The 123742-nt window shown below is 38.0% G+C and overlaps 3 protein-coding genes and 1 long non-coding RNA gene across 8 annotated transcripts; 1 reads left to right on the forward strand and 3 right to left on the reverse strand.

Moving 5' to 3' along the window:
- Window positions 1-2666: 2666 nt before the first annotated feature.
- On the reverse strand, window positions 2667-64441 carry ppp1r9a (protein phosphatase 1, regulatory subunit 9A). Its single transcript, XM_063014000.1, has 17 exons — window positions 63100-64441; window positions 40334-40466; window positions 37247-37367; window positions 34895-34999; window positions 31084-31219; window positions 24072-24224; window positions 19786-19839; window positions 18812-19041; window positions 15807-15903; window positions 14791-14941; window positions 13701-13807; window positions 13245-13308; window positions 11557-11626; window positions 9420-9459; window positions 7313-7417; window positions 4668-4850; window positions 2667-3219 (listed from the first exon to the last, which is right to left on the reverse strand). Exons 1-17 carry the CDS (start codon window positions 64387-64389, stop codon window positions 3013-3015), a joined length of 3246 nt encoding a protein of 1081 aa, XP_062870070.1. The 5' UTR covers window positions 64390-64441; the 3' UTR covers window positions 2667-3012.
- Window positions 64442-71200: 6759 nt separating this feature from the next.
- sgce (sarcoglycan, epsilon) lies at window positions 71201-101893 on the forward strand. 5 transcript variants are annotated; one of them, XR_010015247.1, is made up of 12 exons: window positions 71201-71360; window positions 87930-88052; window positions 89401-89558; window positions 91361-91433; window positions 91943-92141; window positions 93855-94017; window positions 95945-96159; window positions 96737-96763; window positions 97142-97330; window positions 99147-99256; window positions 99836-99879; window positions 101553-101591. XR_010015247.1 is itself a non-coding variant. In XM_063014012.1 (12 exons), exons 1-12 carry the CDS (start codon window positions 71324-71326, stop codon window positions 101601-101603), a joined length of 1317 nt encoding a protein of 438 aa, XP_062870082.1. In that variant the 5' UTR covers window positions 71201-71323; the 3' UTR covers window positions 101604-101893. The 5 variants fall into 5 exon arrangements, 3 of the variants coding, with proteins under 3 accessions (XP_062870082.1, XP_062870097.1, XP_062870089.1); XR_010015246.1 differs by lacking the exon at window positions 101553-101591 and adding an exon at window positions 101426-101464; XM_063014012.1 differs by lacking the exon at window positions 99147-99256 and adding an exon at window positions 101426-101463 and having other exon boundaries at window positions 101553-101893.
- On the reverse strand, window positions 98976-100662 carry LOC134332404 (uncharacterized). Its single transcript, XR_010015248.1, has 3 exons — window positions 100424-100662; window positions 100270-100301; window positions 98976-99300 (listed from the first exon to the last, which is right to left on the reverse strand). It is a non-coding gene; the product is annotated as an uncharacterized LOC134332404 (long non-coding RNA).
- A 2280-nt stretch (window positions 101894-104173) lies between the features above and the next one.
- casd1 (CAS1 domain containing 1) lies at window positions 104174-117815 on the reverse strand. The gene is made up of 18 exons (XM_063014053.1): window positions 117662-117815; window positions 115589-115685; window positions 114375-114495; window positions 113545-113589; window positions 113396-113458; window positions 113251-113295; window positions 113033-113156; window positions 112727-112941; window positions 111114-111536; window positions 110920-111009; window positions 110115-110234; window positions 109820-109976; window positions 109646-109725; window positions 109453-109554; window positions 108693-108833; window positions 108538-108615; window positions 107044-107136; window positions 104174-106839 (listed from the first exon to the last, which is right to left on the reverse strand). Exons 1-18 carry the CDS (start codon window positions 117792-117794, stop codon window positions 106576-106578), a joined length of 2391 nt encoding a protein of 796 aa, XP_062870123.1. The 5' UTR covers window positions 117795-117815; the 3' UTR covers window positions 104174-106575.
- Window positions 117816-123742: the final 5927 nt, after the last annotated feature.

Raw genomic sequence — 123742 nt, forward strand, 5'->3', positions numbered from 1 at the left:
ATTATAAAGGAACAAAACAATACAGCGCTCACAGACCAGACATCCTGTACGTTAGAAAATCATTTTAAAATGTAGAAATATTAATACCAATTTTTAAAACAGTTTACTTTTATGAGTAAAAAGAACAAAGCATGAATGAGAGATGACTTCATAAATCACAGCTAAATACAAAATAAGCCATATATTAATAGAAATAATCCATGTATTCATTATGTACATTTAAAAATTAATAGAATTATCAACACAATGCTTGCCCATTGTATAATAAATACAAAGATTTATAAAACATTCTGTAACACTTATTTGAATTTTTAGGTGAATTTCTAAGTTAAATGAATATTTTGTCAAAATTAAACACACATTTTACCTAGCCATGAGACTAAAGTGGATGGAAACCAAAATCTTTCTTAGATTACACAGACTTCTGATATTTGTTAGCTACATTAGCTAAGAGTTTCATTTCTGCAATCACAAAGTTTATCACATTAAGCGTGTACTGCAAAGTAACCGGTTATCTTTGGGAATTTTTGGTAATCAAGGATTCTACTAAATTGGCAGATGTCACCAGATCATTTATGGTTTGGTGTAGAAATACCGCCAGATCTGGCCCCTAAGTAGACTTAGACCATTCATAGATTGTTCATAGATCGTTCATAAATATAGGCATCTATAAATTTAAACAAAAACCTCAATTGGAGCAGCTCAGGTGGTGCAGCGGTAAAAAGACACACTGTAACCAGGGCTGGATTCTGAGTACGTGGTATCGAATCCAGCTCTGCTTCACTGGTTCGAAGCTGAGTGGCTGTATGGGCAACGATTGGCCAGTTGCTCAGTTGGGGGGGTGGGACAAAGAACCGGATGTCAGATGTCTCTCTCTGTCAGAATGCGATTATGACCTCTGCCGGCTGATTAGAGCCGCCTGCACAAGAGATGAGGAAGTGTTCCCTTAGGGTGTGTCTCTCCGCATCCAACGCTAGGTGGCGCCAAACTCATCAATGTGTGGGTGGCAAAAATGCATCTGGCTGCTGCTCATGTTTCGGAGGGGATATGGGTTAGCTTCGATCTCCTCGGTCAGGGCAGGGTTCGGCATAGACAGAGAGGAAGCACGATGCAAATTGAACAATTGGATGCGCTAAAAGGGGGAGAAAAAGGGGGAAAAAATTTATAAAAAAAAAAAAAGACAAACTCAATTGGGGACCTGATGTTGTTCAGAAACAAATATATTTCAGACAAAATTTTGCTTTTTAAAAACTGCTTTTTAAATTCTCTTTTAATGTTCCAATGTCTAGCTTGCATTGCTGAACATGCACAAGTCCTAACCATCTTCCAATCCATGGGATTATCTAAGCCTTTAACAAAAGAGTTTTTCCTTTTACTGCAAAGTGTGCAAACAACTGCTAAAGTGATATATGACTGACGGTAACTATGATTGTTTATATCTAAAGTCATAATTGTTTTAAAAATTCTGCAAATTGTCCTGGTCTCTAATTCATTAACATAATCTAAAACAGTGTTTTGTTGTGGTAAGGGTAAATCTTACACTGTAAAAATTACTGATAACTTTGATCCAAGACAAATTTTGTCTTCAAAGATATTTGCAGGGACTCTTAAAATTGTAATATTGTTTACAATGTTGTGATGTGCCCCAGAATTAAGCATGATTTATGCATTTAAAAACATTAAAAGACACAAGTCTTTTAAATAAGGACTTCAATTTCAGAGTTTCTTCTGTGATTAAGACCTTATGCAGTATTAGAGTTCCATATTTTGTGTAAAATGTACATTTTAATTTATCATCATAGCTTCATAACAAAACTAAACTAAATATCTTTTGGTACAATTTAGTAAAGGTAAAATTACAGTAAAATCATTTTGATATATTTTCATTTTTACTACTCATTTAAACTGGAGCTGACAAACAAGACTATTGTAAAATAGAGAAAAATCTGATTACAGTTATAAAATTGGTGTTAAATAATAATGAATAACTCCGCTTTATATGCAGCTTTATCAGCTACTGAATGACATTTGGATTCCATTTCTTCACGCACTCAGAGCAGCTAAGTTAGACAAATTATATAAAGCAGCTGGGAAGGCAGCATTTGAGTCTATATGAGGATCTAGTTCAGTCAGATGAGGAGAGCTAAAAGCAGGTAGCAGAGAAGAAGAAGAAACTGGAGCTTGTACAAGACATCCAATAATCCCAACTCATCTTTGGATCTTTGAAGTGCATTTCTGGTACTGAACTCTCCAGATCTTGTATGTGGTATCTTCAACCTTCTTTTCTATTATTCCATAGTGTTTTATTTCTTGTAGAAGGCTTTAGGTTTTTTCCCCCTTAAAGGTCCATTAAGGGTACAGGAAACTAAACATTGAGTCATTGTAATACAGCCATAGGTATACAATATTCACTAGGGTTTGATGGAATTAGTGTGAGGTCTGTAAATGTTTTAATACTTGGAATGGCTTTCGTCTCACAGTAAAATTCAGTATTCCAGTGAGCAGCACTCAAGCTGTCTGAAAAAGCAACACAGACAATGTGATAGCAATACAGTCCATCACTCTGACCTGTGCATTTTAGCCAGGAGATCATCCACACACAGTAAATCGCACATCTGATAGAAAATGGCATATTTGACATATATCCCATATATATATATCCTGTATATATGCATTATAAATATGTCTAAAGTTGCTTATGAATTTATTTTAAGCTTATATGTACTCTGGCAAAATGTACATTTTCTTAAAACCCGAATAAATAGACATTTCTCAGACAATGAAATCACAGAGAGAGATCAATCTAAAACCTTTGTAAAATAAAAAAAATCTCATCTAAAATTAAAACTACATAAAGTCCTTCTGAAGAAACTGAATCTCAATCAGGACTGAGTGATTTGGTGGCAGCTCAGTAGCAGTGCCTTTTTCAGTAAGATTGTGTCTGCCAAAACAGCCCTGGTTTGCATCATCAGTTACTTAAGTGATAAAAAAAGGCCAAGCGTAATTCGGGAGTCACTCTGTTGCACCCATTCCTGGCTCTGAGATCTGGCTGTTTTTGCGACATTGTTTCTCTACATGCTCCAGTTCTTTCTTTTGTAATTTTTCATTCTGCTTTTCCACCTTTTTCTTGTTTTTGCAGGCCTTCTCCATCATCATTTTTAGGTCCTTAAGCTTGTTCTCAATCAAAGCTCGGTCCTGAGCGGAGGCTACACCTAGATCCTACAAAGGGATAGAAATGCACAACATATAAAAGATAAATATAAATGAGATTTTTATTTACCGGATATTCAGTGCATGGCTAATTACCACCAACTATTTTAATATGTTTCTGTTACTTAAAAAATGTAATTGTTGTTAATTAAAGTTTAAGGTCTTGAACATGTCATACATGGATCAGCAACACTTTAAAACTACTGACAGGATTAGTGAATAGCATTTATTATTATTATTTATTATCATATCTATTTTTTTTTTTTTTATCAGCTGTTAATGTATATATTAAACAGCAGGTAAACAGTCAGCTCTTGAAGATAAAAATGGACATGTAAGGACGTAAGGATCTAAGCAACTTTGACACGGGTCCTGGAAGCACAAGGTTCACTAATGTCTGAGGGGAGCAAAGTTTAGTTCATCCAGACCAAACCCATTATAAAGTTACACTAGCTACACTTTGCTGGTGTAAAAGAAAGGTGTCAGAATACAGAATACACCTTTCTTTGTACAGAGTTGAATAAATGCGACATGTGAAACTGGAAGTGGACCATGGAGAAATGGGAAAAAATGGCGTTGTCTGATTACATTATGTGGATGACCAGGTACATGTGTGTCACTTGCCTGGGGAGGAGACTATGGGAAAAAGGCAAGTTTCATAGTAATAAAACTGCATTATTTAGGGTAGTAAATGATATATTAATGTCCTATGATGACATATATAATACTGTATACTATAATATTTACTGGACAGACTGTTAAAGGTCTCGGATACTACAAAAGTGAAGTATGGTGTTCCACAGGGGTAAGTATTGGGACCTCTAATATTTACACTCTACATGCTATAATTAGGGGAAATATTTATGAACATGTCATCAATTTCCACTGTTAGTCAGATGACACACATGTATTGTGTAAACTAAATAAAAGACTGTTGACATTATCACTGATTTTGAAAGAAACAGAACAAGGTAAAATCTAGGAATAAACTTGGAATAGAACAAGAGTGCTAGCATCTGGTTCAGTACAGGTACAATGCTATACGATGAAGCTCGAGACATCAGGCCATATTTAGTGCTCTAATCAGGTGGTAAATGAGCTGTAGGTGATAGTATTCAGGCAATGTGAAGCACTTGTGACAATGCTGCAAAGAGTGAGACTATGACTAGTGCATTTTGGGAACTGGAGTTTGTTACAATTAGGCCAAAGCAAAAACAATATATTTCCAATACAGAATAATTTTACTATACAAACACACATGATTGGATATAAATTTTAGACAATCTAAAATTTTAAAATGTCACTTGTTTTCTATTATAAATATTATTATAAGCAAAAATAAAATCAAAGTGGGAATTCGCAAAAAGTCCATTTCTAACTTGCTTTTTAAATCAAGATTTTCAATATGCAGTTTCTTTCATACCAGGTCTTAAGTCATCTTAGGAGTCTGTACTTACCTTTAGTGCTGCACTATCAAGCTCCAGAAGCTGCTCTCCATCTATATTTTTCGAAGTGAACTGAGAAATGTACTGATCCAGATTTAGGCCCATAAGCCAGGAACACACTTGCTGACATGGCCAGTCCAGCACGCTGCAGTTCTGCCACTGGTGCTGCTTCACTGGCCGCTCTTTATTTAGAATCTGGCCCAAACACACAAATATTCACACTTTTTGTAAGATCAGAAACAGACAAAAATGCACAAAAATATATTTTAAAATTCAATACAATTTAAAATTCAATACAAAGTTGATCTTTTATGTAAATGTTTAGTCAGCTAGTCATTGGGCAGCAACACAACACATAAAAATATACCAACATGGGCCAAGAAACTTGTTGGTTTAAGGATGTCCAAAACAGCTGATCAGATTTTAAGTTAGTACTAATCAATTTATAACTTAGTTTTCAAATGTATATTTTCCAAATTTAGTGATAGTCCTCTCATACCAGATCTTATATATACAGTGTATCACAAAAGTGAGTACACCCCTCACATTTCTGCAGATATTTAAGTATATCTTTTCATGGGACAACACTGACAAAATGACACTTAGACACAATGAAAAGTAGTCTGTGTGCAGCTTATATAACAGTGTAAATTTATTCTTCCCTCAAAATAACTCAATATACAGCCATTAATGTCTAAACCACCGGCAACAAAAGTGAGTACACCCCTTAGTGAAAGTTCCTGAAGTGTCAATATTTTGTGTGGCCACCATTATTTCCCAGAACTGCCTTAACTCTCCTGGGCATGGAGTTTACCAGAGCTTTACAGGTTGCCACTGGAATGCTTTTCCACTCCTCCATGACGACATCACGGAGCTGGCGGATATTCGAGACTTTGCGCTCCTCCACCTTCCGCTTGAGGATGCCCCAAAGATGTTCTATTGGGTTTAGGTCTGGAGACATGCTTGGCCAGTCCATCACCTTTACCCTCAGCCTCTTCAATAAAGCAGTGGTCGTCTTAGAGGTGTGTTTGGGGTCATTATCATGCTGGAACACTGCCCTGCGACCCAGTTTCCGGAGGGAGGGGATCATGCTCTGCTTCAGTATTTCACAGTACATATTGGAGTTCATGTGTCCCTCAATGAAATGTAACTCCCCAACACCTGCTGCACTCATGCAGCCCCAGACCATGGCATTCCCACCACCATGCTTGACTGTAGGCATGACACACTTATCTTTGTACTCCTCACCTGATTGCCGCCACACATGCTTGAGACCATCTGAACCAAACAAATTAATCTTGGTCTCATCAGACCATAGGACATGGTTCCAGTAATCCATGTCCTTTGTTGACATGTCTTCAGCAAACTGTTTGCAGGCTTTCTTGTGTAGAGACTTCAGAAGAGGCTTCCTTCTGGGGTGACAGCCATGCAGACCAATTTGATGTAGTGTGCGGCGTATGGTCTGAGCACTGACAGGCTGACCCCCCACCTTTTCAATCTCTGCAGCAATGCTGACAGCACTCCTGCGCCTATCTTTCAAAGACAGCAGTCGGATGTGACGCTGAGCACGTGCACTCAGCTTCTTTGGACGACCAACGCGAGGTCTGTTCTGAGTGGACCCTGCTCTTTTAAAACGCTGGATGATCTTGGCCACTGTGCTGCAGCTCAGTTTCAGGGTGTTGGCAATCTTCATGTAGCCTTGGCCATCTTCATGTAGCGCAACAATTCGTCTTTTAAGATCCTCAGAGAGTTCTTTGCCATGAGGTGCCATGTTGGAACTTTCAGTGACCAGTATGAGAGAGTGTGAGAGCTGTACTACTAAATTGAACACACCTGCTCCCTATGCACACCTGAGACCTAGTAACACTAACAAATCACATGACATTTTGGAGGGAAAATGACAAGCAGTGCTCAATTTGGACATTTAGGGGTGTAGTCTCTTAGGGGTGTACTCACTTTTGTTGCCGGTGGTTTAGACATTAATGGCTGTATATTGAGTTATTTTGAGGGAAGAATAAATTTACACTGTTATATAAGCTGCACACAGACTACTTTTCATTGTGTCAAAGTGTCATTTTGTCAGTGTTGTCCCATGAAAAGATATACTTAAATATCTGCAGAAATGTGAGGGGTGTACTCACTTTTGTGATACACTGTACTTACCTTTGTCTACTATTTAACATCATCTATGCCAGGGATGGGTCTTGTATTAATTAATTTAAATACGTTTCTTATAAAAACAACATCCTAAAAGAATTAATCATTTAAAATCATGAACATAATCCTAAGTGCCAGCTGTGTGTCTGCAAGTAAAGGGTCTTTGGGTCCCGGAGTTTAAAAAAAGAAGTTCTTTAAAAACAGTATTAATAATTAAACACCAAGCAGCTGTCATCACCGATAACTGTGAATATGAATGCAACATGAAAAACCACTCTATCCAAGAAAACATGCCTCACCTCATCATCAATCATATCCAGACTCTGGCAAACGCAGCACACAGGGCAACAAAAAATGTGACTTGGTTAGATTGGAAATACACATATTATGAGAGCACAATCTACTAACTTAAAACTGGAACATTCTGAGCTGCAGTGTGCACTGTGATTGCAATAGTTATACTGCTAAACACCATAAAGATCCTGTGTTATTGGTCTTACCTCATTAGAAGACAGTGTGCTAGTCAGTTTGGGCTTGTTGATAATACCACTGATCTCTGCTGAGCTAGAGCTGCTGATACTGAGGTCATTGTGTAAATCAGGAGCCTGGAGAAGATAAATCACAACTTGTCAGCATTAAAACATACCAAATATGTCATGGCCTACAGAATCAGGAAGGTTGTTGATTGTTGTTGAGGCATTTATAATACCTATTCAGCTAAGTGAAAACCTACAAAAACCTGTATGTGTATACCCACGTGAATTACTGAGTCAGGTGTTTTAGCCACACCAATTTGTATTCTATTTTTTGTTTCACCTTTTCCCTATCTACTCGTTTTTCAATTCCCTGATAGCAACACCTTTGCCAGTTGCACCAATCCCAGCCTGATGGCAAAGAGAGCAGAAACGCCCCCTCATTAATGCAGTTACCAGCTGCTTCTTTTAACTCTCCAGTGGAGGCGGCTCACACAGAACTGTATCACGTACGAAGAGACATGTTATGCTATCCGTTGATCATCTTCTTGTGCAGGGTCCTTAACCAGCCAGTAGAGGCCACAGTGTGAGGTATGGCTAATTATAAATGTCAGCTTGATAGAACATCTAAGATTCAAACTCAAGAACTCAAGATCTCAGTCCTGGTGGGCTAGATCATTAGACTGCTGCACCATCGGCCCAGCCACACCAATTTCTCGTGTAAAATGTGGGGTCCATAAAAGGTTTGTTGAGGAGAAACTTTGGAATAAATTGGAACATCAAATGAAAAAGACGCCATCTCACTCAACTTTAGTATTACAAATGTATTTTTTACTTAATGGATACATATTTCCACAGACAAACTAAAAATCTTGTGAAAAGCTTTCTAAGAGGAGTAAAGGCTGTTAAGGCAAATTAACAAGTTAAGGAAAGCTCATGACATATAATGACATGCCCAACAAGCTCATGATCAGTTGTCTATATTCTTTTTGGCAATATAATATAAAAGCAAAGGGGATGAAATCCATATTAATGCCTATGGTTTAGCCAGCAGATGTATATTAATGTCATTAGGCATTCACACACAGCACTATTGGTCATGTCTACTTAAACATACAATTTATAAGGTACTGTGACAATAACAGTATTTTGAATGTGTAATGAATAACCCTGTTCCATCACAGATGGTCATTTGCTTTGCTGGCTGTTTTGTTTCACAAGCTTTCATTCTGAGGCTGGGTCTAAGCACTAAAAGCACCACTATCATACAAAACAGTTTTGCCTTAACCTCAAACGTTGGAGCTGCTCAACAACAGCATTAATGATTCAGCAGTTTTGCATGATATTAAAAGCTTAAATTTATTACAATTGTTTAGGCAATTATTTATACAGACAGTAAACAGTGGCAAGATAGAGAACCTGGGTCACAGTTTAATGTGGGTTGCCCTAAAAATAAAAATGTAAATACATACAAACATGGCAAAAAGTTCTATAATGTATATACATTTGTGGCATGACCTTTTAATACCGTGTGTCTTCTGTGTGCCTATGCAAACTGGGCTAGTACAAACTGTTCTATTGGCAGGGAAAACCTAAACTCCAATCATATACAAAGTGGTAATTCGACCATATGGTCAGTGCAAGCTGCAGTGTAAGAAAGAAGATTATCTAGGTCCATATAATCATCAACAGTACTTAAGTCAACTTAAGTTTAGATTTATTGTGTGAAGATTGAAGTAGTGTTTTTCTTTGTATTGGCTGTAGATGATCATGATTATTAACAAGGAGTTTAAAGGTTAAACACTACTTTAAACCAAAAAAGATACCCTACTATGTTACAGGAACTGGAGTAAAGGCGTGGTTCTATTCAGCTGTGGTTAAACCAGAAATAGTATACAGTGCACCTTATAATGTGCATGTGTAGTAAAAAGAATGTAATGTGGAATTTAGCATGTGCATTAAATATAGTGCAGACTACATCCAGATTACATTACAATTACAAATTACAATAAATCTGTGACAGCCTAAATAAATAGCTTGTTTATATTTCAATGTATTTAAAATCTAAAAGCATTTAGAAAGGTAAAATACCACAGACCTTGGTGCTGAGTATAATATTAATGACAGATCATACCTTGCTTGGTTTCTCTGCGCTGTTCTCTACTGAGGGTTCTCTGGAGGTGAAGGAGGAAAAATAAGTTACTAAAACATATACAGCATATAGACTACTAAACCACATGAAAAAATTAGTAATAACGGTTTGGCTAAAAACACATTTTAATAATACAATAATAATTTTCGGAATTAGCATTTTTTTTTAATGTGGCAATTATTCCAGAAACCGGATTTTGCAAAATGATCATTATTACTCCTCCAACATTATTCACAGTTGGCACTGTAGTATTAAAATACAGTTTTTCACTTGCATCCAATAAAACCTCCATTCGACTTGCAGATGTTTATCATTCATTACTTCAAAGTAAGCATTTTCACTGTTCCCGTGGCTGTTGTAGGCCCAGCCATAAATTTGTAAGGCTTAACAGAGGTCGTTGGGAACTCGCAAATAAATAGCACAACTAAAAACAGAAAACTTTTAAGATATATGCATTCTGTACTCATTGGTCTTCTACTTTGTTTTGTAAAGACAAAGCCAATGTACTACTGCTAATGTTTGTCTATTAAGACTGGCTGGCAGAAAATTTGCTTTTAATCACTCAGAAGCAATAGGTGTACAAAGCGGTGGCTATGTATTTTGGCCATTCTTTGCATATTTAGTTAGTCCCAATGGCATGTTTCACAGGCAAATTAAGTTTAACACTGCATTTGTGTACACTTTTATATTGATTTGATGTTGTTGTAATGTAATGCACATTTTCGCATGTCTCAGTGTACCAGCCTGCTGTTACATAATGATGTGTAATCAGTAATCAGTGTAGATTAGTACTTTGAGCTTTAATGTGTGAAATTCTGTGTTTTATTCAGTTTAGTTGTGCCCAGTGCATCAGTCTGAAGCTGAGCTGGTACCATAATCTCACAAAGTACTGTGTTTGAGTTATAATCATTTAATTCAATTTATAAGAATTCAAAAAAATAAAAACTCAATTTTCATTTAATTTGCTTAGCAATTTTTGTTTACAATGGTACATCCTGGGGCTTTATTTATGAATCTTTAATAACACTTTAAAACCTTCATTTTCTTTCTTTTGAGCAATTCAAAGGTGGACTTGCTCTTAAACTGATGGACCTTTTCTTTAGCATTTTCTGCTAGAGAGCAGAACTCAATACATGCAGTTAATAGGTGTGTATATGTAAATGAGTTTAACCTCTTAAGAGCTTTGATTATCTTATGCATTTTTCATCTTGTTTTAACCTTATTTATTGGTGTCACTAGATGGCGGATGAAAGCGTCTACTAATGGGGACAACAAGTCTAAGCTAAGCAGAACGAGGCAAAAGGCATAACAAAGCCAAAATGTAACGTCCCATATATGACTGTAGAGTCTCGAAAGGTTAAGTTAAATTACAATTTATGAACAGCACGTGGGTGAAGATTTTGAAACCTTTCGTTTTGCAAAAGGATATTTTAAACACTCTGGGAACTTTTAGGAAATGTTCCTATGTACGCATTTTGTAACATGGCTCAGTAGATGGCAGTGAGCAAAGCTAAGAGTTGTGTCCAGCTACATTGCTATTTTGGCCAGCAGAGGGAGCATTAATTAGCTCCAGGTGGACAGTTTTCTAAATATGACGGTTTCTCCCTCTCTGTTTTGCCAGCTCCTTTGTTGGCAAACCTGATTTTCTCTAAAACTGTGATACTGAGTAGTTCTCCACTGATGTGCAAGCTGCCAGCACACTTATTTGTTTCTGGGAACTCACCCCGTGTTATGGCGTTTTAGGCCTCACAAAGGAACTGTCTAAGAAGATCGGATTGCCCAGATTGAGGTGATGTGACGTTCCGTTTCCAGAGCGGACGGCACCCGCAAATTCACAGGATAGTTTTGACGGTTCCCTATCTTTCCTTTATCAGAGAACTGAGTTGTCACAGATGGCCAGAGCATGCTCGTCATTTTGACAACCGGTTCTCAGAGACCCACTCGATTACACATTCGGGATAATTCTACACATTCTACCCAAGTCCCTGATTTTTGCTCCTGCTGCACCTCAGAGTTGACCTAGATGGACAACGGTGGTCTGCTCAGAGTGACACAGCTAAAATACAAACAGCAACAATAAGGTTTTCATTTATTAAAGTTGGTATTTCCATCTTCTTACCCCATGTCCAGAATTTTCTTGCTGTGTTTATCACTTTGATTAGTAGAAAGGTTTGATGCCACTGGGGGACCTGCAGAGAAAAGACGTTTCAGGTTTTACACTTATATCTACTGGCCCTCAAAAAGTCAATTTAAAAATGTTACAATTAAGGAATTAAAAAAGTTAGTAGTTTTAAAATAGGTTACTTAAACAGTTTAAATACATGGTTTTACTAAAGCCTTGTATAATTATTTAACTACTATTTAATGTCAACCTGTAAAAATGGTGACTTTAACTCAGGTGTTAATTACAAATTCATATTATTATTAACTTCTTACACCAATCAATGTTTTATTTTAAACAATATTTACACACATCGTCTTAAAACTGTACTGGTTGTTATTTGCAGGCTATATTATTAACTGAAATGCAGCCTGCATGTATTTATCTGTTACCCGCTTTTATCTATTCATTAAATTTGAAACAAGGCACCTGAATTGAGCTCTAACATGCTAAGTTTGAGTCATGACAATGCTAACAGACAGTACTATTTCGGAAGGAGGGAAGGCTGAATAGGTAATCACTTCCTTGCTGCTAAAAGTGTGGTTCTCTGTACATGAAGAAGCACTCTGTAACATGTCAGGGGAGGTGTGTGCTGGTCTGCAATCGTCCTCAGACAGAGGATGACGGCAGAGGTCACCAGAGTGCACAGGTAAATAGAGTAAGTCCAGTTTAGGACAATGCAAGAAAAAAAAACTGAAGACAAGCATTTCTGCAAACACTTTCAGCAGGTGAAATAAATAATCATTGGTATAAAGATTTAATAGGCTAAATAAGTTGTTATCAAGATAATAGATCCTGTGCTTAGCCTAACACTGTGAATGTCTAAAGTATGTTTTAAAACTTATGACTACTAAACTACTAAACAAATAAATTAACAATTTTAACATAAATATAGAGAATAACCAAAAACCTTAAACATTGGTCTCATCTTTTTAAATGCCTTTAAAATGGCTGCATGCACATTTATAAAATTAAACGTTTTCAGAGACATTTGGATTTTATTGGTTTTGTTCTAGTTTATTGGTACACATTACAAACCTTAACAAATTTGAGTTCTTTAATATAGTTTATTGTGGGTTGTCTGGAATACGTACAGCAACTTAGATTATTAATTTGTCAGTGTAGGTTCCTTATTCATCATTAAGTAAATAAAACTGTATCTCTTCCTCAAGGTTGGAAGAAATATTCATACTGTCACATCTTATGCTGATAGCAAATGTATCCAAGTAGTCAGATGTAATTTAAAGTCTATCATGAATTAAATGCTGCTGGGACATGGACAACACTGTCTGCAGTCAATGGAGCTTTACATCAAAATGGGCTTAGAGGCTGCAATGCAAAAACATCTTCTGCTTTTTTATGTCTATTTTATTTTGGAGCAAGGGTTTTTTCTTTGGAATGACATAAGTTTAGACAACCTTTCTCGCAACAAAAGGCAATAGAGGTTTCTTTTCCAGTCTTGCCAAAAAGAACTAGCCCTATTTACACTGTAAAGCCAAAAGTATATAAACTAGAGTTAAGCAAAATATTTAGGGCTTTAAACGTAAACTAAAAGCCAATATAGAATTTAACAGGAATGCAGTTTAAACTCAATAGGACTGGGGTGATATCAGAAAGTAAATAGGCGGAGACTGCATGGTACTTACTCTCACTGTCAGAAACTTTAGTGGCTCTGGACTCATCTTCTCCAGGGGGCAGTGTATGAGTACCCTACAGAGTTAGAGACACTTAGTTCAGGTTAAACAAAAAGTAGCCTGAATTTAAAAGATTATACTAGCAAGAGTGTTTAAAAGATTATAGTAGCAAATGACTATACAAGCAATAATCTCTGCAAAATTTAGAATATTTTAAAGTCACTTGAACATGTTCAAATCAGTGTCAGCTAAGCAGCATGGCATCTGAAGCAGATGGTAACAAATAATATTACAGTAATGACTGTGAAATCATTACAAAAACATCTGTAGGTGGTCAATATATATAAACAGATGTAAATACACTGTTTGTTGATATATTTTTTTTAAACAGTTGTCAACTTAGAACAGTATATGCCACTTGCTGGGTCTTCAACCCCCAATCACGTGATAGTATGTCTTGTATCATACCCTTTGTTGGTGGCTCTTTTGACCCGTGGTTAAGCTGATGTTGTCTCCAAGCTGCTGGCTCTGACCCTTCAGCAACTCACTGCCCACACAGACTGCCTGGGGCAACTCTGACACACATGACATGACCCGAGAGTTACACAACACAGCACAATACACCCACTTATTATTAGTAAATTACTCCATTCTTATTGTAGACAACACTGATTTCTCCAAAGCTCTGACATTTAAGGCATGAGTCCTTTCAAAGCGTTTTCATTATACTATTTCTGCACATCAAAAAATTAACTTTATTTTACTGACAGGACAGCAAAAGCTCGTTGTAAAAAATATCTTCCAGATGCGTGATTATCATCGCTGTTGGGCCACTCTCTAAAGTGCCTTATTCAATCTCCATGCATCCTAATCACTATTTCAGCACTGCCCACTCTTATCTCTGTCATTTTGGCAGAATGAGCACATTTGCAGGGCTTCTGTGCCTAGAAAACCACTTTATGTTAGTGAAAAAGTGCAGCCTCATGGAAAAAACACAGCTGAAATAAACAAGATTATTACTCAAAGCTTGTTACTTTAATTACTGATGTGCGACTTGGGTCAATGAGAGAAGAAAGCTGATATCTGTATTATATGCTGAGCAAACTGAAAACTACAGCACCATTTCATACAAAATGAAGTCCCAATTTGTGGATACTTTTTAATAGATGAGCCATAAGGAATGATAATTTTTACACAGTCAGGTTCTGTCTTGTAACACAAAAGTACTGTAGTGCTTTTATAAATTATATTTATTATTTATTAATTTTTATATTAAAACTGTGAACAAATAAACCACCAAGTCTGCCATTAACAATCATAAAGTGAACTTTACTTAAGATATTGACTTTTGTCTTCTGATTTTATGCACTGTACAACTGGCTGTACAACAAGGTGTTCTTGGTTTATCTAATTGCATTTGATAAATCATCTGTTTTGTGTTTAGAAAGGATAAATAAGAGAATGCCTAGCTGATGACCATTACTTTAGTAAATGAATTACTGTGTAAAGCTAGAAAGGTAAAGACAGACTTATAGTCCAAATTGTGAGTGTTGATTACCTCCAGGAGTAAAGCATCTCTCAGGACACTGCCGGGTAGCAGGCCCATCAAACAGATGTCCGTGGCTCTCCACTCTGTTGTTATTATTGTTGTTTACTTGAATGCCATTTTGTTTCATCAGCTGCAATAGTTCAGACTCCAGCTCTGCAATCTGCACAAGTTAATATTACTCTCACATATAATACTGTGTTGGCTTCTTGTTATTTACATTCTGACTGTCAACACAAGCTTCTGGGTGGAATTTAAACCATTCTGTGACAATCCGTCTTATCAATCATTTATCTCTAGTACAATAAATTGTAAAATGTATATGAAGACCAGGGTATGTGTGTTGACACTCCTTTCTGAATTTTAGCTACACTCACTGCCATCAGGTGCGTATAATTAAATTACAATGGCCCTGTCATTAACTACCACCTTGATATATTTTAGTGAGTTGCTAGAGCTGTTCTGGTTAACAGCAAATGCTGTTATTGTGACATCTATAAGCATTAGCAGCTCAGCCAGAAATTAGTAAGTCACAAGTTTCAAACTATGAAGCAACGTTTGCACCAGTACTGTTAACTGGGAGCTACATGAATTAGATTTCCATTAAGCAGATGCACACAAGCTTAAAATCACTATACACAATAGTAAGCGATGTAGTAGTTTTTCAGTATATCAGAACCAGTTACACTGGTGCTTCATGTCACTGACAGTGTGTGTCTTGGTGAAGCAGTAAAACATGTTTTTAATGCTATCTTTCAAAATGTATTTTGGACTAATCACTAACATTATGAATTATTTCTGTTAATGTCCATCCCTTGATACACTGTAGGCAAAAATGTAATTTTTTTTATAAAGTGCTTCCAGTCTTACTGTTCTGCAGTATTTTACAACCTCCAGTAAACGTTAAGTATAAACTAAAGACTTTATAATTTTATTATATGCTAACATGAGGGTAAAATCCTGATGAGAAACCTAAATAAAGTATTACACACATTTATAATGCTTATTGTGTGTGTATAGATAATTACCCTCACTTGCAGACCATTGATCTCAGTTAAATGAGCCTTCTCCACTTCCTCGAGCTTCTTTTTCTCTGCCTCCTCCCTCTGGGCAAACTCCATCTCCCTGCCAAGCATCCACACCATTTTAGAAGAAGGTCAGGATTCCAAGAGAGTGTGGGTACAAATGTGTGTGTCTGAGCTGACTACGTGTTCTCAGAGTGACAGGCTTACACAGAAAACACTCTTTCCCTTTATAACAGGGCTAAAAGCCCTGTAAAGAAGCTTCTACTGACTATATACTTCAATGATCATTTAATTGATGCATTGTGTATTTGCCAATACATTCTTTATATACAGTATATGTAGAATTTAACATTAAAACAAGTAACCGAGTATAGCTTTGACAATAAGGCTTCATCTACATGGCTGACCAGTAGCAAGCAAAAAAATGAAACTAATTAAATTAGTTCCTACAATACTAGCTCTATAGACACACTTTTGCAATAAAGACACCAACCTTAAAATAGCCCATCAAAGATCTTGGGTGCAGACTTATTTATCTTATCTTATTTAACCCTTCAGCTTTAACCATTTAACTGAGTTCATATTTGCAATGGTGGCTTAAGTAGAATTGCAATAAAATTCAGCCAAGCTGTAGACAAGTTGAAGCAGCTAATTAAAAAACAATTAAAAAAGTTTAACTCTCTCCCTCACTCGTGCACACTTTAATTGCACCATGTGTTTAAACACAGTTAGAATGAACATACATGAATAACATTAGGTAAATAAAAGACAGCAAAAGTTGGCCAAATGTTTCATGCTTTTTGTATTTGTATTACATTTTATTAGGATCTAGCTGTATCTTTCATTTTTAGTTAAATTCATATGCAGTTACCAGGTTAAAATACAATTGCTTCATAAACTTATCAATCATCTCATAACACTTCACCAAAATGTGTTTGTACCTCATATAGTTGGTAGGGCATGGTTTAACATGTAAAAAGAGTGACTTTGGGTGACCAATAATTGGTTTAATTTACATATGGCATACATGTGAGCTATTACCTGTGCCTCTTGTCTCTTTATCTGTGTGTTTTCTCTATTGATGTGGGTTACAAAGAGTACTAAGATTGATTGTAGCCACCAAGCTAAAAGCATTATTGTACTGCTGTTGTGAAAAACATTTCGACCCGTGTTCTTCATGTTCTCCCTGCAGTCTGTCTGCACCTGTAACAGCCCCTTTTCAGTCCATTTTTACATAATATATTTGTTCCAGCAAAAATCATGATTTGACGCTTTGGTTTTGTATAGTTCTCGGGTTTTATTATTTTGTTTATTCATTCAATTATTATTTTTCTTTCTTGATTTTGTCCCTTTTAGTCACAGTATTTATCAGCCTTGGTTAGGTCTCCTGCATTTAGGTTTACCCCTTAACAACGCTTATATCTGGCATTTCTGACACAAGGCACTCACCACCATGTGGCAGCTTTACTACCAGCATACATGAAACACGGCTTCATTATGACACTATGTGTTTGGCGGGAAAGGGGGAGAAGGGTTTGGTTGTGAAAAATGGTTGGAAAAAAAGATACATTTGCATTTGATTACATATTTTATCTGGATAATTATTTTCCACATACAAACGCAGATGTTAAAGTACCAAAGTCACATTTTAGTCCAGTATTTCAAACCACTTCAAGGTAACTTATGATAACATTTAAATTGATCTATCTTTCCAAAATGCATCCAACAAACAGAACCAGCTGATGTGTATTCCATCATATCCCACATGGTCAATGACAACCAGTGATGGCACATTTAAACAGGTTACAGCATATGAATGGTTTAGGCAACTGGATTTGTATTTGTTTAAATGCATTATTAGTGCATTTACATCTAATGTAACTATAAGCTGGTATTAATCCAGGTAACATTCTGACACTCAGCACACTTCAAATGACAAAGTGTAAACCAGACACATTTGACAAGCAAAACCTCTTCTACCTTATCACTCTGTAACCCATCTGAATAGTGAATTATTGCACATTTAAACAGATGTAAAAACATGTAAAAAAAAAAAATTCACATTTTAATAACAAACATCTTTTGAACAAAACAATAAAAATTATATACAACTTATACATCTGGTGGTCAAGTGTTATGAGTTGATTTCAATAATATGTACAATAAGAAACAAATTTCAATTTTGTTAGTAAGAGGCTTAAAGTATCTTACAAGTTTGTAAGTATGTGGGTAAAATCTATAAAATACCTATCTATATACAGTCTTTATACTTAAGATGAATGAAATGAGAGTTCAAGTCTAATAACAAAATTATTACATTCTAAAAATAGATGCAATGTTGAAAGCGTTTCATGTTCTTCCAGTGCCTGCAAGGGTTTCCTTCAAATACTAGAAGGTAGACAGGCTGCCCATAGATGAAAGTAAGTGTAAAAAAGTGTGAAAATGGGTGCGTGTGTGATACCCTGTGATGGATTGACAAGGACACGACTGACACTCTTGCTAGGACCAAACTGTCTGCAGTTCTGGGTGACATGACACCCACTGTAACTCATTGTAACTGTAACCATTAAACACTTCAGTCCTTTTGTTTTTTTATATACGTTTATATAAACAGCCGTAAGATGATGATTTATTCATTTACAGTTGAAATACATGAAGGACATGTATGTTATGGCAGTGTGGATTTAACGTATCACTACAGCTGTTCCTTGTCTGTGACTTAATGATTGGAACACTACAAATGTTTGTGAACATGAAGCTTGTAATTCATGGAAGACCTGTTTTGGTGGTTTAGGTGAGGTGATTAGGACACTCATTTATCTAACCAATCACAGTTATTTCTGTACACAAACATGCTCTGATTGGCTGCTGGTTGCCATAGACAGTTTTTGTATCTAAAATGTGTATTGTATTTCATAACAACAATGCTGGAATCCTAAAAATATGTACTTCTCCAAAACTGCCAAACCTGAAATGTATATGTGACATGTGTGCTGATGCTCTCTCACTTCTGCTGGAAGTCCTTGATGAGTTTCTTGGCCTTGTTGTATTTCTTCTCCAGGACCTGGTACTGAGTCTGAGCCTCCTTCAAGTGCTCATTCACTGTGTGGCAGAGTGTCTGAGCCTCGATCCAGTAGCTCTCCAGCTTCAACATCCTCTCTTTATTATCCTCAATGCTCTGCTTTAGCTGGCTCTTTTCTCTCTCCCAGCGTGCCTTCTCTTTCTCCACTGCTGCCAGCTAGATAACAAGAGAGAAAACAAAAGGTGGATCCAGTAAATATTCAGTTACTGAATCAAGATAATTATATAAAATTTAAAAAGTTTTAAAAATTAACTGACAATCAGCCATGTTGCTTTCGGGTAAATTCAGCTACATCAGCTTTACCCTTTACTAATGTGACTTCAGTTTCAAGTAAACCTAATTTTTGCAATAGAATACAGCCAGGGTAAACAAACAACTGTTCTTCAGTTAAATATATAAAGAAATAAACAAATAAAGGTGAACACTTATCATAGTTAAAAAGATAGAAGAGATAGATTTAAAATGCTGATTTACTGAAAATACCATCAAAAAGATGAGATACAGCCCTACTTCTATTATACTGCAACTACATATTTTTCATAGATATTACAGTAACTTTTAAGTTTCAAGGGCAAGTGTCATAAACATTAGCCAATCCTTAAGAAGGTAAATGTTCATTCTTATCAACCCCATTTCCAGGAATGCTAATGCTATAGTTGTTTTCCAGCAACAAAATGGTGCAGCTGGTAGATGGGTTTTGCTGGGACCTGGGCTTCCACATACCAAATACTGGCGGCTCCAAATTGGCCCTGGGTGTAAGTGAGCAAGTAAATGTGTGAATTGTAAATTGCCCTGCAATTAATTGGAGTTTTCAGGAGACCCCACACCCACTGTGGCTCTGGCCAGTATAAAGTTAGCAAATTACCATAGTTGTCTATTATACAAACCATGAGCTCCTACCTTGTTTTTGAGTTTCTGGATCTCAGCCTCAGTGACACTGTGCTTGATCTGTAGCTGTGGACCAAACAAAACAAGAGAAAAAGAAGTGAGAACTAAAGGTAAGAGTAATTGAATATTAGGGACAGAGTGAGATGTCCTCCGCTGTAGCCTTGAACTCTCCTTCATTCTCTGGCACTCTGGATTTAGAAGTCAGAGAGTGAGTGAGCAGAAGAAATGCACCAAGGGAAATAATGGACCGTGAGGGTGGGAGTTGCAGGGATGTTATGATTTTTCCTTCTTGCAAGGCAGCACATCTACATTGAGCTGTAAGTATAGCATGAAAGACTGTAAGAATACACTATATGGACAAACATATTGGGACACCCCTTCTAATATTTGGATTTATGTGATTCAGCCACAACAACTGGTAATAAATCGTTTATATAAAAGGAAATTACATGCTTCCAGCTTTGAAGCAACAGTTTAAGGAAGAGCATTTCCCGTTGTGGCATGACTGTGTCCATGTGCACAAAGTAATGTCCAATTTTATTACCTCAACTCCTTGCAACTTTACACTGCCCTTTCTCTTGTTCATACACATGCCCTCCTTTTACTCATGTTTTCATTCCTCTTCTCTCTAGTCCATACCTCCATCTCTCCAGGCTTTCCTTTATCTGCTCTCTACTCCTGCTACACAACACAATGTCATCTACGAACATCATAGTCTATAGAGACTCCTGTCTAATCTCGTCTGTCAAAGAAAAAGGACTCGAAGGAGCCTTGATGCAGTCCCACTTTAAAACCCGTCCATCATTCCTACTGCACATCTTACCGCTGTAACATTGTCCTCATACATATCTTGCACCAACATCACATAAATCTCTGCCAATCCCTATTTCTTCATACAATACCACAGCTTCTCTCTCAGCACCCTATCATAAATTTTCTATAGATCTACGAACACATAATGCAACTCCATCTGGCCTTCCCATCAACATACTCAAAGCAAACATCACATCTGTAGTGTTCCTGTAGTTGCTGCAGCTCTGCACATCTTCCTTATTCCTAAAAATCTGAACCATTATGCTTGTTCTCCACCACGTCTCTTTTTTCTTCCTTCCTCTGTCCAGATGTCACACCAAGTACCCCCCCCCCCCCCCCCCCAAGCTACAGTGGGGCCAAAGAGTATTTAGTCAGCCACTGATTGTGCAAGTTCTCCTACCTAGAAAGATGAGAGAGGTCTGTAATTTTCATCATAGGTACACTTCAACTATGAGAGACAAAATAAGAAAAAAAAATCCAGGAAATCACATTGTAGGATTTTTTAAGAATTTATTTGTAAATTATGGTGGAAAATAAGTATTTGGTCACCCACAAACAAGCAAGATTTCTGGCTCTCACAGACCTGTAACTTCTTCTTTAATACATTACCTGTATTAATGGCACCTGTTTGACCTCGTTATCTGTATAAAAGACACCTGTCCACAGCCTCAAACAGTCAGACTCCAAACTCAACCATGGCCAAGACCAAAGAGCTGTCGAAGGACACCAGGAAGAAAATTGTAGACCTGCACCAGGCTGGGAAGAGTGAATCTACAATAGGCAAGCAGGTTGGTGTGAATAAATCAACTGTGGGAGCAATTGTAAGAAAATGGAAGACATACAAGACCATTGATAATCTCCCTCGATCTGGGGCCCCACGCAAGATCTCATCCCGTGGGGTCAAAATGATCATGAGAACGGTGAGCGAAAATCCCAGAACTACACGGAGGGACCTGATGAATGACCTGCAGAGAGCTGGGACAAAAGTAACAAAGGCTACCATCAGTATACACACTACGCCGAGAGGGACTCAAATCCTGCAGTGCCAGGCGTGTCCCCCTGCTTAAGCCAGTACATGTCCAGGCCCGTCTGAAGTTTGCCAGAGAGCATATGGATGATCCAGAAGAGGATTGGGAGAATATCATGTGGTCAGATGAAACCAAAATGGAACTTTTTGGTAAAAACTCAACTCGTCGTGTTTGGAGGAAGAAGAATGCTGAGTTGCATCCCAAGAACACCATACCTACTGTGAAGCATGGGAGTGGAAACATCATGCTTTGGGGCTGTTTTTCTGCAAAGGGGACAGGACGACTGATCCGTGTTAAGGGAAGAATGAACGGGACCATGTATCGTGAGATTTTAAGCCAAAACCTCCTTCCATCAGTGAGAGCATTGAAGATGGAACGTGGCTGGGTCTTCCAGCATGACAATGATCCCAAACACACCGCTCGGGCAACGAAGGAGTGGCTCCGTAAAAAGCATTTCAAGGTCCTGGAGTGGCCTAGCCAGTCTCCAGACCTCAACCCCATAGAAAATTTGTGGGGGGAGTTGAAAGTCCGTGTTGCCCAGCGACTGCTCTAGAGGAGATCTGCATGGAGGAATGGGCCAAAATACCAGCTACAGTGTGTGCAAACCTGGTGAAGACTTACAGGAAACGTTTGACCTCTGTCATTGCCAACAAAGGTTATGTTACAAAGTATTGAGTTGAACTTTTGTTATTGACCAAATACTTATTTTCCACCATAATTTACAAATAAATTCTTTAAAAATCATACAATGTGATTTCCTGGATTTGTTTGACTCATTTTGTCTCTCATAGTTGAAGTGTACCTATGATGAAAATTACAGACCTCTCTCATCTTTCTAAGTAGGAGAACCTGCACAATCAGTGGCTGACTAAATACTTTTATGGTCATTACCCAGTTGTCTAGCTCCCCTTCACCACCAACCAGCGCCTGTCTCACCTCTTTTCTGAATTTCACACCACAGTCCTTTTTTTAACCTCCACTATCTGATCCTTGATTCTGCCCTCACTCTCTTCCTTTATATACCTCCAAAGACATCCTACAGACCACCTTCTGATGCTGTCTTTGTTATGATGTGGGAGGAAGGACCCAAGGATGCGGAGGTTTAACTAAAAAAGGGTTTTATTTACAAAATCATAAACATAATATACATAAAATAAAAGGAATAACAATAACAAAAAACACTTCGGGGAATCCCGAAGGCAGCCGGACGTCGGGGGCTGAAAAGGAACAAAAAAAAGCATACAAAAGAAAAGGGGAAGCGCGAGGCGCGAACCCAGGACTCCTGCCTCCCGACCGGGAGCTTTAACAGCCTGCCACAGCGGCGCTAGTGGCAGACTCGCTCCCGGCGCTATTGAAGCAAAGAGTGGGTTCGCGAGATGGACCACCTCGCGCTGTTGGCCGAAGAAGGGGGGGTAACACCGACAATAGCTGCGTGGCATGGCGCTTTCCAGCAACTAATGCTGGCTAGAGCCATGCCAGCTACCGGGTGTGATCGATTTGCGGGTTTCAAAAGTTAATGGCAAAGGCGCTGTCACCAGCCAGGGTGGCTGGGAAGTGGCCATTTGCTCCTGCGCTCCAGAGGGCGGAACGTGACGCTGTCACCAGCGGTAGCTGGGAGGGGGTCACGTTCCTCTGGGCGCAGTCATGGGGTCTCTAGGTGGCGGCGGCACGGCGGCTCGACGGCTCGGCGGCAGCGGCCCGACGGCGACCTGAGAGCGGCAACCAGGCGGCGGCGGCGGCACGACAGCTGCGGCACTATGGCGGCAGCTTGGCGGCGGCGGCGGCGTGGTGGCGCCCACTAGCGGTGGCCCGGCGGCAGCGGCACGGCGGCGGCGGCACAGTGCGGCGGCACAACCTAAAGATAAAAAACAATAAACATAAAAGGACACCGCAGTGTCAAACAAACTCAAAGAAAGAAAAAAGAATCAGCCAACAAGAGCAGAAGGTGCGACGGCTACAGCTCTGCACCTATCCCTTAAATAAGGGAAGGCACAGGTGTAGCCCATTCGCCCTAACGAGCTGGCCAGGTACTTAAAGGCACAGCTCGTTTCTGCTCTGTAAGGCCTGTGGCGTCAGGGAGAGATGGTACATTCCCCTGATGCCACAGAGCCTAACAGTCTTACTACACTCTCTCCTGCCATCACCCAATAGTCCCCAATCTCTTTCAGGTTGTGTCCCCTGTGTAGACTATAGTTCATCTATGTGTTCCCTTTTTTTCTTAAAACTTCAAATGTACAAAATATTAAATATTGTTTTTAATAATATCATGTTTTTATTCTGTCACAGAAAATAACAATTGTAGAAATAATTAAAAACCCAACTCTGCAATATCCCTGCCATCTGTATGTAAACATTTGACCATATTATTAAAACACCAGACCGCGCATCAACACCGTCAGCATGCTTTTACACATCCAATCCAAATGAATCCCAGTACATGTGGCACTTGTTGCCTACCTCTTTGAATTTCTGGTAGAGTTTGGTGGCATCCAGCTCAGATGGTGAGATCAGGTCCTCATTTTCAGGCAAATCGAAAACCTCAATTGTCACATCTTTCTTTGTACCAGCTGGTCCAACATCATCTTCCTCATCTGTAGCATATTCTCCTGTCTGAAACCAAATATATATGGAACAATAGTGTGTTAATTCTTGTGCTAATTAAGCAACTTAGCACATAAAGCATTGTGGGTGCTAAATTGGCTATTTAACTAATTCAATCCTTTAAGAAGCCTGTTTACACTGGTAACAGACAAAACTGCCCCCAGAAATAGCTGTATTAGCTGTTAGAGACTGGAAAAGAGCCTACATGCAGGTGGTGGACAAAAGATCAGAAATGCCAAATGAAAACCTGACGTTTTAGTAGGTCAACTGTCAATAAAAGCATCTTTGACCCTGCTCCTCCCCAGACATATAGCCAATCATCTGTCTGTGTAGGCACCCAGCCAGTCGATAGCACAGCTCAAAATGTGGTGGGTTATTGTTGACAACCTCTATTACACTTATGTTTTAGCCTTTCTTTAATCTTTTAAAATGATTAGCCAAGCAAATCACTAAGAATGAGTTTTACTGGGAATAGAAGTAACAGCCATGCATCATTTCTTTAATAACAGGACAAACCTGAATGGCCTAAAAATGTCTGTATGAGAACTAAATCTAAGCATGAAGAAGCAGCTCTGCAGTATCTGGTAGTGTGAACAAGATATGGATAGATAGATGGTTGGCCTGGTTTCACTTGGTTGAATATCAGATTTAACTGCAGGGAGAAGCTGCCTGTGAGGCTTTTCCTGTTAACAGATAATCTCGCATGGAAAAAGCTGGTCCAGTACCCTGATTCACCCGATACTATAACCAAAAAAATTTTATTTAGAAAATCTAAAGCTAATCTAATAAATACAAACAAATGTAAAACATTTAAATGCCTTTTTTATTTGCAGAGCAACCCAAGCATTTTGCCTTACTAAAGAAATTCCATTATAACAATACCAGTTTGAGACGGAATTTAAAAAGATAACAGGTAACATCAAAAAGTGTTACATAGGAGTAAGTTACACAGCAATTAGTACTATTTTCTTAGGTGGAAACGCCTCATCCATTTTAATATAAAGACATTTCGAACTGTAATGAACTATAATGAACATTGTAATGAAATAACTGTAATACATTTATTACATTTCTAAAAATAAACTGCAAATAAAGCATTTTTCTATTTTAAATTCACCTAAACCCTTAATCAGTCATTAAACTCTGATTTATTCAATGTAAAATATATGATGTAAAATGAGGTCAGCGCTCGGGTGGCACAGGGGTAAAACACGCTAGACGCTGGTTCAAACTCGCAGATTTAATCCCATTTCAAACTTTGTCTATACAGACAATAACTGGCTCATCTGAGGGTGGGAAAGTTGGAGAGGTTTCATGATGTCTGCTACAATTACGACCTTCACTGGCTGTTCGATAGTGCCTGCATAAAGATGGGGGATAATGGAGAAGTGTGCAAAAGTCTGTGAAAATATGTCCTAAAAAAAGCTATATTCTTGAAAATAATCATATTTACAAGTTAAACAACTGGAGCTGCAATATGCCTGCCTGCTAAATGTCACGTGTTTTGCCCCCCACAGTAAAGAAAATAGAGAGGCTAATATTTCTTCAGCACAGGAAAAGTACACATAAAAAAAATTAAAGAGGGTGGTAGCAGAATTATAATAAATCAAACTATTAAACGAAGTACTTTAAAGGCTTTACTTAAAACAAACTAAATATTTGTTTCTTTAGGTTTGTATTTAATAGGGACAGACCAGGAGGTGGTAATGTAAGCACAAATTTAGTCCAAGGTAATAACAGTCCATCCCTGTACTGTCTCTCTCCCTTTACACCAGGTGCATTCATCTCTGCAAAGAAAAATAGTAACTGGGCAGAACAGGCAAAAACAAGCTCACACCCAGACAAATTAGTGTCATGGTTGGCTTGACCTGCACACACATTCACACACGCACACATGAAAATGGACAATGTACAATGCAATAAACATGATTCCAGATAGAAAGAGAGGAACAAGAGCCTCTTCTAAAGTCGCATTCATTTTGTCAATGAGTCATACACGATTATCTTATTGCACTCGTCATAAAAAAGTCAAATCGCGATTTGCACACTCGTAGAAAACTATGTTCCCTCAGCCCTTGAGGTGGTCAGGTCAGTTGCCTGGTCAAGTCTGTCACTCATTCACTGTACATGCTGTTTACCCATAGCTACTAATTCTCAGTGCAGCTGTGAGCTGATGCACATAAACAAACACATGCATCCACATCTCACACACAAAAACACTTCACTGCATGTGCTTGTTCAGCAGCACACTGTTAACCCTTTATTCGTTTCATATTACAAAAAAGACATTAGTGCCCACCTGAAAAGCAGTCACTACAATGGACAAATGTTATATGCACATCATTTCTTTTTAAAAATAACATGCAGAATGTGTACCAAGATGAAAAGTAGTTTAACACAAAGCAGCTTAAAATGCAATTATATTGCATCTGTACTACATTTCACTTTGTTGTGCTTGGAATGTGCCAAAACAAAACATAGTACAATCAGCAAAGCAGTATTCATGCCACAATGAAAAGTAATCACTGTGCAATCGCAATCCTCTCCCGAATTTGTGGCGTGGCTAAGAAACGAAACAGAAGAATCAATCTTCAACGTTCAGTACAGGTGGCTTAGATAAGCATTTGTACTTTTACTAAAGCAAGAAATAGATGTACTTCTGTCAACTCTGACCCTACTCTGAAACACACACATACACACCTACACACACAAGCACCTTTATAGGTCAGTGGTGTGAGACGGGTATGGTCACCTTAATTACGATTCTTGCTGAACATCACGGTGCTGTATTAGCAAACAAAACCCAGCACAAGTAAAACCACCCTTACAAAACCACACTAAACACTTACAGCATACAGTCCACTCATTCACATACTAATAAGCTTATTATACACTGATCAGCCATAACATTAAACCCACCTCCTTGTTTCTACACTCACTGTCCATTTTATAAGCTCCACTTACCATATAGGAGCACTTTGTAGTTCTACAATGACTGAAGATGGACTGTAGTCCATCTATTTCTCTACATATCTTTTTAGCCCCCTTTCACCTTTTCTTCAATGGTCAGGACCCCCACAGGACCAGCACAGAGCAGGTATTATTTAGGTGGTGGATGATTCTCAGCACTGCAGTGACACTGACATGGTGGTGGTATGTTAGTGTGTGTTGTGCTGATATGAGTGGATCAGACACAGCAGCACTGCTGGAATTTTTAAATACCGTGTCCACTCACTGTCCACTCTATTAGACACACCTACGATCGCTCATCTACTGCTGCTGTTTGAGTTGGTCATCTTCTAGACCTTCATCAATGGTTACAGGACGCTGCCCACAGGGCGCTGTTGGCTGGATATGTTTTAGGTTGGTGGACTATTCTCAGTCCAGCAGTGCCAGTGAGGTGTTTAAAAACTCCAGCAGTGCTGCTGTGTCTTATCCACTGATATCAGCACAACACACACTAACACACCACCACCATGTCAGTGTCACTGCAGTGCTGAGAATGATCCAGCACCCAAATAATACCTGCTCTGTGGTGGTCCTGGGAGAGTCCTGACCATTGAAGAACAGCATGAAAGGGGGTTAACAAAGCATGCAAAGAAACAGATGGACTACATGGACTACTCCAATTGTAGAACTACAAAGTGCTTCTATATGGTAAGTGGAGCTGATAAAATGGACAATGTGTGTAGAAACAAGGAGGTGGTTTTAATGTTATGGCTGATCAGTGTATATAGATTAATTAGTGACATCATGATATAAATGCATGGCTTTAATGACATACATGAGTATAAATGAGTAGCTGGTCTCAACATATAAGATGTATTCCATTCAGGTTTAGGAAACTTCAGCTGCTTAAATCACTTCAAGTAAAAGACAGTGCAACTAAAAACTAAAGAACTGCAACCATGTATCATATTGTGTTTGTAATATAGGAATAAATGTAATTTTATGTACATACAACATGTTTGTGTCATGTTTACATTGTGTTTTATTGATCATTATAAAATATGTATTGTAGTGTAAATGTTTAGGTATTTGTAACTACAAAGTGTATCTGTGATGTGGTGTAAAGACTACTCTTATATACACTAGTCTGACTACATTTATACAGTACATACACACACACTCACACACACACTCACACACACACTCACACACACACACACACACACTCACACACACACACACACACACACACACACACACACAGACATGGTATCTGAAAAATCCCCACAGACTTGTCCTGTTACAAGATAAAGACAGAAAATGATTGTAGGAGGAAACACTTCCCTTTTTTATTTATTTATAACAGGACAGTGTGATGGCTGTTATCTCTTACATAACATAAATTACAATACAGAAACAGCAACCATGCAAAAACAAACTCTCAGTTCTGATGCAACATCCATTAAACTGTGCATGTGCTTGTATTTTTAACACCACTTATTGCGGGTTTGAAATTTTACTTCCCTAGTATCACTTGCATTGCACTTACCAGCAACAATGCTAAACAGTTCTTGACCATTTCAATAGTAAAACCGCTGCATGCAGCCTATAAATGAAATTGTTCTGCTTCCTGCTGATGATTCAGCCTTCCAGTCAATCATCACAGTTCTAATATACAGGGGTTGGACAAAATAACTGAAACACCTGGTTTTAGACCACAATAATTTATTAGTATGGTGTAGGGCCTCCTTTTGCGGCCAATACAGCGTCAATTCGTCTTGGAAATGACATATACAAGTCCTGCACAGTGGTCAGAGGGATTTTAAGCCATTCTTCTTGCAGGATAGTGGCCAGGTCACTACGTGATGCTGGTGGAGGAAAACGTTTCCTGACTCGCTTCTCCAAAACACCCCAAAGTGGCTCAATAATATTTAGATCTGGTGACTGTGCAGGCCATGGGAGATGTTCAACTTCACTTTCATGTTCATCAAACCAATCTTTCACCAGTCTTGCTGTGTGTATTGGTGCATTGTCATCCTGATACACGGCACCGCCATTGGATGCACATGGTCCTCCAGAATGGTTCGGTAGTCCTTGGCAGTGACGCGCCCATCTAGCACAAGTATTGGGCCAAGGGAATGCCATGATATGGCAGCCCAAACCATCACTGATCCACCCCCATGCTTCACTCTGGGCATGCAACAGTCTGGGTGGTACGCTTCTTTGGGGCTTCTCCACACCGTAACTCTCCCGGATGTGGGGAAAACAGTAAAGGTGGACTCATCAGAGAACAATACATGTTTCACATTGTCCACAGCCCAAGATTTGCGCTCCTTGCACCATTGAAACCGACGTTTGGCATTGGCACGAGTGACCAAAGGTTTGGCTATAGCAGCCCGGCCGTGTATATTGACCCTGTGGAGCTCCCGACGGACAGTTCTGGTGGAAACAGGAGAGTCGAGGTGCACATTTAATTCTGCCGTGATTTGGGCAGCCGTGGTTTTATGTTTTTTGGATACAATCCGGGTTAGCACCTGAACATCCCTTTCAGACAGCTTCCTCTTGCGTCCACAGTTGGATGTGGTTTGTCCTTCTTGGTGGTATGCTGACATTACCCTGGATACCGTGGCTCTTGATACATCACAAAGACTTGCTGTCTTGGTCACAGATGCGCCAGCAAGACGTGCACCAACAATTTGTCCTCTTTTGAACTCTGGTATGTCACCCATAATGTTGTGTGCATTGCAATATTTTGAGCAAAACTGTGCTCTTACCCTGCTAATTGAACCTTCACACTCTGCTCTTACTGGTGCAATGTGCAATTAATGAAGATTGGCCACCAGACTGGTCCAATTTAGCCATGAAACCTCCCACACTAAAATGACAGGTGTTTCAGTTATTTTGTCCAACCCCTGTAGATCCTCAGTGCCATGGCAACCATGGAACTGATTCAGTTCAATTCATGAAAAAAACAGGTTAATGTTTTGATTTCATATAAAAAAACAGAATATTAGATCCAGTAAAAAATCAATTTGAGAGTACATAACATATGTACAAAATGTGTCTGATAAAAAGCAAGTCTTGTTAAAAAAGCATTTGTTAAAAAAGCATTGTTAGAAAAATATATATTGATAAATATTTTAATGTTAATACTTCTAAGTATGTATTTAGCTTGCAAAAATTTAGAAGATCATAAAAGGTTATTAGTCTTAGGGAAGACATTTAATATCTGGCAAGACATGCTAACCCTATATTGTATCCACTGGAGGTAGGATCCCTTGGTCTGCTGAGATCATTTCCCCTTTGAGTTGTTGTTAACTGAACAGAACTCCTTTGTTTTACATTTCTTCTAATTGCTTCTAATAGCCCTGTTCCACGTGTGTGTGAGGAAGACGTCATGCATAAAATGACCTGAGCGACCCTGAACATGCCAGGAGGTCTGGCCATCATGGCCTGGTTTATAGTTTGGGAGTTGGCTTTGCTTTACAATATCCTGCGGGAGAGCTGTTGGAATTTTCCAGATAAGTTTCAGACTTAGCATACAATGCGAGGCAGTACTCAGTATTTGTCAGTGTTGATTTGCTTACAGTGTGCACAGCCTGTAGGTTCCTTTCATTTACTCAGCACAATAATGCCCCAACCAACAAGTTTTATGTACACACAGCAATATCAAATTGTTTCAAATGTGATAGCAAATGCGTTTATTAGGAACAGATTCTTCTGATGCACTAAAACTGGATTTACATGTGGAAACATGCTTTGTCAAGTTGTAACAGGTTTGGGCTTGTAGTGACTTTAAACTAAATGGTTGTACTGTGTTGTAAAGTGTAGGGATATTATAGCTGCAGGTAGGTGATGATTTGTTCACACAGGTTATAGGAGACAGATGTACAGCAGTGAGAATAACACTGAGACCTACCTCGTCATCATCAGCATCATACTGTGCATACTGCTGCTCCATCATCTCTCTCTGACGTCTCTCCTGCTCCAGAGTCTGACTGATTAGCTGGGCCACCTCGCTTTCCTGACCTGGACGCTCCCGACCAATTACAAATCTGCACCAAAATAAGATCAACCAATCACCAGGGTGGAATCTTAACAGTTGGAACTGATGTGGTTTGTGGAATGTTATGAACAGTGTTATTGCTGTTGTAGGGATTGTTTTCTAAGCTGTGTTTGTGTGTATAGAGGAGGTGTTATAAAGCTTAACAGGCCACTGATGTAATGAAAAACAACAGGAAGGTAACTGGCATTGCTAGTCAGATATTTCAACATTAATAAATGTTCTACAAATACAGAACTTAAACAACTGGTTTGAATGACAAACACTAGAGCATTGCTCTGTCCTCTTCTGGAACAATGGTCTACAGATAGAAATGGTAAAGGAAACTGTCACTGCGCACTATATTAAGATATTTTAAAGAAACATAAAATGGTTTAAATCACCTGTAGTTTCACAAAAGTTGCAACAAGACAGTAATAATTGTCTAGAATCAAAGCCAACTTAGATGCTATAAAATTACTTGTAGAGGGCAATTCATGAACAAAATCCTCCTTATCCTGACTGTCCTAGATAGATTAGCAGCTACAGATTAGCAGCTATTTTAGGAATAAAGTTTGCACACTTCTCGTAAACTCTATTTATTAAGAGTTTTAAAAAACAAACTAAATCACTTTTCTACATAGTCACCCTCCAATGCATTTTTCCCAGCATCATACCAACTTTTTAATGCCATCAGCAAAAAATGTTTTTGGTTGAGTGTGTAGCCACTGATGCACTGCTGCTTTCACATCATCATCAGATGAAAATCTTCTTCCCCTTAAAGCTTCTTTGAGCGGTCCAAAAAGGTGGAAATCAGATTGTGCTAAATCCACACTATAGGCTCTCTCTCAGTCTCTCAGACACGACCAATTACTACTCCTCTCCCCCTCATTGTTTTCAACCAAAATATAAAAGTGGCGCCCAGGTATTCTGCTTGCACACCAGCACCGAGTTTCTGCACTCGCTGGTTCGAAACTCGGTGTTGCCACCGGTCGGCTGGGCGCCATCTAGAGGGCATAATTGGCAGTGCCTGCAGCAGATACTAATTGGCCACCGTATCTGCAGGGTGGGGGCCGGACAATTTGTGAGTGGGTGGGTCTTCATACGCTGTGTAAGGACCCTGATTTGCGGAAGAGACGCCTGTGCAGAATGTATGGGCGAGAAGAGGAGGGCTGTGCACGTGTCGAAAGAGGCATGTACAGCGACGTGCTCTCTTTGGATGCAATCTGGCATCTCTCAGCAGCGGAAGACAAAATAGTGTGTGCTAAATCGGGAGGAAAATGGGGAGAAAATGCAAAAAAATATTTATATATTTAAAAGTGTGGAAAATCCCTCGTATTTCATTATTTTCAAAACAGATGTTCACATTCTTTTTTAGCAGGACTGTGATGATTTACCAATTTGCTTGATTACTTGAAAAGTAAACGTTATTAAAACTGAAAATGAAATCCAGGTAATGGTAAAGCGTTCACATTTCAGTTTTGCTGTGATTTTTGTAGACACCAGACTTCAGAGTACAAAATACAAGCTTCTGAGAATATTCTAAAAATATTCTCATTTCCCTACAGGTCTGTTTCATCTCTTGAAGCACAGCAGAGTGTGTAAGAGGGATCCAGCAGGAGGGCCTTCTAATTGTTTTGTATCTGCACCCAGCCCTGATCTACATGTGACCCATCAGCTGAGAGAAGCAGTGCTGATCACTGCTTCTGTGCTGTAGTGCTACTGATGACCTGAAAACCAGCCTGTGCAACTTTCAGTTGTTACCCAATACAATTTAAATAATGTACTGGTGGGAGTGACGCTATTTAGTCCAGTACCTTAACCGTTAAGCCCTACATTTATGTTTCAGTGCTCAAATACACACAGTGTGCTTACTATGCTGACAGAGCTATTTATGGTCTGCAATTTGCTTAACCTTCCTGTCACGACTCAAGGCTGACTCAAAGCCAATGAATTATTCTTAATTCAGAGTTGGTGTTAATACAGCTGTCTAGTTCAGTTTGGTGACCAGTAAAGCATCTTGGGTTAAATACCTGGATTAATTCCTATGTTATATATAGCCCAACAGGAGAATCTGGGCCACAGGGTGCTTAATACAAGAAGGGAAACCACAAGAGAGCAGAAGTCAAATACTAAGGCATAAAAAAATGAGAAAATCTTGGAAAACACTTAGCCTGCACAAATATAAACTTTAAATAATGATAATCTGAAACAATCATAGTACAGTCGTACCTTGAAACTCAACAAAAATTGGTTTTGGCACTGACGTTGAGTTTAAAAGGCGTTGAGTTTCAAGGCATCCCATAAGGATAAACCTGTTAATGCGTTCCATGGTCCCGTGGACTTGCATATATTTTAGGCTTATGTAAAATAGTGGGGTTGTTTTTGACACTTATACACTGAAAATAACACAAATATAGAATAAAAGACACTGAAATAAAAGCTGATTCTCACAATTTCTCAGAACCCTGAGCTGTAACACAAGTTTAAACGTGAAACAGTGAGGAAAATCCAGCTTAACAGATACATGTGGAGCTTTCAGTGTGAATTTAATGGTTATTCCACACAAATGCAGTTTTGTCTCATATGCACACTTTGATGTATTACCACACCACTCAAGCCGAGCGCTGAACAAAGCAGCTGTTCATTGTTAATTTAAAAATTAAATAAATACTTTTTTAAAAAACAAAAACTGAACATGAGTTTAAGGGAAACGTTGAGTTTAAGGGTACAAATTTCTCAACGAAGGGCGTTGAGTTTCAAAGATTTTGAGTTTAGGAGATGTTGAGTTACAAGGTACCACTGTATTTGTTTATTTAATGTGTTATTTAAATATTGTACTCAACAGACTTTATAATAGCCCCTAATCTTTAACTGCTTGGACGGTTTCCAGTCATAGTTGTAAGCCAAGGATAAATTGTCTGCCAGATACCTTAATGTAAACATACTAAATACATACGGTATTTTGATATAATGTGTTTTTGTTTGTTTGTATAGAAGGGTGTTTTTTTATTTTCCCCATGTTTATATTAACACAATGTGCAATGTTCTTACCTCATTACAATCATTATTATCTATATTCTTATTAATTTATCTCTGAATAGGCCTATAGTCCATTTTAATAAATCTTTATTGAGCCCATACATCAAAATATTAATGTATTAATTGGGGCAAAATCATCTGTCAGTAAAGAATTAGCTGTAAATTTAAACGGTAACTGCAAACTGTTAAATTGCCACAGCTGCAGTTAGACTTTAATTGCCATATTGAAGAGAATATAGAAAGGGGAGCAGCACAGTCGGCTTCAGTTTAATAATAAATCTGTCTGACATGCTGTGCCGTCCTAGTGTTTATGAAGAGATTGTGTTTTCTCATTAAACCATGCTGTTATGCTAACACAAGAGCCACTCTGTTCCTCTATGTCTGAGGGCGTTTTCATGCATTCAGGAAAACGGCACTCTCTGTTCCATGCACACTAAAAAAGTGAAAATCAGCCCTGACATTTTACACAAAACATTAGACTTTCTACAATGTATGGGTTTGTTGCAAAAAAGGAACATCAGCATGATGACCTTTACCTGTAACTAGCAATAAGAGGACATCTGTGAGTACCTGAGTGGTTTTATGTGTATATGCATCTGTGTGTACCCTTACATCCTGTAAAGCTGGGGTCATTTGGGAATCTTACCTGACCACACCTTGTGTGTTTCGTAATACAGAGGCAGCAAAGCTCTGTGTCACCCCCACCAGACTGGTACCATCAACCTCCACAATCTGATCGTTCACCTTAATCCTAAACAGGAGCAGAAAGTACAAAACATTTGTCAGCTGCACAGTTGAAACTATTAAAAAACAGTGGTGTTTTTGTACACTCTCGCTTAATTGCTAATGACATGATTATAAATCCCTTGGTAGGGAGCTACAGTAAACTAAAACTAATTAAAGTAAACTAAAATTAAAGTAATTTACATTTTCAGCATACACTTTTATCCAAAGCGACTTACACAGTGAGCGGAACACAATGAGCAATTGAGGGTTAAGGGCCTTGCTCAAGGACCCAACAGTGGCAACTTGGTAGTGGCGGGGCTTGAACCAGCAACCTTCTGTTTACTAGTCCAGTGCCTTAACCACTGAGCTATCACTGGCCCATTATAATTTAATTATAATGAAAAAGCCTGTCTATCTAATAATAAAGGTACTTTTTCACTTTAGTCTCAAAAGCATTAAAAACGAGCAGCCTAGCCTGCAGTGCTCTATGAGTAAATGGCAAAATTCAATGACATTAACCATTTATAACCCTCAAAGAAATTTTTAAAGGCACTTCCCAGATGCATTTATTTGGTATCTAAACAACTTATTTAGTTAGTTTTTTATTTGTCCATCATATAATGTCTAACAATTAAGATCTACCCTAAATCAGTTATCTAAATAACTTATTTAGTTATTTATTTATCTGTCCATCATGTAATGTCTAACAATTGAGATCTACCCTAAACCAGATAACCCCACGGGTCTTTTTGTACTAAATGTATGCAAAATCTTTACAAATAAACAGCAGTAAACTGCCTTTGCAGTGACGTGCCAAAAATGACAACCGATTAGTGAAGCCATGTGTCTCAGAAATTACAATTAAATGGAGAGTTTAAAACACTGAGTTGTTACTGTTGGGCACTGAGAAGGCCCTTAACCCTCAGTTTCCTGCATTGTATTCAGTAACAGTTGTACGGTAATTGATAAATGAAATAATATGAAATCAATTGATACAATAACGATTGTGTGCTCAGTATTAAATCAGAAATTAGCTCCAATCTGCCTCCTAAAATAATGTACTAAAACACTTGCAGTGACAGTTTTTGCATTGCCTGTGGACTATTATTAATTTATTTTGTATTAAATTACAACAAAAATATGTTGAGTACTATATGCAAAACGTCACAGTTTTGCGTTCTTTTAAATACCAGGGCAGTGATAGCTCAGTGGTTAAGGTTCTGGACTAGTAATCAGAAGATTGCCGGTTCAAGCCCCACCACCACCAAGTTGTCACTGTTGGGTCCTTGAGCAAGGCCCTTAACTCTCAATTGCTCAAAATCATTTTTAGTCATAATTGTAAGTCGCTTTAGATAAAAGTGTCCGCTTAATGCTGAAAATGTAAATGTAAATACCAGTGAGCACAATGAAAATGTATGTGCTAGTAAACTGGTTTCACTGTTTACTCTGAGTTATATAGGTGCCTCTGGCTACTGTCTCTTCAACTGTGGTACTTTGTACATGCTTGCTGTTTGATAAACTAGTGACTCAACCTCATGTTTCCTTTTGAATACAAAGCTGCTGGCAAATCCACTCTGTCCAGTCGACAGGCAGGTGGCAGAGTGCTTGCAAGACAGAATCTTAATGTGTTTCATATGAGGCTGGCAACAACAACAGCCTTGCCTTAATTCTAAGCTAGGAATAATCAACTCCCAAATCCAGAATGGGCAAAACAGACTAATTGAAAAAATCTCAAGACTGCTTTGTCCAGTGCTGCAATATAAAATTAAATGTTTTAAATGTTTTGTAGGGAATGCTCTCCGCCTACATTCCCACAACTGCTGGCAATCCTCCCCAGTCCTGTACTAATCTCTTGCCAAGAGCATCCTTTATCTCATTTTACCTAGTATTGTAGGTGGTCATGCAACATCAGACACATAAGTAGTACAACCACCCTTTTTCTCAGGAATGAATCTGTGCTTTTTCATCACACTAATACTATGCACATGTTCTCATGAGGTGGTCTCTGATTCCAATACTAGTGATATTCTTATGTTGCAAGCTCATTAGCTCTGCCTTCATCCTGTCAATGGCAGTTAAAGTTACCCGGGTCAAGCAGGTAACATGCAGCAAAATGACCTTTCCACTTAATGTGCATACTCCGCATTCCAAAGGCTTTCCTCAGGTTTCAGATCCTGCTCTAATCTCAGCCACATACAGAGAAACGTCTGGGAAAGGAAGCAGTGGTGCAAAGCAGGGTTAAGTGTGACCCTCTCCTTTCTAACATTCTTACCTTTCATCTCTTTCTGCTGCTCCACCTTCGATAACAGTCTTGACAAAGATACCCAGCTTCTCTAAGCCAGCATCTGCTCCAACACCCATGCCAATTATGCTGATGCCCAAGCCATCGTCATCTAAACAAAGAATAAAACAAGGATGTAGAGCATTTTTATCTATGGGTGATAATTTCACTCAAGAAATGTAATATTCAGTTGATCTAAAAACTGATCTAATAAACTGTGTGCTGTTAAAAAAATGAATGAATGCATACCTTTATTGTCATTGTATATAAAATTGTATATATTTATAATATTGTATATATTATATAATATTGTATATATTGTATCTAAAATAACAGGCAATCCATCACAGGGCAGAGACACACACTTATACTTAGGGTAAATTGTAGTAACTTCAACTGGCTGGCTGGCTGTTGTGGGAGGAAACCCATGCAAACACAGGGAGAACATGCCAACTCCACATAGAAAGGATCCTAAACCCCCTGGCCGGGAAATCGAATCCATGCTCTTGTTGCTGTGAGGTGACAGCACTACTCACTGCCACCTTAGAATAAATAAGGATTAATCTACTTAATCTCTGAGGACCCTTACCTTAATAGGTTTTACATGGTGGTTACATTGTTTATTCCTTATTGCTGCTTATATTATTATTATAGTTTAGTGGCCTTAGAGCAAAACACAATTATTGATCTAATTGTACTGTCATTTATGTTTTTTTATGTGGCTACAGTCGCCACTGTACTAGAACTGTGAAATAAACTTCTAATCTAATTTAAAGTAATCCTGTTATTTAATTAAAAAAGAACTGGTAACAAAAGGGTGATCATATTGTGATCCGATTTTTCACAGACCCATCCACTTTTTGGAACCTAAAAATGTGTCAGGATTTCTAAATTGCCATGTCTGGGATTCGGCTTATGCTGTAAGCAGTCGCCATTCTGTGTACATTTTTGCATTAATTTAACCTTAAGGTCACGTCTGTCTTTAGGTCACACCTTCTCTCATGCCAACGTTGATTAGTCATGTGCACACCCTTCACACAAACATTAGTCAATCGGAACATCAATTATTTTAGCATAAAGACAGAGCAGCAGCTTGCTAGTCGACAGTAGCACATGGCACCTGAACAGCTTTAAAATGCTCAAACACAAATGAAAATTTATACACGAATTAAAGAAAAATTCCTTCGTTTTCATCCGGGTCTGGATTCTTGAGAGCATGACCTGCAAAACTGGCATGTACGTGTCAATGTCAAATAAAGGTCCCAGCAGCATAGAAGCCCACATAAGCCCGGCAAAACAAAATTTGTTAGGTAAATTAAGTATTTTGTGAGAATGGGCAAAACAGAAGATGCTGTTACTGCTACAGGGGGAGTTTTTGCATTCCACAACACAAAGCATTACAACAGCCACAGATCAATAGACTGCATGCCTTATTAAAAAAAAAGCCTTTTCCTAATTCTGAAACTAAGACAGAGGCGACTGTCAACAACATGTTAGCACCATAGTCTGTAGACACAGCTCTGAAAGCACTAGAAGACATACTGTAGCTTACTGTGGGGTTTCTACTAATAGGAGAAATCACAGCACCCTAAAAATATTCCCTCTGCTTATTCTGTGTTTTGACTGGAGGAATGGTGGCATGCAAAGGAAATGAACTGAAGTTAAAAACACTCTAAACCTAAAGAGGCTGTTACAGAAAAAGGCTTTGATCAGTGTGGGCTGCCCAGCACACAATTCAAACAACTTTGTTCACTAGATGTTTCTTATTTTATGTCATTCAAAGATAACTGTGCCTGGTTTATTATTTTTTTCCTGTGGGAGGGATCCAGAGCTCCCGAAGGGAAATCCTCACAGACACAGGGAGAACATGCAAACTCCACACAGAAAAGTCCCAACCACTCCACCTTGGAATCAAACCCAGGACCTTATCACTGTGAGGCAACAGTGCTGCCCACTGAGCCACCGTGCCACCCTAACATTAAATAAAAAAATATCAAATTTTCTGTTTTTAATAAGTTATATTGGTGTCCCCACGCAGGAAAACAGTAAGTGTTTGATTTTTTCCATTAAGGTATGTTTTGCATAAATGTTTACTGTTGCTAGACCTAACAGATGAAGCAAAGTATTAAAGTAGATATTATTAACAAAGTCACTGTTGTCTTGACCCCAGCTAAGAATATGAATGTGTTTAATTTAAACCATATTACCAACTAGGGATGTCCCGATCCGATCTCAAAGATCGGAATCGGGCCCGATCAAGGCATTTTTTAACTGATCGGTATCGTAAACGGAGAGTCCAACAGCAAAGTGTAATGTCTGCAATGTGAGCGTTTCACGAGGCGGTAGTAGCAGAGCTGCGTTCATTACTGTAGAATTTTACTATTTATATGGTGTGTGAGTCAAGGATCACTCCGGTTTACAAAACAATAACTTTTAATCCGAGTATGAAAGGAGCATAACATACAGCACGAGTTACAAGACTGAACGACATCTCAGTATCAAGCACTCTGATTGGCTTAGTTACAACACACCTACAAGTACGGTGGCTCATAAACAAACCAGATATCATTTAACCAAACGATCTACCAATTTGATACGGCCGAATACAGCAAGTTTATTATTATATGATGAGAAAAGGAACCGGCTGTCCGCTAACACGGCAGAGATGCTGATTTTCCTCAAAAAGAACCTTCACTTTATTTTGAGTGTTGTAGTTTAACTAATACAATGCTGCACTAAGTTTGTTTACTTTTATTTTGGAAAAACTAAATAACATTAAGCAATAGCTTGGATGCAGGCATTTTTTTTCCTACAGCACTGCAGAGCTATTCAGTTGTTAAACATATACACTGGATTAATTTGAATAACTGTAATGTACTTGAAGTGTGCACTGTGTGAACAGTATTATCTAGTTCTTATCTAGACAATATCTAGAAAATACAAGTATCGGTTTGAGACTCGGTATCGGATCGGGATCAAAATTAATGATCGGGATCGGGAACAAAAAAACGTGATCGGGACATCCCTATTACCAACACATTTTGAAACATTTAGTAATTCTGTAAAAAAAAGAATTACCCTTTTCCAGCTCCACTGGGAAAAGTTCCAGTTTTTCCACTCTCTTTTCCAGTTCATATTCTGCTGAGGATGCCACAGGATCCACCTCCTCATTTCTTCGATCATAATCCTCATTTGAGTAAGTATTAAAAACCTGGAGACAGAAATAAGAAAAACTTAATCTTACTACAGAGATGAAATCAGTTAAATATGTTGAACCATATTTATTACTGTTATTTTTACTGTTTTCCATAACAATAATAAAATAATAAAATAATAAGCTTTCAAATAGGACACACTGATTCAACATATCAATATCAGATGATATTAGTCTAAAACTTTGGATTAAATTAGACATTTTTCAATCCTATATATATATATATATATATATCATAGCTATTATCTGTAAGTGATGAATAGAGTTAATGGTAATCTTGGCAGCTGACGACCCATCCATTTATGCATCTAATCTATGAATACAGACTCATCCAAACATAAAGAGAGGGATCAAATATAACAGATTTGATCTTGTTTAACATTTTAATTTGCTGCTTTCCCTTGATAGATAAATCATTTTAAGTCATTCCACTTACTGTAGAGTGCTGACAGCTGAAGGCTAAACCCTTTAATTAAGCATATTTGGCATAATTTTATATAATTATTACTTTATTACTTCATTTTAGTTTTATACGGTATAAGACAACCCAATATTGGATCAGTATAAGGTTTGATCTGATACTGAGAGCTTTGATGCACTATAATATTGAAAAAAATATCAAAATATACAATATCTCTGACTATAGGTAACGCACTTCTAAGATCTATGGATTAGCTCATAAAACAATGAAACTGTCTTTACTTCTACTGAGCATCAGCCTAACACTAAAAATGATTGGTAGGCAGGAGGAATTATGACTGGTACAGTAAATTGGGGACACCGGAAAATGCTGTCACTGTTGAGTTGTATACTTAAACTTGAACCCATAACAGTTTAGCCTCTGAAACACAAACAGTCACTTCTCATGCTGTCAGAGTAAGTGATGGTACTGAGCAGTGAAGTGTGAAGGGCCTGTCATGCAACAATGCCTCACCCAACCATGGCATCTCACACTGACCTCAACCTTGTGCCAAAATAGTAACAGTCAGGTTTTTTCTTACCTTATCTTAATGAACTCCTTTTGGAAATGCCATTTCTCACCTACTGTAATTAATACTTTTTTGTTGTAATCCACTCCTGTATCTACTAAAACAGTAGTTTTGCACATTTTCTTTGTGCCTGGTATGATTAACAATAGATTATCTCTGGAACTGTATGGATGTGACAATTAAGCAATAGAACACGAGAGGGAGTGTGTTATCGCAAATAACATCACGGCTGTGATTTGGTCGCAGATCATCACAGCCGTGATGTTATTCGCGATAACACACGACCTCGAGTGGTGTGAAAAGACCGTGCTGTTATCACGAATATCAGCACGTTTAGAACGCTTCTCAACCAATCAGATTGTAAGGTCGGAACTACCTGTTGTATAATGTTAAATATATCAACGGTAATCAAAGGTTAAGTTATACACTGATGGGGTGTATAATTTAACACTGTGACCATGTGTAATGGATGATAAACCTAATCTTTAAGATGCTTAACCAAGGTAAAACAGCCACAACAAAGATGAATAAGATGAATGTAGACATCCATAAGATAACTATTTGACAATGTGCTGCAATAATCCAGTCAGGAAAAAGTAAAAGCTGGAATGGCTTTTTTTAATAAGGTAAAAAGTGAGAAATGATGGCAACTGCTCAGATCTGGTACAAACTAGTTTTAATAGCATTTAATTTACATGTCAATTGTTTGTTTTGGTTAAAAAAAAGCCTGATGTTTTGCATAGGGTTTGACACAGCCACACCACAACACCATAAAAGCGCTTGACTCTAGAGTATGTACTGTATATCACAATTACACTGTACACATGTACAGATGATTTTAGGTTAATAGCCAATTAACAGAATGTACAACATCTAAAAATCAAAATAACATCGCTATAATAGCTTTGACAGTAAGAAGGATAGATGGTATGCACAAGCACAGAAATAACCACCGAATTAAATAAGCACCACTAAAACTCTATACAAATAGAATATGTGTAAGACTGGGCTTAACTGAATCACTGGGAGAAAGCTAAGAGGCGAATGCACACAGATAGACTTGGTAGACATGGTTTATTTACAGGTACAAAAAACAAGACAAAATAGAACAGAAACAACACATGGAACAAACTAAGCTAAGGCTACACTACGCTAATGCTAATTCTAAACTAATAGCAGGTATAACAAGAACCACTAGACTAAGCTATACACACTAGGAGTTAGAACAATAAGGAATGCTAACGAGAATGATAATTGCTACACTTAGCAAACTCTTGAAACATGGACCAAGCCTGGAACTTAAACAGACAGGACTAAGGAAAGTAATAAGGACTAAATAATACTCACAGATACAAACAGACTAACTAGGGAACATGATTACTGCCATCTGAACCTGAACTAAAAGCTTGGAACAGAAACAAGACTATTTACAACACCAGATACAAAGCTATATGGGATGTTACAAACACAGGGGTATATATACTATGAATGCTAATGAGCATGAGAGAATCAGCTGGACTGCTACAAACAGGGGCAAATCACAGAAATGGGGCAGAGACTAGATGGGTACATCATGAAAACAGACACAAAAGGATGTGCTGAACTGCACATGGCTGTGTTTGTGACATTATGACAAGGCTGCCATTCAAAAACCTATTTCATACAATTGGATTAATGTATGTTGGGAAAATTCAGTGAATGTTTTTAAACTTACAATATCTGCTGTCAGCAGTTCATTAGTCTGGTGGATCCATACAGGTTTGTGCCACTACCTGATACAAATAGTTAGGTCCAGTGATTGGTTTGCATGTAAAGTATCAGGACCGTGTGCAACCTATAGTGTAAACACTGGTGCCCTATTCCAGGAAGATAAATCCCTCCATATTTGTCTTTTTCATTTGGCCAAAATTATTCAAAATCTAAAAAAGCACAAGGATGTCAAGGATATCCCATGATCCCTTCAATCACCAGATATAAACATCTCTACAGCTCCATAAAAAATGGGAAGCACAGATTAGGAAGAAGATCTCCACAAACTTTATCTCAGATTAAGAACCTAAGATCTATCTCATATTAAGAACTTCCGAATTTATTTTTAATTTATTGTCCAACACCCACCACTATGAATTCATTGTATTTTATTAATGTAGTAATATAATGTAGTTATTTTAAAGTAGTTTTAAGGAAGAGTATGGCTCTTATTAGCTCTCCGAAAAAGAATACATTGTTATTTTGTATTAATCCTAGATTGCTGCTGTCAAATTGGGAAGAAATAAAACAAAAATTATTCGTTTTTATTGTTTATTATACAAACTGTTCATATAAACGTAGGATACAAGTTATCTAGAAATATGCTAACATCATGCTGTTGACATTTGAAATGTGAATAATTCCACCTGCACACTTATAAGACTATTTAAGAACTGCTATAGATAGTAACAGATTAACATAACCTGATTTTTATGAACACCTTTTCACAACCCTTGTTCTTTAAGGTTATTTTTTCTACAAAATAATTTTCTGTTTAAGTGTTATTATTAGACTCTTAAAGAACTTAATCTTCTTTCTGAGATTTCATCGTAATGCCGTTGTAGGAACTTTTGCCTGCCAGTGTTACCTTAGTCTTGCTCATTTGGGATCTACACTTTGTATCTGGTCTATATAAAACTGATTTGTGCCAACATCTACCAATAAAATCACTTTACAAATAAATTCAAATGGAATACATAGTCTTTTTGTTGCACTATAGAACAGGGGTTTGTAACCCGGGGGGTTGCGAGTACCTGTCCAGGGGGTCGCTACATTACAAGATTTTTTTACTTCTAAAACTAAAGCAATTAATTTTTCATATACAGAAGACATATTTAATTAGTCTCACTGACCACGCACACACACACGTTTAATGTTATCCAGTTCAAGCTTAAAAATACGGCTAACAGTGAAGATAAATCGGTGACAAAACAATGACTGCTGTTATAGCACGTGGGTGTGTGTGTCATTAAGAGAGGTGTATAGTGGGAGATGCTCTGTTCACAATATCGCTATAAGAGTCGATTCTTATAAAGCGTTTCTTTTCTCAGTCAGCTCTCCGTTTTTACTTTTATTAATGAATGCTGTGGTTTTAAGTAAACACCAGTTACTGGAACATTTTGTGTGACTCGCTTTTCTTACAGGTGGGAGGCTTAATTAAACTGGCTATTACCACAGAGCGGTAACCACGTCAGACTCGTTCTGTCCGTGGAGCTAAAAGTTAGCTCCCATTCTTTCAGTCAAAACAGAGTATCATGAACCAGCGAACTTAGAATTTATGTACTTTTGCCTCTATTGGCTCTGTGAAGTAAGGTTTTCTGCTCTCATCTACATCAAATGCAGGTTCGAGGTTGGCACACGGAGGGGGGTGAATGTCCAAAAAGGTTGAAACCCCTGCTATAGAGGCACCAAAGTTTTCCCACTGTATTTGTATATTGGATTGAATGATATATGATGGGGTGTGTATCATTTATGAGGAAATTAGCAAGCTGTGTTTACGTGAAGGAACTGTCAAGACAGCAATGTCTAGCTGTAAATAAAAGATACGTCAGCTTCATGTAAACTCTGACAAATCATAATTTTATCTCTTCTACCTCATCTGTGAGGAAAATAGATTAGTTCAGGACATCTGACATACTTTCATTAGAGAGACAAGACATCCGTGTGTGAACTGCATATTCTGTAAATGTTCTAAAAATGTATGGCATGAAAGCACCAAGGATTGAAGGAACAGTTTTGCAAATGAGCAATTTGAGAACAGGCCACGTCACTGTGAATTTCCCATCATTAATAATACATTCTGATCAAGCAGCATGTATTATTGAGCAGCCACATTGCTGGACAATAGATTGCGTATTAGTCTGTTCTTTTATAGTAATCTCCATAATTTCAAGCAGATTTTAAGAGTTTTAAAAGTAATGCACATGTGTGTTCAATTGCTTATTTAAAATGAGTTTAAAATCTAGACTCCTATTTCTATTTCTATGTAGGTGAGAGCATGTTCTCCATCACTACCAGGGTTCTACTTTTAATCTTCAAAATTTGGAGTTGAATCTTCATACTTAACAAGTCACACTGGTCTCTGCTCTGTTTTTGGGTGGCTGAGTGGGTAGCACTGTCGCCTTACAACAAGAAGGTCCTGGGTTCAATCCCCAGTTGAAGCGTTCCAGGTCCTTTCTGTGTGGAGTTTGCATGTTTTCCCCGTGTCTGTGTGGGTTTCCTCCGGGAGCTCCGGTTTCCTCCCACAGTCCAAAGACATGCAAGTGAGGTGAATTGGAGACAGTCCATGACTGTGTTTGACATTAAACTTGTAAATCTTGTGTAACCAGAAACTAAGAAGTCATTAATGTAACCAAAGTGTGTAATACACGACATTAAAATCCTAATAAATAATAATAACTGCTCTGTTTTTGTTTCCCACCCATTTCTGTACGTACACCTCTTTTTAGTTTTCTCAAACCATTTGGATTTTTGCACCCATTTTCAGTTTCTCACCAAATGTGCTGACGACTTTCACCTGTGCCTGTTCAGGTTCTGTTCAGCTGGACTGGTGGAGTAGTGTTAATGTTTATGTCTTACCTTTCAAATGTGGATTTTTTTGCATCTACTGTAAAGACTTGATTATGTGGTTAGAAAGCTTAAACACTGTGTTCACTGCGTTGCTTAAGTGTTTCATTTTAAATGATATTTAAATAGCTTTTACACCTCAGACAAAACTTGGGATGTATAGTAAAAGGAAAGTCATTTTACTTGATTTTAAGGGGGACAACATAGGGTAAGAAGTTTGATTTAACTGTTTACATAATTTTAAAGGGTAAAATGTTATTTGATTTTAAAGACTCACTGTTACTTTACTAATGACAGTGCTTTCCCTGTCACTGGATGAGGCTCTTACAGCAACTGCAGACTCAGACAGCATGCCAGTGCTCTCTTGAATAACAACACAGTGATAAAGCAGAAGTGTGATAGAGAATATTATGGATAGACTGAGAATGTGAATGTGGGTATGTGTGAAAAAGAGATATAATGCATTACAGCTCCCAAGATGGAATACTCTGCCGGCATTTTCTAATGTGATTTTCTCACATTGGCTGAGTCAGCAAGCCTCAGCTGTAAGTGGAGTACTACCCAAACATTCCACACAGCATTAAGTAAATTTCCATGTATTCTCAGAGGCCGGGCTGCCTACACCCACAATGCCCATCTCACTTATTATGTGTTGTCTGGCTGCCAGACACAGCAACTGTGAAAGATTTCCTGTGAAGCCTGATACAAGATGGACAGCAATATCAGGTGAAAGCCTCTATATGAGATGCCAACATCTGTACTGAACATTAAATATACAATGTCATAACAATCCAGCAGTTTAGACAAGTGTCAGAGTTGGAAAATCACTGCTGATAAATTTTACTATTTGAATCTATTACTTAGATTTACATGATACAGTGGTACATTGTAACTCGACCACTGATGTCAGTAACGCGTTACTTAGTAACTCCAATCCAGTAATCAGATTAAAGTTACTTATCCAAGTTACTGTGCGTTACTATTTTTGCAACTCGGGGAGTGACATCTGGCCTATGCGACAATGAAGTCACGAGCTGCGTCCGAAATCGCATACTTACAGAGTATGCACTAGATTGGAGGAACTATGCACTACTCGGCCGGTAAAGAAGTACATACTTTCAGTACAGAAGTGTGCAGTATGCAAACAACACCGCTACGTATTACACGTGGGGACGTGATGACGTAATATCACCATAGTTACAGACTCATTACAAACCCCACTCGCCAAAATTTTGGATATTTATCCTTTTTTTGTTATTTATTTGTCTTACTTACACTTGTGAACAGAGGACTCCGTTTTCCGCTATCTTTCTTGTTTCTTATTCCGCTTCAATCGCCTACGCAGCTCCAGTTGCATTACGGCAGCTGCTGAATGTAACTAATAAAGTAACTTGTAATCTAACTTAGTTACTTTTAAAATCAAGTAATCAATAAAGTAACTAAGTTACTTTTTAAAGGTAACTATGCCATCACTGAACTCGACGTCCCCTAAACTCAAAATCTTTGAAACTTCTTGGAGAAATTTGTATCCTTAAACTCGAAGTTTTCCTCATACTCGATGTGTTCAGCTTTTTTTACATTTATTTCTTTAATTTCAAATTAACAATGAACAGCCGCTTTGTTCATCAAAGTGCGCATATGAGACGAATATGCATTTGTGTGGAATAACCGTCAAATTCACTCTGTAAGCTTCCACATGTATATGTGTTTAGCAGGAACTCCTGTTTCACTTTTAAACTAGTGTTATAGCTCAGGGTGCTGAGAAATTGTGAGAATCAGCTTTTCCGAGTCTTGCACGCTTATCGTAAAAAAAGCTTGATGTGACAATGTATTAAAAGGACATAAAAACACTAAACCTTAATTATTACTGCTCATAAGTTCTCTCTACTAATGAAATTCCTCGCTCATTGTTTTAGTACAATGTCATGTTAAGTTTTGTGCACTGCCACACTCTATAGGAAACAACGACACAGCCAGCACAAAAGCGATTTTGTCACTTCGTATGTGAATTACTGAGCTCGCTAAGGAATACGGTATTCCAAGATCAAGCATCTCCATGATTAAGAAGCATAAGAATACAATAAATAAGTAAAGGTAAAGAGCAGGTTTTATAGTATTTTTATGTTGACTGTTTTCAATTGTATTTCAGTGGTTTTTATATTATACTTGTGTTATTTTCAGTGTATAAGTGCCAAAACAACCACATTATTTTACATTAGCCTAAAATATATGCAGTTCCACGGGACCACGGAACACATTAACAGCTTTCAAATACATCCTTATGGGAAAAAATACCTTGAAAACTTTAAAACTTGACACCAGTCCCAGGACCAACTGATGTCGAGTTTCATGGTACCACTGTATTTATAAATTCAATCCACGTGTTTGACTGTTGACAAAATTCTTTTATTGCTGCTGCCCTTTTTTAATTCGCTGCCCCAGCTCATGCAATGTCACTGGGTGTGTTTAAAGAGGGTGCTAACTACCCTTTTCATACAAAAGTGAAAGCATGACATTTGCAAATTTGATAGTGTCTAGTGATAGTATTTTGGGGCTTGATAGATATTTTTGGTACAAACAGCCAATCCATGTTTATTGAAGAGTAGCTAACTCTTTAAAATTAGCTTTAATTACTTTCTCAGAAAGTAGAGCCTAAAAGAACACCTACATCTTGGCTTACCTACATCCAGCCTAAACACACTAATTCAATTTCCTTACCTGTATATCATCTTCCAGTACTTTTATTTCTTCTTTTTTCTATTCTTGTTATGATTCTGACTTATCTATGTTATTTCCTCTGCTCCTCTGCTCTCTGATCAATACCATGGTGAACATCGGTAAGCAAATGCAGGTATGATTTCATTAAACTTAATGGGAAGAGCATCTCCTATCAGCAGCTGCTTTTGGGTATCTTTCCTGATAAACTCTGTCGCTGAGCTACACAGGCAAGCCATACTGTAAACACCTAATCATCCATCTTCTCACACCCACTCTTTATTATGCCTGCCTACATTCACTTATTCTCTTTTCTGTCCCAGCACTGAGCTCTGTTCTGCACTTCTCCATTAGTATTCATAATGCAGCACTATGAGCCAGGCCGCCTCTGTGGATAAATGCATTTCTGCGAAGGCCCGGTCCAAGGATTAACCTGGGTGGGTAGGGGGAGGTCAAGAGGAGGAGCAAAGAAGCAATGATGGAAAAAGGGACATGAGGGAAAGAAAAGTGAAGGCAAGAGGGCAGCGAAGGGATTTGTACTGATGCCCACCATTGAACTAAAGGTCATGTGGGCTTGGCTTGGCCATCCACCACTGATCACTTAAGATCAGACATTTCGGTGTCCTCTGGCACAGAGGATTTAGAATATTAAAAGTTTTATACACCTTTTACTGGCTATACAATGCAGGTTTCATTTAATACAGTTAAAAAAGGTCCAGTTTATTACAATCTATTACTTAAGCTTATTACAAAATACGGAGGAAACCCAAGCAGACAAGGGGAGAACATGCAAACTCCACACAGACAGGACCCAGACCGCTACACCTGGGAATCGAAGCCAGGACCTTCTTGCTGTGAGGCGAAAGTGCTACCCACCAAGCCACGGTTTTTGTCTTGTTTTATTTCATCATATGTTAGTATGGGTTTTCTCTACTTTTCCCAAAAACATGCATAAAGATTATTCAGTTTGCCACAAGAATTAAGTGGTCTGTAAATATGATTTACTGCAATGTTTGCATGCAGTCCAGTAGCAGATCAGTCCCACTACCGCAAATTTAAACCATTTTTAGGGTGGCGCAGTGGTAAAAGATGTTAGCACACCAGACCTGATATCCCAAACTTGTGAATACAAATCTAAGCTCTGCTACCAACAGGCGGGACACCTATACATACTGCTGCAATTACAACCTCCGCTGGCTGGTCGATGGCTGGTTGATAGCACCTGCACAGGGACAAGGAATAATGGAAATAACTGTCGGTGACTGTCGGTGCGCGATACGGATCTCAATATGAGCTCGCCTCATGCAGGTGAAAAAGAAGCAGTGGGCTTCTGGGTGTGGCTCTCCTGAGGCAGGAGAGGAGGTCAGCAGCAGTAGAAGTAGCGAAATGTGATCAGGTAATTGAAAACGACTAGATTCGAAGGAAAATTTGGGAAAATGAGGCTAGCACAGTAAACAAAAATAGTTAAGTGGATATTCCAGCTATATTCATTTTCCCTAAAACAATCTGCCAACTCCAACTGCATCTTATTTCCCCAGAAATATACTTTCTGACAGCCTTTCATCATGGCTTTGAGCCATTACCAGTGGGTGCCTCAATTCCAGCCAGTAAACATCTCACTAACACAGTGAAAAGGACTCACAGGGTGCGGCCTTAGCAAGAAACTCTAGACAGGACGAATAAAAGCTTCTTTTTTGTCACACAACCAGAGAATCATCTCATATAGATAATGATGCAGTCTAATGTTTTATAAATGTCTGAAACTGACTGAATGGCATTGTAAAGATGGGTTCAGCTCCCTGAAAATATTAGTTTTCTTTGTGTATTGGAGACGGTTCTTTGCTGCATTCCTCCGTTATTCAAGATTAATTGCAACAATCTCCTCTATACAGACACTGCTTACAAATCTCTCTCAGAACAGTTCTGCAATATTTCTCAAATAAACACAAACATAATGGAGCCTGATTTATCAAATTAGGAAAACATAGAGGTACATATTAAATGTTCAACTGAACTTAGCGCAAAAGACTAAGGATAGAGCCAGCTCATTTAGATGTAGGGTCAAACAAGAATGCTGGACAATCTGCCAGTACTACACAGTAAGTTGTTTTCTGCTCCTTGCACTGAGAACAATGTTGTGTGAGTGGGAGCACTCACGCCTGGCACAGCCTTCCTTCTTGACTTCAGAACTCAGTGTTGTTTTCTATTTCTTTGTTTGTAATAAGCTCAGTTTTATTAGGGCCACAGGTGCCACCGGACCAAATAGGTTAAAACCCATACCCATAAGGGAACCCAGACCAGTGAGGATGTTGCACCGTGGAGTGTCCCTCCAGTCAAAAAACATGCAGAAGATAGATTAACCACTCTAAATTGTCCCTAGTTGGGAGGGTGTATTTTGGCATGTACCCATTGTTTCAGAGTGACACACTGATCAGTATAACGTGAATATTAAAGAGAAATATGAATGACTAAATGGAAACAAGATTAGGTAAGTGTAGTTTTATCAAACAGCATTAACATCACAACAGCAACCACAACTAATCCATGTATAAGGTTGTATATAGTTTCTATATTCTACAATGTTCTATAATCAATTTGGGAACTAAGGGAACCAGTTGTTAGAGCTGTGAAAGTGGAATTTTAATTTGAACACCAGTCAAGTACCTGCACACTGATTCTATGAAGATATATTGTTATAATTAGGGCCCTACAAAATTCACAGGAAAATGTGCTTCATTTCACTGACCTTGTTTTTCAAAAATCACAGTACATAGACAAACTATCGGGAGCATAATACTTTAAGGACTTGTTCTTTTGAGCACAGACTACAGAAAATGATCACATGTGTAGAGAGGCACACATTTCCATTGATTATGGAATCCCCAAGGTGGTACAATGCAATCAATACGTAAACACATACATCAAACATTGTCAGCACACTACACCACACATAAGTCTGTTACACTAACTTAATCGCCATATCCTAGGACCTACTTGTATTGCATATTGTGCCTCATTTTGCTACTTGAATGAAAAATGTTAATATCGATAAACACAAACCTTAAATAAAACCTTAGTTATAACGAGCTGAATGTTGCTTTGCATCGTCTTACTGAAACAAGCAGGGCTAGAAAAAAAGACGTCATCTAGAAGTCAGGACATAATGTTGCTCCAAAATGCATTAATAGTGCCTTCACAGGTAAGCAAGTAACCCAATCCATTTCCAAAACACAACCCCATACCATGATATTATGACAGGTGCTGGCTTTAAAACTCTGCATTTTCAGTGATCAGGATGGTTCTTTTCTCTTTGGCCCAGAGAACATGACATTTAAAAACAATATGAAAAAAGTACTCATCAGATCACAACACAGCTTTCGATTTTGCCAATTATAGTATCTGTTATCAATTCACCTGTTTAATTGTAGAAAGTTCCAAAATAGGGGATTCTTGGTCATTTCACAAACTCTCCTGTCGCAAGTTAACAGAATGAAGTGCACCTACTCTGTGGCACCTGTGGTGAATGCTTGAGGGTACTGTATTAATTCAGTATTATTCTGACTTGGTAAAGCCTCCTGTGATAGGGTTTACATGTCCAGAAATTACAGGTTTGGTATTACAACCTGGCGATTATGAGGCAATATTTGTGGTCAATAATAACTGTTATTGTTATTTCAAAAGGGGTGTTTACATACTTGTTCTTTAGAGAACCCCTCGAAGACATTAGGTTGAGTGTCCTGTTTGGGAGCTCAAAGGTTACTGGTTGGGGGCTTAAATTGAATTCTGACATTTAGAGTAGAAGTCAGGAATATCAAATTTCCAGTACAGTGAAATGTAGCTTTTAATATCAGAAACATACTTTTAGCCAGTACCCTGAGTACTTGCATTACCCGCAAATGAAATGTTGTTTAGCTGGATGGCTAAAAGGCTCATATGATAGTAAAAAGTAAATGGCCCTTTAAATGCTTTGGGTTCCACTGAAAATAGTACTGTATTTAAATAGTATTGCAATAAAACAGAAAAAACTGCATAGCTGCTTAGCAAAACATACTAGGTTTATTCCTATATAACCCTGCTGTTAAAACCCTTTACCATAAATGGAAAATCTTTCACATTCAGAAAAAATACCTCTCCTTATGGGCTATGAAATCTGTTACAAGGACACACTCAAAATCAAGTTCATTAAAAATGCACCTGGAGGAGGGTGTAAGAATACCCGAGCAGTTCCTAATACAGAGTAGGTAATCTCATCGTGAATCTGAGAGCAGTGTATTCTTACCTTAATTATGTTCCCTTCTTTTAAGTGACTTGGACAAACTGTTAAGTGTAACTCATAATAATTTACATGAGAACAACACACCTAAAAAATACGTAAGATCCAGCGTCACATGCTTCATCTGTACTGATAAAGCAAGAACAAAAATGGAGATAATCAGTAAGGCAGCCACACTAGGTTATTCATTCATTCATTCATTGTCTGTTTTACCACTATTTCATCATGTTAAGGGTTGCAGTGGGTCTGATTCATTGGGCAGGAAAAACCGTGGACAGGTTGTCAGTCCTTTCACACACACACACACACACACACACACACACACACACACACACACACACACACCTAAAGCAATCTTTTGTAGCTCCACTTATCCTGACTGTATGTCTTTGGACTTGTGTGAGGAAAGCAATGCACCTTGAGAAAACCCATGTGGACACAGACACAGTGAAAATCAAACACAGACCCTTCTTGCTGTAAGGTGACAATGATGCCGACTTTGCCACCATGCTGCCCCAATTAAAATGGTGATTTTTTTTAATTGGACAAATTAGTTCTCCCACATGTATTTTACGAGGTTGGGATTTGGTAACTGTGAAAGCGGTAGCATATATGATTACGTTTTAATATTTATCAAACCATTCAGAGATCCCTATGCATGGAGACCACAGCCATTACAATACTAACGTCATGTCATATTGGTCAGGTGATCAGTGAAGATACAGTGTATCACAAAAGTGAGTACACCCCTCACATTTCTGCAGATATTTAAGTATATCTTTTCATGGGACAACACTGACAAAATGACACTTTGACACAATGAAAAGTAGTCTGTGTGCAGCTTATGTAACAGTGTAAATTTATTCTTCCCTCAAAATAACTCAATATACAGCCATTAATGTCTAAACCACCGGCAACAAAAGTGAGTACACCCCTTAGTGAAAGTTCCTGAAGTGTCAATATTTTGTGTGGCCACCATTATTTCCCAGAACTGCCTTAACTCTCATGGGCATGGAGTTTACCAGAGCTTCACAGGTTGCCACTGGAATGCTTTTCCACTCCTCCATGACGACGTCACGGAGCTGGCGGATATTCGAGACTTTGCGCTCCTCCACCTTCCGCTTGAGGATGCCCCAAAGATGTTCTATTGGGTTTAGGTCTGGAGACATGCTTGGCCAGTCCATCACCTGTACCCTCAGCCTCTTCAATAAAGCAGTGGTCGTCTTAGAGGTGTGTTTGGGGTCATTATCATGCTGGAACACTGCCCTGCGACCCAGTTTCCGGAGGGAGGGGATCATGCTCTGCTTCAGTATTTCACAGTACATATTGGAGTTCATGTGTCCCTCAATGAAATGTAACTCCCCAACACCTGCTGCACTCATGCAGCCCCAGACCATGGCATTCCCACCACCATGCTTGACTGTAGGCATGACACACTTATCTTTGTACTCCTCACCTGATTGCCGCCACACATGCTTGAGACCATCTGAACCAAACAAATTAATCTTGGTCTCATCAGACCATAGGACATGGTTCCAGTAATCCATGTCCTTTGTTGACATGTCTTCAGCAAACTGTTTGCGGGCTTTCTTGTGTAGAGACTTCAGAAGAGGCTTCCTTCTGGGGTGACAGCCATGCAGACCAATTTGATGTAGTGTGCGGCGTATGGTCTGAGCACTGACAGGCTGACCCCCCACCTTTTCAATCTCTGCAGCAATGCTGACAGCACTCCTGCGCCTATCTTTCAAAGACAGCAGTTGGATGTGACGCTGAGCACGTGCACTCAGCTTCTTTGGACGACCAACGCGAGGTCTGTTCTGAGTGGACCCTGCTCTTTTAAAACGCTGGATGATCTTGGCCACTGTGCTGCAGCCCAGTTTCAGGGTGTTGGCAATCTTCTTGTAGCCTTGGCCATCTTCATGTAGCGCAACAATTCGTCTTTTAAGATCCTCAGAGAGTTCTTTGCCATGAGGTGCCATGTTGGAACTTTCAGTGACCAGTATGAGAGAGTGTGAGAGCTGTACTACTAAATTGAACACACCTGCTCCCTATGCACACCTGAGACCTAGTAACACTAACAAATCACATGACATTTTGGAGGGAAAATGACAAGCAGTGCTCAATTTGGACATTTAGGGGTGTAGTCTCTTAGGGGTGTACTCACTTTTGTTGCCGGTGGTTTAGACATTAATGGCTGTATATTGAGTTATTTTGAGGGAAGAATAAATTTACACTGTTATATAAGCTGCACACAGACTACTTTTCATTGTGTCAAAGTGTCATTTTGTCAGTGTTGTCCCATGAAAAGATATACTTAAATATTTGCAGAAATGTGAGGGGTGTACTCACTTTTGTGATACACTGTAATTCTATATTGATTACAGAGACTGGTTCCTTTAAAAAAACAGATAGACATAAACCATGCCAGCAAAATGCCCCCCACAGCATAACAGAATCATCAGATTCCCTTTTCTAGACTATTCTTGTTTAGTTTCTACAGATCTTTGTAATAAGGTATTGATGCACTGCAAAAAACCTATATAATCTTAATTATTTTCTTTTTAATCTTTCACTAAGTTGATCTAAAATCAAGGCCACAAAGCATGATATGGTGTTAACTGCATCATGATTTGTGGGTTATGTTTTCCCAGTCATATGTTGCAGAGCCTTTGGCAATTGGTGTAGTCATTTTTGAAATGTGTGTACACAAACCGTTTAAACTTTCCAATTTCAGTGCATATAATTAACAAGAACTTATAATTAGACATCACATTTAAAACATAGTGTTATTTGATGTAGCATGACCTCCAAATATATTGTTAGTGATAATATCTTGTTAGTTAATTGGCTACACCTGGTGTCACTTCTGTGCCCATATAAATAGGGCTAGTTTGATTGAATCTTTTAAAAGTGGTCTCCTGTCAAGGTCAGAACGAGACAAAAGTTGTTCAATTTCTGCACATGAAGGAAGGCTCTGCTCCAATGTGACCACCCTACACTGGAGCAAAGATCATTGCTGACAAGGACAAAGAAAAAACAAGGGCATCCATGACGCTGTAAGGCAACTGACTATAGTGTCACGTTTCAAGGCAGACCAATTTTTGGTGGTTCTTTGGTGAAAGACATTTCAATACTGCTATGACATTCATGACCCTTACAAGTGTTTGTAAACATTTGACATTAACCATATTTCTATTCAGGAGGCACAATAATATACAGAGAGTAGAGGTCTGCAATATAATAATGAAGTGGAGAAATCAGAGTGTGCAATTACTGGGCCATTTCGGCACTTATTTGATTGCTCTCCAGTCTTTCAGATCCACTTAATTCAATTAAGGAATCAATATGCCACAACAAGAACCTGAATTTTCTATGATGCAAAAAGTGGCGTTCAGGAGACAAAACATGGGGAGATGTGACCTGGTGCCTCATACAGACACACACATGCATTCTCATTAATGCTCAGCACCTGTCAACAGCAAATTACATTAGTTTTGCATATCAGTGTTGTGTTATGGTAGGATTGAGATGCCAAGGTAACAATCTCACCCAAATACATGGGCAACAACAGACCCATTTTCAATCTCCCATTCTAGGGCAAAATCACAAAAAGTTGTACTCACACAGCTTAACCATACTTAACTTAAATATGCCTTGATAAATAGCTGATAAAGTATGTCAACTTAAATAGCTGCCTTGATAAATTCCAGTCTGATTTTCGTACATATCACAGTTGGGTCTTCAACTCAGGTAAAATTTCAGTTCTGGTGCTTTTGGATCTTAGTGCTGACTCTGACATGGTTGACCATAGTATTATTGTAGATAGATTGGAAAACTGGCTAGGGCTCTCCAGAACAGTCCTAAATTGGTTCAAATTACGAGGGTTCTTCAAAAAGTTTCCACAGTTTTTTAAACTCTGTTTATTTAAAATTTCAAAAACAAATTACATTTAAATTACATTTAAATAAATTACACAGTCCATTTTTCCCAGCATGTTTTTGGTTGAGTGTGTAGCCACTGATGCACCGCTGCTTTCACATCATCATCACATGAAAATCTTCTTCCCCTTAAAGCTTCTTTGAGCAGTCCAAAAAGGTGGAAATCAGATGGCACTAAATCTGGACTATAAGCATCTCTCTCAGTCTCTCAGACACTACCAATTACTACTCCTACCACCCTCAGCGTTTCCAACGACAATATAAAAGTGTGTTAACTTTTTGAAGATTCCTCATATATGTAAATAGCAGAAAATACCTTGTCACACTCAGCATTCCTTGTGGAGTCTCACATGAATCAATTTTTGCACTGCTACTTTTTAACCTTTACATGCTACCACTTGGCCAAATTCTGCAGGACAACTAAATTGCTTACCATAGCTATGCAGATCACACCCAGATTTACATCACCTGTTACCCTGATGTCTACAGTCTCATAATGAGCTAACTGAAAGCTGGTTTTGTCTTAAGACAAAACAGAGGTAATAATATTTGGCCCAAACTAAGAAAAAGGAAGGTGATCACAGTTACAGGAAGGTTACATCAGTTTTAAGGCTTTAAATGCGAAACACAAGTGAAAAACGTCTAAGTCTAAATTGACTCAGAACACAACAGCCATATCAAATCCATCACAAACTTTTCTATCATCTAAGAAAAAGCAGAATGCAGAATGCAATTTTTGAATGCAGAAGATCTAGAAAATCCATACATTTATTATCTCCAGCAAGGCTAGATTATTGTAATGGCCTCCTTACTGGCCTTCCCAAAAATCAATGAGACAGCTACAGCTCATTCAGAATGCTGCTGTCAGAGCACTTACAAAGACAAAGAGATATGAACACATCATTCCAGTACTCAGATCGTTACACTGGCTTCCGGTCAGTTTTAGAAAAGATTTACAGTTGACAGTGCCTGGAACTAAAACTAAACATGAAGAGGCAGAATTTAGCCATTACGCTGCCGTCAGCTGGAATAACGTTATTTAAATAAAATAAAAAAACTTAGCATCAGTGCTCATTTAACTTTTGGATAAAAAATAGAGAAACAAATAATAAGTTTTGCTGTAGTCAAAGCTCTGACTGACACTAAACAGTTTATGTTCTTTTTTGACTTTTTTAGATTAAAAAGGTGGGCTAAAATTTCCTGATGTCAAAGACTGATATTAAAATGTAGAAAGTGTGGAGTTGCATCAATTGCATCATTGTTAAAGATGGTGCAATGAGTTGTAAAGTCAAGAAAGTAATAACTTTTTCACAGAAACAAAATGAGTGTTGGATAACCTTGCGTTTTTACTTATGTTCCCTTTAGGTAATATGAAGTTTTAATTGTACTGCGTTGTTTAATGGTCTAAAATAATTCTGTCTGAAAAATATGAAATAAAAGAGGCAATCAATAAGGGATCGATTACTTTTTTACAGCACTGAATAAGGAGAACAAAGCATTTTGACACAGACTAAATGATTTGTATTGGTAGTACACAATTGGTTTGGTATATAAATATGCTATCATTTTAGATGTCACTTTTGTGAATATAGGACATTTGCAGTCATGACTCAGATAGCAGAGACCAATTTTTTAGCTCCAAGTCTGTACAGAATCAGAATCTTTATTTTCGCCAAGTATCAGATGTACAAGATGTACTCTTGGTGCAGGTGTCAACATACACCAATCAGCCATAACATTAAAACCACCTCCTTGTTTCTACACTTACTGTCCATTTTATCAGCTCCACTTACCATATAGAAGCACTTTGTTGTTCTACAGTACAATTATTGACTGTAGTCCATCTGTTTCTCTGTATGCTTTGTTAGCCCCCTTTCATGCTGTTCTTCAATGGTCAGGACTCTCCCAGGACTACTACAGAGTAGGTATTATTTGGGTGGTGGATCATTGGGTGGTGTGTTAGTGTGTGTTGTGCTGGTATGAGTGGATAAGACACAGTAATGCTGATGGAGTTTTTAAACACCTCACTGTCACTGCTGGACTGAGAATAGTCCACCAACCAAAAATATAAGCAGCCAACAGCGCCCCATAGGCAGTGTCCTGTGACCTCTGATGAAGATCTTAAAGATGACCAACTCAAACAGCAGCAATAGATGAGCGATCATCTCTGACTTTACATCTACAAGGTGGACCAACTAGGTAGGAGTGTCTAATAGAGTGGACAGTGAATGGACACGACATTTTAAAACTCCAGCAGCGCTGCTGTGTCTGATCCACTTCTCCTAGCACAACACACACTAACACACCACCACCATGTCATTGTCACTGCAGTGCTGAGAATGATCCACCACCTAAATAATACCTGCTCTGTAGTGGGGCTTAAACCGGCAACCTTCTGATTACTAGTCCAGTAACTTAATCGCTAAGCTACCCTTGCCCTTGACACTGTGTGTTATTTTTAGTTTATCTAAGAAATCAGTAATTTGCTATCACGGAGATAAACCACAAAAAACTCCAGAGATCTGGAAGCAATGCTGCACAGATTGTACAGAATTGAATTGAAAGATGTAAACATACAACATTCATGGCCCATATCTGAATTGCCATGCCTTTCCTTGCACACAACTGTGTTGTTTTTTACTGACACTACCAAGCAATCTAATCACATACTACACACTTAAAGTTTAAACAGTAATAACAGGTTGGTATGCAGGTTGGCATACAAATTAGGAGTGTACATTAACTCCAACCGTGCTGAATTAACACTAGGCTGTGTTTTGAACTCATGTGTTAGCTTCATTGAAACATGTTTACTAGCTATATTGTCTTTTTAATTTTAAGTTTACAAAACCTTACTAAAATGTGATTCCAACTCTCATATATATTGAGTCTTACTCTGTTTATCTACAAAATATTTTTCAATTTAGCTTTCTAGTAGGGCTGCCTTGATACCACTTTTTTATGTCCGATACCAATACCAATACTGCAAATTGAGTATCTGCTGATACCGATACTAATCCGATACCGTCATTTCTCCTCTCAAACAACTAAGCAGTAATAATACATGTCTCAATGCACCATGGTTAAACTAGCTATCTAAATAACAATGCTCAGACTGTGAAACAAATCTTCTAAAAGAATAAATACAGAAGCTACAACATCACACTTATGCAACACTGCTGTTTTTATTTTAGAACACAGAACATTTAGCAGCATTTTTGGCTTGTTTAACAAAAGTGTCTACAATTGGAAGATGTGGATGTCAATCAAACGCGATGGACCAATTAGAATTGATGCAGAGTTGAGATTTTCTGTTAAAGTTCTGTCATGTTTTTAGATTATTAAAAACCAAAGCGTGTTTATTACAAAACCCTGCTGGATTTTGAAGAGGAAAGCGGTGTAGTTTGTTTTATTTCATAACACTGATGGATTGATCGTTGTCTCCAAGCCGGGACAAGATAGGTTCTTTATCTCAGGTGAGTGATTTATCATTTATAAAGCGTTTTTTTATTGTGTTTAAACAGTGTTTTTAGATGTGGCAGTAAGATATGATTTTTTTAAATGCTAAAAGTTTAAGTAGATTAGTGTGTTTTCGATTTGGGCCAATATCGGACCGATACTAAGTATCGGATCGGTGCCAGCCCTACTTTCTAGTTTACTTTTTATGCCTTGTGAATTGATAAAAGTTACTGGCAGGTTTTACTTCATCATAACTGGCTAGCTTATATCTCACTAGCATATATACGTCTAGCTTACAATCAACATTAGCCAACTAGCTAGTGAGCTATTTAACAGGATAGATTTTACCCCATGTCAGTTCAGCCAACCTTGTTAAACAAAGACAGGATTAAATAAATAAAAAAAACAGCATTGCTCTTTTAAAACCTTCTGCATTCAATTGTTTTCCTTGACTTTTTAAAAAGCCTTTAAAACACATTTCTACATCTCATGACTTGCAGAATGTTAATGAACATATGACCATATAAACCCTGTTAATTAGGTTAACAGCAAACCTATTTCGCTGTTGCATATTTACACTGAAAATCTTAATAATCAACCAATGCCTCTCTCTCTCTCTCTCTCTCTCTATATATATATATATATACAGTATATACTGTATATATATATACAGTATATATATATATATATATATATATGTATATACAGTATATATATATATATATATATATATATATATATATATATATATATATATATATATATATATATATTTAAAAATTTAAACTATTATCACATTTTGAACATGCAAATATAAAATAAATCAAATATCAAAACTGTTCAAGCAGTCATGATTTTAGAAAAGATGTGGAATATTCTAGATCTTGGCCAGGTTGTCATCGTTACAAAAATCAGAGCCAAAAAGAGAAAGCCATTCAGACTTGAGCACAATAACTTAAATGAATAACACTGACTCAGGACTGTCAGCCATGGGGACTGTAGCTTTTCTACTGCTATATTAATAAATCACTGCCAGACACTGCCCCAAAACACAATGACATTGGATGATTTATGAGTAATAATAGTGTTATAACATGAGATGGTAAATCTCTCTGGGTTTTAAGCTTGTCTAAATCAGTACAGTGGGGTGTTTCAGGAAGGCAGTATTATTGTAGCCCACAAGCCCTATAACCATTCTCCTCTTACAAAATCTTCAAATTAGTTATGTTAATCTGTACCTTGCACAAAAACCGATTTCAAAATGACAATGTTCTTTACTAACATGGACATTGGGGATGTTTTTAAAGCTTGATAAACTGTGGTAAAGCATGCTGCTCAGCTACTCTTGAGCCATGGGTTTACAGTAGATTTGCATAAATAGCAATAAAAGGGGCCCCATCACCATGGCACCCTAAAGCTAAACATTTCAAGAGGCTTTAGATGCAAATACATCAATCATCCTAAACAAAACACATTTAAACTGCAAATATGTGGGTGCTGAATGAATAAATCAAATTTCATCTATCTGATAAAGGAGGTTGATTGAAGCTGAATTGTATACAAATGATTTCTAGAAACTATTTTTACTGAAATTTCAGTGAAATTTATTGGAGTTACTAGAACATTGCAACCTTGTATGTTAGCAAACTGGGGCAAGCAGACTGTAAATACCAGCTTGGCACTGAATCATGTTCAATTTGAACACGTTCCTGCAAGATCAGGCTTGAATCATTGGAATAACAGTTAAATGACCACAAGAGACAGCAAAAAAACACAATATGGTGTGATGACAGCAGCTGTTTGTTTGTACATCCCACAACAAACATAAATAGGCCAAGTCTAGGACTCTAAATGCCAGTGTAGGACAACACATACTCATTAACCGAATTACACTGCATTGATTAAGCACAGTGATGAATCAGAGCTTAGAATAAGCCAATAAAACCCTCTTAAATATTGCATTTTTGTTAGGTGCACACAGTTGGACTTGGTGACTGGTCATTGAGGTCATTGAAGTGAATTGAACTTTTAGGATGATGTGTTTGGGACAGCTTTATCATGCTGGAAGTGGCCATGGTGAGATAGGTAAATTGTGGTCATAAAGAAATACACATGGTCAGCAACAATTCTGGGATTACATGTGACATTCAAACCATACTTAACTGGTATTACTGTATTACTGGCCCATTTGTGTTAAGAAAGCTTTTCCCACACATTACACTACCAGGTTGAGTTAATGGATTCATGCTGTTCACGCCAAATTCTGACCCTTCCATCATTGTGTCACGGAGAAAAAGACTTATCAGGCTAGCCAGTGTTTGGTGGGCATGTGCCTACTGTCTGGCCATTCTCCTCTGACCATTGCCATTTCGGCTTGCAGAACTGCACCAGTCAGTGTAAATGTAAGTCCTAGGAAATCAGTAGTATCCACATAACTGGCTAATTGGATATATATCTGAATAAGCATATGTTGATGTTCTCTCTGTAAAGTGATCTGTGAGTCTGCACTGTATACCATCATCATGCAAGACAGACAGACTGACTGACAGACAGACAGACAGACAGACAGACAGACAGACAGACAGACAGACAGACAGACAGACAGACAGACAGACAGACAGAAAGATGTCAAGCAAATATAGTAAATAACATGTACTTACTGTTATAGGGGCAGTGCTAAATCGTATTTTCCTCTTTGTGGGGATATCCTCCTTCTTCTCCTCTGGAAGGCCAGGAACCTCAGTTATCTCTGATCCAGGATCAAAGTTCTCATCGTCCCCATACAAATCATCCTCTACATCAGTGCAGCTCTCGCCCCAGCCCTGGTAGCAGGCGTCCCCATCTGCATTAAATATAACCCTCTCACTGCAACAGTATTCCTCGTTGAACTTTTCTGTTTTATTCACTGTTACGCTTGAGTCATCATTGACGGGTTCCTGCGTATCCTTTTGAACCGTGATGGCTAAGGAGTCAGATGCATTTTCCTGTGGTGTGTTACAAACTGTGGTGTCACTAATTGGTGTAGGATCTTCTTTTTGCTCATTTGATCCATATATAACATCTGATGTTGCTACATCCAAATGTTCCACCCCGTTTCTCTCCTGGTGCTTCTTCTCATCAACTGCTTTTGCATATTCTGGTCCCTCAGACAAAGGGCTTGGACTGAGAAGGTCTTCTGAGGAGGATGAAACTGGCATAGTGTGCTTGCTCCCAACACGTGTCCTACTCACCCCTGTTGATGGTGACTGATGAGCACTGGTGTCATCTTCACTGGCATCGCCTTGTCTGTGTGAGCCATCTGGGGAGTAAAGAGCGCGACCATCTCTGTGGACTTTCCGAAACGTGCCGCCTGGGCCCTGCTGGTCTAAATTTTCAAACACAGCACTGAGCTGGCTGACCGTTGGCGAGGAGGCTTCTGTTCTTGAGCACAGACTATCCAATGAGTCTGTGCTTCCCCTGTTGGAACGGGCCCCCCTCCAGTCATCCAAATGCTCATGAGAACCTCGTTTATCTCTGCCGTATGAGTAGACAGGAGACTGGGACGTATCTCTGGAGCTTTGCTCAAAGAGCTTCCTCGTTTCTGAGAACTTTGAGTTACCCGATTTGTCACCATGCTGAAGTTTTATTACTGAGCCATCTGCCTTGTTTATGAAGTTTGTTGGTTTGGTAAGTTTCTGTGGAGATGCCTCTTCTCTTGCTCTGGACTTGCTGGAACATGTCTTATCTGTTCCCATCTGCATGAACATGTCCTTGATACGGCTGACATGTGCACCATACTGGCGACCACGAGGCTGCCGGATTCGTTCTGGATCTTTGAGCTTGGACTCACCATCCTGTCTGGGCTGATCAAAAGCCTTTTTCAAAGCCTGGAACTCTGCCCTGTAAGCATTTCTGTGTGGCGAGGCACTCCTTAGGTTAGTCCTCTCAGAGGAAGCCTCCGTCTTCAGCATCTTAGCCTCAACGACGGAGGAGATATTTGCTTTTAAATGTGAAGTAGCATCCCTAAAGGTCTTGTCAGTGATTTAATATCACATTCTGTCGAGTGGCATCACAGTACCCTGAAATATGAAGAAATGATTATTAGACATGAAATTTGTTTACATGTGATGCTTCTTTGCAACTAGCAGTGCTGTATCACTTCTGTATGGGTAGGGCTATTTGCTTTTGCGGAAGCACTTGCTGCAGCCAGTCTGAGTGCACACTAATATAATAGCTTGCTATCCCTACAGAGCACAACAAAATGGCCTTTGCTATTACTTTAAAGTGTATACACTGTGATCACACATTATTCAAAATAATGGCCAAGTCCAGTAATGAACTTGACATGTAAAGACATGTTTCACCAAATGTCCAAGGAGGGTTTCCTTAATTTGATTGTCCACCGCCCCAGACCATCCATCACTGTGCCAACATGGCCAGCTAGATGCGCACTGGGAATATTTTTGATGTAGAGCTCTGTAAATGATAAACTAACTATAACCGGCATGTGGATTAAGTACAGTTATATGGTTACCAGGCTTCAAGATGCTTCATAATAATGGGTTCAAAGCCATAAGCATTAACAATTCATACACATGTGTTCACAGACAAATAACAGACTTAGTCTTGGTGAACTTTTACATTTGTTTTACATTTTTAGATTAAACAAACCCACAGTTTTTACTATTTCTATTTTAAAATATAATCTATTATTTATACTGCAAAACACTGACACTTTACAAAACACATACCTTTAGTAATTACCTTGTCTATTCTCTCCCAAAAGAAAACAAACAAAGAAACTAAAAAGGTTAGACAAAAGTGCAAGGACTAAACTGATCACATTTAATACAGCGATGCTCAGTCCAGGCTGGCATCTGCCTATACCCTTATCCACAACAACCCCCACTCCCTTTAACAAACACAGGGATCGGTGGCATAAGCATGAACAAGCCTCAAAAAAATAAATAAATAAAACTCAGACATACTGAACCAGCAGGACAGCCATTCCAAAAGCAGAAGTAACTATTACCAAACTCACTACCGTTGCTGCCATGATCAAAACAAAAGGGCGACTTACATCCTCTCCATCTCTCGTCTCGTTTCAACACTGATGCATCATCGGTGATCGCGCATAAAGAAATATTTCTTTATCGAGTTTTTTGATGAATAGAGCTGACTCGGATCAAAATATGAATTCTGTTCAGATCCCTGAATTCCGTTACCGACAACGAGTCCTTCTGCATGCCGTTAAACGATGTGACACCCGAGCCGGGCTCCTACACACCGCTAGGTAACGCCATTGCAGACTACCGATCGCTCCAGCCATTCTCGCTCACTATGGGGGGCGAAAAATAAAAGAGGTGTTTTGTTATCGTTCCATCAAACAGCACAGCGTTTGTTGTGTTCAGAACAAAAATTGTAAATGCACTCTCATGCTAAAACATCGCTGCATTTCCGTCTATTTGAGTATTTCCTCAAAGCGCTCACTCATGTGACAGGTGCACAACCGTATTTACAACAGAATGGTTCGCTCCAATAATCGGTTTGCGGTGGAGGTGGTCCACCAAACCGCAGTCTGGCAAAAATAATCCAGAGCTACAGCTTTGGTACCAAAAATCCGCAAAATTATAGTCATAGCAGGTACATCTGTTAAGGGTTTTATGTTTACACCATGCTGCTTTTGACGTAAACCTGTTTTATAAAACCCCTTTAACCCATTTTATCGCCCCTCAATTGTTTACACGCATTTTAACAGAAATCCCACTAACATGCACTGCATGATCAGCGGAGAACAGGGTTGGTTGGCACAGGGCTGGATACCAGTTACAAAATTATACATCGCAGTGTTTGCTGTTCTAATCTAATTTCATCAATTTTATCAAACACGTTGTCTGTGGGATAAGTAGTACATGTGCTATGTTATATTATATTATTAATTTATTGTCTGTTTACCACCATTTTATCCTATTCAGTAGGTATGATTCACTGGATAAAAGGTAATAAACACCCTGAACAGGTTTCCAGTCCATCACAGGGCAAACACACACACAATTACAGCAATCTTAGTATCTCCAAGTAACCTGACTGCATGTCTTTGGACTGTGAGAGGAAACCAGAGCACCTGGAGGAAACTCACACAGACACAGGAAGAACATGCAAACTCTGTACAGAATAGACCCAGACCACTTCACCTTGGAATCAAACCCAAGCCCTTCTTGTGAGGCGACAGTGCTACCCACCGTGGCCCCATACTACATTTCATTATATTATGTTGTTTTTTATTATATTCATTAATATGTAAACCTAGGTAGTACATGGCAATTGAAGTAACTAAAGTCTACACAGCAGCAGCAGGACATAAATCTTTACAAATAATTTGGGTGTTAAATATCTGTGAAATGCATGATTTTGTGCAAAAGAGTACACATCAGCTCACCTTTACGAGTATCCCCCTATGAGTTATGTGTTTGTATGTGTATTATTAAAACAAGATATTATAATTAATTATATTATGTATGTGGTATGGCAGCAGTTTGGGTTGAGAGCAGTTGTGCTGTGCTACAGTTTCAGACTGGCATACAACTGACTTGCTTACAACATGAAGTGTTTTATTTATTAAAGTGTAAAATATCTTATTTATATAAATAATTGCATTTCTGTGTAGGGAAATAGGTTTGGTTGTTATAAAATCAAACATTTTATATAAGCCAGCGATAATACTGAGACAGTTTAAGTAGGAAACACTAAATGTTTCCTACTTAAATTCTTTAAATAACTTTCTAGTCCTGTTTCGATAATAAAATACTTTCTGTATAAGATTAGGTTGAACTATGCTTGGATATTACTTTAAGCGTTGGAGGCTGATAGCCATGTGATAGTTCTCAAATGAATGAATAGTGAATATGTGGTTTACATTTGTGATACAAGAACAACAAGGACTTTGTTGCTACATTTCTTTTAAGACTTTACCAGAAACATTAGATCTGTCCTGATCCTGTTTAAAATTAAGGGACACTTAAAATTTCATATAATTGTAGAATTCACAAATTTCCCTCTGGCATTAAAAAGTGATCTATCTGTCTACCAGTCTATTTATCTATCAATCTGTCTATCTTGTAGTGTTCATGGATACTGAACATAGTTTATCTAAAGAAAGACAAAAAATAGTTTTTAAAAGACAGGAACCCAGATTGAACCCATGGATTAAAACAGAGACATTGTAAAAATTAGAACAAATGTTGTAGCATTAAGCTAGCACATAAATTTGGGTCTTTGGTATTGCCAAGTTTAAGTCATGGTGCTCTTTAAACATCTGAACCAAAGACCCAAACACCATGTGACTTACTGTGCTAAAAAGCTTGAAGTTACCATTAAACAAAATTAAAAACTGTTTTTTGGCTTAAGTGGCTTAAGTCTATAGAAACAAATCCTGTTTTTCGACGTAATTTATTTCATGAGTGGCCTGCTAGTTAATCTGGTAGAATGTGTACATCACACATGTGAATAATTAGCCCTATGAAGGATTGGCACCTTGTTTGGTGTGTGTTCCTTCAATGCATCTAGTGTGTTCTAGTGGCACTGGACTTAACACCATTCTGACCAGGAAAAAGCAGTTACTAAAATTGAGTAAATTAATACATTGTAAATAATTTACCTATGTAGCTTGCTTGGTTTACCAAAATCACAAATACTATGCACAACAACCTCACCCTCCCTCAGGGAAAAATAATTGTAGGAGGTCCTTTTGTGTTTCACCCATGGCCCCTGGAATAATCCTGGCCTTATTCCCTCATGACAACCCTTTAATAAACGTGTAATTTTTAACACACACACACAAACGTATTTACCATTTCGGAGCGCCAATGTACAGTAGATTTACTGCATATGTCCCTATTTCTCTCCTACTGCCATCAGCACAGAAGTAAGTTGCTAAGCAACCTGAAAATAAAAGGGTGTACGTGTGAGATTGTGAGCATAACATACAATTTTATTACTTAAACATTCACACATACCAGGCTTTAGCTATGATAATGCTGTTAATTAAAGGCAGAGTAAAAATCAGATTTGGTTAAGACTTACATGTGTGTAATGTAATGGAAAAGCCCTAATTAGTGGAGTCATGGTGGTTTAAAATACCAAGCTGATTAGGAATTTTCTCCCTCACCAGAAATCTGTCTGCATGGGTTTGCAATGACCTTGATCTTAACAAAGATGACCTAACACATCTTGGTATGTGGCTTTACAAAATCTTGCCTTATTACCCAGCTATCAAGCTAGCAAACATGTAAATGTTTTATAGATAGTTCTTTTAGACCCGAACAGGGCTGGTTTGGAGTATAGCAGGAAAGGATTTTATCACCATAGGCTCATACAGTGTTTGGTTGTGAAACATTGCACATGCATGGTGAAAGGACACTTTGTATGGCCATCTGTCTGCTCAGCCTCACCACAGGGGGCTGAATATATTCTAAACTATATTATTCACTCCTATTATTCACTTTGGAATTTAATGGGTGGGGGAGGAAAAATGTTAAATAGGACATATATATTAAATTAATTTATGTAATCCTAGTACAATACTTATTTTTTCGCATAATTTTAAAATGTGGTTTAAAATAAAATATAATTAATATTTTGATAAATAAAGTATGTACTACCACTAGTATTATTACTCATACTCCTAATATTAATAATAAAACAATTATTGTATTATTTACATATTTACTCATATTTATATGACAACAATGTTACACATATATTTTACATTGCAGTCCAATAAAATATTTTAAAACAATTACATAAAATACACTATATATTACTGCAAAGTTATATTAATAACATATTATTATTAATCAGCTGTTACCATTGTTGCTCCAGTACAAGTCGTAAAACAGTGAAAAGTGTAATAGTAGTAGAGGTGCTAGCATAATCTATAAGGTATATACACTATAATTAGTATTGCTTTTACTACTACTACTACTACTATTACTACTACTACTGCAGCTACTACTACTAATATGAATAATAAAGGGCACTTGGGTGGCAGTCTATCATGCTACCCCACCACTGCTGAGATGTATCTGGCTTCAAAACACTTTGGTACTATTGGCCAGCCAGATGTCTACACAGACATGATTGGCTATGTCTGAATGGGATTGCGATGGATTGGTGCCCTGTCCAAGGTATTCCACTGTGACACTGACCAGGATAAGTAACTAATGAAAATGAAAAATAATAACCATGTTATTAATAATATAAATCCAAAACCACATGTTTTTGTATTTAGTACACCTATGCACAACAGGTGCCAAACTACAACCCCAAATCAGAAAAAGTTGGGACAGTATGGAAAATACTAATAAAATAAAAATGCAGTGTTCCTTACATTTACTTTGACTTTTATTTGATTGCAGACAGTTTGAACCTAAGATATTTCATGTTTTGTCTGCTCAACTTCATTTTATTTGTTAATATACCTCCATTGCTGCATTTCAGGCCTGCAACACATTCCAAAAAAAGTTGGGACGATCCCTCAGATGGCACTGCATCAAGAACCGCCACTCAACAATAGCTGATATAACCACATGGACAAGGGATTACTTTGGCAAACCTTTGTCAAGCACTACAATACAGAGTTACATGCACAAATGCCACATTTACTGTGCAAAAGCCTTATGTTAACTATGGCCAGAAGTGGCGTCGACTTCTCTGGGCACTGGGGCATCTAGGATGGACCATCACACAGGAGAAACATGTATTGTGGTCAGATGAATCAGCATTCTAGGTCATTTTTTCTTTGGATGAATGGATGATGTATGTCAAAGATGATGTATGGAGCTGTGTCAGTGCCCTTGGCAAAGGTCATTTACACTTCTGTGATGGCAGCATTAATGCAGAAAAGTACATTGAGATCTTAGAGCAACATATGCTGCCTTCAAGATGTCATCTATTCCAAGGACGTCCATGCATTTTTCAACAAGACAATGCAAAACCACATGCTGGACACATTACAAAGGCATGGCTGTGGAAGGAGAGGGTACGGGTACTGGACCGGATGAAAAATGCGACAACGACGACCCCGTACTGTTGCACATCTTAGGGCATTTGCAGGAAGAATGGGACAAAATAAAAGCTGAAACACTAAATCACTTGGTATCCTCGCTGCCAAAACGTCTTTTAAGTGTGGTGAAAAGGAATGGCAAAATTACAAAGTGGTAAATGCTTTACTGTCCCAACTTTTTTTGGAAAGTGTTGCAGGCCTGAAATGCAGGAATGGATGTTTATTAATAAATGAAATGAAGTTGAGCAGACAAAACATGAAATATCTCATGTTCATCCTGTCTGCAATCAAATAAAAGTAAATGTAAGCAACTCTGTGTTTTTTTTTTTTTTTTTTTTCATTTTCCATGCTGTCCCAACTTTTTCTGATTTGGGTTGTATTTAAATATATTTTGAATATGGCAGTGCATTCTATCGTACTAGAGAGTGTATTTAAATAGCATGGCACCTGAGGTGCATAGGTGTATATTTAATTTAGCATAGTATTAAGCAGAACTAAAAATGTCAAAAAAAGGATGAGGCTTATTTTACACTTCAGCAAAATAATATTAAAATAGTAGATTGTAAATTGTAAATATTCCTGTGATGTTTCTTTTTTACTTTAGCCACACATAGGGTTGCAAGGCGTTTCCCGCTCCACATGTAATCCAGTCAGAACGCGGTTTGATTGCTGCTGTTTTCCAGTGTTTGTGCCAGATGTGCAGCTCCCACAATGCGCCGGGCTCTGAGCGGTGGGAGGAGGGAGGAATTCAGCTCCGGGTAGAGGGATGCTTCTACTGCTAGTGACTGCTACAATCAACGAATCAATCTCACCAAACTCACATTCAGCGCGAAACATAAACCATGGCGTCGCTTGAAGTGTTCGTGTGGATTTTATTAGGTATGTAATAGTTGAAAGTGATTATATTAACATCGTGTGTATTGTAATATTTTACAGGCCAGTGAGCTAACGGTAGCAGGCTAACTGACGCATCTGCGCTAGTGGGAATAGCTCTGTAAGTAACGATGGAAAAATGTGAGTCGCTAGGAACGTAGCAAACAACACGTAAGAACATTTAAGTGGTATATATTAGCTACATTACTGTCAGTCCTTACATGACTCGGTTACACAATTGTCATTTTTGTTGTCCATAATGTATGTATTTATGTGTGTGTGTGTGTGTGTGTCTGTTGTGTATGTATGTGTGTGTATGTATGTATGTATGTATGTATGTATGTATGTATGTATGTATGTATGTGTGTGTATGAGTATATGTATATATGCATGTATGTATGTGTGTATGAATGTATGTATGTGAGTGTATGTATGTATGTGTGTATGAATGTGAGTGTATGTATGTGTGTATGAATGTATGAATGTGAGTGTATGTATGTGTGTATGAATGTATGTATGTGAGTGTATGTATGTGTGTATGAATGTATGTATGTGAGTGTATGTATGTGTGTATGAATGTATGTATGTGAGTGTATGTATGTGTGTATGAATGTATGTATGTGAGTGTATGTATGTGTGTATGAATGTATGTATGTGAGTGTATGTATGTGTGTATGAATGTATGTATGTGAGTGTATGTATGTGTGTATGAATGTATGTATGTGAGTGTATGTATGTGTGTATGAATGTATGTATGTGAGTGTATGTATGTGTGTATGAATGTATGTATGTGAGTGTATGTATGAATGTATGTATGTGTGTATGCATGTATGTATATATGAATGTATGGTGTGTATGAGTATATGTATATATGCATGTATGTATGTGTGTATGAATGTATGTATGTGAGTGTATGTAAGAATGTATGTATGTATGTATGTGTGTGTATGTGTATATGTATATATGCATGTATGTATGAATGCATGTATGTGAGTGTATGTATGAATGTATGTATGTGTGTGTATGTGTGTATGCATATATGCATGTATGTGTGTATGTGTGTGTGTATGTGTATATGTATATATGCATGTATGAATGTATGTGTGTGTATGTGTATATATATACAGTATATATGCATGTATGTATGAATGTATGTATGTGAGTGTATGTATGAATGTATGTATGTATGTGTGTGTATGTGTATATGTATATATGCATGTATGTATGAATGTATGTATGTGAGTATGTATGAATGTATGTATGTGTGTGTATGTGTGTATGCATATATGCATGTATGAATGTGTGTGTGTATGTACAGTGTATCACAAAAGTGAGTACACCCCTCACATTTCTGCAAATATTTTATTATATCTTTTCATGGGACAACACTATAGAAATGAAACTTGGATATAACTTAGAGTAGTCAGTGTACAACTTGTATAGCAGTGTAGATTTACTGTCTTCTGAAAATAACTCAACACACAGCCATTAATGTCTAAATAGCTGGCAACATAAGTGAGTACACCCCACAGTGAATATGTCCAAATTGTGCCCAAAGTGTCAATATTTTGTGTGACCACCATTATTATCCAGCACTGCCTTAACCGTCCTGGGCATGGAATTCACCAGAGCTGCACAGGTTGCTACTGGAATCCTCTTCCACTCCTCCATGATGACATCACGGAGCTGGTGGATGTTAGACACCTTGAACTCCTCCACCTTCCACTTGAGGATGCGCCACAGGTGCTCAATTGGGTTTAGTCCATCACCTTTACCTTCAGCTTCCTCAGCAAGGCAGTTGTCATCTTGGAGGTTGTGTTTGGGGTCGTTATCCTGTTGGAAAACTGCCATGAGGCCCAGTTTTCGAAGGGAGGGGATCATGCTCTGTTTCAGAATGTCACAGTACATGTTGGAAATCATGTTTCCCTCAATGAACTGCAGCTCCCCAGTGCCAGCAACACTCATGCAGCCCAAGACCATGATGCTACCACCACCATGCTTGACTGTAGGCAAGATACAGTTGTCTTGGTACTTCTCATCAGGGCGCCGCCACACATGCTGGACACCATCTGAGCCAAACAAGTTTATCTTGGTCTCGTCAGACCACAGGGCATTCCAGTAATACATGTTCTTGGACTGCTTGTCTTCAGCAAACTGTTTGCGGGCTTTCTTGTGCGTCAGCTTCCTTCTGGGATGACGACCATGCAGACCGAGTTGATGCAGTGTGCGGCGTATGGTCTGAGCACTGACAGGCTGACCTCCCACGTCTTCAACCTCTGCAGCAATGCTGGCAGCACTCATGTGTCTATTTTTTAAAGCCAACCTCTGGATATGACGCCGAACACGTGGACTCAACTTCTTTGGTCGACTCTGGCGAAGCCTGTTCCAAGTGGAACCTGTCCTGGAAAACCGCTGTATGACCTTGGCCACCATGCTGTAGCTCAGTTTCAGGGTGTTAGCAATCTTCTTATAGCCCAGGCCATCTTTGTGGAGAGCAACAATTCTATTTCTCACATCCTCAGAGAGTTCTTTGCCATGAGGTGCCATGTTGAATATCCAGTGGCCAGTATGAGAGAATTGTACCCAAAACACCAAATTTAACAGCCCTGCTCCCCATTTACACCTGGGACCTTGACACATGACACCAGGGAGGGACAACGACACATTTGGGCACAATTTGGACATGTTCACTGTGGGGTGTACTCACTTATGTTGCCAGCTATTTAGACATTAATGGCTGTGTGTTGAGTTATTTTCAGAAGACAGTAAATCTACACTGCTATACAAGCTGTACACTGACTACTCTAAGTTATATCCAAGTTTCATGTCTATAGTGTTGTCCCATGAAAAGATATAATGAAATATTTGCAGAAATGTGAGGGGTGTACTCACTTTTGTGATACACTGTATGTGTGTATGTATATATAATAATAATAATAATAATACATTTTATTTATATAGCGCTTTTCAAGATACTCAAAGACGCTTAATATATGCATGTATGAATGTATGTGTGTGTATGTGTATATGTATATATGCATGTATGTATGTATGTATGTGTGTATGAATGTATGTTTGTGTGTGTATGTGTGTATGTATATATGCATGTATGAATGTATGTGTGTGTATGTGTATATGTATATATGCATGTATGTATGTGTGTATGAATGTATGTTTGTGAGTGTATGTATGAATGTATGTGTGTATGTATATATGCATGTATGAATGTATGTGTGTGTATGTGTATATGTATATATGCATTTATGTATGTGTGTATGAATGTATGTTTGTGAGTGTATGTATGAATGTATGTATGAATGTATGTGTGTATGTATATATGCATGTATGAATGTATGTGTGTGTATGTGTATATGTATATATGCATTTATGTATGTGTGTATGAATGTATGTATGTGAGTGCATGTATGCATGTATGAATGTGTGTGTATGTACAGTGTATCACAAAAGTGAGTACACCCCTCACATTTCTGCAAATATTTCATTATATCTTTTCATGGGACAACACTATAGACATGAAACTTGGATATAACTTAGAGTAGTCAGTGTACAGCTTGTATAGCAGTGTAGATTTACTGTCTTCTGAAAATAACTCAACACACAGCCATTAATGTCTAAATAGCTGGCAACATAAGTGAGTACACCCCACAGTGAACATGTCCAAATTGTGCCCAAATGTGTCGTTGTCCCTCCCTGGTGTCATGTGTCAAGGTCCCAGGTGTAAATGGGGAGCAGGGCTGTTAAATTTGGTGTTTTGGGTACAATTCGCTCATACTGGCCACTGGATATTCAACATGGCACCTCATGGCAAAGAACTCTCTGAGGACGTGAGAAATAGAATTGTTGCTCTCCACAAAGATGGCCTGGGCTATAAGAAGATTGCTAACACCCTGAAACTGAGCTACAGCATGGTGGCCAAGGTCATACAGCGGTTTTCCAGGACAGGTTCCACTCGGAACAGGCTTCGCCAGGGTCGACCAAAGAAGTTGAGTCCACGTGTTCGGCGTCATATCCAGAGGTTGGCTTTAAAAAATAGACACATGAGTGCTGCCAGCATTGCTGCAGAGGTTGAAGACGTGGGAGGTCAGCCTGTCAGTGCTCAGACCATACACCGCACACTGCATCAACTCGGTCTGCATGGTCGTCATCCCAGAAGGAAGCTGACGCACAAGAAAGCCAGCAAACAGTTTGCTGAAGACAAGCAGTCCAAGAACATGGATTACTGGAATGCCCTGTGGTCTGACGAGACCAAGATAAACTTGTTTGGCTCAGATGGTGTCCAGCATGTGTGGCGGCGCCCTGGTGAGAAGTACCGAGACAACTGTATCTTGCCTACAGTCAAGCATGGTGGTGGTAGCATCATGGTCTTGGGCTGCATGAGTGTTGCTGGCACTGGGGAGCTGCGGTTCATTGAGGGAAACATGAATTCCAACATGTACTGTGACATTCTGAAACAGAGCATGATCCCCTCCCTTCGAAAACTGGGCCTCATGGCAGTTTTCCAACAGGATAACGACCCCAAACACAACCTCCAAGATGACAACTGCCTTGCTGAGGAAGCTGAAGGTAAAGGTGATGGACTAAACCCAATTGAGCACCTGTGGCGCATCCTCAAGTGGAAAGTGGAGGAGTTCAAGGTGTCTAACATCCACCAGCTCCGTGATGTCATCATGGAGGAGTGGAAGAGGATTCCAGTAGCAACCTGTGCAGCTCTGGTGAATTCCATGCCCAGGAGGGTTAAGGCAGTGATAATAATGGTGGTCACACAAAATATTGACACTTTAGGCACAATTTGGACATGTTCACTGTGGGGTGTACTCACTTATGTTGCCAGCCATTTAGACATTAATGGCTGTGTGTTGAGTTATTTTCAGAAGACAGTAAATCTACACTGCTATACAAGTTGTACTCTGACTACTCTAAGTTATATCCAAGTTTCATGTCTATAGTGTTGTCCCATGAAAAGATATAATGAAATATTTGCAGAAATGTGAGGGGTGTACTCACTTTCGTGATACACTGTATATATGCATGTATGAATGTATGTATACAGTGCCTTGCAAAAGTATTCAGCCCCCTTGAACTTTTCAACCTTTTGTCACATTTCAGGCTTCAAACATAACGATATGAAATTGTAATTTTTTGTGAAGAATCAACAACAAGTGGGACCCAATCGTGAAGTGGAACGAAATTTATTGGATATTTTAAACTTTTTTTAGAAATAAAAAACTAAAAAGTGGGGCGTGCAATATTATTCAGCCCCTTTACTTTCAGTGCAGCAAACTCACTCCAGAAGTTCAGTGAGGATCTCTGAATGATCCAATGTTTACCTAAATGACTGATGGTGATAAAAAGAATCCACCTGTGTGTAATCAAGTCTCCGTATAAATGCACCTGCTCTGTGACAGTCTCAGAGTTCTGTTTAAAGCGCAGAGAGCATCATGAAGACCAAGGAACACACCAGGCAGGTCCGAGATACTGTTGTGGAGAAGTTTAAAGCCGGATTTGGATACAAAAAGATTTCCCAAGCTTTAAACATCTCAAGGAGCACTGTGCAAGCGATCATATTGAAATGGAAGGAGTATCAGACCACTGCAAATCTACCAAGACCCGGCCATCCCTCTAAACTTTCAGCTCAAACAAGGAGAAGACTGATCAGAGATGCAGCCAAGAGGCCCATGATCACTCTGAATGAACTGCAGAGATCTACAGCTGAGGTGGGAGAATCTGTCCATAGGACACAATCAGTCGTACACTGCACAAATCTGGCCTTTATGGAAGAGTGGCAAGAAGAAAGCCATTTCTCAAAGATATCTATAAAAAGTCACCTGGGAGACACACCAAACATGTGGAAGAAGGTGCTCTGGTCAGATGAAACCAAAATCGAACTTTTTGGCCACAATGCAAAACGTTATGTTTGGCGTAAAAGCAACACAGCTCATCACCCTGAACACACCATCCCCACTGTCAAACATGGTGGTGGCAGCATCATGGTTTGGGCCTGCTTTTCTTCAGCAGGGACAGGGAAGATGGTTAAAATTGATGGGAAGATGGATGGAGCCAAATACAGGACCATTCTGGAAGAAAACCTGTTGCAGTCTGCAAAAGACCTGAGACTGGGACGGAGATTTATCTTCCAACAAGACAATGATCCAAAACATAAAGCAAAATCTACAATGGAATGGTTCACAAATAAACGTATCCAGGTGTTAGAATGGCCAAGTCAAAGTCCAGACCTGAATCCCATCGAGAATCTGTGGAAAGAGCTGAAAACTGCTGTTCACAAACGCTCTCCATCCAACCTCACTGAGCTCGAGCTGTTTTGCAAGGAAGAATGGGCAAAAATTACTGTCTCTCGATGTGCAAAACTGATAGAGACATACCCCAAGCGACTTGCAGCTGTAATCGCAGCAAAAGGTGGCGCTACAAAGTATTAACGCAAGGGGGCTGAATAATATTGCACGCCCCACTTTTCAGTTTTTTATTTCTAAAAAAAGTTTAAAATATCCAATAAATTTCGTTCCACTTCACGATTGGGTCCCACTTGTTGTTGATTCTTCACAAAAAATTACAATTTCATATCGTTATGTTTGAAGCCTGAAATGTGGCAAAAGGTTGAAAAGTTCAAGGGGGCTGAATACTTTTGCAAGGCACTGTATATGCATGTATGAATGTATGTATGAATGTATGTGTATGTGTGTATGTATATATGCATGTATGAATGTATGTGTATGTGTGTATGTACAGTGGGGGAAATAAGTATTTGATCCCCTGCTGATTTTGTAAGTTTACCCCCTTACAAAGACTTGAACAGTCTATAATTTTTATGGAAGGTTTATTTTAACAGAGAGAGACAGAATATCAACAAAAAATCCAGAAAAAAAACATTAAATAAAAGTTATAAATTAATTTGTATTTAATTAAGGGAAATAAGTATTTGATCCCCTACCAACCAGCAAGAATTCTGACCCCCACAGACCCATGAGGCACACAAATTAGTCCTGTCCCTGTATAAAAGACTCCTGTCACAGAATCAGTTTCTTCTGTTCAAATCTCTCCCACCATGGGCAAGACCAAAGAGCTATCAAAGGACGTCAGGGACAAGATTGTAGACCTGCACAAGGCTGGAATGGGCTACAAGACCATCAGCAAGAAGCTTGGTGAGAAAGAGACCACTGTTGGCACGATAATTCGAAAATGGAAGAAATACAAGATCACAGTCAATCACCCTCGCTCTGGAGCTCCATGCAAGATCTCACCTGGTGGGGTAAGAATGATTCTGAGAAAGGTGAGGTCAGTCCAGAATTACACGGGAGGAGCTTGTCAATGATCTCAAGGGAGCTGGGAGCACAGTCACCAAGAAAACCAATAGTAACACACTTCGCCGTAATGGATTGAGATCATGCAGTGCCCGCAAAGTCCCTCTGCTCAAGAAGGCTCATGTACAGGCCCGTCTGAAGTTTGCCAATGAACACCTGAATGATTCAGAGAAAGCTTGGGAGAATGTGATATGGTCAGATGAGACCAAAATTGAGCTCTTTGGCATCAACTCCACTCACCGTGTTTGGAGGCAAAGAAATGCCCTGTGGGGATGGTGTTCTTGGGGTCATATCCAGCATTTCTCTGCTCCCAGCTCCCTTGAGATCATTGACAAGCTCCTCCCGTGTAATTCTGGACTGACCTCACCTTTCTCAGAATCATTCTTACCCCACCAGGTGAGATCTTGCATGGAGCTCCAGAGTGAGGGCGATTGACTGTGATCTTGTATTTCTTCCATTTTCGAATTATCGCACCAACAGTGGTCTCTTTCTCACCAAGCTTCTTGCTGATGGTCTTGTAGCCCATTCCAGCCTTGTGCAGGTCTACAATCTTGTCCCTGACGTCCTTTGATAGCTCTTTGGTCTTGCCCAGGGTGGTGGAGAGATTTGAACGGAAGAAACTGATTCTGTAACAGGAGTCTTTTATACAGGGACAGGACTAATTTGTGTGCCTCATGGGCACATAACCGGTCTGTGGGGGTCAGAATTCTTGCTGGTTGATAGGGGATCAAATACTTATTTCCCTTAATTAAATACAAATTAATTTATAACTTTTATTTAATGTTTTTTTTCTGGATTTTTTGTTGATATTCTGTCTCTCTCTGTTAAAATAAACCTTCCATAAAAATTATAGACTGTTCAAGTCTTTGTAAGGGGGTAAACTTACAAAATCAGCAGGGGATCAAATACTTATTTCCCCCACTGTATGTGTATATGTGTGTGTGTATCTGTCTACCTATTTATTGCCTTTTTATGAAATTAAAGTCACATTATTCCACAATTTTCTCTTTATCTAAACACATTTCAATACATCTAATTACAACTAATTCCTAGTATTTGGGTATTTATGTATCAAAAAAATTACAACCTTGCTTTGCAAGCATGTGACCATACATGCAGATATTCAATAAACAAGGAAATTAAATAAAGTACATTTCAGAGATAGTTTAGCACTGACTGAAAACATTAAAATCATGATAGGACACAAGATAATTGCACTTAAAAAATTGTTTCTTAGATTTACTAAAAACATGCAGCACAACTGACAACAAAAGACTTACTTTGCTGTGCGGTTAGAAAAAGAGTGGACAGGGTATTGCATTATAAATATGACACTGCATAAAATAATTCTCTTTCTAAATGTATTTTTCTTGTTGAAATAATGGCATAACTTTTGAAGGCCATTATCATATACAGGCTTTAGTCGACTCCACACAGAAGGCTGTGTCCCAAATGGGCGGTAAGTGAGAGTAAAGTGTGTGCTTCAGCAAAACACTGACATGCAGAGCTGTGTGCTGTGACTTATTGTTTTGTTTGACCCTAAACATAGTTCTCAAAACATCTAAATCTTAATAATCTTAATAATCCTTTTGTATATGCACCAATAAACCTGTAACAAAGTATCCATATACTTTATAACCTCTATTGAATATGTTGTTCTGACTCACATTGTTATGCTTTGGACTAATCTAAATTACTGTCTAAGCTAAGTAATTGTTTAATCTGAGCTGCACCCAGGTCAGATTTTGAATGTACATGTCGAGATGCTAACCTGAAATGCTTGGTATTCAACAAGATTTTATCTGTGATCTTTTATTTAGCAGTCAAGAAGCCATGATGGAGGAGATTTTATTTTTCCAATACTCAATCAGAGTTTGTACTTAAAAGGCAAACAAGCTGTTGTGTATATTAAATGTTTCACTTTTATTTGGCCCCAAGCAGAAAAATATAGCACAGCATATTCTATCCCTTTTAAATGAAACAGTAGTGGTTTTTTAGTAGCTAAATAGATCATTAGATCACAGCCAAACAAAAAATACAAATAATGTTTAATAATAATACCCTTTTGCTATTAAATTTCAGTAACACTTAGTATTTTGTGGTTTGTATTAATAATGTTATATATACACTGTACCATCACAGAGGATGTGCCCACCTTTAGGATTAACATAGCACAAATTGCTACACTTCAGAAACGAATATTTTATCGTATTAGTCTGATGACATAAAAGTCCTATAATGCTGATTCTGGCACTGTAATGACTTCTCTAGTCAAGACCGAACAGTAAAGATTATTGTGGATTGTACAACCCCAAATCAGAAAAAGTTGGGACAGTATGGAAAATGCAAATAAAATAAAAACAGAGTTTCTTACATTTACTTGGACTTTTATTTGCTTGCAGACAGGGTGAACCTAAGATATTTAATGTTTTGTCTGCTCAACTTCATTTCATTTGTTAATAAACATCCATTCCTGCATTTCAGGCCTGCAGCACATTTCCAAAAAAGTTGGGATGGGGCAATTTAGGGCTAGTAATGAGGTGAAAAAACTAAATAATGATGTGATTCCAAACAGGTGATGTGAACAGGTGATTGTAATCATGGTTTGGTACAAAAGCAGCATCCAGGAAAGGCTGAGTCTTTGATGAGCAAAGATGATCACAGGATCTCCAGTTTGTCAACAAATGCATGAGAAAATGATTGAAATGTTTAAAAGCAATGTACCTCAAAGAAAGATTGATAGGGATTTGCATATTTCTCCCTCTACAGTGCATAATATCATTAAGCGATTCAAGGAATCGGGAGGAATTTCAGTGCGCAAAGGCCGAGGGCGCAAGCTTAAAATGAAGGCCTGTGATCTTCGATCCCTCAGACGGCACTGCATCAAGAACCGCCACTCAACAATAGCTGATATAACCACATGGGTGAGGGATTACTTTGGCAAACCTTTGTCAAGCACTACAATACAGAGTTACATGCACAAATGCCACTTAAAACTTTACTGTGCAAACAAGAAGCCTTATGTTAACCATGTCCAGAAGCGGTGTCGACTTCTCTGGGCTCTGGGGCATCGAGGATGGACCATCACATGTATTGTTGTCAGATGAATCAGCATTTCAGGTCTTTTTTTTTTTTTTTTAAATGGATAGTACAGTGGGGTCAAAAAGTATTTAGTCAGCCACTGATTGTGCAAGTTCTCCTACTTAGAAAGATGAGAGAGGTCTGTAATTTTCATCATAGGTACACTTCAACTATGAGAGACAAAATGAGAAAAAAAAATCCAGGAAATCACATTGTAGGATTTTTAAAGAATTTATTCGTAAATTATGGTGGAAAATAAGTATTTGGTCAATAACAAACAAGCAAGATTTCTGGCTCTCACAGACCTGTAACTTATTCTTTAAGAAGCTCTTCTGTCCTCCACTCGTTACCTGTATTAATGGCACCTGTTTGACCTCGTTATCTGTATAAAAGACACCTGTCCACAGCCTCAAACAGTCAGACTCCAAACTCAACCATGGCCAAGACCAAAGAGCTGTCAAAGGACACCAGGAAGAAAATTGTAGACCTGCACCAGGCTGGGAAGAGTAAATCTACAATAGGCAAGCAGGTTGGTGTGAATAAATCAACTGTGGGAACAATTGTAAGAAAATGGAAGACATACAAGACCATTGATAATCTCCCTTGGGGTCAAGATCTCATCCCGTGGGGTCAAAATGATCATGAGAACGGTGAGCAAAAATCCCAGAACTACACGGAGGGACCTGATGAATGACCTGCAGAGAGCTGGGACCAAAGTAACCAGGCTACCATCAGTATACACACTACGCCGAGAGGGACTCAAATCCTGCAGTGCCAGGCGTGTCCCCCTGCTTAAGCCAGTACATGTCCAGGCCCGTCTGAAGTTTGCCAGAGAGCATATGGATGATCCAGAAGAGGATTGGGAGAATATCATGTGGTCAGATGAAACCAAAATGGAACTTTTTGCTCGTCGTGTTTGGAGGAAGAAGAATGCTGAGTTGCATCCCAAGAACACCATACCTACTGTGAAGCATGGGGGTGGAAACATCATGCTTTGGGGCTGTTTTTCTGCAAAGGGGACAGGACAATTGAGCCGTGTTGAGGGAAGAATGAACGGGGCCATGTATCGTGAGATTTTAAGCCAAAACCTCCTTCCATCAGTGAGAGCATTGAAGATGGAACGTGGCTGGGTCTTCCAGCATGACAATGATCCCAAACACACCACTCGGGCAACGAAGGAGTGGCTCCGTAAAAAGCATTTCAAGGTCCTGGAGTGGCCTAACCAGTCTCCAGACCTCAACCCCATAGAAAATTTGTGGAGTCCGTGTTGCCCAGCGACAGCCCCAAAACATCACTGCTCTAGAGGAGATCTGCATGGAGGAATGGGCCAAAATACCAGCTACAGTGTGTGCAAACCCGGTGAAGACTTACAGGAAACGTTTGACCTCTGTCATTGCCAACAAAGGTTATGTTACAAAGTATTGATTTGAACTTTTGTTATTGACCAAATACTTATTTTCCACCATAATTTACAAATAAATTCTTTAAAAATCCTACAATGTGATTTCCTGGATTTTTTTTCTCATTTTGTCTCTCATAGTTGAAGTGTACCTATGATGAAAATTACAGACCTCTCTCATCTTTCTAAGTAGGAGAACTTGCACAATCAGTGGCTGACTAAATACTTTTTGGCCCCACTGTATGTGCTCCGGGTCAAAGATGAAAAAGACCATTCAGACTGTTATCAGCAACAAGTCCAAAAGCCTGGGTCTGTCATGGTATGGGACTGTGTCAGTGCCCTTGGTAAAGGTAATTTACACTTCTGTGATGGCAGCATTAATGCAGAAAAGTACATTGAGATTGTACTTAGAGCAACATATGCTGCCTTCAAGACGTAATCTTTTCCAGGGACATTCATGCATGTTTCAACAAGACAATGCAAAACCACATGCTGGACACATTACAAAGACATGGCTGCAGAAGAAGAGGGTACGGGTACTGGACTGGCCTGCCTGCAGTCCTAATAGTGAATGTGTGGAGAATTTTGAAAGGAAAAATGCGACGACGACCCCGTACTGTTGCACATCTTAAGATGTGTTTGCAGGAAGAATGAGACAAAATAAAACCTAAAACACTAAATCACTTGGTCTCCTCTGTGCCAAAACGTCTTTTAAGTGTGGTGAAAAGGAATAGCAACATTACAAAGTGGTAAATGCTTTACTGTCCCACCTTTTTTTGGAAAGTGTTGCAGGCCTGAAATCCAGGAATGGATGTTTATTAATAAATGAAACGAGGTTGAGCAGACAAAACATGAAATATCTCAGGTTCATCCTGTCTGCAATCAAATTAAAGTCAAAGTAAATGTAGAAAACTCTGTTTTTTATTATTTGCATTTTCCATGCTGTCTCAACTTTTTCTGATTTGGGGTTGTAGATTAGTCAACTTTGGCCACTTTGTTCTAAAGTATGTCACAACTATAGATGAGAGATTTTGCAAACCAACCACAACCACCACACAAAAAGCATGCAGAGAGTCAACTTGGTTACTTTCAAAATGTAGTATTGGTGGTAATATGCTGAGTTTTAGTGGTGGTGTTACATTGGATATAGAAATGCGTGCTGGGTGATCACTATCTGCAGTATGATCAAAGCAATTTGCTTATCTTTGCAGTCTTGATTTTAGCTTTGTGGATCTCATGTTTTAAATAACTTGATCACAGATTCAGTAAGAAAACTTAAAGCTACTGCTATTAAAGTTTAGTTTTACCTTAGTATTTCCAGATGTAGGTTCTGTTTGTAGATAGCAGATTCATTCACAGCACCTTCATGGCTTTCAGCAGCAGTTTAGTAGTGGCAGACTTGCACAGCTCTGTCACTTACTTTCACTTCCAGGAAAGAGTACTTTAAACAGATTCCCATAAGCCTTTGCTTCTTTCTACTGTGTATAATGAAGTGCTTTAGTTCCCACTGACTGGAAAACAGAAGCACGCTCAAAGCTGATTCTGCACTTTATGAGGACGAGCCAGACTCTGGCCATGAGAAAGTGTCTCTTCTCTTGACGTCCATAATGGACATGAGGCTTGCTCAAGGTCATTCTGTAAAAGCATAATCTGAAGTTATACATTTCCAGTGCAGTATTTATGTGTGTATTTCCTTTCCCATATTAGCTTGTGCTTAAGGGGTTTGGTATTAACCAGCAATGGCTGATCTATTAGAATAGCCTTTACATGGCTTTGCATGCTTGTGTAGGCATCTAATCCCATCATTTTATTATATTATATTATATTAGCATTCTGACCAGCGATCCTTTGTGTATGTGCACACACACATACACACACACACACACATTAGCAATTACAACAGCTGAAATATACACCGATCAGCCATAACATTAAAACCATTTTCTTGTTTCTACACTCACTGTTCATTTTATCAGCTCCACTTACCATATAGAAGCACTTTGTAGTCCATAACTGACTGTAGTCCATCTGTTTCTCTGCATGCTTTGTTAGCCCCCTTTCATGCTGTTTTTCAATGATCAGGACTCTCCCAGGACCACTACAGAGAAGGTATTATTTAGGTGGTGGGTCATTCTCAGCACTGCAGTGCACTGACATGGTGGTGGTGTGTTAGTGTGTGTTGTGCTGGTATGAGTGGATTGTCATTGGATGAGTCATTGTCACTGCAGTGCTAAAAATGACCCACCACCTAAATAATACCTGCTCTGTGGGGGTCCTGACCATTTAAGAACAGGGTGACAGCAGGCTAAAAAGGTATGTAGAGAAATAGATGGACTACAGTCAGTAATTGTAGAGCTACAAAGTGCTTCTATATGGTAAGTGGAGCTGATAAAATAGATAGTGAGTGTAGAAACAAGGAGGTGGTTTTATTGTTATGGCTGATCAGTGTACCTTGACATAGGTTCTACAAGTTCCCAAAATTGTAATAGCATTATTTCATATGATATTCCATTTATTTGTGTTTTGATGGTGGTTGCGAGCACTGTCTAACCAATTGTTCTAAAATCTCCCATAGACAGCCAGCTGGGTTGAGATCTGGCAATCGCAAAGGCCATAACTCCACCTGCCTAATATTGTTAAGCCCCCCTCATGCCACCAAAACAGCTCTGACCTATTGATTCAGGGACTCCAAAAAAACTAAAGATGTTCTGTGTTTTTGGCCCCAAAACATTATCAGTAGATCCTTTAAGTCCTGTAAATTGATAGAAAAGCCCTCCATGGACGAGACTTTTCTTCAGTCCTGGGCAATTTGGGCAGTTTGGAGACCAAGTAAATACCTTGCAGTTATTCATGTTTAAACCATTTCTAAACATTTTTTTGCGTTGTGGCAGGGCGGGCAGATTTTTTCACCTGTTAGTGGTTTTAATGTTTTAACAGTTTGTAATGGTTTACTTACGTATATTAGTTGCAGTGATCCTTACCTTTAAGTGGAAAAATGGACCAAAACCAGCTAAATGTCTCCTGCAGCATAAGAAAGAAACAAGGGGCCCTTTTACTTTCAGGATTAAATGCTAAAACTCAGTTGTTATGCATGCAGTAAAACATGCTCATTCTTTGTGGCCAAAGCTTTTGCCATCTATGCCCTAATAATAAACCATTAGGTGTCGTAACATACTCATTAGGTGTCACTTAATGACACTTAATGGTCTTTTTCTCATGCAGTTCTATGCACAAGGGAAAAATAAACCCACACATCCCACATAGTGGCAATGTAGTGCAGCCAGTTCTAGTAGAATGTTCAGTGCTTACAGTATTTGTACCATGTGTCTTCTTTATTTGTTAAGACGTCAGCATAGCATTTCTGAATAGTTGGCATTATCTATTATTGATCTGACACAAAAATAATCAGTGACAAGGATGACTGCAAGTTTGTGTTGCTAGGATATGCAGAATTTCATAGGTGTGTAGACTGTGTTCACTTGTTCATTCATTCTTGGAATCCATTATAATTATTTAGATATTAGAGATGATTATTTCACATCACTGAAAAATTCATCTCTCACTGCAAACTACATACAGAGAGTAGACAAAATATCAGAAATGGTCAATAATACATTGATTCCAAGAAGCAGCATTAAATACTTACAAATGATTTACTCTTTATTACTCTTTATTATTTACTCTTACAAATGCAATACATAACTGTACAGATTTTCTTTATGTTAAATTAACTGGACAGTGGGCAATGTCTTAAAACAAGTTGAATTTTTATTAGAAAATTAAAAATAGTGGCAGATGGAAAAATGGGGTTTTGTTAGTTCACCTCATTAGTGATACTTAGTACAGGTGCATCTCTGTAAACTCCTTTTAAAACATTTAATTCAGGTTTGAGCTATTTACAATCTCCTGTGGAAGAGTGTTACATAGTGTTTCAGCATTTCTCTGGTCCAGCGCTCTGGCTTGTAATGATTGAAATAAGCAGCCACACACTTAATGGGTGAGAGAGGGAGAGTAGAGAGCAGGGTGAAAAAAAGCAATAATGAAATGTCAGCAAAAGAATGCAGACACACATCTCACTGACAATTTAAAGCATTTAAAGTGTTGCCATTTGAAAATGATCCTGTCTAAAAAATATTAATTAATTTATTAAAAAATGTATTACAGTTTTTGGCACTCCTGCATTTATATCTTTGTCCAGCATCACAGTACTATGTTTTTTACTATAATGCCTAACAAGATTCGAAAGTCAAGAACAAGGAATCTATACATAGAATATGGGCTTTCAATGCTGTCATATTCTGCAAATTTCTAATTTTTATTTTTGAAGAAACTCCTAATAATTGCCCTAGGTGCACAGCTGTCTGTAATGTTGTCCCACCACCACTGGATATTGTTTTATACCCAACACACTTACATCTCATTTTATTTGTGTATTTTGGAATCATTTCCATTACTCACCATTAAGAAGTTCCTTTACAGTACAGGGAAACTTATAAAATAAAAGTGTAAATGATTTGGTTAAATTTTGTTTTTAGTACAACATAGTTGTCAAAATTAGTTTTTTGTCATTATTTAAGCCATAAAATTGCTGGCAACCAGCCTTTTTGCAACCAGTTCAGCTTTTTTAAGTCCAGAGTATCAGTTTCTCGTTCTCTCTATGCATAAATATATTTTTGTGCACCCAGCAGTGGTGTTCGTGACTTTGGATTTTATACTATTAGCAGTTAATTGCTTTTTTCACCTTCCTCTTGGCTCTAGTGGTCACCATTGTCTCCCGCTCACATGCAGACAGGAACCTCTACCCTTCAGCTGGAGTGCTGTTTGTCCATGTGCTGGAAAGAGAATACTTTAAAGGGGAATTTCCCCCTTATCCAAAGCTAGGTACGGTATGTTTACTATGTCTGCCTTTTATTTCATTGTTTACTGCTCCAGTTTGTTACTACCTTTAACCTTAATTTTACAAATTACCAGCAAATGTGTATATACAAACCCCATTTCCAGAAAAGTTGGGACACTTTGTAAAAAGGCAATAAAAACGAAAAACTGTCATTTGTAAAATCGTTTAAACGTTTATTTAATTGATAAAAATAAAACATTTTTTGTTTTCACACCTAATTGGGTTGAAGGGATGGTCTTTTTCTTTCCTGCACTTACTGTATATATTAGATCTTTAGCCAGTCACACATCTGTTAACTTTTATAGCAAAATTATCAAAGATGGAAATTTAAATTGTCATTAGCTAGTTTATGCATCCTCTGGGACACACAATGCCAGCCACTGCCTCTTTATGAGCTTACGTGGAATTGGTTAGATGAATTTGCTTTGACAAAGGTGTTTAATGCCTTTGTTCTACACATAAAGCTTCCATCTGCCCACAGTTAGCCAGTGTCATGTGACTGATAGAGTGGACAGAATGACATCCCAGAGCCACTCAACCTCCTGCTCCCAGCCTTGAATGGCCTAGGCATCTTACTGGACATAGACTTACCCCATCTGGTCATTAGGACAAACATGTTTGTGTAGTGCTACTTGTAAATCAATATAGGCTATTTGGGTGCCTATAAATACATTTTTATGATTTTATTGTGTAATTTATACAAGACTTTGTGGGTGTTTTTTTCTTACAAGACATAGTCAGACAGCAGCATTAGACTTAGACATAGACAAAAAAATGCTATTTAGATTCAAACTCAAACCTTTGAGTTAGATATAAAGAAAAGTCCATCATACTGGCTGCCAGAGAAGCACTTAAATGAAAATATAAGCCTGTCGTCTGAATACTGATGTAGACACTTTCTTCACTATAAAAAATCTTATAGTGTAGAAAGCTCATGGTCAGGTGTCCACATATTTTTGGCCATATAGTGTATATCTCTGATAAAGCATCTATTTTGCCTTACCATCCCAGATTGGTAGCAGTAGGGAAAGAGCTACTGCTACTGTAACGGGCCCACCTGCCTAATAGCTAAGCAGGGGCATGGAGGCACAGATGACTGACAGTGTTGGTTCCTTCATGGTAGGCTAGCACATTAGACCACTGTGCCACCTGGTATTATTTATTATTTATTTTACTGGGGGTTATGGCTGATGACCTTGTGGGGTGCATGTCATTAGTTCTTTTATATTAGTTAATTTCTTCCTTTCTGTTTGTTGTGGTTACAACTGGGTTATGACATGATCTGAAGTGGGCAAAATTAAAGATCAGACAATAACTCTTAGCTGATTTTAGGGGACACCAGCAATGACCCAATCACCTTTAACACCAACCTAAAAGGGTATCCAGACAGGCCTGGGTGGCTGCGCTACATCCAGAGAACCCCACACAGTGATGGAGTGCTCTACGGCTCCCCCACTGCAGAGCATTCGGGCAAACCAACCATCATAGAGGTACATGAATGTGACAGAACTCCTTTTTTAATTATTGCAATTTTTTAAATTAGGATTGTTTGGTATGTACAGTGGGGTCAAAAAGTATTTAGTCAGCCACTGATTGTGCAAGTTCTCCTACTTAGAAAGATGAGAGAGGTCTGTAATTTTCATCATAGGTACACTTCAACTATGAGAGACAAAATGAGAAAAAAAAATCCAGGAAATCACATTGTAGGATTTTTAAAGAATTTATTTGTAAATGATGGTGGAAAATAAGTATTTGGTCAATAACAAATAAGCAAGATTTCTGGCTCTCACAGACCTGTAACTTACTCTTTAAGAAGCTCTTCTGTCCTCCACTCGTTACCTGTATTAATGGCACCTGTTTGACATCGTTATCTGTATAAAAGACACCTGTCCACAGCCTCAAACAGTCAGACTCCAAACTCAACCATGGCCAAGACCAAAGAGCTGTCGAAGGACACCAGGAAGAAAATTGTAGACCTGCACCAGGCTGGGAAGAGTGAATCTACAATAGGCAAGCAGGTTGGTGTGAATAAATCAACTGTGGGAGCAATTGTAAGAAAATGGAAGACATACAGTACAAGACCATTGATAATCTCCCTTGGGGTCAAGATCTCATCCCGTGGGGTCAAAATGATCATGAGAACGGTGAGCAAAAATCCCAGAACTACACGGAGGGACCTGATGAATGACCTGCAGAGAGCTGGGACCAAAGTACCAAGGCTACCATCAGTAACACACTACGCCGAGAGGGACTCAAATCCTGCAGTGCCAGGCGTGTCCCCCTGCTTAAGCCAGTACATGTCCAGGCCCATCTGAAGTTTGCCAGAGAGCTTATGGATGATCCAGAAGAGGATTGGGAGAATATCATGTGGTCAGATGAAACCAAAATGGAACTTTTTGGTAAAAACTCAACTCGTCGTGTTTGGAGGAAGAAGAATGCTGAGTAAACACCATACCTACTGTGAAGCATGGGGGTGGAAACATCATGCTTTGGGGCTGTTTTTCTGCGAAGGGGACAGGACGACTGATCCGTGTTAAGGGAAGAATGAACGGGGCCATGTATCGTGAGATTTTAAGCCAAAACCTCCTTCCATCGGTGAGAGCATTGAAGATGAAACGTGGCTGGGTCTTCCAGCATGACAATGATCCCAAACACACCGCTCGGGCAACGAAGGAGTGGCTCCGTAAAAAGCATTTCAAGGTCCTGGAGTGGCCTAACCAGTCTCCAGACCTCAACCCCATAGAAAATTTGTGGAGTCTGTGTTGCCCAGCGACAGCCCCAAAACATCACTGCTCTAGAGGAGATCTGCATGGAGGAATGGGCCGAAATACCAGCTACAGTGTGTGCAAACCCGGTGAAGACTTACAGGAAACGTTTGACCTCTGTCATTGCCAACAAAGGTTATGTTACAAAGTATTGAGTTGAACTTTTGTTATTGACCAAATACTTATTTTCCACCATAATTTACAAATAAATTCTTTAAAAATCCTACAATGTGATTTCCTGGATTTTTTTTCTCATTTTGTCTCTCATAGTTGAAGTGTACCTATGATGAAAATTACAGACCTCTCTCATCTTTCTAAGTAGGAGAACTTGCACAATCAGTGGCTGACTAAATACTTTTTGGCCCCACTGTATGGCAAGTTACCAGATTTTACTGGTTTTTTATTTTTTATTTTACAAACATTTAATTTAATAAATGTACATTTATGCCTGCCACTAATTATGTTTACCTAATTGCAATTACTTAAGCTAATCATAAATATTTAGTAGTATTTTTGTGTTGTTGCAGATTACTGCCTATAACCGACGAACTTTTGAAACCGCCAGGCACAATTTAGTCATAAACATCATGGGGACAGAAGGTAGGTCTTTGTAAAAAAACTGCTAAAATACTACAAATTATCACTCTACTTATACATGATTAATTATTACTTATATACTAATATTATTATTACTTATATATTATTTATTATAAATAAATTATTACTTTATATATGTTGATCTGTTTTATTGTGACAAATACATCATATTAAATTAATTATTTTAAAAATCTTTTTTTTTTTATTTGTATTTACTTTACAACATGTTTAAACATTTGTAAGTGCTCTGAATTTTTCTTTCTTCCTAAAAATGATTTTGTCCTAGATTTACTCTGACTTAAAGCTTGCACATTTAAATTTGCATTGAATTTTGGGCTGTACAGCTGTTACGGTCCAGCTGTGACCTCACTTTTATGCCAGCGACCATCTGTGCTCTCTCTGCTGTATCACACTCATGTATTAATACCGCTGCTTCTCCGGCTGAAACTTAAGCCTTCATGATTCTCATGTGTACAACCTGTTTTCAGTGGAATCTTTCTGATGTTTGTCAGAATTCCCCCTGCCCTATCAGGCAGAGTTCTACATAAAAAATATGAATGTGGAGGAGATGTTAGCTAGTGAAGTGCTGGGAGACTTCCTGGGTGCAGTGAAGAATGTATGGCAGCCTGAGAGGCTCAATGCCATCAACATCACATCAGCATTGGATCGGGGTGGCCGGGTGCCCCTGCCTATCAACAACCTGAAAGAGGGGTGAGCTTTCATCATATTGCTGCATTACATAAAGCTTTATAGAAACCGGCTTGAAGTAAAATAACAATGTAAACAGATGAGAAATATGACATGACAATATACTAAAGCCATAGTAATAATTACAGATACATGAATATTTAGCTTACATTATATAAACCCCATTTTCAGAAAAGTTGTGACTTTTTGTAAAACGCAATAAAAAGAAAAATCTGTGATTTGTTAATTCTCTGATAAACTAATAAAAGTTGAAAGAACAGATCTATATGCCTTCACACATATGCAAGTCACCCATGCCATGGGCACTGAGAGATATTGGCTTTTAAACCTTTTTGTTCCTAAAAACTAGTTAAACTGTGGACTCATCTGAGCACACATCTCCACTGTCTTTTAGTTCATCTGAGATGAGCTTAGGCCAATAAAACTGTGTTATTGTAGCATAGAATTTATGCTTTCTCATTCTTTATTAGTGTCCATTTCCTGATGCAGCATTGGACTGTGTAAAGTGAGAATGGTTTTCTGAAATACTCCTGAGCCCATGTGGCAATATTTATCTCAGTAATATGACGGTTTCTCATACACTGCCATCTGAAAGCTCAAAGGTCAATCACATTCATCAGTGGTTTCTGGCTTTGTCCTGAGACTGAGATTTTTCCAGATTCCCTCACCTGTTATAAATACACATGCTTATTGTGGAAAGCTGTAACAGAATATTCTATAAATATATTTCATAAAACTTCTATAAACTCTTATTTTACAGTTTTTGAGTGTTGCAGGCATCAAATTCAAAATGTGTTTATATTTACAAAATTACAATGTAGTTGATCTGTAAAAACATTGGAAATCTTTCCTTTCTACTTTTATCAGTTAAATAAAGAGATTCCAGAGACTTAACACATTTCAGATTTTTCTTTTTAACTGTGTATTTTTCACAATGTCAAATTTTTTTTTAAGAAATAGGGTTTTGTAAAATTTTACAGTTGCATGCATAGTTGGCTTAATTCAAAAACAAAATTTATATTTGCGCTTTGTTGTGCTAGTATCAATGTTCTGATTATCTAGAACTTTGAATGCTTTTGAATAGAATTTTTGTAATAAAAAAATGAATTTTGCACAATTCTGTTTCTGACATGGATATGTTACAATATTTACCATAAAACAGTGGTCTCCAACCACCGGGTCACAGACCGGTACCAGTCCGTGGGTCATATATTACCGGGCCGCACAGAAAGAATAAATCATTAGAGATCGCTACAAGAGCAATTACATTTCCAATACTATTTGGGTGTTATTGTCCCTAATCACCACTAGATAGGAGCAACGTCCTGTTGCAGCAAAAAAAAGCTCAGGATTCACACTGATTTTCCATTCTATAGTTATTCAATTTTAAATCCTCCCGCCCCTCCGGTTTGTGAAATTATATCTTATATGATCCCTGGTGCAAAAAAGGTTGTGGACCGCTGCAATAAAAGGATCTGCACTCTCTGGAATGAATATAAAATATATTTATTAAAAACAATTTTACAAATAAGATGATATTTAATGTAAAAAACAAAACAGTTTATTCTTACTACTGTGTTAAATATGCTTTTAAAGACAGCAATGAATAGTTGTTATATACCTAGTAGATCTATTTCAGCTAAAGGCAAATGATAAGTTTTAGGTATATGAGCTGTGTTGAGATGCAGCAGCTTTACGTAAGTGTGTGCTTTACAGTGTGTATGTGATGGTGGGAGCAGACGTACCTTTTTCGTCATGTTTGCGTGAAGTTGAAAATCCTCAGAACCGGCTGCTCTGCAGTCAGGAGATGGAACCCATCATCAGCTGTGACAAGAAGTTCAGAGCCCAGTTCCTCATTGACTGGTGCAAGATCTCTCTGGTGAGGCCTCCTGCCAACATTGAAAAACTTGCTTCTATCTTGTTTCTTTTTTTTCTGAATGTTTCCCTGTTTATCTCTCAATCTAGTCTTTTCTAATTCCTCCCTCAACCTTCCCTTTCTCAATCAAGCGCACCTGTCTAACGGCTGGTGATTTTCAATGCATAACAAGCAAAATGCATCAAACTGCAAGTGTCTAACATACATTATATCAAACTGTAATGAAAAAATGTCTTTGTGGTTAATGATTTTAATTTTAAACTGAAAATAGTCATTTAATCTTCAAAGTAAATCTATTCCGAGCAATTAAAAACCCTCATCATAAACATATCAGTTATTGCCACTGCTAAAATTTCTTATAAACAAAGTGTATTTTATTAGATTTCTTATGAATAAAGTGTATGTATTTATATTTTACTTATACTTATTTCACTATATTTCAAGTTTTAATTTACTTGTCTGGAAGAGTAAAACATTATTGGAGATTTTCAGAAGGTGGCAGCATATGACCACTGCCTTTTATTTCAGGAACATGTGCAAATTCTTAGTGCCTCAGGTTTATATTTTAATATTTACATTTTACTTACCTGCTATGCATATTATATATTTTGAATTTTCTATATTTTATATTCATATTCTATCATATTTTCCACTGTTAGTGTAATCTTTGTTTCTACTGCTTACTTAATTTACTTTAATTTAACCACAAACGTAAGCATTTACTGGCATTTACTGGACCTCCTAGAACTTTTAACTAGATCTTGGATTCAGAGTCTAAGATAGATTTTGATTAGTGGTATCAGACTTTTGGCCCCTACTGTATATTGTTCAATATTTGTTCTGTTCTCTTTTAAGGATGTAGTTAATTTTGTGCCTAAGGAATTGAATGACAACATAATACTTGACTTATACAAGTATTCAGTCTAAAAGGTTTTACCACTTGGGGTAAAAAGATGAAGTTGATTTGGCAAAGAGTCAAAAGACAAGCTTCTTGACAGCTTCCAATTTGGCTGTTAAGGTTTTTTGCCTTTAGCAAATGGCTGAATATGAGAAAATAAAAATGACAAAAAGAACTAGTAATAAAGGCAGCAATTAAATTATTTGACATTAAGTCCTAATATTTGAATTAGCAACACCTATTACAAGTTTTGAGTTGCTAAAGATTACGTATGGTGGTTGGGTGTTGGAACAGTAAATTACACTAGCCCGCTACGACTGGGATCCAAGGTTCGAATCTCCAGCGACACTATAGCCAGTTGGGCATCTATATACCAGACATCCCAAGTTGCAAAAACTCATTTCAGGGAGGTACCCCCGGACCCAGATAAATCATAGATTTATGTTCGCTACATAGTGCACTAGATTGTATATTCGATCATAGATTTATGTTCGCTACATAGTGCACTAGATTGTATATTCGATCATAGATTTATGTTCGCTACATAGTGCACTAGATTGTATATTCGATCATAGATTTATGTTCCTTACTTAGTGCACTAGACAGTATATTAGACAATTGGTTTATGTTCCCTACACAGTGCTAGATTGTATATCAGATAACGGATTTAATACGCGATCGGGGAAAAAAGTCTGTGTCGCCTGTGCGTGCGCGTGTGTGCTCTTGGCCGCTCGTTCTAGATTCCGGGAGATTTTATCTGACTTGTGGGCATCAGGGAGCCGCTATGTATATGCGGGAGACTCCCGGAAGTTCCGGGACACTTAGGATGTCTGATATACAGAGCTGACTGGGAAAGGGGGGGTGGCCGAGGCCCCTGTGAAGGATTGCGTCCTATCCTGGGTGTTACTGTTGTGCACCCAGTGACCGGGACCCACCGCGATTGTAAAAAATCTGCAAATTATAAAGACAGATTTTTAGACCTTTTTACTAACCTTTTACAATGCTGTGCTTTGTTCTTACTTTGTCTCCTAGGTGGATATTACTAAAATTATCCCCGTGTACAATACTCGCCCTGAACCAGGCACAGGAGTGCTACAAGATATTGGAGAGTACAATCCCCCCTCTGAGTCGCTGAAAAGTAGGAACTATTTTTCGGACTTTCTGGTGACGTTGGCTGTACCTTGTGCTGTGGCTCTTGTTCTCTTCTTCATCCTGGGCTACACCATGTGCTGTCGGCGTGAAGGAGTGTAAGTACGCTGTGCTTTTGATTCAGATATTCACACACTGGTGAATATTGTAATGCAGTAAGGTGGATAATGTAAAGCATTACATGTTACGAGTAATGCCTGCAGAGCTGAATTTAAAAAGTAGAATTGTTGAGTATGTTTACAGTTTACAATTAGGGGACAGGGAATTGTAGAGTGTAAGGTAGATGCTGAAGTTGTAAAAAGGTTAGAATGGGGTAGCATTTCTACCAAAAGCAGCTGATCATCCTCATCCACCATCCAGTCTCCAGCCCATTACTTTTTTTTGTTAAAGCATTAAAACAAACCCAGTGGCTCCAGTGGGCTTGTTTTAATGTCAGTGGATACATCATGTGTTATTGCGTACCATGTTGTCCAAGTCGGTTTCGAGTGCGTCTCAACATGTATTCACTGTGATAGGTTCTGCATCCTGATGGAGCCTCCATCCGACCCCTTCTGCCACCCGTTCACCTCTTTACACTTCCCTCTGTGTGGCCTGAACCTGCTGCCCATTTGTTTTGTGTGGTTGTCTTTAAACTATTATTATGTCTTTAATTAAGTCATTTTGTTTTGTTTCTAGGGAAAAAAGAAACATGCAAACACCAGAGTAAGTGTTTCCTCTCCTGTGTTGTTCCTTTGTTGTCTTTTTTTCTTTCCTTTTTTTAAGGTGGCCTTTTAATTTATCTTTCATGTTTTATGCTCTTTCAGTCCTCTCTCATGTAAATGTTACCATTTCCATCTCAGTCATTTATTACTATGTCATCAATAGCTGCTGATAGGGACAAAGTTTGATTCTGTTTAGATATTAAGTAAGGGGTTTCAAAAAGGCAGGGCTTTATTATTGAAGGTTACGCTGGTTGCAGGTAGATCATAGCAAAGCGAACTATTTTCTTTCGACCTTCGATTATGACTTGGAGCAGGAATATTTAATATGTATACTATAGTATACCGATTGCCAATGTGCTCTGTCTGATATTTTTTCCAGCATTCAACTGGTGCACCACAGCTCCATTCAGAAATCAACCAAGGAGCTGCGCAGCATGTCAAAAAACAGGGAAATCTCCTGGCCTCTCTCTACACTGCCTGTGTTTAACCCTGTGAGTGGAGAGGTGGTTCCTCCCATCCACCCAGACAACTATGAGACCACCAGCATGCCACTAATGCAGACCCAGACGTGAGTGTCATATCTCTGCTCTTAGACTTTTATCTTGTTCTAAATTAGGAGAAAAAATTTGCTTGTACAATCTATGGGGAGGAATTTTGGCTTTGGCTGCTTAGGTTTCTCTCAGCAACTACGATATCTTAAAATGCTAGCCATTTGGCAAGCAAGCCAACCATGTATTTGTTTGTGAGCCGCAATGATAGAGCTGAGGTAAAAGGCTCATGGGGCATGTCTATAACACAACATGGAAGAGGAAATGTAAACAAGCCCTGATTTGTTTTGTCAGATTTGCTTTGTCTCACCACTGAAGCACCAGGTGTAGCCTCACACCTGCAAGAATTAAAAAGAAACCCAAATATGCAGGATGCCTAACCAAGGTAGAAAAAGCCACAAACAAAATAGTGTAAAGGAAAAGCAGTGGCCAAAATAACAGAAACAGCCAGCCATATCTGGCAAGGCAAAAAGACATGATAATGTAACCAAGCCATGTTGCCGATCTACACAGCAAGTGGACTTGTTATACAACTTAAATGTTCATATAACACAAAGAAATACTATACAAGCCAACATTTCGGTAAGCCAAAAAGTCAACTCTATATAATGTGATATTAAAAACTGATTTTAACATATTTCATTATTTTGCCACAAATATTTTTAAAAAATTACTGACAGTTTAAAAATTGTGTTTAGTATTTAAGTAGTCTTATATGGCAGTTAAGTCCCAAATGTGTAGTATGGTGAATATGGTAAATAATGTTAAATTGATAGCCTACATCAACAGTGGTGGTGTTGCTATTTTGGCATGCAATTTAGTTTGTAGTTGGCTGTTTGAGATATACACTATATGGACAAAAGGATTGGGACTTCAAATTTTTTAATTCATGTGTTTTAGCCACCGCAGTTGCTAACAAGTGTAACACATCAATTTTATAAGGGAATTATATGCTTTAGGGAATGCCCTTTACTGTTTTAGCAATACTGTGCCACTGTGCTAAAAGCAAGATCTATAAGGATATAAACTTGGTTTAAAGAAACTCCAGTGGCCTACACAGAGCCCTAACCTCTGGAACATTAATTGAGGTCAACATCAGTGACCAGCCATACAAATGCTCGTTTGACTGAATAGGCAAAAATTCCAACAGACATACTTCAAAATCTTATAAGTAGACTTCTTGGAAGAGTGGCTGTTGTTAAAGCTGAAAAGATCACACAGAGGTGACACCATTTAAATACCATTTGTTTTTAAAATAGGGTGTCCAACAAGCTCATGGTCATGTCTCAAATAGCCAACTTTGGCCATATTGTGTAGCTAGTAACTGCAGCCATAGTGGAAAAGTATTTAATGAATACTGTTCCACTGCATTCAGGTGTGTGTCTGTAAGAATGTGTGATTATTTAATCAAAAGAGTACTGGTACTGAAAGGTAAAAGGGTACTGAATATAGGTGAGAAGAGGCTCACCTTAGAGGGATTGCTGAAAGCCATTGATGGTTGTGATGCTGAGAAAAATTACTATAGGCAATTTTGGATTCTCTATTAGCTTTGGAATAATAAAACTGTAAACATAAAATGCTTTTAGGGATTTAAAATTTTTCATATTTAATGCACATTTTCCACTGTTTAAAAACATGATGAGCTCTCCTAAATTAAATAACAGTTCAATGATTTTCAACAAGGCATAAAACTACATCCAGTTTAAAATTTAAACATTAATTCATTTCAACAGCATATCTGCTAAATGAATCATTAGTACCATTATGTATTTATTAACATGATTGGACAAAAAATCTGTATCTTCCTATTAGCGTGATATGAGGTATTATTTACAGATCTTTCATAAAGACTGGACACTGTATACATGAGATGTCATGAAGAGGATTTGTAACTAAACTACTGTATATACACAGTGTTCTTCTGAAAAACGATCATTTCATGAGTGGTGAGTCAGCACAGCAGTAGCTATACCATTCCAATAAGTACAAGCTGAAAAACAGAGCAAGATAAGTTACAAAATTACAACCATATTGTTCTTTTATAACATGCTGTTCTGTTCTCTAATATAGTTTTAGCTCATTAGTGCTGTATTAAAGTTCCATAACTCATTTTGCTTTCTCACTGTCTTGTTGACGCCTCTGGAGAGTTTATCTTTGCAGTATCATACTTTAGAAGCATGCATTAGCTCAGATAAATACCAGTAGCATTTTAAATGACTGAATTGAGGTATGCAATACATTTTGGCACAGTGGTAAAATGTGCTAGCCCACAACTGCTGAGAGCTCAGTTAAGTTTGAATCTCAGTTCTGCTATCAGCAAGTTGGCTATGTCTAAGGTTGGCACGCCAAAAGGAATTTTGATTATCCAGGGATCCAGGGTTCGAATCTCAGTGGTGCTATCGGCCGGTCGGGCATTTGCAATGACATAATTGGCTAAGTAAAACACTGGAAAATCTCCTTCCAGTATTATAAAATATATCTCATATATATAAATACCTACTGCAAACCCATGTTTCTGTTTACAGAAATCTACAAAATCAAATCCAGATACCCCAGCAACAACCTTCGGGTACGTATACATGCATGAGCATTTATTTATCGTAGATTTAACGTATGCTTATGTAAACTTGTCTCTTGAACACATTGCCTGTACATTTTGGAGTAGCCTGCTTGTTTGTTTTAAGAACTTTTACTGTTTTTTCTTTTTTATCTACTTTAAAAAAAATAATTGCATTAAACTTATTGGTCTCTTTGGGGGGGGGGGGGGGGGGGGGGATTATTAATTGTTTTAAATTTCTGTTAATTCCTTCACTGTTTCTTCACTTCATAGTTTTGGCCTCAGTATTATTAATACTGAGTCATTACAGTGGTTCTTGAATAAAAAAAAGCTCAAACTTTAAAGTAGAGACAACAGTATCAGCTCATACTATCACACACTATCAGTGTGGTAGGAACTTACCTGAGGATGCCACAATTTTCTGGAAGAATGTCCTGAAGACAGATAAGACCAAAAATAAAGCCTTTTGTTAAAGCACATCATTGTACAGTAAAAATGAAATAAGTCTTAAAAGAAAAGAACACAGATTCTGTGGTCAAATATAGTGGAGGCTCACAGATGTTTTGGGGTTGCTTTGCTGCTTGTCGCACTGGGTGCCTTGCTTCATGAAATCTGAAGACTACTAAAGAGTTTTGGAGCACAATGTAGGGTCCAGTATGAAAAAGCTGGGTCAGTGACACAAATCATACGAGACAAAACGCAGTAGAATTCAGAAGTGACCAGCAATGAGTCCAGATAAAAATAGCTTCAAACTACTGTGAGGAGATCTCAAAACAGCCGTTGGGAGAAGGAACCCATTATATCTGAGACACCTGACACTGTTCCCAAAAGTAAAGTGGTCCAAAATCATATAAAAAAGATTGAAGAAACTCATTCATGGTGGATTTAACAAGATTAAAGTTGATGTTTCCAAATATCAAGTTGAGTATTCCAATGTAAACTAAATAAAAAAATTTTTTGGCTATGACTGTACTTATGATAACGTGTAATTTATAAATTAGGTACAATAAGAGTTAATTATTAACAATACTGATTACAAGAACTACAGTAACAGTAACATGGTGTTACAAAATTTTAGCAGCTGCAGAAATACTAAAAGAAAATTAAGAATTTAACGGAAGCACTTCACAGCTTCTTTTAGGTTTGCCAACATTATTACTTTTGTACTTCGGGGCCATATGAAGTAAAATAAAAGTTATTTGAACATGAGAGTACTGCGATACAGCAACACTTGATCGAAGCTAACTGCGATTAGCGTGGAGAAGCTGGAAAAAAAACTGATTTACTTCCTGAGCATGACGGTGCGAAATAGTTTTATAACACTCAGAACGAAGTTAAAACTTCTAAAAGGTTTATTTCAGAAAATTTCCTTTGTATGTTTCTGAATAGCGATTAACTGTAACTGCAGTTTCCGCCGTTAAGGGAATATACACACCGTTTACGTTATCCATGTATTTATAAATGTGCTCTAGCTCCTCCTACAGCATACTTTAGTGAATTGCAATTCATCCTTTCATTCTCGAGTCTAACATTTCTCATTCATTTACTGCTAACAAAGGAGATAATTACAGTATGTCAACATTTCGAAGGCTGGAGGCAAGTACTTTTATTTGTATTGTAGCTTTGGGTAGTGCAGTTTCCAGGAAAATGTCTTATACTTAATGTTTTTTTTAATCTCTCTGTAGGTAAATGGTATTCCTGAAGAAATGAAAGTGGCTGAAGCGCTCAACTTGTAGTCTTCTCCACTCTTAACTTAACTTTGTGTCCCCATTGATTGTATTTCCACTTTGTGCCAAATAAGCATCTTCTGATCTTCATACAACGACTGAAGCTTATGTAACAATGGCCTCATTCCACCTAGAAAATGTACACCAGTCAGATTTTTTTCAGGTGAATAGTGTTTGAAAGCACATTTAAAATGACACATTGAAGCTCTAAATAAATTATCATTGTTTAATGTAAAGTTCTATCTTACAATATGTTTTGATAAAGAAACTAAACAAATAAATATAAGATGAAAATCAAAGCATCTCATTGTATTTTCTTGGGCATGTGAACATCCCATTACAACTGAATAAATACAAGAGTTAGGCCAAAAATGGGGACTATTATCTAATCAAACATTTATCTAATGAAACATTTTTAAAATTTGCACTGGGGGATAAAGGAAGCTTAGACCTAGAACTTCTCATAAAGGTCTAGTGATGTTCAAAATCTGATCATTAAAATGACCAAAAATGGCTGTTAACAACTTGGTTTTGATCAAACCACTGTTAAATAATTTAAGTAATAATAGGGGGCATTAACATCCTGAAACAAAGCCTACTACAGGAAAATCTGGTAACAAAAAGTTTTGTAAAATGCAATAAAAACAAAAATCTGTTATTTGTTTATTCTTTTAAACCTTTAACTGACAAAAAAAGACAAAGAAAATATGTTCAATGTTTTCAGTGACCAACTTAATGTAATTTTTATCAACTGCTTTATCCTGGACAGAATATTTATTACAGTAGCACGACAGTTTCTCATGTAAAAAAACATCTTAGGAGCCCGAAGGTCAGGTACATTTAGATTCAAAAGTTTTTTTCAACTGTTGAGCCATGACCCCACCTGTTACCAATTTCCCTCCTTGTTGTGAAATGTTTCAAAACCGTGTTATTTGAATATTCTATAAACTTTTTACTTATTCTGCCCTGTCCCAACTTCTTTTTAAGTGTGTTTCAGGCATTATATTTAAAATGTATTTATACTTACAAAATACAATAAAGTTGGTCAGCCAATACTTTTAATTTCTTTTGTAGTTTTGTCACTTAAATTAAGGGGCTTTTACTGCATTTTACAAACTGTCTTAACTTTCAAGAAATGGGGTTTGTATATTGGAACATTAAACTGCTTGAGAGTTTATGATCACCTGCACCTTATAGTGCAATAATTTTTTTATAATAAAGTATTGTATGTGTTTACATTGCACATGGGTCCAGCTTTTGGAATCTTTAGTAAGTTATGCATCTTTTGCACTGAAAGCCCTGAAATCCAGCTTTGTAAAGCTCACAATAGTGTTTCATTAAGACTGGATCACAGCAGTGCTCATTCAATACTGTGTCAAGCAACTATCCTGTAAAGTTACTGATGCTATGTTTAACATATGACACCATTTAAACCTTTTCCAATTTTGTAACTTTTGCAGTTTGACCAATCATCTGGCCTTACTGAAACTCTGTTAGTTGTCACATTAATTTGAAATCTTAGATAGCAAATGACAAATGCTGTTCATTGTCAATCAACCAAATAAAACTCATGTGTAGTTGTGTTTGTAATTGTGATTTAGTCACTACAGTCCTTCACTTCTAGTACAAAACAAAAATAATATGAAACATGCACATGTTTATCACAGATGGAAATCAAAAAGAAGGCATTTTTAAAGAAATAAAAGCATTGAGTTCACATTTAAGGACAAATTTATATTTACATCAGCATGATATGTTTTCTTTAAATATAATCGAAATAAACTACAAAACATTTGGTTTATACACACACAAAAGTCTTGAATTCGAAGTCTAAGGTAAGCATATATGTTTATCATAACAACATGATAAATGTCTGTTGGTTTAGAACAGCAGTAGAGTTGAATAAATACATCAGACATTTGCTGCCATTTGGCTATAATGCCACTTTACAAAAGAAAAAAAGCGCTTGTTTTTTTTTAATAGATCATGTTTGCGCTTATGTTGTCTCCCTATAATGGAAGAAAAATGCTAATACCTGTACATGCAGATTCACCTGTATCTGCAAAAGCGCTATGAAGTTAAGCTATGATACAACAGTAAATATCAAATACCTTGATATTTGTGGCTTTAAAACAAGCAAGTGGCCTGATGAGGAACATATAAGTGGCACAGTATGCAAAATCCAAACGGTGAAATGAAAAGTAAAGCAGAGAAAGAACCCTGAAATACTTAAACTTCAAAGCCATGACAGAACAAACTTTGTGCAAATTAGATTAATCTATGCTTACCAATTATTCAAAAGGAACTCATCACATTTTTTAATAAAAAAAAAAAAAAAAAAAAAAAAAAATTCCTGTTGTTGAATTTTGTATTAAAGACTTGCCTAGTACCACTCACACAAAGTTATGCATCTTTTCACAATATTAAAAACTTTTCAGGGAGAAAAAAAGAAAAAGCATTAACTAGGAAGTGCATGCCTGGGGGAAATGAGCAGTGCAAATGAACATTGTAAAATGCATTATCAGAGAAAGAAAGGGCTAAGAAAGAGACTTTCAACTCCCATCAAAGACAAGTCAAAATGTAGACAACCCATGTATTTATTTCCATTATCTGCTTTATCCTGATCAGGGTTTTGGTGAAAAGATCAGGGTCCTGATGTACACCTTTGACAGAGCACCAATTAATCACACACTTGCCCATTCACAGCTAAGAGCAATATAGAGTAGACCATTCATCTCTTGGCAGTCTTCTACAACGCACTGTGTGTGTTCTTAAACAAAAAATTCTAAATACAGATAAACACAGTTTAAAGCCCTTTCTTTGATATTTACTTAATTCAGTCACAGAGCTACAGAGCTGTGTGGGCAACACAACACTTTGCTAAAGATTTAGCAAAAATCATACAATAAATAACATAAAAACAAACTATCAAAGTATTTGATGCTTTACAGAGTTTTTCAGTAGTTTACAGTCACTGTTTCAGTGTCCATAAGGGTTCTATGTGTTGAGGTTTTGGAGGACTGAGAACTGAAAGCATGAGTAAAATATACAAACATTTACAACAGTGGTTGTTTATGCAGGCAAGAATTGGCATGTGAGAAGGTTTATCAGAAGCTTTAAAAGTGTAACATGGTGCAGTCAGCTGAGGAGCACTGCTGGCAATCATATGCCCCCTTGAGCTATTCTTACCATCTGGCTCTTCTCACCAGCCAATGGCAGACTCCTTCAGAGTCATAACCTGTATGGATGAACACGCTATACTTATTTCTCTTGTCGTTTATGCTGATGCCTTAACGGTGCAGCCACAAGGTTATACACTGTCAATTGTCTCTGTAGGACATTCGCCCAGGCCAGATGGCATCGCATCAGGTGTGTTTGGAGCCAGGAAAAACATAAAACTCCACAGAGCAGTGGGCCTCAGGGGCCCGACATGTACAGAACTGTGATATTCCATTTCATTTACAAACAGTATGTAACAGCATACAACATACAAAAAACGTAAAGGCGACACAAGTACTTTCTATACATAGAAAAAATTTAAATTAATAAATACTATACAACAAATGTAGTACAACAATGCATGGACAGATATGGTTCTTTACACATGCACTTTAGCACAGGAGTTTACCAGGTGTGTAAATGCACCCCAGAATCGAAAGAGTGGTAAATGGTGGGCTTTACAGCAATTAATTGTTTTAGTCATGTAATTACTGTGTGGCTCACATGAAAATAAAAGCTACACAAGACCTCTACTGATGGGGTCTTAAATCAAAACTTAATCAGGGCAATGACACGATAGAGATATTATTAAATGTATTTTGACAAGACGAGCAGAAAAGTCTGTGTAATGCTAGAGCATTGAATTATCTTTTACTTAATTTAAACTAAAATGTGTATGTTATATAGTTATATTCCTGCATAATACACACACTGACATAATTGGTCCAGCTTTCTTTATATTAAAAGCTTCTAGAACAAGAAAAAAGTTCAGGCATTACACTGCCTTTTTACTATTTAAAACTGACTGATCCTATTAAAATGTGTTCTGCTATTAGAGGAAAGTTGAGGGCTTAAGCCTAGCCTTCCCATGCAGTTATCACCACTGGACTTCTGGGTAAAGAGCTTTACCTTTAATTGGGACATAATATATTCAGCAACATTTTAATTTCCAATAAATTTGTAGCTGGAGGTACTTTACAGCTTGTTTTATGTTAGGTAAAAGATACTAACATTTTCAGCAGAGATTACGGCTAAATATGCCATCTCTGTATGTAAACCTGAGCCCAAACTAAAGAAATGTCTGTGAATGATTTTAAAATTCAGAAGCTCTTTCTGGGTGCTTGGGGTGGTGCAGCGGTCTATTACACTATCCAAACACAGCTAAGATCTGGGTTCAAATCTCAGTGGTGCTACCAGCCGGCCAGGCATCTACGAAGACACAATTTCTGGCCAAAGCCCTGCGATGGATTGGTGCCCAGCCATGGGCCCAACGTTTCATGGTGAAACTAAGCCTGCCACAAAGGCAGAAGCTGGCAAATTAGAGGTCTTTAATCCATCAATGTTATTGAATCTATTGGGTGTGATTTGTTATGCATTTATCACACTGTCTTTTTACATGAATAAGTTAAACCTGGTAAAATACACTGTGAAAGATGCATAAGCGAATGACACAAAGCTGGAACATTAGATTTCAGTCAGCACATCAGTGTGGCACACATGGAGCATCCTACCTCCCCCACAACCCTCAAGGGCCACTGCTCATATACACACAATAAGAGTCCTTTTCAATGTAAACAAAGCTTCATAAAGTCATATTACTGCACCACTAACATTGCTTCAGCTGTAGATGTGCATTTTATATTCACTATGCAGCACTGTGTCAGAAACAAATCTCAAACTGCTGCTAAAAGCTGCTGGATTGTAGGCAGGACCTCTTTAAATGACTTAACTGTAGCGACCAGCTTCTAGTGACCCAAATACCTCAGTATCCAACTTGGCTGCTTTTAGATAGCATGAGGATGATCCCCATAAAGATTCCAGTACCAAACAGCCTCTTGAGCAGAGCGCCGCTGTCTTTAGGAATGACAACCTGTGCCAGGTCATTGGTGATCTGGGAGATCTCATGGGCTACACACACGAAGATAAAGGTGCTGATGATGATATTGAGAGTGGGGTTTCCAGGGATTAGGACCAGGATGCCCTTGGTGTCGGCAGCCAGCCATATATGATATTGACAGATAAAGAGCTGCAGGAGAAGCAAATACAAAAAGAGAAGCAATTTCAATTTGTTTTAAAGAATTATTTAAGACCTAAAACTTCGGGAGTAACCAACTTATCTGCTGCCAGGGACTCTGTAATACCATTATAATTTTTTTTCTGCCCATGGCTTAATAAAATTTCAGAATAAATGTACATGTTTAGAATCTTTATCTTTTTACATGCACCTTACCTCTAAAGAGATTTTTCCAAACCAAGCAAAAAAAGAGCTGTACAAGGAACGGACATAACCAGGGATGTTTCTGATCAGAACAAATGCCAGAATCTAAGGGAAGGACAAGAAACAAACTATTACAATTATAGTAATTTGTATATAGGCAAGTTTTTCCATATTTACACAAAACATTTGTAGCTATTTGGAATGACTATTGGCTTCTCTTATCTCCCTTGCCCCAGTGAATTAGGCCAATTAGGCCGGGCAGCAATTCAGGAAGTTCAGAGGTCCTTCCATTTTTAAATAATTAAAACCACTGTGGTTTGTGAAAACTCAAAGCCTTAGATATTTTATATCCTTGGCCTGATCCTTTTTTTTGCACACCAGAGGCAGTTCCTTGGACAATTTTTTTTTGTTTCTGATGACAGAGTTTAAATTGTGGGTCCCTTTTTAACTATGTCCAATCGATTCATACTGCAAAAGATGGACTCCAATTGAGTTCTTGACACATCTAAATAATTGAGCAAACAGGATGCACCTGACCACAATCTGTATACCTTAGTGAATAAGAGATTTCAGTTGTTAATTTTTAATTATATTGCAAAAAACTCTAGAGACATGTTTTACTTTATCATTTTGGGGGTTTAAGGGTAGATTAATGAGTAGTGGCAAAAATCACAACACAACGCAAAAGTCAAGAGGTCTGAATACTGAATCCACTGTATCTGGTATCACCCACAATCTCTGCAACCCAATCTGAAATTTAGTAGTTTAGTTTACCACACTTTTTTTTCCACAGGTAAACATAAATAGGGGTTTTGTATTGAAGGTGTGATGTGTATTATCTCAACAACTGATTTATTAGTAGCCAATCGGTCAAGTCAGAGCTGAGATGCAAACTCAAGAGGTGGAGAGCACTGGTGGACTAGTGTGTTTTAGCACTGCGCCAACCAAGCACCCTAAGATTGTTTAATCGAGTTGGGGGACACTGCAACACTTCTAATCAGGTCGGGGGACACAGCAACGCTTAAAAACTCTGGTAAAAAAATCAAACATTGATTGGTTTATTAACAACATAACAGGTAGCACAACATAAGCATTTTGTGGGTGATATTATACCAGCACCTGTCTAGGGAATGCAATATGATAAAATAATTATTTTAGCAGTACTCAATATACAATTACTTTTTTTTGGTAATATCTAAAAATATATTGAGTACAGGATTTATTTCAAAACGTTTTCATGTTTTTGCTGTGTAACTAATACAGTGTATATAGTCAGTCAAAGACTAAAAGACCTAAGGAGTAATCCATGTAGACATGACAACAACATGCCAGAATTTTCACAGATAGTAGCAAAAGGCAAGGTTAAAACCCAAGACACCAGTACCATACTGCGTGGGTGCAGCACATGATCAGCATTAGAGACACTGTAGTACCTAACACCATGGTACTAAGTGTTAGGAAGTTTTGCATTTCTTTGTTACCTGACAAAAAAAGATAAAAACGTACCTGCACCACAGAAATGTATGGATGCATCTCATTGCATTCAGTCTTATCCTTACAGCTGCTTGCCCAAATGGAATATGTCTGAAAAAAAGAAAAAAGTTAAATAAATTCTTCATTATCCTTGGATGAAAAAACATGGAATGAAGTTGCATACTTACTATAAATGAAACCACAGATATGAACAGCAGGCAGTTGGAAATCTTGTTGGAAAAGAGCGGCTCTCCTTTGCCCTCTGACAAAATCTGGCATTTTTGTAATACCAGGTAAACAAATGCAAACAGCATCCCATGGATCACTGCCTGTAATTTAAATAAGCAGAAAACAGAGAGACCAAGATGAGTCTGGTATATTCTTACACCTGCCTGAAAGCAGGCTGCATAATATGACTGTCTAATACAGATATAGTGATGAATAACGTTATAACATTTTCTGTTTTAAAGCCCGGTTATGTACAAAACCTTGGCAAAATAAATGTGACACATTATGTAAAATGTGTAAACATATATGTGAACATTTTTGCCATATTGCCCAACCCTAACAAAGAATACCTAAAGAGTTCTAAAATGCAATTAATACAATTATCTTTGGGTTGTTAGGCTAAAAGTGTGAGTAGTATAAGGCAGCTCTAAAGATGAGGTTGACAGCAGAAAGTGCAGCATTAAGAACCCGGATATCAGCATGCATTGTGTTTTGTTAAAAACATGTTGGCTTATGCTCTGATAAAGAAAGTCATAATTAAACATTGATGTGTGTGTACAGCTAACTGCCAACTGATTATACAAATGCAAATTCACAAAGATGGCTTATACTGCACTTTGTATGGATTGAACATTGTATCAATTTGTAATAAATATGTCAAGAATTTATGTTGAACATTTTTTGGTAAAATACAGTTTAAAGAAAATCTAAGTGACTTACAAATCTGTCTAGCTTCCATCTGAACCACCACTCGTGGATGTTTCCCTGCAGCTCAAAGAGCTTTGAAATAGGCCACACAGAAAAAACATGCTCAAAAAATTCCTGGAAAAAGTAAACAAGTTTGTTATAAAATGTAAACAAAGCAAAACAGTCTGTTTTAGTACAGCACAATAGTACTACAATAAAATCCCACCTGTGAGTAAGAAATGAAGCAAATGAAAAGGAGTAACCCAAACAGCTTCAACAGAAGTATCAGGTGCCAGAAACCACTACCTGCAACAGAAAAAAAAAGTGCTTTTGCATATACCACTCAGTAAATCACCAAAGTATCGCTCATATTAAGCTCATATTTAATAGGCTTTATTACCATTGGCTTTTATCTGTAGAATTTGTGGCCACACAGCCATTGTGGCATAGATAACCACAAACCAAAAGGTAACCAGAGGCACAAAGTAGTAGAACTGGTATGGTCTATCCATGACTAGGCAGAGCACTACCACCAGGAAATTGAGCCTGAAGAGAACCTAGAACAAAATTCCCCCAGTGAGCAGTTTAGATTTAAACTGATCTTGACAGGTCAGTGAGATACTGTGTGCATTTACATAAGCAGCCATACAGAGGCAAACAAGACAGAAAGTAGACAAGGTGTGGTAAGAGTGTACCTGGCACACCCGATAGAGTCCAAATTCTCCCTTCAGCCAGAAAAAAGAAAAGTGGCCATATCCTGTCTGGAAGAGATAAGCTGCCACCAGGACCCGGACATGCATGTACACAGGTATAAACTAAGGAGGAAAAACAAAGCAACATTATGACAGCTTACCTAATTCATTGCATTTAATTATAAATACAAATTTTGGCCTTATGAGTTAATTCAACATACTGTGGTATAGCTGAGCCAGGCCAAAATTGTTTTACATTTGCAGTGTTTGTGTGTGTACATGCAAGTGTAAGAGTTTGTGTTAAAACTGATTTTTAAGACATAATTGGCTAATGTCTGCCAGGTGGGAGGGCCAAAGTGATTTCTCATTTCTGGCTAGTTGGTGGCGCCTGCACAAGCACACAGGATAATGAAGATCGGTGTGTGACTCTCTGTATGCTATACTGATTCGTGTATGACCATGCCTCAGGCAGGTAAAAAGAAGCAGTTGGCACTACCCATGTGTCAAAGGGGGCGTGTGCTATGTACAGCCCTCCTCAGTCAGGGTAGGGATCTGCAGCATTGCAGGAGACATTATCAGGACAATTGGGATTGATTGGGAGAAAAGGGAAATGCATAAATATACATAGATTAAAAAACCTGATTTGTGAATCTGTGGCACTGTTAAACTATTATTTACAATTTGAAAAAAAGCCATTTGTTGTTGATTAGGTGAGCAGCTAAAAATTAATCATTTGATTACTGAGCAGCAGTAGTAGATGGTGGTCACAGCAGAGCATAAGTGTTAATCTACTCAGATAGGAACTTACAGCGCTGGCTCCTGATATATGATAGATAAGGATGACCAGCTGCATCCATCCCTTCCATTCATCAGTCTGCTCTCTGTTCAGCAGTTTGGTCTACAAAACAAAACATAAGTGTGATTACAGCCAAAGGTAATGCTTCCAAATGATACATAACCCAAACCAAATTCTAAACAGCCAACTGCAACTCTCTGCATTACCTCTTTACTGTTTTCATTGTAGAAAAAACCCAGCACAAATATGTAGATAAGTGGGATGAAGAAGGTGGAGTGTGTGTAGAACTTTTGCTCCTTCATAAAAACATTTGCTCGATCACACAGGTAAAAGTAGAGCATGATGAGACCCATCCTGCAGATGGACTGTAAGGCATCATTCAGGTTGATTGGAACTGCAGGAACGGGAGGTTTCTTCTCCTCTCCACTTTCAACATCAGTAACAGGCCTACTCTTCCGATGCTTGCTATAGCCAAGTGCATTAAGGACCAATAAGCAGACAGCAGCTGCCAAAAAGAGTGCAGCTGCCAGCTTCTGTAACACACTTAGTGAAGAAACACTTTGGCAGCATGAACCGTCAATAGGTGTGAGGATCTTGTTGCATATGGAGTTCATCAGAACCATGGCACCCTAACAAAAATAAAAGAGTATCAAAGTCGAATGTGACAAATTTGACATTTTTAAAGCAGAAACAGCTTCATGCAGTCAACAGCTTCACTGTGAGAAAACATGCTGTGCTTATTATTTTGTATGTAAAAAGCTAAATACTCTTAAAGTCTTAATGAAGTAATTAACTGAAATATGAAAACATGTCTCCTAATACATGGATTAGAATCTAATCATGTATACACCTTAGTTGGAATACAGTCAACTGATACTAACTTATTGAGGCCAATTTAAAACAATAAGGAGGGGTTATCCTACTCCTTTAGATAAAGGAAGCTATTAAACCATTTGTATCAGATTACTCCCACATGGTTTAGCACCACGCTGGAAATAGTCCTGTAAAGAAAGAAACCTTACATTATACACTTTGTATGTATTTACACTGTATATTTAAAAATATATAATGTGTGGATGGGGCATCTAACATTTTTTATAATTCTATATTTGCATTTTTACTTTTACTCCCAATCTAGTTGTATCCATTTGCCCAGTTGTATCTACTATACTGCTGCAGACCCCAGACTGGGGAAGGCCATACCTAACAAATGCAGTAGCCAATTATTTCTCTTCACCTGCACAAGGCAGGTTCACACAGAGATCAGTATTGCATATGGAGAGTCACAGACTGATCCCCACTATTTATTACGATTGGCTCAGATTAAGAAAGGTTCAAGATTCCAGCTGGGCCCAGTACATGATTAAAGCCAGGTGTGTTCATGATTTTAAAACTGTAAGTGATTATTCTCTGCATATCAAGAAAGCAGGCTGGGTTAGTAACAGGTAATAGACGGCAGACCACCACCACTTACATACAGGTTTAACTCTGAGCAGTGCTATTGTCTGTCCTTATGTCTACTCAGACATGATTGGCTATGTCTGGGGGATGGGGGTAATAGCCAAAGCCCAGCAAATGGATCTGCCATGACTTTGACCAAGATAATTGAAATGAAGAAGAAGATACTGACACCATGAGAGGTGTATTAATTTGATATTAAATAGTATAACAGTAACAGTTTTTTTCTGCCACAAACATATTTTATTTTACCTGCCCCACCCTTTAGAGACTTTAAAGTGATAAGCTGGCTTTCCATATCTACAAATGACCTAACACCAAATAAAGGTCTAAAAGACATTTTAAACTGCTTATGACTTACCACATTCCTTGTGCTCAAAGGTAGGTGTAGTCCATCCAAAGACTGGGTGATGGTCTCCATGGCCGCTTGTCGAGAAGCCTCCAGGAACTTTACTGAGGCCTTGCCATTCCTCTTGCTGTTGTTTAGAGTGCTGAGGGCTGCTGCATTATACAAGTCTATCTGCTCATTTGTTATCATCTTACGATTCTCACTAAGGATTTTCTCATACACAGGGTCTAAAATTAGAGGCATCAGAAAATAAATAATAAAGTTCTATTTGCCCCCCATCCCATTCATATTTTACAATGTCGGCCATTTAAACCACACCTTGTAACACCCAGTAGACTTCACTGTGTTCAGACAGCTTTTCCAGCGGTGCTGCTATAGATGTAAGGTTTGCCTTGTATTGTAGGAGTGTCTCACTGCTACCGCTGTGAAGTTTTATAGACCACTGTGCAAATGAGACACACATGAATACTCTATGGGTACAGATTACAGCAGCAGGACAATATCAAGCTCATAAATTTCATTTATGTGTAACTTACTGTAGCAGCACCAATTATAATGACATCCGGTTGGGTAGAGAGTCTCTGCAGTAAAAAATTAAAGAAAAAATACTGACAAATTAAAAAAGAGCAAAACAAAGTACAAGAATTAAAATTATTATAAAAATAAATTGACTGGCTTTACCTCGGTCCATGATATAAGCTGCTCTTTCATGGAATTGTTTACTTCTGCAAACCACAGGAAGTCCTACATAATAACAGAAGTAAACAAAACTCTTTAAACTCTTGTCAATGTGTCTATGTCAATTAGAGGATTCTCGAGGAAACACTTACCACATTAAGAGAAGACTCTTTATCAGCAAATGGAATGTTTTCATGCTGTCCGGGTCAAGTTACAAACAGCAAAGAAAAAAAGAAATTAGAATTATTATTTTAGAATTATAGAATTATCTAGAATTATTAGATTTAATAATGTAACATTCATCAGCAATTATTCACACAGCCTTCATTTTTTTATTTAAATATCTTTGAACAGTTGTAGTATAAAAAGTATTATCTTGTATTTAGTAAATAAACACAAGCAAAACTTTTGATGTTCCATCTTGTTCCATCTTCAATTAATTGTCTCTATCTTACTTAAATGATCTTCAGAACCACAACCAGTTTTGGTTCAAGCAGCAGATCGACAAAAACTGTCCTTGTTACTAAATGTCCAAACCATCATCAGACCTGATTTTTTTTTTTTACCAGTAGCCTTCAACGGGCTAAAAACTGACTGGAAATCACTGGCTCAGCATGATGTTGGTTCTTCTTTGACTGTTGCCTATTTGTATTAGCATGTGTAATGTTTACTGAGGGACATACAAAGCAATTCTCTAAATAGCTCTTAATAAGCTTGTCTGTTAAATACTGTAATTGTGTCCATGTGCCAGAGGTTTACGCAGCTTTTGAATCAGGTATAAAACAGCTGTGAGCTTTGAGTCAGTAGTAACCTTTTACTGCTGAAGAATTGTAATTTTAGATTTGGTTGATTGTTTTAAAAGCTGAAAACTCTCAATCACAAGTGTAGTGTAGTAAAAATAATTAGCACATCTTGACAATCTTTTGAAAATATGCATTTTAAAGGGATAACAGTAAGTTCTGTAATTTAAATACAAACAAACCTTGTTCCCATTTTCCTTCGTCTCAGGGTCGATGACGTTGATGAAGGAATAAAAGAGCTGCCGAATACGGGAGTCCCCAATGAATGTAATCCGTTTATTGCTGAGACAAGCCTTGGCTTCTCTGCAAAGAAAGGGAAAAAATGGCAAAAGTTTACATATGGGAAAAAGAAAACGAAAGTTTACATATATGGAAAATGGCCCCAAATAATTACACATACAGGGGTTGGACAATGAAACTGAAACACCTGTCATTTTAGTGTGGGAGGTTTCATGGCTAAATTGGACCAGTCTGGTGGCCAATCTTCATTAATTGCACATTGCACCAGTAAGAGCGGAGTGTGAAGGTTCAATTAGCAGGGTAAGAGCACAGTTTTGCTCAAAATATTGCAATGCACACAACATTATGGGTGACATACCAGAGTTCAAAAGAGGACAAATTGTTGGTGCACGTCTTGCTGGCGCATCTGGTCACTCGTGCCAATGCCAAACGTCGGTTTCAATGGTGCAAGGAGCGCAAATCTTGGGCTGTGGACAATGTGAAACATGTATTGTTCTCTGATGAGTCCACCTTTACTGTTTTCCCCACATCCGGGAGAGTTACGGTGTAGAGAAGCCCCAAAGAAGCGTACCACCCAGACTGTTGCATGCCCAGAGTGAAGCATGGGGGTGGATCAGTGATGGTTTGGGCTGCCATATCATGGCATTCCCTTGGCCCAATACTTGTGCTAGATGGGCACGTCACTGCCAAGGACTACCGAACCATTCTGGAGGACCATGTGCATCCAATGGTTCAAACATTATATCCTGAAGGCGGTGCCGTGTATCAGGATGACAATGCACCAATACACACAGCAAGACTGGTGAAAGATTGGTTTGATGAACATGAAAGTGAAGTTGAACATCTCCCATGGCCTGCACAGTCACCAGATCTAAATATTATTGAGCCACTTTGGGGTGTTTTGGAGAAGCGAGTCAGGAAACGTTTTCCTCCACCAGCATCACGTAGTGACCTGGCCACTATCCTGCAAGAAGAATGGCTTAAAATCCCTCTGACCACTGTGCAGGACTTGTATATGTCATTTCCAAGACGAATTGACGCTGTATTGGCCGCAAAAGGAGGCCCTACACCATACTAATAAATTATTGTGGTCTAAAACCAGGTGTTTCAGTTTCATTGTCCAACCCCTGTATATTGTTACAGTAATATGGCTTACATGTTTTTGTATTTGTGCATCATGCAGCCATATGGCTGCCACACATTGTCTCCTAGAAACCGTCCACTGGACAGAAGCCACTCACATGTGTCCTGGCCTGAGAATGAAAAAAAATATTCCCAGTAGTGTAAGACAACAATGCTTTTACAATGTTGGCATATCAAACACTTTGTGCTGTGTTCAAATACAAAAGAACTGTTGTTTTGTTAAAAAAAAGTTTTTACTCTGTAATGATGTAAGTACTGTAGAGATTTGCGTTATAGACTTTAGAATTTTAAGAGCTTTGATGTCAGCATCATATTGTAATTTCAATGTCCCTAAGACAAGTAATGTGCAAGAATGTGTGTCTGGGCTATCATAGCATAATTCTGTTCTGCCAGGCAAAAAAGTGACTTAGTAGGCACTTATTAAGCACTGACCAGATACTGTTTTAATTCACCTAAAAAAAAATCCTTGCTAAACATTGTTTTTTGTGTGTATCTATCTAGTTTTTAGCAATGTTCAAATTTTGCTTTATGTATTTCTGTTAGCCTGACAGGGAAAAAAGTAAATATATTCCTAAACTGTGCTGTAGGATTGATCGTGCAGCAAAACTCGCCTTGTTCTAAGCAAACACTGTTACACCCTTGCACTCTCAAAGGCCTACACAACACAGATCTGCAAATCCATTACGTCAAGGAGAGCAAACTTAGAGCAAAGATAAGGTGAGGAAGGAATTATGGCACTTTGAAAAGGGTATATTTCTATACTTCAGCCAACTATTGTTGTGTTATCTTAACTTTACTAGCAACACAGATAGGCTGAACATACATTGTGTTCGCTGACACACTATGAGTTTCATTAACAGTATATTAAATTTACTGTTATGCAGCTGTATAATTAGCAAAGCCCAAAGTTTTGCCCACAAATACAACAGCAAATCATAATCACTAATCATAATGTAAAATGTGTTTTTTTAAAACACCAAAATAATGAATTACAAATGTACTGTTTTGTCATTAATAGCAGCAACATTTTACTGTATTATATCTAAATAGAATTTAGGGTTGTATTACCTAATAGCACACCATACATATGGACAAAATAACGTGCATTTATTTATGTAAGAATAGTTTGGGGTCATGTTAACATGTGTTTAGGCATATTAAAGGAATCACTGGCTCAAGTGGGCCACCTGGTACGTTTATCATTTGTTCAGCCGTGAAACCAAATCTATCATTGCTTTCACTCAGTACTATTTACAAAGACACATTTTTATGTATTTATTCTTTTCTTGATGTTACAACCCAGAAAAGAGCCTTTCTAATATAAGTAATACCTTACACCTGCGTCTTTGCTTGTCCTTATAGTATACTGTAATATTCAAAATAGAACATGACAATATTTAATACAAACTGCCTGAAATTAAAAAAGCTATATAATACATCATAATATATATTTAAGCAATAAATCCTAAGTGTAATAAAGTGACATTTTAAATATTATTGTGAGCCTGCGTTTTTGTGAAGACTAGGACCGCCAAATGTGAAACGTGCCTATATACGCCAGCTAGCTTGCATCAAATGTAAACAAAGCAGTCTACGTGCACTGGTGTCAATGTAATGCAGCTTAGAATACGCCAACTTATTAGCATGGCTACCAACTATTACAGTCCTCCTAGCTCCGAGAAATGTGTTATTATATATATATATATATAATATAATATATATCGCTTTAGCCAACCGGCTGCGTCACAAATCAAACAGTAATCCACTAGACAGCGTGTCAAGCTAGAGAACAACCAATAGTGTAGTTAGGTTGCTACTTTAAAATTACTGTGTGGTTTGTGATACAGAATATGCTCTACATCATAGAGGTTTCTAAAGACTTTAAATACTGAGCATATTAAAGCATACTTGATCATAGCCAACAAGTATCATAAAGCTAGCCAGCAATACTACTCACTGTGACATTTGTCAAAGCGGCTACGCTAGCAAACAGGCTAATGTTAGCCACAGTCAAGTTAAAAACACTGTAGGAAAGGCTATGCAGAGCTGCAGCCACAGCGCGGCATTACCTCGGCTCAACACCTACCTCCATAATAACGAGAGACTAAGTGGAACACTGTGACGAGAATGGCAGCAACGAGAGACAGCAATTTAGCATTTTTAATGCTAAAATACTGATTTATCTCCCGTTTGCCTAGGTTGTAGGCCAAGAACGCCATCTTGGCTCCTCCATGACAACCAGCAGATGGACGAGCCGCTGGAGGACAGACAGAGTGGAGGTACCGCGGCAGGATTTGCTCTCTGCTTCAGCTGCTGCTGGGTAAACAGCTTCTGTCCGATACTGCTCCTAGCGCAGGGACCGCCCCTGGTTCAATCCCAAATCAACTCCAGGCCCTATGCAAGTGCCCTACAAGGGAAATTAAACGATGGCTTTCACAGCCGATATTGTGCGATACGTTTCAAATATGACGTTTATGGGATTCAGGTTATTTATCAGGTGCATACAATGTAATACTGTATAATGGGTATAAGTAAACTAAAAATGGTACACTTTTTACAAAAAATATTTTAAGTGTCCCACAGCACTAGTAGTTTAGCACTGCTTTGTCTGAGACGTCAATAGACAAGAGGGATATAAACACACCTCCTTTATTGCTTTATCTCTTCATTTTCTTTTGTACTGTTTTCTCAGCGTATAAAACTACTTGCCTCCATCTTAGTGTTTTAACATTCTTTATTATATTATTTATTTATTTATGCATTTTCTCCCTTTTTCTTCCGTGTCCAATTTTTACCCAATTGCGTTATGCTTCCTCTCTACTGGTGCTGACCCCCGCCCCTGATTGAGGAGAGCAAACTGACACATGTCCCCTCCGATACGTGAGTAGTAGTCGACTGCATTTTTTCCCCTGCAACAGCCAAGTACATATGCGAATTAGCCCTGTGCACGGAGAGCCACACCCTGATCAGCATTGTTCTACTCTGTGCAGATGCTATCAACCAGCCAGCAGAGGTCGTAATTGCATCAGTTATGAGGTCCCTATCCGGCTTCCTAACCCTGTATGAACAACAGCCAAACGTTGTTCATGTAGCCGCCCAGCCCATCCGGATGGCAGAGCTGAGATTCGATACGATGTATTCCAAATACCAGCTCTGGTGTGCTAGCATATTTTACTGCTGCGCCACCTGAGCGGCTTATTAAATTATTTTTGAGTGGTAATTAATTAGGGCGAGTCCTAGTCTTTTAGGGGCTGTGGTAACAGGGGAGTACCCTCTGTTACCATAGTGGTTAACTTCAGCCTGCCATAGTAAACATTAACTAAAAATATAATTTTTATGTCTCTGTGTAATTATTAACAATACACACTCAGGTCCATAATCGGGGCGCAACTACCAGAGGGGCAGGGGGGGGGCAGGTGCACTGGGGCCCATGGTGGGTGGGGGCCCTCTACGACATGAACTAAACCCCCCACCGCACTGCCCCCCATTGGCTGCACTTGCCGGGTTGTTATTATTATATTACAATATTTTCGTAAAGTAAAATTGTTAAGTAAAATATTAATAATATTAATTAATTCATACTGTTCAACATACAGCATATACTGTATATACAGTATATATATATATATATATATATATATATATATAATTTGTGGAGGGGGCCCAAAATCTTTTTTTGCACTGGGGCCCATGAGCTCCTAGTTACGCCACTATCCATAATTATTGGCTTAAATTGAATATAACATCTTTTTGGTTAATTAACAATCTCCCACTGAAAACCTTTAACTAAATTAAATTAATTTTAGGAAGAAAAAAAACACTCATAGAACACTATTAACTTTTTGTGTTGTGGTTTGTTGGAATACATAGCATCAGGCACGTGCACAGATAGACCCCTAGTGGTGCTCAAGCACCTGCCCTTTTGCCCTGGATGAGAAAAGTGCCCTTTCTGCTGGAACCCAATTTTTTTCTACATTCATCAATATTTAAAAATAAAATAAAAATGACCCTCTCTGTCATCAATTCCCCCCAAAAGTGTTTTGATATCTGACGGGCATTTATTTGAGTTCTTGTGAGAATTCCGCCCTGACAGTTTTACTGTTTTACAAATTAGACAAGTGCACTATAGTTTTGTCTAATTTAAAATCTGACTTATTTTAATGTAAAAGCCTGAACAAAAAAAAAGCATGAGCACAAAAATTTTTCAGGAGAATGTCAAGTAGCTCTCACAGTAAAGTGTTAAATTAAATACAAACATACAATATTTTATAATTACAGCATCCTGGCCAAAACGCTGTGTAGGAAAAGTCACCTTTAGTCAAGGAGTTATTTTCATGCAAGCATTTATACTTCAACAGTTGAGGTTCACAAATGACGAATAATTTTGCTAGGTAATTAACATTACAAACTAATATATGTAGAAGGCTAAATATAATGCTCTATGATATAGAACAGCATACAAAAAACGATGAATAAATAGGAAAATGTTATTTAGCTGTCTATTTGATTTTATTGGCATGATAATAGGCCCATTGTTAACATTAACTACCCAGAGTGGGTTTCTGATTTGAAATCAAAGGTAGGTCTTAAGTTGAGCTACATGACATGTGTGGTGAGGTAAATTGATACTAGTAATGGTATATTATTAGTGTAATGCTTCAACTCTGTCAGAAAACAGTAAAATGATGTATACTGTGTTCTCCCCTTTATGGAGATTCAGTAAGTCACTCTTGATTACAGTGCAAAACATTGATTTATCTCATTTACAAGTTTTGCAGCATAATGCCAAGAAAAGCAAGGTTACAAAAGCAGAAAGAAACTGAACTACAGCAGCAGCTCAGGGTAGCAGCTCTCTTTTATCCTGGATTAGGCCATCTACCAGTAAAGCAAACGAGGGAGATGTATCAGTATCAGTTGTTTGGTTATTGAAAAGCGCGCACAATATGGCTTGTTTTGCCTGTTTTTCATTAATCTATGCAGCTTGATAATTTGAGTTATTTGATTAGATGTGTATTGACTGTGTTAACAAAAATAAATATATAAGTTAAATGTCCTACTGTGTTTTTTTTATTTTTTATTAATAATTTTGGGTGTCCTTTTTATTTTATTTGAGCACCTGCCCCCAAAAATGTCTGTGCACGTGCCTGCATAGCATCATGAATTCCAAAAACAATTTAAATAAAATGTGTCTGCTACTGTCAATATGCTAAAACTAGATCATGACCGGATCTTCAAGCAGGACAGTGATCTAAAACATGAGACCAAATTTACAAAATGGAACCAACACAATCAAGCTTCTCAGATTATTTATCCAAACCCTTTAAAAAAACTGTTTAGTAAGCGGAAGAGAAGCATCCACATTAAAGCCTTGGAGTATTTGCAAGAATTTGCTCTGGATTCCTAATCTCATTGAGCATTATAGGAGAAAACTTACATTTGTAATAAGCCATACTTTAATTGAAGGTTTAAATGTTTATTATATTTTCACTATGATGTTGATTTAAGTGAACACATTTATTTAGGACATTTAATTGAGACATTTTTCTCAACTCTTTGTATTCATTCTTACTAAAGGTATCAATAATTCTTGAGTTTACAGTAACATAAAACGAATGTCCTGATAAATATATGCAAATAATACATACATAAACCGTGAACTATTTGCAAAACAATTGAGAAATCAGAGACAGGAGAACACATTTGTGTTAGCAGTTTTTTAGATCAACTGGCCATGCCCAAACCTCATTATGGTTTAAGTGTTCAATCTGGTTTTGGCAACAAAACACAAAACATTAAAAATACAACTTACCTACTTACAAACTACTTACCTTTCTGTGGATGTGCAAGACTGCTGCTAGCCGCTTAGCACCACACAGCGGTGCACAATTCCAGTTTAAAAGGGGTTTAGCACAGCACATTTATTTCTGCTCAGACACACCTGATTAAACTCAACACTTGTGAGATAAGACTACTTTATCTGTTATTTAATTACAACATGCAAATGTCAGTTTCATTTACGTTTTGAATAAAAAGCATCAAGAACTGGACAGAATTCTGAGATAGCTCATGTGTGAACACAAGTAAATACAGCTCAATATTGATATATATGTGATGACACCTAGTGAGTCTTGTATGTTCTTTTTGTTTGCTGCTATATAAAATTTTCCTTTGTTCAAAATCATGCAGACAGTTGATTAGCTATTCTAAATTCCCTTTTGGATGCTGGCTTTATTGTGAGACTTAGACTACATGCTTTGGGCCCCCAGGCTTTCAATCAATCAATCAATTTGTTTATAGCTTTAGTAGCTCCTAAACATTTTTATTATTGTACATATCAGTACCAAAACTGGGATTTTATTAGTAACCTGATAACAGAACAAAAAAAAAATTGTGCCTAGCACCATAGAAGAAAGAAAAGGCGTAACCAGAGAGCATGCAACCTTCTAAGTCTTTTGCAGCTCATGTGGACTCCAAACAATTCATGTTTTTTTTTTTAATGTAGAGCTTTTGGTGCAGTTAAAAAACAAACAATATGAGTACAGTATCCTAGCAAAATTTGACTAGTCCTAAAGAGTGATATTCAGTGATTGTTTTTTTTCCCCAAAGTTCTTTTTCTTCTGTATCAGGAGCTTTATGATAAAGTATATATGCAGAAATAAAATTTGTTGTGGCTTTGTAAACAGGAGAAACAACCAACTAGGTTGTGGAAAGAAATTCAACTAATACACATGATTTGACATCTTGGTATCTCTTTTGCATGGTGTTTGAAGTCTGTATTTTTGGGGGCTGAGTTAATTGGTTATTAAGTTATAAAACTGCTAGCTTTAAATAAAACATTTACTTTTCTCAAAAGTTACGGACATTCCTTGTACGATGGGCTGTTGTTACATGTAAAATAATACACTATAAAAAGGGTTATATACACCGATCAGTCATAACATTAAAACCACCTCCTTGTTTCTACACTCACTGTCACTATCAGCTCCACTTACCACATAGAAGCACTTTGTAGTTCTACAATTACTGACTGTAGTCCATCTGATTCTCTGCATCCTTTGTTAGCCCCCTTTCATGCTGTTCTTCAATGGTCAGGACTCTCCCAGGACCACTACAGAGTAGGGATTATTTGGGTTGTGGATCATTCTCAGCACTGCAGTGACACTGACATGGTGGTGGTGTGTTAGTGTGTGTTGTGCTGGTATGAGTGGATAAGACACAGCAATGCTGATGGAGTTTTTAAACACCTCACTGTCACTGCTGAACTGAGAATAGTCCACCAACCAAAAATATCCGGCCAACAGCGCCCCGTGGACAGCATCCTGTGACCACTGATGAAGGTCTAGAAGATGACCAACTCAAACAGCAGCAATAGATAAGCGATCGTCTCTGACTTTACATCTACAAGGTGGACCAACTAGGTAGGAGTGTCTAATAAAGTGGACAGTGAGTGGACACGGTATTTAAAAACTCCAGCAGCGCTGCTGTGTCTGATACACTCATACCAGCACAACACACACTAACACACCACCACCATCTCAGTGTCACTGCAGTGCTGAGAATGATCCACCACCCAAATAATACCTGCTCTGTAGTGGTCCTGGGAGAGTCCTGACCATTGAAGAAGAGGGTGAAAGGGGGCTAACAATGCATGCAGAGAAACAGATGGACTACAGTCAGTAATTGTAGAACTACAAAGTGATCCTATATGGTAGGTGGAGCTGATTTTCCAAAGTTTAGGTGTACTTGTAGCTGAGAAAGCCTGCTGTAAGAAATAGTGTAAAGTAACATTAGATAAACATGCTGAATGTCATAGGAGGGTGGGTTTTTTAGGGTTGGACGAGGTTTTTTGGTTAAGAAAAGGATTTTAGCGCGATTTTAGTTCTACCTGAGTCTTACCTATGTGTGATGCCTACACAGAGTAATAGCTAACTATTTGCTAAAAAAAAGTAGTTTAAATATACAGTAACTGATGCTACTACTTTAAGCTGTGTTATCTACTTTTGTTTGTTGTTTTTAAATATAATGATGTCACGTAACTGTCATGCTATGGCAAAATGCATACAGTGTAATACTATGTCATTTAACATAACCTTCCCTTAAAGAACTACTTGTATGATTTAAAATCAGTGTGTGATAATTAGGACATACTTCCCCTACTTTTTTCCTT

The sequence above is a fragment of the Trichomycterus rosablanca genome, chromosome 2 (assembly GCF_030014385.1).
Source record: "Trichomycterus rosablanca isolate fTriRos1 chromosome 2, fTriRos1.hap1, whole genome shotgun sequence".
Lineage (NCBI taxonomy): Eukaryota > Metazoa > Chordata > Actinopteri > Siluriformes > Trichomycteridae > Trichomycterus > Trichomycterus rosablanca.

Coding starts and splice junctions, on each gene's coding strand:
- ppp1r9a (XM_063014000.1), bottom strand. CDS start 64,389: ATGCTGAAGACGGAGGCTTCCTCTGAGAGGACTAACCTAAGGAGTGCC. Junction 13,808..14,790: donor GAGATGCTTTACTCCTGGAG/GTAATCAACACT, acceptor CATGTGTGTCAG/AGTTGCCCCAGGCAGTCTGT. Junction 11,627..13,244: donor TAAAGTTTCTGACAGTGAGA/GTAAGTACCATG, acceptor TTTTCTCTGCAG/GTCCCCCAGTGGCATCAAAC.
- sgce (XM_063014012.1), top strand. CDS start 71,324: ATGGCGTCGCTTGAAGTGTTCGTGTGGATTTTATTAG. Junction 97,331..99,835: donor CCACTAATGCAGACCCAGAC/GTGAGTGTCATA, acceptor TTCTGTTTACAG/AAATCTACAAAATCAAATCC. Junction 99,880..101,425: donor ACCCCAGCAACAACCTTCGG/GTACGTATACAT, acceptor CTGCTAACAAAG/GAGATAATTACAGTATGTCA.
- casd1 (XM_063014053.1), bottom strand. CDS start 117,794: ATGGCGTTCTTGGCCTACAACCTAGGCAAACGGGAGATAAATCAGTAT. Junction 113,157..113,250: donor TTATAATTGGTGCTGCTACA/GTAAGTTACACA, acceptor TCATTTGCACAG/TGGTCTATAAAACTTCACAG. Junction 111,010..111,113: donor ACAATGAAAACAGTAAAGAG/GTAATGCAGAGA, acceptor TTTGTTTTGTAG/ACCAAACTGCTGAACAGAGA.